This window comes from Mustela lutreola, chromosome 6, assembly GCF_030435805.1.
Source record: "Mustela lutreola isolate mMusLut2 chromosome 6, mMusLut2.pri, whole genome shotgun sequence".
In the NCBI taxonomy this organism is placed as follows: domain Eukaryota; kingdom Metazoa; phylum Chordata; class Mammalia; order Carnivora; family Mustelidae; genus Mustela; species Mustela lutreola.
The window spans coordinates 47,244,612-47,388,790 of record NC_081295.1 but is presented as its reverse complement, the minus strand read 5'-3'; the positions used below and the strand labels follow the sequence as shown (position 1 = coordinate 47,388,790).

The 144,179-nt window shown below is 35.2% G+C and overlaps 1 protein-coding gene across 2 annotated transcripts; it reads right to left on the bottom strand.

Annotated features, from left to right (window-relative positions):
- Positions 1-32,439: 32,439 nt before the first annotated feature.
- On the bottom strand, positions 32,440-133,383 carry IBTK (inhibitor of Bruton tyrosine kinase). 2 transcript variants are annotated; one of them, XM_059177213.1, is made up of 29 exons: positions 133,125-133,383; positions 117,396-118,103; positions 112,017-112,113; positions 110,475-110,599; positions 106,110-106,220; positions 103,606-103,776; positions 100,520-100,637; positions 100,259-100,439; positions 97,894-98,017; positions 95,684-95,861; positions 92,384-92,561; positions 90,587-91,186; positions 89,390-89,476; positions 88,829-88,911; positions 88,712-88,749; positions 88,202-88,298; positions 80,356-80,457; positions 77,315-77,432; positions 73,722-73,782; positions 73,051-73,172; positions 71,474-71,586; positions 67,067-67,215; positions 65,713-65,876; positions 58,634-58,726; positions 58,031-58,174; positions 45,783-45,929; positions 35,301-35,372; positions 34,761-34,893; positions 32,440-33,710 (listed from the first exon to the last, which is right to left on the bottom strand). In XM_059177213.1, the coding sequence occupies exons 2-29, from the start codon at positions 117,714-117,716 to the stop codon at positions 33,579-33,581; spliced, it is 4,059 nt and encodes a 1,352-aa protein (XP_059033196.1). In that variant the 5' UTR covers positions 117,717-118,103; positions 133,125-133,383; the 3' UTR covers positions 32,440-33,578. The 2 variants fall into 2 exon arrangements, with proteins under 2 accessions (XP_059033196.1, XP_059033197.1); XM_059177214.1 differs by having other exon boundaries at positions 92,384-92,558.
- Between the last annotated feature and the right edge of the window lie 10,796 nt (positions 133,384-144,179).

Sequence of the window (144,179 nt, the reverse complement as noted above, 5' to 3'; positions counted from 1 at the left end):
GTGGCACTCTCCATTCATCATGACCTTGCATAGATTACACAGGAACTCTTTGCTCACTAGGTAACTGTATGGCATGGATGCAACCATTTCCTGGAACATTTTCTTCAGAACCTAAACTTTCGAGGCATTTGAGCCTCAGGCAAGACCCTGAGCTAGAGCTCATCTCAGAGTGAAGTATTTTGTGTACCGACCCAGCAAAATATTTTACAATCTGTTTCCTAATCCTGGAAAAGCTGAGTCTTACCCTTGTATAAACCAAAAATTTGCCCTGAAAAATGAAAGCAATTAAATAAAACAATAGGGAAAAGATTTCCTTTGTTCTGCGGAGAAAATTCAACATTTGCCTAGGGGCCACAACCGGTTATCAGGAATTTTAGCGGAGTGAAGGCAGCCAAGCCTGCCCCAAGCACCTGAACCAGACACCAGACATTCTGCACCTTCTCCCTGGTGCTTTGATGGAAACTGATTTTTTTTTTTTTTAGCTTCTGTAATATTAAGAGATATGCTGGAATGTTCTCGAATCTGCATAGAACATAAATTTCATCAATTATACATATACTGAAAAGATTCTTATTTTTCTGATTAAACTAGTAATGCTTCCTCTGGAAAAACTGTTTTGTCATCAACTAGAAAGGGCATGGAAGGAGAAATTTAATTTTTTTTTTCCTCCAAAGAAGAAAAGGAACACAGAAGAGGGGACAGGGAAGGAGGCCACTAGGAAGTGGGAACGACCCCCAGCCACTTTTGTTCTGAAAACATGGCAGATGTTGGTTGCAACAGTGCATTTGATACATACATGCCTCCTGATAAAAGCAAAGGCAACAAAATTACAAAGGCCAACATTATCATTGCTGAAAAGCAATATGCAAATTATGGTCTTAAAATAAGCCTGGGAGAGGCCTGGGCTTCACTCACATGAAGGCAACTTCTTCACTTGATGGCTCTTTTTGTTTATTCTCGGGTAAAGCAAGCGTGGACATTTCCATGAAGGGCAGTGCTATGATTCATGACATTTAGCAGATGAGTTAGGGCCCTCTCCAGAAATGAGCCTCTCGGCCCAGGCGGAGCAGAAAATAGCTTAAAATGAGTCACACAACGTAAGAGACGGTACAAAAGATGATTCACCGGGTCCCAAGGAAAATAAATCGGAGTGAATGGCTAGTGTGCCCAGGGAAACTCAGTCTCCGTGGGCAGAATTTATTGGTCTGCCTCATACTGAGCCCCGTCACCGAAACTGGTGGGACGAGGTGCTGGTGCCGAGAATGTGATGGGTGGCGGGGAGCTCCTTTTGAGGCAGTGAGCCCTGTAGTGGCTGCTAGCTTCATTTAAGCATCCTCGTGGCTAAGCAATACATCAGCACTAAGGGCTGCGAAGTATATGATGTGAAATGATTTATCCAGAAGGCTGCACAGCTGGCATCAGATAAAACACTGGAATCCTTTTAAATGTACATTACCTAGACTCGGCATTGCCGCCCCAATGCTAAATTTAAACCATTCCTGTCATTTCAGCCTCTCTAATGAAATCTGTTTCTCTAGGATGTCTGTCTTGGAAATAGCATGCAACCCTCACCCCCATAAAATGGAAGAGAATTTGAAACTTATAAATCAGCTGTTCTTCTACCTTCCTCTCGCGCATGCGTGCACTCCCTCCCCCACCCACACACGCACATATTCGTGCACAACCCTACTTCCCTCCCCTTCTCTCTCTTCTCTCTCTCTCTCTCTCTCTCTCAAGAATTTCAGAACAGAAGAAGGAATGCATGGAAGTGATAAAGATGAGCTTCCCAGGATGGCAGAAGGAGTAGGAGGGGTTTGTTGGTGCTTGCCGATAACTCACAGCGGCAGCGAATGACTCAAGCAAGAGCCTCAAAGGGATCCTCGGTTCCCTCAGTCGCCCTTTAGAAGAGACCAAAAACATGGTATCACAAATGTTCCCACAGAATCACAGCTTTACTGAATCCAAGGGAACCACAAGCTTACCCTGCTGCTCCCTATGCTCTAGTGCAAATAAACTGATGGACCCTGCCCTAGAAACCCTACAGAAGACACACAGCACACACATGTGATTTAGTATCTAATGGGAAATCTTACAGCGTCTGAGTCTATCCTATTCCATGCTTGAATACTGAAGCACGTTTTTAAGCCTTCCAATATTTCTTGATGCAGTTTAAAGGCAAAATCAACATATGAATGTTACTATCCTTCTTTCAACCATAGATTCCAAAACTTTTTCAAGAAATTAAGAACCCAGGCGCCTGGGTGGCTCAGTTGGTTGGGCGATTGTCTTCGGCACAGGTCATGATCCAGGAGTCCCTGGAGGGGGTCCCACGTCAGGCTCCCAGCTCCACGGGCAGTCTGCTTCTCCCTCTGACCTTCTCCCCTCTCATGCTCTCTCTCACTCTTTCTCAAATGGATAAATAAAATCTTTAAAAAAAAAAAAAGAAAGAAAGAAAAGAAAAGAAAAAAAGAAATTAAGAACCCATTTTAAGGGAGCCTGGGTGGCTCAGTGGGTTAAGCCTCTGCCATCGGCTCAGGTCATGATCTCAGAGTCCTGGGATCGAGTCTTGCATCAGCGTCTTTGCTTGGCAGCGAGCCCGATTCCTCCTCTCTCTCTCTCTGCCAGCCTCTCTGCCTACTTGTGATCTCTCTTTCTGTCAAATAAATAAATAAATTCTTTAAAAAAAAAAAAAAAAGAAAAGAAAAGAAAGAAAGAACCCATTTTAAGAAGAACTCAGGAAAAGTTCCAGTTTGAAGCCCAAACACAAATGTTCTTTGCTGTTGGTAAAGAGGAGACTTGCTCACATCACTGGTGATTGTAACACTCAGTCACAGGAACACCACATCTTTTAACTTTTCCCACATGTCTTGGTTTTGCATGATGCTGCTGCTACTGCTTACCACAGTTCTTCATCTCATCTGGAACGAGTTAGTTGAGGAATTGGACGCTATGCCAAGGGGGCCAGTAAAGACGCCTAGGAGCCTGCCCAATGTGTAGCAGTGCTCATAAATGTCTATAAGTGTAAGAAAGGGTTGGCAAGCCTTATTTTGTCTCAATAACCTTCTCCCTCCCCTCAGTGTGGCTCAGAAAGAGCAGGTTTCTGTGGCCCTCTCTCATGCTGAGCAGATAGGCAGGATACCAGCCACCCTGAACCAGCAATGGTTCAGTAAAGACTGGGAAAAGTCTTTGACTGTAGGATGCCCAAGGCAGTAGATCCTCTGAATGCTTCCTTAAAGAGTCCAGACTACCTGCACTGCTGGGTCTCTTGTTTCCAGGGTTTCCTGTCAAGGCATTTGAGCAAAAATCTTGTGGCTATCATGCATTGTGATATTACATTGCTCAAATAGTTAATGTGGCTGAAAGCCTCCACTTGACATTTCAAGGAATGTGCATAAATCCACTGGGGGAAAAGTGGTTCTTCATAGGGAGTGCTTAAGTCCAACGTCATATATCACTTCAAGTGTGAGAATGTCCTTTTCTTAAGCCATATCATCGGTGCTTCCAGCCTTAATTAACCCAAGGAAAACCACTTGCAGTACTCACTACCACAGCTAAGAACTTTAGCCTTCCTGGGGTCCTACCATGTTTTTCATCCATATTAAGTATTGCTGAAACACCCAGCCCCTCACACATTTCTAGATGTGAGGCTTGCCATCAAGAGTATAAAAAGTTGGGTGCCTGGGTGGCTCAGTGGGTTAAGCCACTGCCTTTGGCTCAGGTCACAATCTCAGGGTCTGGGGATCGAGTCCCACATTGGGCTCTCTGCTCAGCAGGGAGCCTGCTTCCTCCTTTCTCTCTCTGCCTGCCTCTCTGCCTACTTGTGATCTCTCTCTGTCAAATAAATAAATAAAATCTTTTAAAAAAAAAAGAGTATAAAAAGTCAATCCATCATTGACAACCTAGTGGATGTCAATACATACTGTTGAAAGCAAATAACTGTTTTGTGTCACCATATTACTATGTGATGAAAGATCTGTGAACTCACAAGATCAACTGCAGTCATCTACAGAATGTAACCACCTCTATGACAAGACGATATTGCTATATTATCAAGCCAAAGCGTCATAAACTGGCTTTGTTTGGACTTCTGGTTATAATACTTCTGAGTGGAGTCAGCCCAAAGGAAAACTACCTCAATGAAGGTAGGTTAACAAAGGCCAGTTCACTCCTTTTTTTTTTTTTTTTTTTAAGATTTTATTTATTTATTTGACAGACGGAGATCACAAGTAGGCAGAGAGGGAGGGGGAAGCAGGTTCCCCACCAAGCAGAGACCCTGATTTGGGGCTCCATCCCAGGACCCTGGGATCATGACCTGAGCCGAAGGCAGAGGCTTTAACCCACTGAGCCACCCAGGCGCCCCTCACTCCTGCTTCTTACTTAAATCTTTACTCAGTTCTCAGAACAAATTTTGACCAATCCCTATAGACTTTCAGAATGCACACAGAGTCCATATTTCCCCTCTGATTAAAACATGCACTGATTAGCAGAGCTTGGTCATTACACACTCCATCACACAAGTCTTTTTTGAAAGTATTACAAGATGCTTCAGAGGCAAGACTTACCAAGGCTCAGAGTCAAATATAAAACTAGATTCAGCTCTTAAACATATTCCTTTTCTACTAAAAAATATTTGCAGATCTCTCTATTGACATAGGAAATAGTTTTGGTTCTTCTAATAGCAGTGTCTAATACTGTTTGCCCCTTCAGGGTTTCCAGTGTTCCTGGTCAAGGCTGGGCTGTGCTTTCTACAGAGTAATCAGGGTAACCTAATGGTCACTGACAATGTGTAAGGGGGACTGTGAGCCATTCCCTAGGGCCTGGACACAGAATTCCATGTTGTGCTTTCCTAGAATAACCTATGTTATAAACAGAAAATGAGAGATAATTCCCACTTGTTTTAGAGAAGCTCAAAGAGCTTTGTGTTTTTTAGAAAATTAACTTTGATGTCAACCCATTAAGATAAGACACAGGTGTTGGGGCTCCTGGGTGGCTCAGTGGGTTAAGCCTCTGCCTTCGGCTCAGGTCATGATCCCAAGGTCCTGAGATCAAGCCCCACATCGGGCTCTCTGCACAGCAGGGAGCCTGCTTTCCCCTTCTCTCTCTGCCTGCCTCTCTGCCTACTTGTGATCTCTCTCTCTGTGTCAAATAAGTCAATAAAATCTTAAAAAAAAAAAAAAAGACACAGGTGTTAACCAGATTCTTATTGGGAGATTGCAGTCGTGAGCAGGGAAGGGCATGGTATGCCAGTAAGCCAGCTGTAGTACAATCAAACATTGGGATTAAACATCTTTGCACTTGGCTTCCTGCTGAAGTATCACTTCATGCTTTCATGAAACACATTTATTCAATATGTGAAACTAAATTCAGAGTCATCTTCTCATTAACATTTGAAAGTTCTGGTAGTTGACGTCATGGCCATAGAGCCACTACTGTCTTTGTTAAAATATAGCCACTGTGATGTTTGGTACCACGTGGAATTATATTCTGATAGAAAAATATGCATGAAATAAATGCCAAATTTAAGTCATAAGGGCAATTAAGCAAGTGATTTTTATCATCCAAACTATTATTCACAATTGCTTCAGACTTTTTAAAATTCCGTATGCTTTGTTTAATTGAAAGCATGCATTTAAATAGTATCCTGTACTAATCCAAGATTTTGAAGCATTGTTTATTCAGTAGCCAATGTAAAATAATTGGCTGTCAAATTGATTTTTTTAAATGTACTCTGTAAATCCTAGGCATTGTGAATATCCTTAGAAATCAAATTAGGTCCTAAGAAAGCACTTGAAGTATGTGCCCAGTCCTCAATAGTTCTAACATTCATTTAGGGGATTGAGTCACAGCTCTGTATGGGCATAAATAGCATGTATGGAGTTGGTTCTTCTTCTCAAGGTTGGGGTGGGAAGGCAGAGAGACTCCAAATAAGACAGTCACCATTTACTCACATGACCATACACAATGGGAAAGAGAACTCAATGTAACACACCACTCCCATTATACTGGGCTCCACTCCTGTTTTACTGGGTGCAGGGATCGAAAAAAAGAGAAAGTAACTTGCCTTTTGTCTATCTTGAAAAAAGAAAAGGAGATCTATTTGGTCAGGGAAATTTTTTTTAATTTTTTTAAAAAATTTTTAAATTTATTTTCAGTGTAACAGTATTCATTGTTTTTGCACCACACCCAGTGCTCCATGCAATCTGTGCCCTCTCCAATATCTACAACCTGGTTCCCCCAACCTCCCAACGCCTCCTTCAAAACCCTCAGATTGTTTTTCAGAGTCCATAGTCTCTCATGGTTCACCTACCCTTCCAATTACCCTCAACTCCCTTCTCCTAACTTCCCTTGTCCTCCATTCTATTTGTTATGCTCCACAAATAAGTGAAACCATATGATAATTGACTCCTCTGCTTGACTTATTTCACTCAGCGTAATCTCTTCCAGTCCTGTCCATGTTGCTACAAAAGTAGGGTATTCGTCCTTTTTGATGGAGGCATAATACTCCATAGTGTATATGGACACATCTTCCTTATCCATTGGTCCGTTGAAGGGCATTTTGGTTCTTTCCACAGTTTGGCAACCATGGCCATTGCTGCTATAAACATTGGGGTACAGATGGCCCTTCTTTTCACTACATCTGTATCTTTGGGGTAAATACCTAGGAGTGCAATTGCAGGGTCATAGGGAAGCTCTATTTTTAATTTCTTGAGGAATCTCCACAATGTTCTCCAAAGTGGCTGCACCAACTTGCATTCCCACCAACAGTGGATGAGGGTTCCCCTTTCTCCAAATCCTCTCCAACACACGTTGTTTCCTGTCTTGCTAATTTTGGCCATTCTAAGTGGTGTAATGTGGTATCTCAATGTGGTTTTAATTAGAATCTCCCTAATGGCTAGTGATGATGAACATTTTTTCATGTGTCTGATAGCCATTTGTATGTCTTTATTGGAGAAGTGTCTGTTCATATCTTCTGCCCATTTTTTGATATGATTGTCTGTTTTATGTGTGTTGAGTTTGAGGAGTTCTTTATAGATCCTGGATATCAACCTTTTGTCTGTACTGTCATTTACAAATATCTTCTCCCATTCCATGGATTGCCTCTTTGTTTTGTTGACTGTTTCCTTTGCTGTGCAGAAGCTTTTCATTTTGATGAAGTCCCAAAAGTTCATTTTCGCTTTTGTTTCCTTTGCCTTTGGAGACATATCTTGAAAAAAGTTGCTGTAGCTGATATCGAACAGGTTACTGCCTATGTTCTCCTCTAGGATTCTGATGGATTCCTGTCTCATGTTGAGGTCTTTTATCCATTTTGAGTTTATTTTTGTGTACAGTGTAAGAGAATGGTCAAGTTTCATTCTTCTAAATATAGTTGCCCATTTTTCCCAGCACCATTTATTGAAGAGACTGTCTTTTTTCCACTGTGTATTTTTTCCTGCTTTTGTCAAAGATTATTTGCCCATAGAGTTGAGGGTCCATATCTGGGCTCTCTACTCTGTTCCACTGGTCTATGTGTCTGTTTTTTATGCCAGTACCATGCTGTCTTGGTGATCACAGCTTTGTAGTAAAGCTGGAAATCCGGTAACGTGATGCCACCAATTGTATTTTTGTTTTTCAACATTTCCTTAGTGATTCAGGGTCTCTTCTGATTCCATACAAATTTTTGGATTATTTGCTTCAGCTCTGTGAAAAATACTGGTGGAATTTTGATCAGAATGGCATTAAAAGTATAGATTGCTCTAGGCAGTATTTACATTTTAACAATGTTTATTCTTCCGATCCAAGAGCATGGAATGGTCTTCCATCTTTTTGTGTCTTCTTCAATTTCTTTCATGAGTGTTCTGTAGTTCCTCGAGTACAGATCCTTTACCTCTTTGGTAAGGTTTATTCCAAGGTATCTTACAGTTCTTGGTGCTATAGTAAATGAAATCGATTCTCTAATTTTTCTTTCTGTATTTTCATTGTTAGTGTATAAGAAAGTCACTGATTTCTGTACATTGACTTTGTATCCTGCCACGTTGCTGAATTGTTGTATGAGTTCTAGCTGTTTGGGGTGGAGTCTTTTGGGTTTTCCATATAAAGAATCATGTCATCTGCAAAGAGAGAGAGTTTGACTTCTTCATTACCAATTTGGATACCTTTTATTTCTCTTTGTTGTCTGATTGCTGTTTCTAGGACTTCTAATACTATGTTGAACAAGAGTGGTGAGAGTGGGCATCCTTGCCGTGTTTCTGATCTCAACGGGAAGGCTGCAAGCTTTTTCCCATTGAGGATGATATTTGCTGTGGGTCTTTCATAGATAGATTTTATGAAGTTCAGGAATGTTCCCTCTATCCCTATACTTTGAAGCATTTTAATCAGGAACGGATGCTGGATTTTGTCAAATGCTTTTTCTGCATCAATTGAGAGGACCATGTGGTTTTTCTCTCTTCTCTTATTCATTTGTTCTATCACATTCATTGATTTGTGAATGTTGAAACATCCTTGATTCATTACCCAGGGATGAATCCCACCTAGTCATGGTGGATAATCTTTTTAATGTGCTGTTGGATCCTATTTGCTAGGATCTTGTTGAGAATCTTAGCATCCATATTCATCAGTGATATTGGTCTAAAATTCTCCTTTTGGGTGGGGTCTTTGCCTGGTTTGGGGATCAGGGTAATGCTGGCTTCATAAAAAGAGTCTGGAAGTTTTCCTTCTGCTTCAATTTTTTGAAACAGCTTCAGGAGAATAGGTGTTATTTCTTCTTTGAAAGTTTGGTAGAATTCCCCAGGGAATCCGTCAGGTCCTGGGCTCTTGTTTTTTGGGAGGTTTTTGATCACTGCTTCAATCTTGTTACTAGATATTGGTCTATTCAGGTTGTCAATTTCTTCCTGGTTCAATTTTGGGAGCTTATAGTTTTCCAGGAATGCATCCATTTCATCTCAGTTGCTTAGCTTATTGGCATATAACTGTTGATAATAACTTCTGATGATTGTTTCTACTTCCTTGGTATTAGTTGTGATCTCTCCCTTTTCATTCAAAATTTTATGAATTTGGGCTTTCTCTCTTTTCTTTTGCATTAGTGTGGCCAATGGTTTATAGATCTTATTGATTCTTTCAAAAAAACAGCTTCTAGTTTCATTGATATATTCTACTGTATCTCTGGTTTCTACCTCATCGATCTCAGCTCTAATCTTGGTTATTTCCCTTCTTATGTGTGGAGTTGATGTGGTTTTGTTGTTGATTCTCCAGTTCTTTAAGGTGTAGAGACAGCTGGTGTGTTCTAGATTTTTAAATTTTTTTGAGGGAGGTTTGGATGGCTATGTATTTCCCCTTAGGACAGCCTTTGCTGTATCCCATAGGTTTTGGACCAAAGTATCTTCATTGTCATTGGTTTCCATGAATTGTTTCAGTTCTTCTTTGATCCCCTGGTTGATCCACGCATTCTTAAGCAAGGTGGTCTTTAGCTTCCAGGTGTTTGAGTTCCTTCTGAACTTTTCCTTGTGATTGAGCTCAAGTTTCAAAGCATTGTGATCTGAGAATGTGCAGGGAATAATCTCAGTCTTTTGGTATCAGTTGAGTCCTGATTTGTGACCCAGTATTTGGTATATTCTAGAGAAGGTTCCACGTGTACTTGAGAAGAATGAGTATTCTGTTGTTTTAGGGTGGAATATTCTGTATATATCTATGAGGTCCATCTGGTCTAATGTGTCATTCAATGCTCTTGTTTCTTTATTGATTTTCTGCTTCGATGATCTATTTCTGAGAGAGGAGTGTTAAGGTCTCCTACTATTAATGTATTCATATCAATATGACTCTTTATCTTGATTAACAGTTTTCTTTTTTTTTTTTTTAAGACTTTATTTATTTATTTGCCAGAGACAGAGGGAGAGAGAGTGCGAGCACAGGCAGACAAAGAGACAGGCAGAGGCAGAGGGAGAAGCAGGCTCCCTGCTGAGCAAGGAGCCCGATGTGGGACTCGATCCCAGGACCCTGGGATCATGACCTGAGCCGAAGGCAGCTGCTTAACCAACTGAGCCACCCAGGCGTCCCTTGATTAACAGTTTTCTTATATAATTGGCTGCTCCCATATTGAGGGCATAGATATTTACAATTGTTAGATCATCTTGGTGGATAGTCTGATCAGGGAAAATTTTAAGTCCAAATACTTTAATGTATTGATATAGCTTTGGGGACAGGTGTATTACACTGAGGTTATTTTAAAAGCTCTTCCTTCTAGTCAAAGAAAAAGAAAAAGAGAAAAGGAAGGACAGTGTCCAGAAAGCACACTGCCGTTCAGAACTACCACCACCACCCTACCACCCCCAACAAAGAAATAGAATGACCCGTCACCATATGTGGTTTGATTTTGTCTAAGTACAACCTTAACAATCCTTGCTAATCAGTATTTTAGTTCTATAAAAAGAAGTATCATACTTTGCAGTCATTTCCTAATTAAAAACACATGCGAGAAGTGCAATAGTGAAGGAAAGGAGGTAAAATATAGCATTCCTTAGAAAAGGAAAGTGCCTGTTTTCTCTTTATGCTTTGACTTTTGCTTGAGTTCCACTGTCCACATTCTCAGTTCTTGACCATAATGTCCTATGTGAGCTTGGGCCTGTCCCAGTTCCAGAAGTCTTTCAACAGTGTGTGCACTTCACCTGCCTCTGAACCTAGTGCTTTCGGATTTGGTGATGAGTCACATTGCCAGCACAAGACCCACTGGCACAGATGCCCCCTCTTGCCAAAACTCTGCAAGTCTGCCTAATCCCCAGGTTGGCCATTCCTTTCTCCCATTTGGCCTCCTTTTCAGAACTGGGTCTCTGCCTAGGTTTCTCTTTCATTGTTGCCAGTTAGTTGCCCTGTCTAGTGGACTTTTTACCCTCAAAGGCAGGTGCTATATCCTGAACCCAAATTAATGGAGACTGAGCCCTGATGGTTCTCATCAACCGTGGCTCCTGCTTCCTGTCCTTTCAGTCAAATAGGGACAGATCATCCATAATCTGACTTTTGTTTGCTGGCTCCTAGAGCCCAAGTTCTCAGTTTCTGTGTCACTATGTACTTACCTGGAGAACAGTGTACCTTGTCTCCAAGATCGGGACAATGATCTCTCCCATTGCACAGGCACATTTTTTTTTCTAACTTGCATTTTGAAATAATGGTAGACTCACAGAAAGTTGCAAAAATGGTACAATGAGTCCCAGATACCCTTCAACCAACTTCATAAAATGCTGGTATCAGAAGTATAACTTGGTATGATATCATGATTATTGGACAATATATTGTACACCATCAAAACCAGGAGATTGACATTAGTATATTATTCCTAACAAAAGAAATTTCCATCATTTTTAAACCTTTATTTGTGTGCTTATAGTTTGATGCAATTTTATACCATGTGTTGATTTGTGTAACAACCACCACAGTCAAAATACAGAATTACTCCATCACCAGAAAAGAACTCTTTCATGCAGTCTCATTGCATCCATGCCCACCATCTCCCAGCCACACCCTCCTCACATCTACTCTCTGTCTCCTGCCAGCCACTAATTTGTTCTCCATCTATATATTTTTCTCATTTGGAGATTATTCCATAAATGAAATCTTACAGTATGTAATCTTTCAAGACTGATTTTTGTGCTAAGCCTAAGACCTTTAAGGTCTATCTGGGGTTGTTGCTTGCATCGTTCATTCCTTCTTATTATAGTATTGCACTGGATGGATGTATACAGGTTTGTTTAGTTGAATACAAGATAAGGAAGTATTATTGTTGCCATCTTGGAGACAAGTTACAGTTTGATAGGTAACTGAGCAAAATACTGGCACAAAGACTGAAACCTCTTCACCCACAATGTGGATTTGGGTTGAAGATTTAAGTTGCTTCCAGTATTTTGCTGCTATGATTAAAGTTACTATGAATATTTGCATACAGGTTTTGTGTGAACTTAAGTTTTCATTTCTCTAGGATAAATGCCCAGGAGGGCAACTGGTGGATCATGTGCTAACTACAGGTTTAGTTTTCTGAGAAACTGCCAAACTATTTTCCAGAATGGCTGTACCATTTTACATGTCCAGCAGCTAATGGAATCCAGTTTCTACACATCTTCCCTCACTGACAATTGGCATTATCACTAGTTTTCATTTTAGCTACTTTAGTAGGTATATGATGACCCTTCACTGTCTCTGTAATTGGCATTTTTCTAATGTTTGATACTGAATGTGGTTTCATGTGCTTATTTACCATCCAAACCTTCTCTATGGTGAAATATCTGTTTATTTCTTGTGCATATTTTGTAATTCATTTTTCAGATGTCATTCCTTATTCTAGATAGAGTCTATACTTTGTCTTTCATCCTTTTAACAGGATCTTTCACAACATAGACTTTTAAAATATGTTGATTTGACTAATCATGATTTTGATATCTTAAGAACTCTACATATTTTTGGAGAAACCAAGAATATATATTTGTATGTGTTGAATCTGCATAAAGGAACTGGAAAAACACCTAATCTTATGAAAGTGTGGGGCATCTGAAAGTGGGTACTGGAGGACATAGGCATGGATAGGAGATGTGACTTTTCATCTTTTTATGTTAAAGTTTTTAACTATATGAGGAAATTAATTTTAAAAATGGAGCATGAGCTTTGGAATCAGATAAGTTTCAATACAGGCTCCACAGATTAGCTGTTAGAGTTTGGAAAGTTACTTTTTACTTTAGTTTTCTCATCTGTAAAATTAAATGTAAAAATAAACATAGTATTACTCATTTGCATGAAGATTAAATAAGATTATGTGAAAATAGCTTAATAGTTTAATCTCATAATTAGTTATGAGATTAAATTATGAATCATAAACTAAAGTAAAATGTATATTTAATACAAAATAGTTCATTTTTCTTCTTATTGCTTCATAGATGTCTTTGGTTACATACTGCTCAGTTTTTCTGGGCTTTGTATATATTTTTTACTTTTTAAAATTATATTTTTAATTATTTTTATTAACATATACTGTATTATTTGCCCTAGGGGTACAGGTCTGTGAATCATCAGGCTTACACATTACACAGCACTTATCATAGCACATACCCTCCCCAATATCCATAACCCAACCACCCTATACCTACCCTCTCACCCCCCAGCAACCCTCAGTTTGTTTTGTGAGATTAAGAGTGTCTTATGGTTTGTTTCCCCTCCCAATTCCATCTTGTTTCCTTTGTTCCTTCCCTAACTCCCACAACCCCTAGCCCTGCCTCCCAAATTCCTCATATCAGATAGATCATATGATAATTGTCTTTATCTGATTTACTTATTTTGTTCAGCATAATGCCCTCTAGATCCATCCATGTCATTGCCACATCTTCTTTATCCATTATATTATACCACATCTTCTTTACCCATTCATCTGTTGATGGACATCTAGGTTCTCTCCATAGTTTGGCTATAGTGGATATTGCTACTGTAAACATTCAGGTGCATGTGCCCCTTCAGATCACTACATATATATATATCTTTAGGGCAAACACCCAGTAGTGCAATTTCTGCGTGATAGGGAAGCTCTATTTTTAAACTTTTTGAGGAACTTCCATGCTGTTTTCCAGAGTGGCTGCACCAGCTTGCATTCCCACCAACAGTGCAGGAGGGTTCCTTTCTCTGCATCCCCTCCAACATCTGTTGTTTCCTGACTTGTCGATTTTAGCCATTCTGACTGGTGTGAGGTGGTATCTCATTGTGGTTTTGATTTGTATTTCCCTGATGCCAAGTGATGCGGAGCATTTTTTCATGTGTCTATTGGCCGTCTGGATGTTTTCTTTGCAGAAATGTCTGTTCATGTCCTCTGCCCATTTCTTGATTGGATTATTTGTTCTTTGGGTGTTGAGTTTGATAAATTCTTTATAGATTTTGGATAGTAGCCCTTTATCTGATATGTCAGTTGCTAATATCTTCTCTCATTCTATCAGTTGTCTTTTGGTTTTGTTGACTGTTTCCTTTGCTGTGCAAAAGCTTTTGATCTTGATGAAGTCCCAGTAGTTCATTTTTGCCCTTGCTTCCCTTGCCTTTGGCAATGTTTCTAGGAAGAAATTGCTGCAGCTGAGATCGAAGAGGTTGCTGCGTGTGTTCTCCTCAAGGATTTTAATGGATTCCTTTCTCACATTGAGGTCTTTCATCCATTTTGGATCTATTTTTGTGTGTGGTGTAAGGAAATGGTCCAGTTTCATTCTTCTGCACATGGCTGTCCAATTTTCCCAGCACCATTTGTTGAAGAGACTGTTTTTTTTCCATTGGACAATCTTTCCTTCTTTGTCAGAGATTTGTTGACCATAGGGTTGACAGTCTATTTCTGAGCTCTCTATTCTGTTCCATTGATCTATATGTCTGTTTTTGTGCCACGCTGTCTTGAAGATTACAGCTTTGTAATCTCCAACATTGATGCCACCAACATTGGCTTTCTTTTTCAACATTCATCTGGCTCTTTGAGGTCTTTTCTGATTCCATATACATTTAGGATTATTTGTTTCATTTCTTTGAAAAAAGTTGATGGCATTTTGATAGGGATTGCATTAAATGTGTAGATTGCTCTAGGTATCATAGACATTTTCACAATATTTGCTCTTCCAATCTATGAGCATGGAACATCTTTCTATTTCTTTGTGTCTTCCTCAATTTCTTTCATGAGTACTTTATAGTTTTCTGAGTACAGATTCCTTGCCTCTTTGGTTAGATTTATTCCTAGGTATCTTATGATTTTGGGTGCAATTGTAAATGGGATTACTCCTTAATTTCTCTTTTTTCTGTCTTGTTGCTGGTGTATAGAAATGCAACCGATTTCTGTGCATTGAGTTTATATCCTGACACTTTATTGAATTCCTTTAGGTGTTCTAGCAGTTTCAGAGTGGAATCTTTTGGGTTTTCCAAATAAAGTATCCTATAATCTGCAAAGAGTGAGAGTTTGACTTCTTTGCCAATCCAGATACCTTTTATTTATTTTTGTTGTCTGATTGCTATGTTGAATAGCAGTGGTGATAATGGACATCCTTGCCATGTTCCTGACCTCAGGGGAAAAGCTCTGTTTTTCCCCATTGAGAATGATATTTGCTGTGGGTTTTTCAGAGATGGCTTTGATGATATTGAGGTATGTACCCTCTGTCCCTACAGAGTTTTGATCAAGAAAGATGCTGTACTTTGTCAAATGCTTTTTCAGCATCTATTGAGAGTATCATATGGTTCTTGTTCTTTCTTTTATTGCTGTATTGTATCATATTGATTGATTTGTGGATGCTGAACCAAACTTGCAGCCTAGGAGTAAATCCCACTTAGTCATAGTGAATAATCCTTTTAATATACTATTGGATCCTGTTGGCTAGTATTTTGGTGAGAATTTTCACATCTGTGTTCATCAAGGATATTGGTCTGTTACTGTCCTTTTTGATGGGGTCTTTGTCTGGTTTGGGGATCAGGTAATATCAGCCTCATAAAATGAGTTTGGAAGTTTTCCTTCCATTACTATTTTTTGGAACAGTTTCAGGAGAACAGGTATTAATTCATCTTTAAATGTTTGGTAGAATTCCTCTGGGAAACCATCTAGCCCTGGGCTCTAGTTTGTTGGGAGATTTTTGATAACTGCTTCAATTTCTTTGCTGGTTATGGGTCTGTTCAGGTTTTCTATTTCTTCCTGGTTCACTTTTGGTAGATTATATGTCTCCAGGAATGTATCCATTTCTTCCAGATTGTCAAATTTGCTGGTGTATACTTGCTCATAATATATTCTTATAATTGTTTGTATTTTTTGGTGTTGGTTGTGATCGCTCCTCTTTCATTCATGGTTTTATTAATTTGGGTCCTTTCTCTTTTCTTTTGGATAAGTCTGGCCAGGGGTTTATCAATCTTATTAATTCTTTCAAAGAACCAGCTCCTCGTTTCATTGACTTGTTCTACTGTACTTTTGGTTTCTATTTCATTTATTTCTTCTCTGATCTGGATTATTTCTCTTCTCCTGCTGGGTTTGGCTTTCTTCACTGTTCTTTCTCCAGCTCCTTTAGGTGTTGTGTGTTAGTTCGTTAGTCTTAAGTTGTGTACTTAAGACCTTTCTTGTTTCTTGAGAAAGGCTTGTATCACCATATACTTTCTTCTCAGGACCACCTTTGCTGTGTCCCAAAGATTTTTGAACAGTTGTGTTTTCATCTTCATTTGTTTCCATGAATTTTTTCAATTCCTCTTTAATTTCCTGGTTGATCCATTCATTTTTTGGTAGGATGCTCTTTAGCCACCATGTATTTGAGTTCTTTCCAACTTTCCTCTTGTGATTGAGTTCTAGTTTTAGAGCCCTGTGGTCTGAAAATATGCAGGGAATGATCCCAATCTTTTGATACTGATTGAGATCAGATTTGTGACCCAGGATGTGATCTATTCTGGAGAATTTTCCATGTGCACTAGAGAAGAATGTGTATTCTGTTGCTTTGTGATGGAATGTTCTGAATATATCTGTGATGTCCATCTGGTCCAGTGTGTCATTTAAGGCCTTTATTTCCTTGTTGATCTTTTGCTTGGATGATCTGTCCATTTCAGTGAGGGGGTGTTAAAGTCCCCTACTATTATTTTATTATTGCTAATGTGTTTCTTTGATTTTGTTATTAATTGGTTTATATAGTTGGCTGCTCCCACGTTGGGGGCATAGATATTTAAAATTGTTAGATCTTCTTGTTGGACAGGCCCTGTAAGTATGATATAGTGTCCTTCCTCATGTCTTATTATAGTCTTTGGCTTAAAATCTATCTGATAAAAGGCTTACTACTCCAGCTTTCTTCTGATGTCCATTGGTATGGTAAATTGTTTTCCACTCCCTCACTTTAAATCTGGAGATGTCTTTGAGTCTAAAATGAGTTTCCTGTAGATAGCATGTTGCTGGGCCTTATTTTTTTTTTTAATCCATTCTGATACCCTGTGTCTTTTGATTGGGGCATTCAGCCCATTTACACTTAGGATAACTATTGAAAGATATGAATTTAGTGCCATTGTATTGCCTGTAAGGTGACTGTTACTGTGTCTTGTCTCTGTTCCTTTCTGGTCTACTACTTTTAGGCTCTATCTTTGCTTAGAGGACCCCTTTCAATATTTCCTGTAGGACTGGTTTGGTGTTTGCAAATTCTTTTAATTTTTCTTTGTCCTGGAAGCTTTTTATCTCTCCATCTATTTTTGATGATAGCCTGGCTGGATATAGTATTCTTGGCTGCATATTTTTCTCATTTAGTGCTCTGAATATATCGTGCCAGTTCTTTCTGGTCTGCCAGGTCTTTGTGGATAAGTCTGCTGTCAGTCTAATATTTCTACCATTGTATGTTTACAGACCTCTTGTCCTGAGCTGCTTTCATGATTTTCTCTTTGTCACTAAGACTTGTAAGTTTTACTCTTAGATGATGGGGTGTGGACCTATTCTTATTTTGAGGGGGGGCTCTCTGTGCCTCCTGGATTTTGATGCTTGTTGCCTTTGCCATATTAGGGAAATTCTCTACAATAATTTGCTCCAATATGTCTTCTGCCCCCCTCTCTCTTTCTTCATCTTCTGGGATCCCAATTATTTTAATATTGTTTCATCTTATGGTATCACTTATCTCTCAAATCTCCCCTTGTGATCCAGTAGTTGGTTGTCTTTGGCTCAGCTTCTTTATTCTCTATCATTTGGTCTTCTCTATCACTAACTCTTTCTTCTGCCTCATTTATCATAGCAGTAAGAGATTCCATTTTTTATTGCACCTCATCAATAGCTTTTTTAAATTTCAACTTGGTTAGATTTTAGTTCTTTTATTTCTCCAGAAAGGGATTTTATTTCTCCAGAAAGAGATTCTCTAATATGTTCCATACCATTTTCGAGCCCAACTAGCACCTTGATAATCATCATTCTGAACTCAAGTTCTGACATATTACTAATGTCCATATTGATTAGGTCCTTAGGTATCAGTACTGCCTCTTGATCTTTTTTCTGTGGTGAGTTTTTCCATCTTGTCATTTTATCCAGATAAGAATATATGAACAAGAGAATAAAATACTAAAAGGGTGGCAAAGACCCCAGAAAAATATACACTAACCAAATCAGAAGAGACCCAAAACTGGAGTGAGAAAAAAAGGGTGGAAAAAAAATATATATATATGATATATACATGACTGTTGAATAGAACAGAGCCACCCACTTGATTTGGGGTTTATTCTGGTCTCTTAGAGGAAACTTACTCCCAAAATTTTAAAGAAAAAAAAAACCATATATATATATATATATATATATATATATATATATATATACACACACACACACACACACACACACACACACACACAAAAATAAGGGTATGTGGACATTGGGGAGGGTATGTGCTATGGTGAGTGCTATGAAGTGTATAAACCTGGTGTTTCACAGACCTGTACCCCTGGGGCTAATAATACATTATATGTTAATAAAAAAAATTTTTTTTTAAAAAAGTAAACACAATAAAGGAATGGAAGATGAATATAAAGATGAAAATTTTAAAAGATTCTAAGAAAGTAATTGATAAGTTGGTTCGAAAAAGAAAAAAAAAAGAATATGATTAGACTGAAGACTAGAACAAAGCCATGCATTAGATTTAGGGTATATTTTGATGTATTAGAAGAAATTGTATCCCAGAATCTTAAAGAAAAATAAACCTATATGTATATAAAAAATAAGCTTAAGTATAATGAAGAGATAAAATATGAATATAACAATGAAAATTTTAAAAGACTTTTTAAAAAGGTATTTTAAGTAAAATAGTTTAAAAACATTTAAAGAGGAAAGAGGAAAGGTTTAAAAATAGAATAAGATAAAAATAAAATTAAGAAATGTAAAGGATCATGGGAAGAAAAGCTCTGACTTCTATGTGTTGCTTTCCCCTAACTCTGAAGTTCTGCAGTTTTCATTGGTGAACTCAGTCTTGGCTGGATGTTTTTGCTAATCTTCTGGGTGAGGGACCTGTTGCAGTGATTCTCAAATGTCTGTCTGAGGCAAAATTGCACTGCCATTGCCAGGGGCCAGGCTAAGTATTCTACTCAGTTTTGCTCTTGGGAGCTTTTGTTCCCTGAACACTTTCCATACAGCTTTGGAAGACTAGAATGAAGAAGATGGCGTCCCAATCTCTGGCCTGTAGGAGCCGAGAGCTTAGGGCCCCATTCCTCAGTGCACTGTCAGTGAAAAAGTAGTCCATCCTTCCATCTCCCTCATCTCCGGGCATGCTTCGTACTCACCCAGCCTGTGATGAATGTTTCTATCTCTGGCACACAGCCCTGTTTGGAGTCTCCAAACTCAGCAGATTCCTGCTGTGTGCTCCCGTGCTACTCCTCCTGGAGGAGGAAAGAGGGGGTCTCTCTGGATCTGACACTTGTGAGGTCCCTGCTCAAAGAGCAGTGGCCCTTCTGTGCCTTGGATCATGGTTTAAGGTAACTCCAAGCTGAGAGCTCACTCCTTGGCTCCGTCTCTGTAGCTGGCTTCCCCGCTCTGATACCTGGGACCTCTGCCATACTCAGACAAGCCCGGTCTTTCTGAGAACCCACGGGTCCTGAGACCACATGTCCCCACAAGGGCTCCACCCCAACTTAGCCTGTGGAGCAACATCCCTCAGTGAAGCAAATTTCTAAAAGTTCCAATTTTGTGCTGCACTGCTCCACCACTTGCTGGGAGCTGCCCCCCCCACCAACCATGGTCTCTCTTCCAGTCACTTTGGATTCACTTTTCCACACATCCTACCTTCCAGAAAGTGGCTGATTTTCTGTTCCTAGAATTGCTGCTCTTCATCTCTTCTATCTCCTGTTGAGTTTGTAGGTGTTTGGAATGGTTTGGTAACTATTTAGCTGAACTCCTGGGACCTAATGATATTTCAGTTTCCTAGTCCTCCATCATCTTGCTTCCTCCCCCTAGGATTTGTATATTCTGATGAGGAATTACAGTATCTGCATTTGTGAACTCTGCTTCAACTAATGCTTTTTTGATAAGCAAGCACGTTTTTATTTATGCTTATAATAAGCTATGTTCTTTATATGAAGTAACAATCTCTAATACTCTCATTAAGTAGAAAATTTTATTCTTAATGAAAAGGTGAGAACTCAGGGCTCAGAGTGGTAAAGTGACTTGGTAGTTTGTCTAATTCCAGAGCTTTATAACTAATTTTGGGGTACCTGGTCAATTCAGTCAGTTAAGCATCCTAACTCTTGATCTCAGCTCAGGTCTTGATCTCAGGGTCATGAATTTTAGCCCCACACTGAACGCCACACTGGGCATGGACCCTACTTTAAAAAAAAAAAAAAAAGAAAGAAAGAAAAAGAAAAAAAACAGCATATATCTAACTTTGATGCCAGTATAATCCAGAATATTTTCCATGGAACTCCAATCCCTCAGAGATACTGCTTAAATAAATAAATAAATAAATAATTGGCTAAATGAATTTAGTGTAAATTTTAAAATAAAGCATGTTGAAAAAGTCCCTTCTTGAGTCTTCACTGCATAATCACAAATTAAATGTTCCGAGGCTGCTTGGTAATGAATATGATGTTGATGGTGATGGTTTTAGTTATGTGGTTATAGACATGCCTCTTTTCCCTAAACGTTTTCCATGTCTCATGATGGCAAAATGAGTCAAATACACTATTTTATTGCATATTAGACTGGTCACTCTTATGTTATTCTTGAAAGGTAATAGAAAATTTATCTTTTCATTTCAGCCTACTGTTATTTCCATTTCACTTTTTATTGATAAGTGCAATTAGTAATTTTTTCAGAAACTTTAAATTTTTTTAGAAACTTTAAATGACTTAATTGAAACCAGTGACATATGTAACAAATAGAACTTTAGAGATAAAATAGTTATAAATTCATTTTCTCTAAAATTTAACTTAAAATGATAATAAATTTTATTTCTTCTAAATATTACACAAGAAGTGAAGAACTGAGTTACAACAACACAATACTTTAAATATTTTTAATAGAATCATCTATAATTTCTATCAAGAGAACACTTCAGAAGTCTAAACTAAGCCATTTAATAGTGTCAGGCATAAGTTGTTATGAATTTAACTTAATTATGATGCTTTTATTTTCTATCTTATAAAATACTTCTTTTCAGTGAGGGTGGAATATTTCCTCTTCATCCTAAAGTATACAAAATATACTTTTGTTAAATTCCAGAATATATTGTTCCATAGAATTTTAAGACTCATTCATTAAAGTAAGCTATAACTGTAATGGAGCAAAATTTGCTTGATTTGATGTTTATGACTTGATTTAAAAAAAAATTATTTTACCTTCTGTCCTTTAAGCTCACTTATTTGGCTCACAATGAAATGAAGACAGAAAAATAAATTGATGAATGTACTTTGTGTAATTCTATTTAAACATTTATCCATCTTTAAATATTATCCATGTAGCAACTGGGTGTTTATACAAAACACAGAAAACTCTCACACTTCCAATTCTTAAGCTTATGATTTTGATGTAATTCACTACTAAAATTTCTAAATTAATATGCCATCTGTTTCTATGAATCTGAAAGATAGTGCCTCATTTGGAGACTTTTATTACATTAAACATAAAAATTTGAACTTACAGTTACCTGTAAAACAGCTCTAATTTCTAATTTTGGAATACTATTAACACATGTTCTTAAATATAAACCTCAGATGATTCCAAAGAAGAATCTAAGACTAAAATGGAACACAAAATTAAGACCAATTTTAAAAATGCTTAGCTTGAATAAAAACCAAACCCAAATATTGATAAACTTTAACTGATTTTGTTAACTTTCTGCTTTGGAGTTACTTTCTTTACTGACTTTCTTTAATGACTAATAGGAAGACCCAGCAATTAATATGTTTATTAGAAAAGGGTTTGTTTGTTTGTTTGTTTATTGGCAGAGAGAGAGAGAGATCACAAGTAGGCAGATAGACAGGTAGAGAGAAGGAAGTGGATCCCTGCTGAGCAGAAAGCCCAAGGTGGGGCTCAATCCCAGGACCCTGACATTATGACCTGAGCCGAAGGCAGAGGCTCAACCAGCTGAGCCACCCAGCTGCCCCAGAAAAGGGTTTATTTAAATATGCTTATCTACTTCTCTACCTCTATGGTATATATATATATATTTCCCCATTACTGGGTGGATTTATTAATTTTTTGCAGCCCTTTGGTTCATTTTTTCAAATTTTTTAATTTATTTTTTCTTTTTAGTGTTCCAGAATTCATTGTTTATGCACCTTACCCAGTGCTCCATGCAATATGTGACCTCCATAATACCCACCACCAGGCTCACCCAACCACCACCACCTCCCTCCCTTCCAAAATCCTCAGTTTGTTTCTCAGAGCCCACAGTCTCTCATGGTTCATCTCCCCCTCCAATTTCCCCCAACTCCCTTCTCCTCTCCATCTCCCCATGTCCTCCGTGTTATTCCTTATGCTCTATGATATATTTTGGTAATTTATTAGATTACACAATTTACTTTTCTCTTTGTATTGTTTTTACATCACAATAGGATTCAAAAGTCTTTTGCTTTAACAAGTTTAAAAAAAATACTCTGAAACAAGATCTAATAGATGTAAATAATCTAAATGCTTCCACCATAGTTTTTGCCTTAAAATATTTGATAGCTATAGCAAATGAAGATAGATGCTTTACAGTGTACATTTTCTGACACTGGGGCTTATTTTATGAAGGAAACTTAGCTGAATAATTGGAGCTTTCATGTTAACCAAGTTCAGGGTACTTGCTTTACAGTCTCAAATTTTAAGATTAAACACCAGGTAAATCAATATTTATACTGAGCAAGATATATGTCTGGTTTTCTTTTCTATAAAGCCATTTATCTAATAGATTTTTGAGTTTATAGTTAATTTCTCAATTTTTAAAGTATTATATATTTACAGAGCTTAGAATTCAAGCCCTTCTAAAAAAAAAAAAAAAAAGATTTGTGCCAAAATAGCTGCTCCCTGACCCAGATCAAACACAATCCCTGTTCAGCTCTTTTCACTTGTTTTTTATTTCATCTACTTCTTAAAGCCACTTAACTGAGGTATGACTGATAGGTAAAAAGCTGTCCATATTTAATGTATACAGCTTGATGAGTTTGGTAATAAGTGTACTTCTCTGAAGCCATTACCACCTTCATCACCATCAAGGTCATAGACATATCCATCACCTCCCAAAGTTTCCTCTTTCCCCCTTTACTAGTAGTAATGTGTGTGTGTGTGTGTGTGTGTGTGTGTGTGTGTGTGTGTGTAAGAGAGAGAGAACACAGATTTGTCTTGGCAGATTTTAAGTATAAAATCAGCAGTGTTAGTTATCGGTGGTTTGAAGTGTGATAGATCTCCAGAACTTATTTATACACAGCGTTCTGGCCATTTGGGGCCAACTAGTGAAGGAGCACAACCACACAAATTCACCACGGGAAAAGTGAAGCCATGCTTTGTAGGCTACAATGTGGAGGTGACTAGGGGAACTGATGAGCTGTTGAGATGCTGGTGTGAGGTCAGCCTGCTGGTATTGAATTGGCTTGGGCTGTAAGAGCAAAGCACCATGCTGAAGTCTACTGAAAGCTGAAGTCATCAGTTAAACTCATCAAAGTGGATAATCACATCTACTCAGAAATAAGAAAATTCCGAGCAACTCAGGATATATGAATTGGACCTTAAGAGGTCAAACCAGAACCAGCTAAAGGGGAAAATATGCATGTCTTTTTGAATGAGTGTTTTCATTTTCTTTGGGTAAATACCCCATAGTAGAATTACTGGATCATAATGGTAATTCTATTTTTCATTATTTGAAAAACATCCATACTATTTTCCACAGTGGCTGTACCAGCTTGCATTCCACCAACAGTGTACAATGATTCTTTTTTCTCCACTTCCTCGCCAACATTTGTTATTTCTTGTATTGTTTATTTTAGCCATTCTGACAGGTTTGCCATGATGTTTCATTGTGATTTTGATTTACATTTCCCTGGTGATTAGTAACTTGGGTATATTTTCACGTTTGTTTAGTTTTAGGAGTTCTTTATATATTTTGAATATTAGCCCCTCACTTGCAAATATTTTCTCCTATTTGGTAGGTTGCCTTTTCATTTTATTGACTTCCTTTACTGTGCAGAAGTTTATTAGGTTTGAAGTAGTCCCATTTGTTTCTTTTGTTGCCTTTGCTTTTGTTGTCAAATTCAAAAAATCCTTGCCAAGACTGATGTCAGCGTTTATCACTTATTTTTCTTTTAGTAATTTTATGGTTTCCGGTCTTTATTCTGTCTTTAATCCAGTTTGAATTAAATTTTATACATGATGTATGATAGTTTTTCCAACAGCATTTGTTGAAGAGACTCTCCTTTCCCCACTGTATGTTCTTGATGCCTTTGTTGTAAATTAACTGACCATAAATGTATGGGTTTATTTTGGGGCTCTCTATTCTGTTCCATTGATCTATGTGTCTTTATTTATGGCAATACCATGCTGTTTTTATTACTGTAGCTTTGTACTACAGTTTGAAATCAGGAAATGTGATGCCTCCAACTTTTTTGTTTTCCCCTCAAAACTGCTTTGCTATTCAGACATATTCATAGTTTCAGAACTGTTCTATTTCTGAGAAATAAAAATGACACTGGAATTTTGATAGGGATTCCTTTGGGTAGTATGGTCATTTTAACATTAATTCTTCCAGTCCATGAGTACAGAACATCTATTTATGTCTTCTTCAGCTTCTTTCATCAATATTTTATAGTTCTCAGTGTTACAGATCTTTCACCTCCTTGGTTGAATTTATTCCTAGATATTTTATTCTTTTTGCTGCAACTGTATATGGGATCATTTAAAATTCTCTGATAGTTCATTATTAGTATATAAAAACAAAAGATTTTTGTGTGTTTGATTCCTGAAACTTTTACTGAATTCGTTTATTCTAACAGTTTTTGGGTGAAGTCTTCAGGGTTTATAGTGGTAAACACAGTATCATATTATCTGCAAGCAATGACGGTTTTACTTCTTTCTTTCTGATCTCGATGCCTTTTACTTCTTTTCCTACCAAAATGCTCTGGCTAGGACTTCCAATATTATGTTAAATAAAAGTGGCAAGAGTGAGCATCCTTGTCTTCTTATCTTTCAGCTTTTCACTGCTGAATACAATGTTAGCTGTGGGCTTGTTGTATATGACCTTCATTGTATTGAGGTACATCTCCTCTATATCGACTTTGTTGAGTTTTAATCATTAATTGGAGCTGCATGTTGTCAAGTGCTTTTTCTGCATCTATTAAAGATGGTCCTTCATTTTGTTAATGTGGTATATCACACTGTTTTACAGATATTGAACCATCCCTGAAATAAATGCCACTTGATCATAACATATGATCCTTTTAATGTATTATTGTGATTTGCTAATATTTTGTTGAAGATTTTGCATCAGTGTTCATTAGGGATATAGGATTGTAATTTTAGTTTTTTTGTGTGTGTCCTTTTCTGACCTTGGTATTAGGGTGATCCTGGTCTTGTAAAATGAGTTTGGAAGTGTTCCCTCTTCTATTTTTTTGGAAGACTTGGATAAGGATTGTTCTTAATTCTCCTTTAAATATTTGGTAGAATTCATCACTAAAGCTGTCTGGTCCTGCACTTTTATTTGTTGGGAGGTTTTTGATTGCCAATTCAATGCCCTGAATAGGAATTATTAGTCTGTTCAAGTTTTCTATTTATGATTCAGTTTTTGTAGATTGTGTGCTTCTAGGAATTTATCCATTTTTATAGGTTTTCAAATTTACTGGTATATAATTGTTCATAGTAACTTATGGATCCTTTTTATTTCTGTGGTCTTAGTTGTAACATCTCTCTCATTCTAATTTTGTGTCCTCTCTTTTTTTCCTCTTTGGGGAGGGGGGGTCTTGCTAATGATCATTTTTTAAAATTTATTTTTTATTTTTATTCATTTTTAAATTTTATTTTTTCAGTGTTCCAAGATTGTTTATGCACCATACCCAGCACTCCATGCAATACGTGCCCTCCTTAATACCCACCACCAGGCTCACCCATCCCCCCGCCCCCCAACCTGTTTCTCAGAGTTCAGTCTCTCATGCTTCATCTCCCCCTTCAATTTACCCCAATACACTTTTCCTTTCCTACTCCTAACGTCCTCCATGTTATTCTTTATGCTCCACAAGTGAAACATGATAATTGATTTTCTCTGCTTGACTTATTTCACTTAGAATAATTTCCTTCAGTCCTGTTCATGTTGATACAAAATTATCAACATCCTTTCTGATGGAGGCATAATACTCCATTGTAGATATAGACCATATCTTCTTTATCCATTCGTCTGTTGAAAGGCATCTTGGCTTTTTCCACAGTTTGGAAATTGTGGTCATTGCTGCTATGAACATTGGGGTACAGATAGCCCTTCTTTTCACTACATCTCTATTTTTGGGTAAATACCTAGTGGTGCAATTGATGGGTCATATAACTCGTCTTAATTTTTTTGAGGATCCGCCACACTGTTTTCCAAAGTGGCTACACCAACTTGCATTCCCTTGCATTGTGAAAGAGGGTTCTCCTTTCCATCTTCTCAACACTTCTTGTTTCCTGTCCTGTTAATTTTGGCCATTCTAACTGGTGTAAGGTGATATCTCAATCAGTTTTGGTTTGGATTTTCTTGATGGCTAAAGATGATGAACACTTTTTCATGTGTCTGTTAGCCATTTGTATGTCTTCTTTGGAGAAGTGTGTGTTCAGGTGTTCTGCCCAATTTCTGACATGACTGTTTTTTGGGGTGTTGAGTTTGAGAAGTTCTTTATAGATCTTGGATATCAGCCATTTGTCCATAGTGTCATTTGTGAGTATTTTCTCCCATTCTGTGGGTTGCCTCTTTGTTTTGTTGACTATTTCCTTTGTTGTGCAGAAGCTTTTGATCTTGGTGAAGTCCCAAAAGTTAATTTTCACTTTTGTTTCTTTTGCCTTTGGAGACATATGTTGAAAGAAGTTGCTGTGGCCAATGTCGAAGAGATTACTGCCTGTGTTCTCCTCTAGGATTTTTATAGATTCCTGCCTCATGTTGAGGTCTTTCATCCATTTGGACTTTACCCTTGTGCATGGTGTAAGAGAATGGTTGAGTTTCATTCTTCTATACATAGCTGTCCAATTTTCCCAGCACCATTTATTGAAGAGACTTTTTTCCACTGTATATTTTTTCCTGCGACCGTAGAGTTGAGGGTCCATATCTGGGCTTTGAACTGTTTCACTGGTCTATGTGTCTGTTTCTGTGCCAGTACCATGCTGTCTTGGTAACCACAACTTTGTAGTGAAGCTTGAAATCAGGCAAGTGATGCCCCCTGCTTTGTTTTTCTTTTTCAACATTTCCTTAGTGATTCAGAGTTTTTTTATTTACCTTTTTAAAAAAACAGCTCTTAGTTTCATTGATACACGTCTTTCTAGTTTCTGTTTCATTTCTTTACATTGTGATCTTTGTTATTTCCTGCCTACTACTAATTTTGGACTTCATTTTTTTTTTTTTTTTTGAGGTATAAAGTTAGGTTGAGATTTTTTTGTTGTTATCTCTTGATGTAAGCATTTATTGCTATGAATTGCCCTTTTATAAACACCTTTGCTGCATCCTCTTTTATTATGTTTTATTTCTATTATCATTTTTCCCAAGGTATTTTTTATTTCTTTTTATTTGTTCTTTGGCCGATTGGTTGCTCAGTAGCATGTTGTTTAATCCTCACATTATTTCTGAATTTTCCAGTTTTCTTCCTATGATTGATTCTTGGTTATACCATTGTGGTCAGAAATGATGCTTGATATCACCTTAGTCTTCTTAAATTTACTAAGACTTGTTTAGTAGACTAACTTACAATCTATCCTGGAGAATGTTCCATGTGCACTTGAGAAGAAAGTGTATTCTGTTGTTCCTGGATGGAATATTCAGTATATAACTGTTAAGTCCCTCTGGTTTAACATGTCACATGTACATTATTTCGTTGTTGATTTCCTCTCTGGATGATCTTTGGAAAAACTATTATTTTCTTTATATCAAGTTAGAATTAGGACTAATGGATTTTAGGGCACCTAAGAAAATTCAAAATTTTTAAAAATCATAAAAAAATTTGAGATGTAAAGGGAACTATAAGCAATTTATAAATAGTCCCCTTTTGCTATTGATTAATAAAAAGCTTGCCAGACAAAAGACAAAAAAGAGAAAGTTCAGTCTCCTTCCTCCTGTCAATATGCCAGCAGTATACTAGTTGCTCCAAACTGGTTAAAGTAACCCGAAGCCAGAAGGAAAATGAACTAGTTGGTAAAGTTCTAGAGTTCAGCCTCACAAGACAGGATAGTGAAGAGAAGAAAAGAGAATGGATCTGAGGTGCAAATAGACTGATAATCAGCTCCGTCCATACCTTTTGATCTTCAGCCTCTATTTCTATCCTTTATTTAGGTAACAATTTCTGGTCTCAACACAGAAAAAATTCTATAAGCTGCCATTTCATAAGATGATGTCAACTCATATTTTTCTTATGAACACATGGAATAATCTCTAAATTCTACGTATGTTAGATGACAAAATATGTCTTAATAAATTTAAAAGGACTGAAACAATATAAAATAGATTCTCCAAACTTAACAAAATTAGAACAAAAATAAACAAAAGGGTAGAGAAATTCCCAACTGTTTTGAAATTAAATATACTTCTAATTAATCCATGGTTCAAAAAAACAATCAAAAGGAATTTTAAAAATATTTTAAACTGAATGAAAATAGAAACAAAACATAAAAATTTATGGAATGCAGGTAAAGAAGTGTTACCTGGTAAATTTATAGCTTTAAATGCCTATATTTAGGAAAAAGCTCTTAAACATCTGGAAAAAGAACAGTAAAAGCTAAAGCAAGCAGAAAAAAGGAAATAATGAAGATCAGGGTTAAAACCAATGGGAAAGAAATAAGGGGAAAAATCAATGAACCTCAAAATTTATTCTTTGGATAGACAAAAGTAATATGATCAAGGAAAAAAGAGAAAACACAGACCCAAAATCAAGAATGAAAGTGGAGACCTCACCAATCTTACAGAGATTAAAAGGATTAGAAATACTGTGAAAAACTTTTTGCCAATAAACTATTCAGATAAAGTCCTAGACACATAAATTATTGTAACTGACTCAAGAAGTATTTTTAAAAAAATCTCAGTATGCCTACAACCTACAGAGAAATAGAAACTGAATTAATAAAGATTTTTTCATCCAAGAAAAGCTCAAATGGCTTCAGTTGTTAATGCTGGCAAAGATTTAAATAAGAAATAATACCAACTATTTATAAACAGTTCCAGAAAAGAGGAGGAAAACTTCTGAACTCATTCTATGAGGCCATTATTACACTGGTTCTAAAGCCAGAAAAAAACAGAAGAGAAACCCACAGAAGAGAAAACTACATTATCTCTCATGAGTTACAGAAGTAAAAGTTCTCAATTAGGTATTAGCAAATCAAATCCAGTACCTCTTTTGAGGTGCTATTAATGATCCATTTCTTGATGTACTGGTAAGTCACTTAGCTGAGTATTTTTGTCTTTTGCACTTAACTGTGTTATGGCTCAAGATTTTAAATAAAACACATAAAGAAAGGAATGCTTAGTCTGTGCCTTCAAAGTACAAGTAACTTAATGAAAGATAAAGACTAATAGGAAAACAGAACTAATGAAAGAATATGACAAGTACCCTGTAAGGTATAAAGTGCTGAAAGGAAATGGGAACACAGTCAATCCATGTATATTGTTTTTTCTTTTGAGAAGCTACAGGGAGAAAAAAAAACAGGAAAAAGCTTATGAAGGAAGAAGAATTTGGGTTGCCTTAATCATGGATCAAGAGAATTTCAGTAGGAGAAGAGAAAGAAAAATTTAGGCAGACATCTGTATGAACAAAGCAAAATCTATTTGGGATAAATATCAGGTCAGGTTTGGCTCTACCACCACGTGTAGAGATGGGGGGAAAAAAATCACTTGAAGGCCCAACTGAGGAAATGTGAACTTACTCAAAGTGTAGAGGGAGTAACAAGTTTTAAGCTTTCAAAGCACAGACAAGACATATTCCTTGGGGCTATTAGTTTGGGAATTAACAAGTTTAATGGACCGCACCAAGCAGACGGAAAAAGGGTTAGCAGCTAAGGGACTAAAGTGGTTCTGAACCATGTTCTCAAACTTTCAGGAGTCAGATCCAAACCATTTTCATAACTTGTCTTATCTCAGTCTCTTAAGTTTCCAGACACTGTATGACAAATGACACTGCAACAGACTGAATGTAGAAGCAGTTAGAATCCAGGAGTCCTCTATTAACCCAGACAGCCTAGACCTAAACCTGAAATACTCGTATGTTTTTATATTTATATTTATTTTGTATTTATTTTTTATATATAAAAATATAAAATGATCCCAATCTTAATTTTGTTTTGTAAAATAGTTACATTTTTATTAAAAATGTTATTTAACATATGGTTATGATTTTTAAAGGAATTGAATTTTCACATTTCTAATTTTGAATACATTAAATACAAATAGATGTAACACGTATAAACAAAAGCTCTTTAGAGTTTTCAGTAATATTTTATCAGTATAAACCTTTTGTACTGAGACCAAAAGGTCTAAGAACTTTTGGAAAGAAAAAAGAACATAAAACATAGTAGTAGTAATGGAAATGAGTGAAATGAAGAATGACATGGAAAAAGATTAAATAAATGATAGGAGCTGGACAACCAATAAATGTAGGGGGGGGGCAAATGGGGAAAGAGATAAAGTAGAATCCAAAAGTTCAGCCCGAATGACTTATAAGAATGACAAAATAAGAGATAAGAAAATAAAGATCAGGAAGTTTGGGGTATCAAGAATTCAGTTTTGACACATGAAATGGCAGCCAAGCATAGAGACAAGTAAAGACAGCCAAGTAGAGAGACATTAGAAAAATAAAATAAAATCCATAAAGATGAAGATACAGTTTGATGGTTATGTGTATAGGAAAGATGAGGTTTTTCTGGTATCTGAACATAACTGAGCATCACTTCAAGCAAAAAAGATACACATAAGCAGTACCATAAATCCTGGGATCACTTGTTCCCAATTCTTTGTTAGAAGGTTGTTTTAGTTTCTTCTGAAAAGTTCTCTTAAACAGACAATTCTGAAAGTTTCTGGTTACATTTATCTTTTCTAAGTGCTTTTTAAATTTGTTCTCAGTCTTGGTTAAATTGCTAATTTCTAGGAGGCACGGCTCTAGGGGAATCAGACTGAAAAGACAGGCTTCATTCTTAGTCACTTTCTCTGGAGTTGGCCTTTTTTTTTTTTTTTTTTTAAATAAAATGAAGACAATATGCAACGTTAATGTATTAGGCTTCTTCAGATCTAAAATTTTATGAAACAGCTATTAATACCCTTATCATGAGCAAACCCATACACCCAATCTCCAAGAGCTATAGAACAAACCTAGATATTGACTAGCAGTATTTCTCAACTCTCTCTGTCATTCCTATATAATATAAAGTAGGAATCTCTTAACTTTGTTTTAAAAGTTACTTCTTTTGAACTTTAAGAGAGGTCCCAAATCCTAGTATTTTGTCAAAAAATTTACTTGACTGGCAGACTTGGCAATTTTGCAAGTTTTCAAAATATTCTTATTTTACCACTCTACTTCCATTAACCATCACCTTTCCAGGCTAAAGAGTTCTACGATTGTTTTGGTCAATCTTAAAAACCTCTTCACTCCCTGATCCTTTAAATTGACAATATCCAGATTTTCTTCAATTCTGTTAAGTCTTGAAATCAAGGAGATTAAAGATGAATTAAATACTACAGGCAGAATAATATTGTTGTTGGTGGGGAGGGGGAACATCACTTTCCTGGGCTTTTTGGTGGTAAAGTATTAGGTTACTATCTTCATGGAATTGTTTATGGAAGTTACAGTGTATAGCATGCTTATCTTTCACTTTACTAGCAAAAGAATTCCTTCCCCCGCCCCCCAATGAAATTTCATGTAACACCTCACTATATAAAATGGGCCAGAAAGTGCGACACTCTGGTGGAGCTTTGTAAATGCCCCACAGACTCAGTTAGCCCTGTCCCTCCTTCAAATCCCATCCAACAAAGGTGCTTTCCAGGCAACATGGAGTGCACTGTGAAAACCACCACTTTATAGCATCTTTAAATGTTAATGATCCCAATATGCATTAAGAATCAAAGCCTCATATAAAATAAAGCAATTACTTTAGTAAAGGCCTCTTTACTGCAACTTCAATAAAACATTACAAAATCCATTTCTTTTCAATTTAGTTAAACGTAATATAAAACTTATCATAGACGCATCTTAGGAAAACTGCCTTTTTCAAGCACTGAAGGAATGAACACACAGCATCAATGTAAACAACACCGGCTAGTAATTCCTCCTATGGTAGATGTCAATATAGTACCAGATATTGAAGACATGTTAACACTAAAATGGATCAAGATTATTTTTTATTGCACATATGCTTACAAATTTGCTGTTTTAGGTAGAGCTAAACCTCAAGTATTAAGTTAGTTTCAGACATATTTCCATCACCTGAATTACAGCAGTGAATTGCCTATATGTTCTCCTAGGATTATGTTTCAGAAATGAGAACATTAACCTTCTCAATTTGTCTAGTTTACTGGAGCACAGATTTAACATTTGTTTTTAACAAATCTAAACACTTAAAACCAAACATCATACTGTAAAGAAAACAATGCATATGTCTATTCATATAACTCAGGCTTAGAGAACTTCTGATTACATAATATTGTAAAGAGTCTTCAAAACTATTAATTCTTGCATGTATAATTAATCATCTATTTTGGAAAACTTTAATATTTCGAGAAATTGATTCATAATCAGGTTTTTATGCGGTCTCCCCTCCCCACCAAAAAACAACACACAATGACTCCAAATTTAATAAAGGAACCATTATCTTGGACTAAGCTTCAGAATAGTATTCACATTCCCTTTGCACTGTATTTCATAATTTAATGCAAAATGTGCTGTACAAATTGAAATAATACAGCATTTGAGCAGTCCACACTTAAAACAAACCTGGAACATTGACGGCCTGATCAAAAGACAAGAATGAAAACAAACTATAACTGCAAACACAAAATTTGGCTATTAATGGATCAGAAGTAATGGCGGATGCTCCTACTTTAAGCTGATCAATATCATATATTTAAAAAAAAAAAGAGTGACAACAGATATTTGGCAATATCTTCTAAATTATTTATCCAAAATTCTCAAATGGAAAGTTATTTTTCATTCCTCACTCTTAAATTTTAAACTTCAATCACCCATGTTTTCCTTTTCAGACTGTTCAGAAGAAATAATTCTACTTAAACTTTTAACCTAGTGAAGTTTTTCCTCTCACATTTTTACATAAAAAGTTACTAAAATCACAATTCTGTGGCATTTGTTTTTATCATACAGACATTACACACCTAAGCTGTACTAAAGAAATTCGATCCTTTCTCATTCTTTCTAGAATGTTACCAAATTTGTAAGAACTCTTTTTCCATAGCTCTTCTTTATAACAATCATGACTGATGAAAAATGCATTTCATCTCCAGAGTAAATTAGCATCCATGTTTATTCCACATAGGTACTGCCAGTGGTCCCTGTGGTGTCCTTTCAACAATGACAAACTCATCAGGGTTGCCAAATGCCTCATAAAAAACCAATAAATCTTGTATTGCACGCTCTTCAATCTGAAAAAAGGGTGAAAAAAAAACTTGCTTTAATCTTTCAGCAGGATTATATTAGGTTTTAAATCTCCTTTTGTGGAAGTACCACTTTCTATGAATACAATGTAGCAGAACTAAATTAGGTATCCTGCTATTCCCTTTGCAAGCAGAAGGCTTAAAGCCTGAAAAAGAATAATCAGATAACCACCCTCCCTTGAATTTTAATCTCGAACAGAAAGAAAAAAAAATCCTGAAAATAGTTGTTGGAATCTATTCATTCCAATAATTTCAGTGAGATACTTTCTGCTTCCAAATCTCCTAACTCTTCAGGACAACTATGGGTCTTATCTGTTTCCAACCCTGGCTGCCTGGTCTTTCAACTAAATCTGTGGAATTTTAATATCCCTCTAATAATTTCTCTTTTCTATAAGTTAGCCAAAGTTGGTATCTGTGGCTTACAACCTAAGAACACTTACTGATCCATAAGTACTAGATAATGCCAAGTTCATTACTGATCACTTTCATACATATACATATATAAAATATATTTATGTAATAAAATATATATATTTCATGCGTGTGTGTGTGTGTGTATCTATATAAAAATTTTATTATTATATTTTTTAGAGAGCACGCATGAGTGTGGCAGGAGGGGGAGAGGGAGAGAGAGAATCTTAAGCAAGCTCCACTGCCCAGTGTGGAGCCAGAAAGGGAGTTTGATTTCATGACCCTGAGATCATGACTTGAGCCAAAATCAAGAGTCACATGCTTAACAGACTGAGCCACCCAGGTGCCCTATTGATCACTATTTAAAAAAACTAAAACAGTCCAAAGCATTGCCAGTGCTAAAAAAAAAAAAAAAAAAAAAAAAAAAAAAAGTTACCCTTGTGACAATTGCTTTGTTCTAAATTATCCTGAATTCCTTCAATTAATACTATTGAGTCCCTTAGTTTTATACTACATTTTAACATGATAAATATATGTACCTTTGTGATGAAAACAAACACAATTTTCTCAAGATGAAATGTTATCTAGCCCTTCACTAAATTAAATCCATAAAGGCACATTACCTACCTGAATCAAAGCCAAGGGTTTTTCTCGACTTCTGATAAGAGCTGCTTCCTGCTGTAGTTCTTCTTCTACAATAGATGCAAAAGTGACTGGGGCTACCATGGAAGGAGCAGTCAATGAAGAAGACAGCCAGGGACTAAAAGAATAGTAACAATGAGTTCTCATTCATCATTGCAAATTTTTGCATATAAATTCTCCTCTGAAATATTAAACAGTGTTACATTTTTTTTCCCAGTGACCTACAATATGAAGGGACTTGGAAGCTTTTGCATTCTCTTTACAGAATGGTGAGATGAGAAAGAGAAGCAAGGAGAACTAATATTTTATTTGGATCAGTGCTATAGAGAAAACTTTAGAAAACACCAAAAGGCTGTATGGAACAGAAATGATATAACCAAACAGAAAGGTAACTCAAACTATGGAATAGACAGTAGTCAGAAAACTCATTCTATTCAATATACTACTCCCAATTTTTAGTCTTATCTTTCACTACTAAACAATAGCTTAGCTTTGGAGGCTCCAAAGCTAATCAGTTAGCCTTACTTGTGACTGTCTAGAAGTGGTAAATCTGAAATATGGTTGCCTTCTGGTCCTGGGGTACCATGAGTGGAGCAACTGCAAAACAAATGCCAAAACCAGAGGTTAAAACTTCTACTAATATTAGCAAAATTGTTTACTAATAGAAATACAGAGGAAGAATTACAAGTCCTGACTCAGGATTCAAGTTAATGAGTGGAAGTCAGACTTACCTTTAAAATTATAAGTAAAAAAAAATCTACAGGGGTGCCTGGCGTTTGCCCTCAGCTCGGGACATGATCTAAGTGTTCTGGGATCAAGCCCAGCATCCAGGCTCCCTCTTCAAATAAATAAAAACCGTTAAAAAAGAATCTATAGGTAGTTATAAAATCCTGTGTATAAAATACCAGAGAGATGTTGCAAGAAATGTTCTATTTTTTCTAATAATACTCATACAGCCATTTACTATTATCAAACACACATTAGGAAATACGGAAAACTTTGTAAATAAAGTTTTACATTAGTAATAGTTTATGAATAAAAATGAAAAATTAGCATTAAGTTTCAAAATACATACACACCAGATAATTAGCCAAATTGTATGAACAACTAATAGAGTAAATACTTTAATAAGCCAGGCATTAAGCCAGGATGGAAACATATAAGATATGATTTCTTTTTTCTAAGAAATCACAAAATGAGTAAACAATATATAAAATGATATATAGCAGAAAACAACTTAGACTCCATCTAACAAGGACTATGAAAATAAAGATTTGGTATTTGAGAGGGCCTCATGGAGAAGACAATAAAAGAGGTATAGGATGAGGCGGTAGAAGTTTTCCTGTAAGGGAAAAAAAATTAATAAAGGTACTACAGAGACTGGCCTAATTATGGAATTTTATAGCTAGAAAGGTACCTAGAGCTATCAGGATTAATCAAATGCCCTCTTTCAGGAATGAGCAAATTTACGCCTAGGCAGGTTTAATACAAAGTCAGAGAATGAACAAACAAATATTGACTTCCTGATTTATTTATGGATTACCTGTACAGTTGTTAGGTATGTATAGCACTATAGTGCTGAAAATCAGGCTGATTAAAAACTCGGTCCCTTCAGAAGGGAAAACTGAAGGGAGAGAAATCAGAGAGAGAGATGAACCATGAGAGACTATTATGGACTCCAGGAAACAAACTGAGGGTCTCAGAGAGGAGGGGGATGGGAGGGATGGGGTAACCAGGTGATGGGTATTGAGGAGGGCATATGCTGGGTACTGAGGTGGGCACATGTGATGAGCACTGGGTGTTATATGCAAGCAATGAATCATTGAACACTACGTCAAAAACTATCTAGTGGCTACCTTAAGATACAAACAAAAACAAAAACTAAAACCTTAGTCCCTTCCCCTCTAAAAACTCTGAGAGGAAAGATTTAAAAATCTATTTATAGGGGTGCCTGGATGGCTCAGTGGGTTAAAGCCTCTGCCTTCAGCTCAGGTCATTATCTCAGGGTCCTGGGATCAAGTCCAGCATTGGGCTCTCTGCTGGGTGGGAAGCCTGCTTCCCCCACTCTCTCTGCCTGCCTCTCTGCCTACTTGTGATCTGTCAAATAAATAAATAATATCTTTTAAAAAATCTATAAACAATGATAAAACAATATGAGATAAAACAACCGATACTTGTACCAATTTGCACAAAGTAGTATAGATTCATAGGAGAAACGGACATGAGGGCTTCACTGAAGAAATGGCATTAAAGCTGAGGACAGTGGCACTGAAATAGGGTTTTTGGCTGTAAAATATATGGAATGGTAAAAGACTTTGGTAACTTAAGTAAAGATATTAATAGAATGGCAGGATTAGAGTTTGGAAGAGACTAAAAGAGAACTAAAGTTAAAATGAACCATGAGTGCCAGAGTACAAAATACATTGAAAGCTAAAACATTTAGAGCTGATGCATGGGCAAATAAATTCACTGAGAGTATTTTCAAATATTTTATCTCACTTAATCTTTGCAATACTCTATAAAGAAAACATGTATTATTTCCATTACAGTGATTAGGGAATTCAAACTCAAAGAATATTATATATAATTGCCTGAGTCATAGGTTGGGAAGTAACAGAAACAGAACACAAAGCAGATCTTTTTCACTCAGAGTACAGTATGTTTTCCATTATCATAAACCTGCCTTTATTTCTATAATTTCCCTTAGTTTAGAATCCATTCCACTACAAATGTCTTCTTATTCTTTAAGGACTGGCTCAAATACCACCTTCTCTCTACTCCTACAGCACTTTCAGCTACTATTACAGAGCTTCCCACACTGTGTTGCTATTGTTTTCACATCTGTCTTAACTGCTAGACTAGTCTCTCAAGGTACAGAACTGTGCCTCATGTCCAACAGAATATGTGAAACACAGTTGTTTATAAATAACAGAATAAGAAAGCCAGAGGATTTTAAGTATGAAATGAAAACAGGTTTTTTTTTTTTTTTAAGTTCCTAATTCCTTTGAATTACGGATAACTCTAGATGGTAGATACTGAGTGAACTGAAAATAGGTATAGTTATAGGTTCTTAGTTTTAAGCTCTAGGACTTGAAATCTATGATATCCAAAATAGGACTTGACCTATGATATCCAAAATAAGAGAAATTTCCAGGATGAAGTAAAAAACGTCTAGCCAGGAGAAAAATGAAGCTAAGAAAATGAATTAGAACGCTACTGGAATAAATTTTACAAGATGATGAGTATCTAGACTAGAATAGCTACAGAATGAAGGAAAAAAATTCTACATTCTGATGGAATAGAGTGCTACTTTAGTGACTAAATGCAAATTCCATGGTTAAGGTCCTTGAAAAGTCCTTGAAGGAAGGAAAGAAGGAGAGAAAGACAGAAAGAAGGAAAGAAAGGAAAAAAGAAAGAAAAGAAAAGTCCTAAAGTCGGTCTGAGATTAGAGATTAGAGGCCTTCTGGGGCACTAAAGCATAACATGGAATAAACACAGATAATGACTTGAGTACTATTCAAAAATCCCTCCAGTGTCTGGGATTGGCTAAGTGTTTGACACTTTCAATGAAATGGAAAAATATTGTAGAATCCTTTATTATTTAATTAAGAGCATCTACAAGCTGTCTGTGAAAAATGATATGGTACTGACTAAAACAGATTATCAGGACTAAAGTATCTATTTAGGCCTTGTTAAATCAAACTTAAGCAATCAGAGCTTAAGTATAACAACTGGCCTGTATAACATTTTAACATTTATAAAGTACTTCCATATGCATTATCAGATATTAAGCCTTATAATAAACCTGAATGATATTATTCTTATTTTAGATGTGCTTAATCTTGTTCAGAAAGGTTCACAGAGGGCTACTGTGTTAGACTGAAACTCAAATCTGTTTTCTAACATTGTAATCCCAAAAGCCTTTCTCTTACTGATTTTTTCAGTGGATAATCTCATTAGCTATAAATTTACCCAAACAACTGAAAGTTCATGAAAATTTCATCTTAGAATGAAGCAAAACTATTAGAGCTTTGATTAAACAAATATCAAAAACATGATAAGCTTTCAGATAATAAATACAGCATTGTTAAGCTGTAGGTATTTGCAACACAGAAACAGACTTCTCAATAGACAATCTGTATAAAATTTAGCCTTCTGAAAATAAAAGCAACATTAAAAGTCTGGCTATAATAAAATCTATTTTCAGGGATTTTTGTTCAAACTGAACATTAATCTTACCAAATTTAGACTTTGAGAATAACTAAATTACTTCTTACTCATACCACTGACTTTTAATTTTTTTAAGGAATTCTGTATTAGCTTAATTACAAATTACAATTTACAAATTATAAATTATAAATTATAATTAATTACAATTATTTACAATTACATTAATTATGTTTAGAGCTGGCAGAATAATTTTTGCCTTGCAAGTAGCTTTCCTTGCCAATAAGAAACACAAGATCATTTTCTGCCCAGAATTACATAAAGGGATGCTTAAGTGGAAGGAAAATGAAAGAAAACACATGAAAATGAAAAAGAACATATAAGTAATAATAAACACATAAATTCCACAAATCCCTCCTTTCTGCATTTTAACATCCCCAAATAACATTGCCATTCCTGGATTTCTCTAGCCTTGGCGGGGGTGGTGGGAGGGGGTGGGGGGTGGAGGTAATCGTATTTTCTACATTTAAAACAAGAATACATGATTTGAGGAATTTCCTAAGATGAACTCCATTACACTTGCCACACAAATTCCCTAAAGGAACATACCATTTGTCTTCCAGCTATAATTCTCAATATTACCTCTATTTACACCATCTCTATTATACTTCTGCTCTCTTAAAAATCCCATTTTGTGTTCAAAAGCTTGTGGCAATAGATCAGTATTTTTTTTGACATCATTCATTACGGCCATACATATAATGATCAAATATTTGGCACTGATTAAGAAAAGTGTTTATGAACTATTACTCAAGCCCTTCTTCAGTTGGGTTTTTCTTGATAATTCCAACCCATAGTCATTTTTTCCCTCTCCACTCACCTGGCACTTAAATCATATACTGCTTGTGACTTAATACTGTTATATTGTATTCCAATTTCATTCTTGACCTTTCATTTACCTTTCAGGTATGCACACTTAGACTTACCAACTAGATGTTTCAAACATATTTAAGGGACTAGACCTATATTTAACACTTCCTATGTATACACCTGATAGAGGCAAGCAGAATGCTGTTCATATATAATTTGGTGAATTAATATTTTACTTTGTTTCATTATTTCTTTTTTAAAAAGCTCACTTATAAGTTCATGTTTTCTATAATGAAATTAAAAAATGAAAGTAAAGCAATTTCCCTTCTCAGTGATCATATGATATTATACAGTGATCAGTGATAATATACAGCTATTTAAAACATTAACTTCCACTTACCAAACAGACAAGCTATGAATGGCATGACACCATTATACACTCCTATATAATACTCTTGTATTATATAATATACTGATAAAATACTCCTGTAGAATACTGTATACTATTATACACTCCTTTACAATTTCTAAACCCATATAATAGCAGAAGCCACTTTTCACAATTAAGAGCCTTGATGTTATAGCACACTCTAGTGATCAACTATGAAACCACAGATCGTCAGTATTTTAAGATAGACTTATCCAAAGAAAATAAGAAAATTTCAATCTATAGTGTTAATATTTAAAATGTAAAAATATTAAAATGAACTTAATGCTCATAACTTACAATTTACACACCAAAGGAATACAGTATAACTTACTCATTAGAAACAAATGTTACCTGAAACAGCTACAATTTTACCTTAACTTATCATCTTGTTCTCACTGAACTCTATTACATGCTAGAAAATATTCTAAGCATTGGTAATTCAGTGAGGAGCACAGATCAGTCTCTCATTGAGATGACTCTCCTATGCTTTCATTGAACATATAGTTAGATATACAGACATTAAAATATTTACAGTTGAAAACATTAAACAAAGAATCACACTAATAACTGTGAAAAGTGTGATGAGTGAGAAGTGCTGTGGGAACATATCATAAAATACTGACCCAGTAAGGGAAGTCTGACTTCACCAAAGAATATAACTGAATAGAGACAAAGAATCAGAGTCATCTAGTTAAAGGGTAGTGGCAAGAAGTAAATGGTATTTGAGAAACTGAGAGAAGAACAAGATAGAGAAAATCCAGAAATGTTAAAAGAGAAAGATAAGAGGTTGGAAGAAAACAGACTATGAAGGCCTTAAAACCCAGATAAGAATTCTAGCTTTTACCCTAAGAGCAATAACATCTGCCATTTCGAAAAAGAATATAACTGCTTCAATATACTGGAGAGAGGAAGATAGGTTATGGCAAGACCAGTTAGGAGGCTACTCAGGGTGGCCCAGGTGAAAGATCACAGTAATCTGAATGAAGGTAAAAACAGTGGAGATACAATTTAATATATGATTTAAGGAATATTTAAGGATTAAAACTGGAGTGTCCTGATGATAGACTGAATATTAGTAAGGAAGGTGGAATAGTAAAGCCTTGCCATTTAACATGGAAGAAAATTCAGGAAGAATGGATTTTTTTAAAGAGAACTTTTATCTTTATTTTAAACTAAGCATTATGATACACTTTTTTATTTCTACTTAACCATAAAATATTCCATTCCTCTCATGAAGAACTGGACTTCATATATGCATTTTTTTTAATTGAAGTAGAATTAACATATAATGTATTTGTTTTAGGTATACAAGAGTGATTAACAATTCTATATATTATGCTATGCTTAATAGTCACCATCTATCACCATACAACATTATTACGTATCATTGACTATATTCCCTATTGTGTACTTTTCATCCCCATGACTTATTTATAACTGGAAGTTTGTATCTCTTAATCCCCTTCATCTATTTTGCCCATGCTCCCAACCCCCTCCCTTCTGGCACCAACATACCCATTTATAGACATGAATGTTTTGCTTATTTCTTTTGTTTTGTTAGACTCCACTTAGAAGTGAAATTATATTGTCTGACTTATTTCACTTAGCATAGTACCCTCTAGGTCCATCCACGCTCTCACAAATGACAAGATCTAATTCTTCTTTATGACTAAGTAATATTCCATCACACACACACACACACACACACACACACACACACACACAATCTTCTCTATCCATTTATCAATTGATGGACACTTAGGTTGCTTCCATATCTTGACTATTGTAAAAAAATGCAATAAATACAGGGGAGCCATGTAACTTTTTGAATTCATGTTTTTGTTTTCTTTGGGTATATCAGGAAGAATTTTGGAAGAAAAATCAGGAAGAATGAGCTGCTTTGTAATTTTGTTTGATTTTATGAAAGGAGTTTGAGGAAAACATTGTTTGGTTTTAGACAAAGTTAAAATATTTCTGAACATCCAAGTAGGATGGAGTTATGAAGAAGAAAGCTGAGTAAGTCTGAAGCTCAGATGACAGTTGTGAGCAGGCAATATGATTTTTGAGTCTTTAGTGTATAGCTGATAACTGAAAATAGAAGCTCATGAAATGGTGGAGAAAGAATGAGAATGAAATGAGAATATGACCTGTAATTGAACTTTAAATAGAATGAGTCATATAAAAAGTTCATGTTTTTGGCAATATGGAGGTCACTGCTGAACTTACTCTGAACTGTTTCAGTTTAGTAATGGGACTGGAAGCCAGACTGGATTAAGAAGTGATTGGGAGCTGACAACTCTTTTGAGAAATCTGGCTGTGAAGGGATTAGGGGATTAGTAATGATAGGAAAACTGTTAGAAGAAAGTGTGGGGGATGACTGAGGGATTCATTACCTCATCCAGCCCACATGAGAGAGATCTAATAAGCATGTATACAACCAGATAGGAGGTATCTACCTACAAGTACAAAGCTGTATATCCACAAGAAAAGAGAGGGATAATTCACAGCTTAAGGCTTTTAAAGTAGAAAGGAGTTAAGATACCAGCACAGGTATAAATATTAACCATAGATAGGAAAAATAACTCTTTGAGTGCAAAATAAAAAAGGAAAAAAAATGAATAAAAATAGAGACAGACTTAATGTGTTTCACAGTAAGAAAACAGGGAAGTTACATGTCTTCTATTTAAATGCCTGGTCTATACCACTCACCACACAACTTACAAAAACCAGTAGTAATCTTATGTTTCTCTTATATCAATAAAAAGACTATACTGTATTCAATTTTTAAAAATATTGTGATAGATGCAGGATCATAACAGAGTGTGACAACCAATTTTTTAAAACAATTTCTAAGAAATTTTGGAATCAAAATATGTAATGAGATATACAAATAATGACTTTTTAAAACATTTGTTTAGAATTATGTACCTAATAGACACATTTATGAAATAAATATATAAACATAAATCCAAGTATATGGGTACAGTGGCACTCAAATGTAGTTGAAAATAAACATTTTTACTCTGAGAATTTAATAACATTTAAAAGCCTACCTGTCATTTAGGAATGGAATAAAATGCCCCTCACTCAACATCTTTTAAGAATACAACTTACAAAATACTGAATAGCTCTACATTATTTAGTTCAGTCATTTTCAGTGTATCATAAAATGTTCACCAAACTTTGTTAGTACTTTTCTGAAATACATTTTGAGACTAATAAAAAAATATGCACTCAAATACTTTTTTTTCCAAATACTTTTAATACATTAAAGATCACTGACATGTTAACTTCTGTTGCCAGGTTAATTCATTTCTATACCAATTCAAGAAGAAAATTTCTTCCACCATCTCTGTTTAAATGAAATATGCTCTTAGAGAATCTTAAACCATTTATAAATTTCAGTCAGAATTTTCTTAATATTAGACAATTAAATGCTGAAATAAAAGTTGAGGTTGATACAATTTTTCATTATATTTTATACACTTAATTACAAATGTAAGGTTTCTCTTTTGGACTGTGTGCTCTCTACAGGCAGGGGCTAAATTCATTTTATCACTGTAACTCTAAATACTTGTCAATTTTAAAACTACCAATGTCTTAAATCACAACCAATTCTGTATTTATGACCCTAACAAACCAGCCTTAATATTCTCACTTTTTCATAAGTAAACATATAAAAAGCTGATCTATTTTATATGTTAGAATTACATTTAAGATTTTTGTAGTGTTCCACTAATAAAAATTTTCATAAACACAGGGAGATAGACAAAATGATTTCTTCAGATTCTTTCTGATCTGATTTTCTGTATCATTTAAGTAAATGGCTCAAGATCTTTGGTCCCAAATGTACATTATAATAAGGCAGGAGGTCACAATATCAACAACGAAAATGTTTAAAGAGTTCATCTAAACCAGTAATTTCCAATTTTAGAAGACTTTGATAGTTCCTCGGAGTTGCTTAAAAGGCAGATATGATAAGGTTGAACTATATTATTGTTCCCAGACCCCTCCTCTTAATTCAATCAGAGAAATTTAGATTAGATTAGAAAATTAGATTAGATTAGAGAAATTTATATTAACTTATTAACTTATTACTGGAATTAGACATAAGATTTCACATTAAAAATGGCTTAGAGGAAAAAGGCCTAACAAATAGTGTTTAAAAAGCTTTATCATTATGTAAAATATTAATCTGGTCACAGTACAACATTCTTAATTACATTTTTGTTTTGTCTAAAATACTTTAAGGATTAATATCTTTGGAAGACGTCATAATAACAGAAAGAAGGAAAAAAAGATCCCATTTAGTCAACCAACTTGAAACACGGTTCTTTCTTCCAACACTGGATTATCTAATGCTCCAAAAATGTTCTTTTTTGAACAATGATTAAGAGAATTTATATACTATGGCAGAAAAACTATTTTTATTAGAAAATTGCTTTTTAAATTATGATTAGATTTTCATGTTCCATGTAGTTATTTAAAATATGAAACATCTTTTAGAGGTGCCTGGGTGGCTCAGTGGGTTAAGCCTCTGCCTTCAGCTCAGGTCATGATCTCAGGATAATGGGATCGAGCCCCACACTGGACTCTCTGCTCAGCAGGGAACCTGCTTCCCCTTATCTCTCTGCATGCCTCTCTGCCTATTTATAATCTCTCTCTGTCAAGTAAATAAATAAAATCTTTTTTAAAAGAATAAATAAATATGAAACATCTTTTAAGATACACTGAACTGGGTTGCCTGGATGGCTCAGTTGTTAAGCGTCTGCCTTCGGCTCCGGTCATGGTCCCAGGGTTCTGGGATCGAGCCTCACATTGGGCTCTCTGCTTGGCGGGAAGCCTGCTTCTCCCTCCTTCTCCCCCTGCTTGAGTTCCCTCTCTCATTGTGTCTCTGTCAAATAAATAATTAAAAACAAAACAAAACAAAACAAAAAAACACTGAACTTTAAAAACTAGTATCAAAAATAACTAGAGAAAGAACTGGAAACACCCGAACATCCATCAACAGATGCAGATATATAGGTTGCTTTATGACAATGAAATACTACCCAGTAGTAAAATGGAATGAACTAATGATACACATAGCAAAAATCAAAAGACTATATACTGAGTAAAAGAGAATTTTTAAAAGTACAGATTACATTATCCTACAGGTATAAAACTAGAATATACAACATAGTCTCTATTGACACAAGAGGATTAGCAGCTGCATAGAGAGCAAAATGAGGAAGAGAGAAAGATCACCAAGGGGCATGAGGAAAGTTCTGAGAATGACGGTTATATCGTCATTGTCTTGAATATAGGTGGTAATGGTTTCACAAATGCATACATATGCCAAAACATCAAACTGTACACTTAAGGTATATACAGTTTACTGTAAGAAAATTATACCAAAATAAAGCCACAAAAAAGCAGACATGTTAATTTTGAATGTATAAAAGAATGTGTAAAACTCTGCCTGATAAATTTTTAAAGATTATTTCAGAATGTAAAACCACCACAGAATTTTTTAAGGTAAAAAATTTTTAACTTATTACCTTTCAACTTTTGGAGCCTGGGAATTTTCTATTCCTTTAAAACAAACTTTTCTGACATGATTTCCTGAACTATGGCCAGTAACAGATTTTTTTTCTTCTAAGAAATCCCGGAATGACTTGGATGAAACTGAATGCAGAGAAGATGCCCTACAAAAAAGAACAAAAATCAGTTACAACATCCATTTTTTTAAAAGGTCATTGTTAGAAATTACCAGGGGGAAAGGAAGAGAATGTATATAAAAATTTTACAGTGATGATCTATAAATTGGTTTTTAATGTGATGTTAGATTCTTGCTGTCAGTTGTGAACTAATCAAAATGATGTAATAAAAAACAATGGAGACCAACACTGACGATAACCCAGATGTTGAAATTAGCAATGATATTAAAAACAAGTGTTATAACTAAGCCTCAGGCAGCAATAAAAAATGCTGAAGAATAAGCTCAGGGAAAAGAAACTATGAAAAAGAACAAAATAGAAATTCAATAACTTTTAATACAGTATTTAAAAAACAAAGTTTACTGGATGGATGGAATAGCCAATTTGAAAAGAATCAGTAAAGCTGAAGATAAATCAACAGAAATTTGTAAAACTAAACAAAGGGAAGAAAAGACTGAAGAAAAATTATGCCATGGGGACTTATCAGATAATATCAATAGGTCTACCATAAGCGTAACTGGGAGCACCAGAAGAAGAGGTTAGAAATACGGCAGACAAAAATATTTAATGAAACAATAGCCAAGGATTTCCCAAATTTGGTGGAAGATAAAAAGATTCAAGAATTTTAGCAAACTCCAGAGAAAATCAATCTAAAGAAAACCATACTTAGACATGTAATAAACAAGCTGCTAAATACCAAAGATCAAAAGAAAATCTTGAAAGAAATATAACACAATATGATACTCTTATTAGAAACAAGGAAAGCCAAAAGACAATGGAACAACATATTTAATTTTATGAAAGCTAGGAAAAAATGCTATCAATCCAGTATTCTATATCCATCTGAGTGAACCTTGACAAGGATCCTCTCCAAGTCAGGATCAGAAATGACGATAGTCCTGGCTAAACCTTGATTACAGCAGTGTGGGATACTTGAGCCAGGGACACCCATAAGCAATTACTCAGTGAAGCTGACCTAAAGGAACTATGAGACAATAAACTGATTGTTTTAAGCCATTGTTTAGGGATAATCTAAGGATTATCTAAATAATAAATTAGTTGGGGCTATCTAACGAATATAAGATACCACTGGAATTAAAAAAATAAAGATTATAAGTATTTATATTTACTTCATGTAAATACATTTGATAAAAATCAATTTATTAGGATGCCTGGGTGGCTCAGTTGGTAAAGCATCCGATTTCAGCTCAGGGCATGATCTCTGCAGTAATGGGGTCAAGCCCTGTGCTTAGTATAGTCTGCTTCCCCTCTCTCTCTGTCCCTCCCACTCAGGCACTTTCTCTCTGAAATAAATAAATCTTTTAAAAAAATATTTATCAAAGGTAACAAAAATATGAAATAAAAATATATATAGACCTATCTCTATTTTAAAAACTGAATTAATCCACCAGCTTTTTTAACTGTAGAAACAAGTTAATTCTATTCTTTTATATGGGAATATAAAAAACCTAAATTAGCCAAAGTATTCTTAAAGAAATACAAAGTTGGAAGAAGACAGAACAAGTCAGAGTAATTAAGACAGAGGGGTACGGACATATGGATTAACAAACAGATCAGTGGAAAAGAATAGTGAGCTCAAATACAGATCCTCATATACACAGCCATTTCAATTTCTTAATTCCCAAAACAATTCAGTGGTAAAAGTATTTTATCTATAATAAATGGTTGATAGAAGAAAAAACCTTTACCTTTATCTCATACCATATCCCAAAATTAATTCAAGGTGGATCACAGACCTAATGTAAAAGGTAAATATCCTAGAAGAAAACAAAACACTATCTTCATAACTTGGTGGTAGGCAAAGGTTTCTAGGATCTATAGAGGAATAAACACCAAATAAAGAAATGGTGAATCAGACTTAACCAAAATTAAAATTTCTGATCGCAAGACATTAAGAAAATAGAATATAAAATAATTTTTTTTTTAAAAAAAGGGAAAGAAAAAAAAATCTGCAAAACACATAGTTGACAAATGGCTTGTATCCATACTGTAAAAAGAAAGAACTCCTAGAGGGGTGCCTGGGTGGCTCAGTCAGTTAAGCATCTGCCTTTGGGTCAGGTCATGGTCCCAGGAACCTGGGATTGAGCCCTGCATGGGACTCCCAGATCAGTGGGGAGCCTGCTTATCCCTCTCCCCACTGCTTATTCTCTCTCTCTCAAATAAATAAATAAAATCTTTTTTTTTTTTTTTAAGTACTCCTAGAACTCAAAACTAAAAAACAAGTAGTGGGGCGCCTGGGTGGCTCAGTGGGTTAAGCCGCTGCCTTCGGCTCAGGTCATGATCTCAGGGTCCTGGGATTGAGTCCCGCATCGGGCTCTCTGCTCAGCAGGGAGCCTGCTTCCCTCTCTCTCTCTCTCTCTGCCTGCCTCTATGCCTACTTGTGATCTCTCTCTGTCAAATAAATAAATAAAATCTTAAAAAATAATAATAATAAAAATAAAAATAAAAAACAAGTAGTAAAAGACAAGGCAATTTCAAAAAGCAAGCAAAAACAATTTGACTAGGCACTTCACAAATAAGGAAATGCTAATGACCAATAAGCACATCAAACAGTCCTCATTATTCATCAGGGAAACACAAAACCACAATGAGAGGCTGCTGCGCACCCACCAGTATGGGTAAAATTAACTGATAATACCACATGTTGGTAAGAATATAAAATAACCAATGCTCTTGCTGGTGGGAAGATAAAATGGTACTAATCCTATGGGAAAAGGTCTGGCAATTTCTTAATAAGTAAACATACATCTTCTGTATAATTCAACAATTATCTCTAGGATTCATCTAAGAGAAATTAAAATATATGCCCGTAAAAAGGCCCAAACGAGAATGTTAACAGCAGCTTTATTCATAATTACCAAAAACTATCAACAGCAATAAACACAAATTGTATACTCATACCTTGGAAGACTACTGAATAATAAAAAGGAATAAATCATTGGTATACACAAGCTAGATGAAACTGAAAAACATGCTGAATGAAAGAAGCCAGACAGAAAAAAGTACAATGTTTGACTCTCATTATATAAAGTTCTAAAAGATTTGAAACTAATCTGTGGTCAAAGAACAAAAATCATGAGAGTGTTTGACACTGGTATGGAGGGGGCGGCCAGGATAAAAGAGAACTTTCTGAAGAAAACTTATTCTGGGATAAGGGTAATGCTCAGCAATTTATTAAAAAGATAATAAACAATGACTAAATGAGGTTTTTTCCAAGGAATGCAAGGTAGGTGTAACAGTTAAAAAAAATCAATATAAAACATACATTAACAGAATAAAGTAGAAAAATCTTATAGAAAAGACCTATGATCCAAAATATGACCAACAAAAGGCAAAGATCTGAATATGTATCCCAAAGATATGAAAATGGCCAATAAGCCCTCAAGAAATGTGAAATAACCCACACGCATTAGTAGCTAAAATGAAAAAGATTAAAGGTACCAAATATTGGAAAGGATATGTAACAAGAAGAATTCTCACTCACTGCTGGCAGAATATAAAACATAACCGTTTTGGAACACTGTTTAGTGCTTTTCTTATAAAGTCTAACATTCACTTAAACATACGATCCAACAATTCCACTCCTAAGTATTTACCCAAGAGAAATAAAAACATGTCTATTATGAGTTACACATAAATAATAATTTTTCATAAAAATATACTGGAAACCTAGTATTTCTCAACAAAAGAGGAAGAAATTACAGATAAATGCAACAACATGGATGAAACTCCAAAACTTTAAATTGAATGACAGAAAGCCAGACATAATACAGAACACAACTGTACTTATATGCCATTTATATAAAGTTTGAGAGCAGGCAAAAACTAAGTTATAGTGACAAATTTCATCAATGATGGCATAGGTGGAGATTGAAAAAGGTACTAGAATGATGGAAATATTTCTTTTTATTTTCACTGGAGTGGTAAATACACAGATCATACATCTGTCAAAACTCCTATACACAAAATTAGTGCATTTAACACATGTAAATTATTCCTTGATAAAGTTACTTTAAAAAAATATAATAGAAAAAGAATTCGGAACTCCTTCCCAAATGACTAAAATAAAGCTAAAAAATGCCAACTTTTGGTAAAGAGGTGGAGAAAGCACAACTCATATACCATTGATGAGACTGTTCTGTGACAGCCACTAAAAATGAATATATGCATATCTTATGATCCAGTTATTCCTAGTTATATACCCAACAGAAATACAAAAGTACTTCAACAAAGACATGAACTAGAACATCTATAGCAACACTAATCCTAATAGTAAAATAACAAAGATATTCAAATGCAAACAAAAGCTGAATGACTAGGTTGCGGTATATTACACTGTACAAATTAGTACTCATCAAAATATGAATGAGTTTCATAAATATGCTGAACAAAAGGAAGCCAGACCTAATTCTATTGGTATACATTAAAAGAAAAATCTATGGAAAGAGAAGTCAGGATAGTGGATGATAAAAAAAGATAGTGGGTTTGTGCAGGGGGAGGAGACGTAGAAAGGTGGCAGGAGGGGACTCAGAAGATGCTTGTAATGTTACTTCTTGGTCTGAGTGCTGGTTGCATAGGATGTGTTCAGTTTGTGAAAATTCAACCTATAAACTTATTATAACTGTACTTCTAAGGATATATTGTTACTTAAAATGCAAACCTAATTTTACATTGAAAAAATAGAGGAAATAAAAATTAGGTTGATCTAAATACACAAAATGAATCATACCCACACAGATGTAATACTTTGATAATTAGTTGAAAGTGAAATGTATTTTAGAATAATACCAAAAAACAGGCAAAAAATTGAAAAATCTATACAGACTAATTTAGCTTTCAAAGAGTTGCTACTCAGATTTTTATAATATCAATCTCTTAATGATGTATTTTACAATCAATGCAAAAACAATTTGCAGGATAATAGAGTTAGGTTTATCAGCTCTGTTGCTAGGCTGACTGGGTTCAAATTTTAGCTCTGACCTTGAGAAGTTAACTTTTGTGTTTCCTCATCAATAACATGAGGTTACTAATACCATCTCCATCATCATAATGGCTGTTATGAGGATCAAATTGTTAATTTATTAAAAAAATACTTAAACCAGTAGCTGATACAGAGAAATGCAATGTTAAGTCTTACTATCCATGATTTTCAGAGCATTTAACAAAACTGTGATCTAAAAGAAAAAGGAGACAATGAGAACAAAGAAATTCTGACATGAAGACATATAATCAGTTATGACAGGCTTAGTATCTCTTTCCTTCTAAAGTCTCAGAAAAATAACTTTTAAAAGATAACCTTTAGCTACTAGTTATTTAATACACTAGAACTACATCATATCCTTAGCATCATTTTCAGAATCCTTAACATTAGAGTCAAAATTATAAGCAATAATAATGTAAATAATTTCCATGCCTAACTTTAAATTTTTTTTCTACTTTCTTTACTCAGAGAACAAAGTGGTCATGTTACTAAGTGGACACAAATGATCACTGGATTAAGTCCCAAAAAAGTTAAATTCATACTGACAAGAAATCATAAAGTCCCATACCTAGATTAAGTTCATAAACTATTTGAGATAGCCCATAAAAGACCAATTCCTTCTAAAATCCTGTATTTTGTCTGAATAGCTCATTTGTACCTAACTCTGATCTAATTACCAAACCATATTTGCAAAACACTTTAACATGCATCATGTACTTTAATTCTTCCAGTAACAATCCTAAAAGACTAGTATTTTTATCATATCCTATTTTTCAAAGAGGAGTGAAACTAAAGTTCAGGGATCACCAGAGAGAAGGCAGAATTGGGATCCAAATCCACTTCTTAATGATCAGAGAACTCCTCCTTTATCTAGTCTACCACTGCCTTCAGTAAGAAATCAAGGCAACACTTCTTATGAAGTGCCAAAGATAACACAAATAGTAAGAAGATACTGATGATTCACACTTTGTTTTGTTATCGTATGAGCTAAGCATCCTGTGCAACAAAACAGTAACTTTTTACCAAACTTCTCAGTAAACTTTTACCAAATTGCTCAGTAATAATTAGATCAATACAAAACATCTCAGGTAAGATTTTTCTAAGAAAAATAAGTTCGCCAAAAACAATACATGTTAAGGAAATCAATTAATTGTGTGGCCACATGACAAATCAAGTTATAATTTATTGAAGTAGAAATGGCTAACATTTATATATTTGATTAGACAATGTTGAAGGTGCTATGCTTAATGTTTCCTGCTTTAACTCAGTTTCAGCTTTTTTTTTTTAAGATTTTATTTATTTGACACAGAGAGAGAGAGAGAGATCACAAGTAGGCAGAGAGGCAGGCAGAGAGAGAGGGGGAAGCAGGCTCCCTGCTGAGTAGAGAGCGGGATGTGGGACTCAATCCCAGAACCCTGAGATCATGACCTGAGCTGAAAGCAGAGGCTTAACCCACTGAGCCACCCAGGTGCTCCTCAGTTTCAGCTTCTTAATACGCCTATGAAATCGGTACTATTTTTAGCTCTATTTATGTACAAGGTAAGTAAGATAAAGAAAGATTAAATAACTGATCTAAGTTTATTTTGCTACCAAATAACAGATCCATATTTAAACTCAAACAAGGCTCACTCCAGAACCCTAGGTTAATCACAGTATATACTGTGTCCACATATAAGTCATTTGCTCTAAGTAAAACCTTAAATCACATCAGAGAAACACGACCTAACTAGGTATTCATGCTAAAAATACTTCTTCAAAAGGAACTTACCTGACTTGACCATGAAATTTTTCCCTAAACACATACATACATAAAACATAAAAAGTTGAACACATATACAAAAGAATCATTCCCTATTCCTTAACAACTCCTCCTTCCTCCCAAAGCACACATACCTAAAGGTTTCTATTAGCAAACAAGGTAACTATGGTGTACAGTATAACATTAGCAATTTGGGAACACTGCTGGCCAATGTTCTTGACTAAGAATCCATTCAATGTCTCTAAGTATTCATGTTTCTAAATACAGAAATTTCACAATGATCTATAAAACAGATGTCAGATTCATCCTAGGGGTAATTTAGGGACTCCTATATGTGGTAAATGATACATACTTTTTAAAAAAACTTTCAAAACTTTTTTTAAAAAGCTACTGGTAGTATCTCCTTAGGAATACATGTAAGTAACAGTCCTTATAAAATACCTTAAACTCAAATGTTCATTAATCATGCAGTCGTTATCTATAGAAAAACTTAACAGATTTCTATAAATGAGTTCTACTATTCTTTCTACTGATCATGCCATAATTTGAAATAGTATCTGATTTCCCATGATTTTGCTTTCTTAACTCAGACTCTGGCTATTTTCCACCTTAGCAACCACAGTAGCTTTATGAAGAAGCATTTGTAGACATTTGTAACCACATAAAAAATTGAGACTTTATTTCTCAGCTAAAGCAGCCCTGAAATTTTAGCTTTAATAAATAAAATTTTTAGCTCTAAAAGTTAAATAATTGAATTAGTTTATAATTTATAGGTTACCTCCACATGGAATTTGGAAGAATTTATATTCATACATCAAGCCAGGCCACAAAGATTATGCATTCGTTCACTCAGGATAATTGGTAAGAAATGTATTATTTCTCTAAGCAAAAGAGGTGATAAAGAAAAGTGGCCAACTCTCAGATATACACTTGGTGTTAAGTTCAGCTGATCAGAACTTCATTCTAATGCAAGAACCAGTTATCTTTAATACATATTACCACACCTAACTGTAGACAGCAGGAGTACAACTATATATTATGAGACATAGAAACTAGGTGAGTGAAAATCCCCCCCACAATCAGAAGCAGATTTACAGGACTAATTTGTGATTTGCTAATGAACTGTAACTTAACCTTAATATTAAGATAAATACAGCATAAAAACATGTTCAACAAAAATAAAATTGTCTTAGAGGATTCTTCAGGAGGATGAAAATGCACCTTTGAGAAATATCTTTAAAAACTTATATCACTGCAGTATTGAATATACTCTATATATACACCATTTGAAAATCACATTAAAATGCTAATTTTAATTTTATAATTTATTCACAGTATAGTAAAGTTTAAATTCTACCAACTTTCTTTAGACTAACATTTACATGGGATATTTCCAGGAAAGCAATCCTATTCTATTTTTTAATTTCTTCAAGCATATATTACATGTATTTATGCCCTATGTGTAAAAAGTATTCAAGAATCAAATGATTTTTTCCATTCAGACTAAATATGGATATAAATTCATGGATTCTAAACATCAACCATTTTATTTAAACATTTTTAAAATTGCTAAAAAATACCTTGATTTGTGCCATTAACTTATAAAATGTCCATAACCAAAATATATAATATATATATATATACATATAAAATATCCTTATTTTATATATATACAATTATTTTTTAAAAAGTTTTATTTATTTGAGATGGAACATGAGAGACAGAGAGCACAAGCTGGGGGAGCAGCAGTCAGAGGGAGAAGCAGGCTCTCCACTGAGCAGGGAGCCCAACACAGGGCTCAGATCTCAAGACTCCAAGATCATGACCTGGGCAGACACTCAACTGACTCAGCCACCCAGACACCCCTATATAATTATTTTTATGTACATACTTATGTACATATAACTTACACACATATATTTTATCAAGTAACCTCAGCCTATTGTTTAATGAGTACAAATCAAAGAAGTATATATATTCAGAAGAATTTAGCAGAAATGAACTTTAAAAGATACTTCAGATACCAAAAATAGTCTTAAGAAGTCATAAGGACATAAGTGATTAATTTTATATAAACTCAACTTGATAATTCAGAATAAAATTATAATTAAATTTATTTGGTATCCTAAGATACATAAAATTGCTATTGATTGGTTTATATTTTTTTAATTTTATTAAAGTATAGCTGACATATATTTATTAGTTTCAGGTAGTCAACACAGTGTTTCACATTTATACACATTGTGATCACCCACCATAAATCCACCACCACCAAAGTAGTTACACATTATTAACTATATTTCCTATGCTACGTATTGTATCTACGTGTCTTACTTATTTTATGACCAGAAGTGTGTTATTTTGACTGTTTAATCCTCTTTCCCTTCTCCCAGCTGGTAACCACCAGATTGTTCTTTGTATGAATGAGTCTGTTTCTGTTTTGTTCATTTGTTTTTTAGATTCTACATATAAGGGAAATCATATAGTATCTGTCTTTCTCTTCCTTATTTAACCTAGCATAATACCTTCTACTAATCTTACACAAATAGCAAATTTTCATTCTTCTAATTTTTTTTTTTTAAAGATTTCATTCTCTTTAATGGCTCCAACTCCACTTTATGTATACATACCACATCTTTATCCTCTCATCCATCAATGGTACTTAGTTGTATCCATAACCTGGCTATTATAAATAATGCTGCAATGAACATAGGATTCTATATTTATCTTTCCAAATTAGTGTTTCATTTTCTTCATATAAATACCAGAAGTGGAATTGCAGGATCATATGGTAGCTCTTTTTCTAATTTTGTGAGAAGCCTCCATACCGATTTTTCATAATGGCTGCACAATTTTCATTCCAGCAACAAGTTCCTTTTCCTCTATAGCCTCACCAGCACTTGTTATTATTGTCTTTTTGACAACAGCTATTCTGACAGGTGTATGGTGATAGCTCATTGTGGTTCTGATTTGCACTTCTTAGATGACTAGTAATGTCGAACATCTCTTCAGGTGTCTGTTGGCTATCTCTAGGTCTTCTTTGGAAAAATGTATATTCAGGTCCTCAGACCATTTTTAAAAATTTGGTTGCGTTTTTTGTTTTGATATTGAGTTATAGGAGTTCTTTATATAATTTGGATATTAAATCCTTATCAATCACATCATTTGCAAATATCTTTTCTCAGTTAGTAGGTTGCCTTTTTGTTTTGTTGGTTTTCTTTATTCTGCAAAGGCTTATTGGTTTAATGTAGTCTCATTTGCTTATTTTTGCTTTTGATGCCCTTGTCGGAGGAGACAATTCAAAAAAATAAGTTACTCAGGGGTGCCTGGGTAGCTCAGTTGGTTGAGCATCGACTCTTGGTTTCAGCTCAGGTCATGATCTCAGGGTCATAAGATTGATCTCCATGTCAGGCTCTCTGCTCAGCAGAGTCTGCTTAAGATTCTCTCCCCATCCCTTTGCGCCTCCCCTGACTTGTGCACACACATTCTTTCTCAACTAAATCTTCAAAAAATATTGCTCAGACCAATATCCAAGAGCTTACCAGCTGGTTTTTCTTCTAGTCCTCCTAATCAACCATCTTCCCTAGGATCTTCTTCTACTTTTTGTTTTTAAATAATGAAACTGATTAATAGCATGGTTAAAACTATATTACTGAGCCCAAAGCCTCCTCATGTACATAGTTCATTCTCTCAAACTGCAGTATAGTTAGTGTCCTGAGAACTGATCCAAGAACTTTTGGGAACTCTTCCCTACTTTAGGGAAAACACAACTCAGTGTTCCCACAAACCCTACAGAGGCAATGACCAAATCATTCTACCATATATTGTCTCATATATAAAAGTATGCCACAAATACTGATGAATTAAAACATTCTACTAAACTAATTCTCTCAAATTTTACTCCTTTTTACTTGGGTTTTCCCACCTCTTTCTTTAGCTTCTTTTCTGTGATCATGCTTTAGATCTAGAAGTAGCTCTGAAAGACATTGATTGAGTCCATTTGGTAGCACTCAAAATGAGCTGCCACTCTCTTCAAAGTAACTTACATTTTAATTAGGAAAACTATTCTCTTACAAGTAGGAAAATGTGGCATTAGAAGCAATGAAGGGGCGGGGGCACCTGGGTGGCTCAGTGGGTTACGCACACAACTTTTGATTTCGGCTTAGGTCATGATTTCAGGGTCATGAGACTGAGCCCCGTGTACAGCTCTGCACTGAGTCTGCAGCTTAAGATTCTCTTTCTCCTTCTGCCCTTCCCCGCTTCCCTACCCCATTCACTTTCTCTCTCTCTCTCTTTCTCAAAAAAAAAAAAAAAAAGATAGTAATAATAATAAATAAAAGAAGCAAAGAAAGGATTCCCTCCAACAAAGGGTAGACTCCAAGACCCCTCTTCAGTCCTTATGAGGAAATGGGAGTTCAATGGATCTCTTGCCCTTCACACTATCCATATACTTTTCCTCTAGAATTCCTTTTTAGTTTTTAATGATATAAACTACAAAGAAAAGGAAGGCTGGAAGGGAAGCAGGAGGTACAACCTATTTCATATACCTCAAATTCCTAGCTGACCTTCTGGGAGATTATTCCTATTAATCCTGCCATTTCAGGTAAACTCTAATGGAGTAAACTTAGAGCAAGTAAATACCCCTGCTTAAAAGTGATGATGAAAAATGAATACTGTTATGCTGAAAATTAATTAATTAATTAATTAATTAAAAAATAGAAAAAAAGAAACAAAAAAAAAGTGATGATGAAAGCCATAATTATAACAACATAAAGATATTCATGATGTATCCAGAAGGACAAAGAAATTAAGGTGTTAAAAAGAAATTGTGTTTATCTAATTTTTCTATGATATATATTGTTTCTTAAAAAAAACAAAAAAAATAAGACTGCTTCTTTAAATTACTTTAGCTATACACACTAATTAGAATACTAAGAAGTGGAGCGCCTGGGTGGTTCAGTAGATTAAGTATCTACCTTTGGCTCTGGTATGAATGTGCCACACATCAGGCTCCCTGTTCAGTGGAGAGCCTGCTTCTCCCTCTCCCTAAGCTCCTCCCCCAGCTCCTGCTCTCTCTCTTGCTCTATCTCAAATACAAAAAAGAAAGAAAGAATACTAAGAAGAAATTGTATTTATGTACAAAAAATTTTGGAAACCATGATGTAAATATCAAAACAAAAAAATTACTACACAAGGTCTAATTTTTAACTGAAAAGCAAAGAAAGGAATGACATATTTGGAAAGATGGGAGGGAGACCAAGAAGCCAAGAACTACCTTGCAAGCTAATGCACAGATCTCTGTTTATTTTAATAGAATTTAAAGCATACCATGCATTCCCTGGTTTTGGAGTTTTTGAAGGAGCAGGTGAAGCTGTTTCCATGCTATTCATTCCTGAACTGTTTTCTTTGGTAGTCATTGCAATCATTTTTCGTTGCTTCTGAGAAAGTTTAACTCCATGAGAAATCACTTTGCTAGAAATTAAATGAATTAGCATTAATTTCTACTTAATGAAGGTTACAGGTAATTATATTGCTTTCTGCTTATCTGATATGATCTAACTATTATTGGATCAAAATGGCCACAAGATTCAACAGAGACATTAACAATTTACACTATCAATAATCAAATAATAGCTACAAATGAGCCTTCCTACTAATATATTACACTTGCATCAAAAATATCCACAATGATCATTTTAGAGGCCTATTTTTGACAGTCAACACCATATTCCACAAGAGCTGGACTATCAATCCAACTCAATCTTTAGCATATATTTAAGAAATGTTAAGAATGCCCAGTAAAGAGCTTATAATGTGAGTTAAATATCAAATATAGAAAAATGAAAAAAGTCCAGTAGGTCTTTCCAATTCTTTATAACAGAACTATGAAACAACACAGTCTTTCCTTTTTTATGATTTTTTTTAACCAACCCCAAATTTGTCTTTGGTGTAGCTCCACATTTTTGTCTACTTTCTTCAATCTGCATGATGGTTCTGAGATCCATGACAGGAGGGCTGATAGGACTAAAATACATATAAAAGGTACTTTACAACACAGTTCTTGATGCATAAAGTCCAACCCCCAAACTTCACTGAAACTGTAAACTATAAATAAGATTGATAATGAGACGATTAGGTTTGTGAGCTATGGCCAATTCAAAAAGGATACTCTGAATGAAAGCTACTTTTATGTATACATAGAACAACTAAAATGCATCTGAAATCTAACTGAAACTCTTAAAAAGAAGAAAAAAAAAAAGCCGAGTGATAGAATGATTCTTATCCAACTCAATTAGAAGTAATCAAAGTTACGCATAAATTCTTATCCTTTAAGATGAATAGAACTTGTAAATTATATTCTTTTTTTTTTTTTTTTTGCAAATTATATTCTGTTTTTAACAAAAGTCTTACTATTGTCTAATGTTAACAGCAAAAATTTAACAGTGAAGCTTGGGAGTGCTCAATAATATTAGAAACCCAGCTGAGGGAGTTAATACTATAATGAGAAAAAATTTTATAACCTTTAGAAATAGCCAATCTATTTTGCTGACGTTACCCCAAGCGAATTAGTCTTAAAACATATTTAATAAAACAGTCTAGTTCTGGTCTTCCAACTTTGTAAAATACAGTACATTTCAAAATAATTACATAAATATAAATAATTGTGAGTCATATATATATAATTATATAATATATAATTGTGAGTCAATTAAGTTTTAGCCTATGATAAACCATAGTAGGTAATATAAAGATGAAGCACAACTCAATAAACACTTCAAAAGAATACTGCATTCTAATTATATCTACTCCAATTTAAAAAATTCACTTTTCCAAACAAAAGAAAAACATGGATTTAATATAGGCAAGTCAAAGCACAGTGTAACAGTAAATGAATGTCCTCTGAAAAATAACTGAATAACAATACATTCTGTGAGAACTTAAATACCCTTTAATGTGCTAAAAAAAGGGGAGGAGTCAAGATGGCGGAGAAGTAGCAAGCTGAGACTGCTTCAGCTAGCCGGAGATCAGCTAGATAGCTTATCTAAAGATTGCAAACACCTGAAAATCCATCGGCAGATCGAAGAGAAGAACAGCAATTCTGGAAACAGAAAAACAACCACTTTCTGAAAGGTGTTTTCTTTTTTAAAAAATTCTTTTCTTTTCTTTTCTTTTTTTTTTTTTCTTTTCTTTTTTTTTTTTTTTTTCTTTCTTCCTTTTTGAACCTCTTTTTATCCCCTTTCTCCCCACTCACGATTTTGGATCTCTTCTAATTTGGTTAAAGCATATTTTCCTGGGGTTGTTGCCACCCTTTTAGTATTTTACTTGCCCCTCATTTACTCTTATCTGGACAAAATGACAAGACGTAAAAATTCAACACAAAAAAAAGAACAAGAGGCAGTACCGAAGGCTAGGGACCTAATCAATACAGACATCGGTAATATGTCAGATCTAGAGTTCAGAATGACAATTCTCAAGGTTCTAGCCGGGCTCGAAAAAGGCATGGAAGATATTAGAGAAACCCTCTCGAGAGATATAAAAGCCCTTTCTGGAGAAATAAAAGAACTAAAATCTAACCAAGGTGAAATCAAAAAAGCTATTAATGAGGTGCAATCAAAAATGGAGGCTCTAACTGCTAGGATAAATGAGGCAGAAGAAAGAATTAGTGATATAGAAGACCAAATGACAGAGAATAAAGAAGCTGAGCAAAAGAGGGACAAACAGCTACTGGACCACGAGGGGAGAATTCGAGAGATAAGTGACACCATAAGACGAAACAACATTAGAATAATTGGGATTCCAGAAGAAGAAGAAAGTGAGAGGGGAGCAGAAGGTATACTGGAGAGAATTATTGGGGAGAATTTCCCCAATATGGCAAAGGGAACGAGCATCAAAATTCAGGAGGTTCAGAGAATGCCCCTCAAAATCAATAAGAATAGGCCCACACCCCGTCACCTAATAGTAAAATTTACAAATCTCAATGACAAAGAGAAAATCCTGAAAGCAGCCCGGGAAAAGAAGTCTGTAACATACAATGGTAAAAATATTAGATTGGCAGCTGACTTATCCACAGAGACCTGGCAGGCCAGAAAGAGCTGGCATGATATTTTCAGAGCACTAAACGAGAAAAACATGCAGCCAAGAATACTATATCCAGCTAGGCTATCATTGAAAATAGAAGGAGAGATTAAAAGCTTCCAGGACAAACAACAACTGAAAGAATTTGCAAATACCAAACCAGCTCTACAGGAAATATTGAAAGGGGTCCTCTAAGCAAAGAGAGAGCCTACAAGTGGTAGACCAGAAAGGAACAGAGACCATATACAGTAACAGTCACCTTACAGGCAATACAATGGCACTAAATTCAAATCTCTCAATAGTTAGCCTGAATGTGAATGGGCTAAATGCCCCTGTCAAAAGACACAGGGTATCAGAATGGATAAAAAAACAAAACCCATCTATATGTTGCCTCCAAGAAACACATTTTAAGCCCGAAGACACCTCCAGATTTAAAGTGAGGGGGTGGAAAAGAATTTACCATGCTAATGGACATCAGAAGAAAGCAGGAGTGGCAATCCTTATATCAGATCAATTAGATTTTAAGCCAAAGACTATAATAAGAGATGAGGAAGGACACTATATCATACTCAAAAGGTCTGTTCAACAAGAAGATTTAACAATTTTAAATATCTATGCCCCCAACGTGGGAGCAGCCAACTGTATAAACCAATTAATAACAAAATCAAAGAAACACATCAACAATAATACAATAATAGTAGGGGACTTTAACACTCCCCCTGGACAGGTCATCCAAGCAAAAGATCAGCAAGGAAATAAAGGCCTTAAACGACACACTGGACCAGATGGACATCACGGATATATTCAGAATATTTCATCCCAAAGCAACAGAATACACATTCTTCTCTAGTGCACATGGAACATTCTCCAGAATAGATCACATCCTCGGTCCTAAATCAGGACTCAACCGGTATCAAAAGATTGGGATCATTCCCTGCACATTTTCAGACCACAATGCTCTAAAGCTAGAACTCAACCACAAAAGGAAGTTTGGAAAGAACCCAAATACATGGAGACTAAACAGTATCCTTCTAAAGAATGAATGGGTCAACCAGGAAATTAAAGAAGAATTGAAAAAAATCATGGAAACAAATGATAATGAAAATACAACGGTTCAACATCTGTGGGACACAACAAAGGCAGTCCTGAGAGGAAAATATATAGCGGTACAAGCCTTTCTCAAGAAACAAGAAAAGTCTCAGGTACACAACCTAACCCTACACCTAAAGGAGCTGGAGAAAGAACAAGAAAGAAACCCTAAGCCCAGCAGGAGAAGAGAAATCATAAAGATCAGAGCAGAAATCAATGAAATAGAAACCAAAAAAACAATAGAACAAATCAACGAAACTAGGAGCTGGTTCTTTGAAAGAATTAATAAAATTGATAAACCCCTGGCCCGACTTATCAAAAAGAAAAGAGAAAGGACCCAAATAAATAAAATCATGAATGAAAGAGGAGAGATCACAACTAACACCAAAGAAATACAAACTATTATAAGAACATACTATGAGCAACTCTACGGCAATAAATTTGACAATCTGGAAGAAATGGATGCATTCCTAGAAACATATAAACTACCACAACTGAACCAGGAAGAAATAGAAAGCCTGAACAGACCCATAACCAGTAAGGAGATTGAAACAGTCATTAAAAATCTCCAAACAAACAAAAGCCCAGGGCCAGATGGCTTCCCGGGGGAATTCTACCAAACATTTAAAGAAGAACTAATTCCTATTCTCCTGAAACTGTTCCAAAAAATAGAAATGGAAGGAAAACTTCCAAACTCATTTTATGAAGCCAGCATCACCTTGATCCCAAAACCAGACAAGGATCAAACCAAAAAAGAGAGCTATAGACCGATATCCTTGATGAACACAGATGCGAAAATACTCAACAAAATACTAGCCAATAGGATTCAACAGTACATTAAAAAGATTATTCACCACGACCAAGTGGGATTTATTCCAGGGCTGCAAGGTTGGTTCAACATCCGCAAATCAGTCAATGTGATACAACACATCAATAAAAGAAAGAACAAGAACCATATGATACTCTCAATAGATGCTGAAAAAGCATTTGACAAAGTACAACATCCCTTCCTGATCAAAACTCTTCAAAGTGTAGGGATAGAGGGCACATACCTCAATATCATCAAAGCCATCTATGAAAAACCCACCGCAAATATCATTCTCAATGGAGAAAAACTGAAAGCTTTCCCGCTAAGGTCAGGAACACGGCAGGGATGTCCATTATCACCACTGCTATTCAACATTCTACTAGAGGTCCTAGCCTCAGCAATCAGACAACAAAAGGAAATTAAAGGCATCCAAATCGGCAAAGAAGAAGTCAAATTATCACTCTTCGCAGATGATATGATACTATATGTGGAAAACCCAAAAGACTCCACTCCAAAACTGCTAGAACTTATACAGGAATTCAGTAAAGTGTCAGGATATAAAATCAATGCACAGAAATCAGTTGCATTTCTCTACACCAACAGCAAGACAGAAGAAAGAGATATTAAGGAGTCAATCCCATTTACAATTGCATCCAAAACCATAAGATACCTAGGAATAAACCTAACCAAAGAGACACAGAATCTATACCCAGAAAACTATAAAGTACTCATGAAAGAAATTGAGGAAGACACAAAGAAATGGAAAAATGTTCCATGCTCCTGGATTGGAAGAATAAATATTGTGAAAATGTCTATGCTACCTAAAGCAATCTACACATTTAATGCAATTCCTATCAAAGTACCATCCATCTTTTTCAAAGAAATGGAACAAATAATTCTAAAATTTATATGGAACCAGAAAAGACCTCGAATAGCCAAAGGGATATTGAAAAAGAAAGCCAACGTTGGTGGCATCACAATTCCGGACTTCAAGCTCTATTACAAAGCTGTCATCATCAAGACAGCATGGTACTGGCACAAAAACAGACACATAGATCAATGGAACAGAATAGAGAGCCCAGAAATAGACCCTCAAATCTATGGTCAACTAATCTTCGACAAAGCAGGAAAGAATGTCCAATGGAAAAAAGACAGCCTTTTCAATAAATGGTGCTGGGAAAATTGGACAGCCACATGCAGAAAAATGAAATTGGACCATTTCCTTACACCACACACAAAAATAGACTCAAAATGGATGAAGGACCTCAATGTACGAAAGGAATCCATCAAAATCCTTGAGGAGAACACGGGCAGCAACCTCTTCGACCTCTGCCGCAGCAACATCTTCCTAGGAACAACGCAAAAGGCAAGGGAAGCAAGGGAAAAAATGAACTACTGGGATTTCATCAAGATCAAAAGCTTTTGCACAGCAAAGGAAACAGTTAACAAAATCAAAAGACAACTGACAGAATGGGAGAAGATATTTGCAAACGACATATCAGATAAAGGACTAGTGTCCAGAATCTATAAAGAACTTAGCAAACTCAACACACAAAGAACAAATAATCCAATCAAGAAATGGGCAGAAGACATGAACAGACATTTCTGCAAAGAAGACATCCAGATGGCGAACAGACACATGAAAAAGTGCTCCATATCACTCGGCATCAGGGAAATACAAATCAAAACCACAATGAGATATCACCTCACACCAGTCAGAATGGCTAAAATCAACAAGTCAGGAAATGACAGATGCTGGCGAGGATGCAGAGAAAGGGGAACCCTCCTACACTGTTGGTGGGAATGCAAGCTGGTGCAGCCACTCTGGAAAACAGCATGGAGGTTCCTCAAAATGTTGAAAATAGAACTGCCCTATGACCCAGCAATTGCACTATTGGGTATTTACCCTAAAGATACAAATGTAGTGATCCAAAGGGACACATGCACCCGAATGTTTATAGCAGCAATGTCCACAATAGCCAAACTATGGAAAGAACCTAGATGTCCATCAACAGATGAATGGATAAGGAAGATGTGGTATATATACACAATGGAATACTATGCAGCCATCAAAAGAAATGAAATCTTGCCATTTGCAACAACATGGATGGAACTAGAGCGTATCATGCTTAGCGAAATAAGTCAAGCAGAGAAAGACAACTATCATATGATCTCCCTGATATGAGGAAGTGGTGATGCAACATGGAGGCTTAAGTGGGTAGAAGAAGAATAAATGAAACAAGATGGGATTGGGAGGGAGACAAACCATAAGTGACTCTTAATCTCACAAAACAAACTGAGGGTTGCCGGGGGGAGGGGCTTTGGGAGAAGGGGGTGGGATTATGGACATTGGGGAGGGTATGTGCTTTGGTGAGTGCTGTGAAGTGTGTAAACCTGGTGATTCACAGACCTGTACCCCTGGGGATAAAAATATATGTTTATAAAAAAAAAAATTAAAAAAAAAAAATGTAGAAAATATGGGGCACCTGGGTGGCTCAGTGAGTTAAAGCCTCTGCCTTCAGCTCAGGTCATGATCCCAGGTTCCTGGGATCGAGCCCAGCATCAGGCTCTCTTTTCGGTGGGGAGTCTGCTTCCTCCTCTCTCTCTGCCTGCCTCTCTGTCTACTTGTGATCTCTGTCTGTTAAATAAAATCCTTTGAAAAAGTGTAAAAAAAAAAAAAGTGCTAAAAAAAAAAAAAGGATAAAGTAAGCCAACAAATGACAAAATAGTATATATTAGTTAAAACTCCCATTCAGGAAGACTATCAAAAAAAAAGAGCTATTAAATCAATAATCTAGATATAGATATCTCTGTGTCATATAGTATTTGCTAGTTTTCACAAATGACAGTACAAAGGGAACTAAATTCTAGGGGGAAAAGTGCTTATTTTAGCGGGCCACTAATTTGTATGCACATAGGTAGTTTTCTGTGTATTAGAAATTTACATTAATACTTGTAAAATGTGCTTCAATAAAATTTCCACTGGACTAAAAATGAATATTTCTCAAATAGGCACACAACAAAACGAAAATCCTACCTGAAAGACCCAGCAACCCAACTTAAAGAGCTTGTAGTATCAATTCTGTTACTTGGAATGGTCTGTGGAGCAGATACATTAAGTATTGGTGATTTTTCCCATGGTTTTAAATCTTCTCTAGAATATGTAGGAGGTATACCATTAACATACGGTTTAATTTTCCCCTGGAGATAAAAAAAAAGAAACTTTAAAAAATGAGTAAGAGCAGGCACCTAATATAGTATCTAACACAAAAAAAAATAAAAATAAAAATTTAAAAAACCACGTAAAAAAAAAAATCAATTCGTGAGGCCTAGAATACCAAGAAGAATGGGTAAATTTTCCATTGTCTCATGAATTTCTCAAAGTCCTAAAAGTTCTGTGGAGGTCTAGGGGTTAGAGAAAAATGACTGTATCTAATAAGTTAGACACTTTACTTTCCCATAGATGAATGATTATGGAATAAAAGGTTAAGATATAGCCAAAAAATGGCCTCCCCAGAGTTTAACCAAACTAAAATTCTGCAGCATAATGTCAGTTATGCTAGAATCAGAGAACTCCATTTCAGATTGTATTGCCCCTAACAACATGATAGAGGAAAGAGACTATGTGGAATTTGAAGTTAGGCTTACTTTCAAAATTATTTTAACAGTTTGTTTGTTTTTTTTTACAGATTTTATTTATTTATTTGTCAGAGAGAGAGAGAGCATACAAGCAGGCAGAGGCGCAGAGAGAAGCAGGCTCCATGCCGAGCAAGGAGCCCAATGCAGGACTCGAATCCCAAGACTCTGGGATCATGACCTGAGCCAAAGGCAGCAGCTTAACTGACTGAGCCACCCAGGTGCCCCTTGACAGTTTTTTTGACAAGTAATTTAGCTATAAATATATTCTTCCATAGGTCTATACAGTGTTGCTATATTCTTTTTTTTTTTTTTTTTAATAGATTTTATCCATTTATTTGACAGAGAGAGAAATCACAAGTAGGCGGAGAGTCAGGCAGAGAGAGAGAGAGAAGCAGGCTCCCGCTGAGCAAAGAGCCCGATGCGGGGCTCGATCCCAGGACACTGAGATCATGACCTGAGCCGAAGGCAGTGGCTTAATCCACTGAGCCACCCATATCAACATTATACTTTAATTGCAGAAAGAAGATTAGAAATATAATGTCATAAAAGGCTCAAACTGCCATTTAGAATCTTTAAAACTAGAAACATAATGCAAATTTGAGAAAACTAATACTACACATATTATATTTATTTTTATAAACCAGCTAGGAGAGAATTTTAAAGATAGAGCAAAAAATAATAAAAAACTAAAGATAAATTGTCTGTAGATCTAAAATTTGAAGAAAACAGTACATTAATAAATAAAAGCAAACCTCTAGTTTTTCTGACTGAAATCCTGCTGTGAAATCAGGAGACTGTAAATCTCTAGGACTACCCACTCCGGCATAGCTTCCTTCAGAGTCTGATGTCAACAGTTCTGGAAGAGATTCTGCAGAATTGGTCTTACCAGACTTTAATAATCCTGAAAGGTAAAATTTTTAAAAAATATTTAAACACATATATATTAAACAAGTATATTACATTCAGTGAACTAAATAGAGCTAAAAACTTCCATTTATCCAGAGATTTAATAACATTTATATTATATTCACTGTATCAAATCTTGACAATTCAAGCTAACTGATGAAAAAATCAGTTAAAGTAAAAAACTGAAATGGAGAAGACTTTAAAGAATAGCTTCAGCCATTTCAATTACACAACAATTATGCAATGAACCGAAGGAAGGCACTTCTTTAAGAAGTGATTCAGAACTTCTCCATAAAAAAAAAAAAAAAAAAAAAAAGAATTAATAAACTTCAGACCTTCCCCTTTCTCATCTCTCTGTACCAAGTTCTCTATACCCATGCAGAGAGGTACTGGCCCCATTCTGTGTGGGAGGAACATTGTAGCCTTTCTATTCCAGTTAACAGACTAGCCCAGTAGCAGAGTCTATGCTTAAGTAAACTGGGGCCTATTGGAGGATTTTTACTTCTGGGGAAAAAAAATAAATCTGTGGATTGAAAGCTATTTTAATTAGCTTATCACCTAAAGCAAAAGGGTTGTTATGAAATGTACATACCCTTAATTCTCCTAGGCAACCTAAATACCTGTCTCCCTGACATATCTGGTATCTGTATTCATTCATACATCAGAGTCATTTCAGATGTAAATAGGGAAAACAATAAACTTTTGTTTAAGCTCATGTGTTTTTTTCACATATTTCAATTTTAGTAGAATCTATATGAGGCAGCAAAGAAACATTAACACACATATATGAGCTATTAACCACAAGTAACTAAAAGTTTTACAAATAACTTCAAAATAAAACAGCTCTCACACATTCAAATTCAAATAAGTGTGTTTTCTTTAAAGTAAATCACTTTGACAATGCCTCTTTCATTGCTGTCACTGCTAAAATAGTTTGGAATCAACATTCAGCACACCCACAATCTTTTAAATGTTTTTAAGAGCACCGAATTTTTTTTTAAAAGACATATTTGTTCATTTCAGTGAGAGCAAGAACATGAGCAGGGAGGGCAGAGGGAGAGAGAATCCCAAGCAGACTCCACACTCAGCATGGAGCAGGACACAAGGCTAGATCTCATGACCTCAAGATCAATAACCAGAGCTGAAACCAAGAATGGTTGTTTAACCAACTCTGCAACCCAAGCACCCCAGCAGCAAATTTTTCTCTAAAGAGAGTATATTTAATGCCAGAATGCTCCCAAAGGTCAGTCAGAAATAAATCTAATGAATAAAGATGAGGTTTAAAGTGGCCCACAACTAATTTTCGTATAAAACATTTTTACAGAATGCCTTTTGTCTAATGTTAAGGACCAATAAAAATAAATTTACTTACAGAAGTCTTTTTGGTCCCCAGTTTAAATTTTACCTTTAAGGGGCACCTGGGTGGCTCAGTCAGTTGAGCATCTGCCTTCTGCTCAAGTCATGATCCCAGGGGTCTGGGATTGAGTCCGACATGGGGCTCCCTGCTTCTCCCTCTGCCTTTCTCCTTGGCATGTGCTCTCTCTCTCTCTCAGTCTTTCTGTCTCTCAAATAAATAAAAGCTTAAAAAATTAAATAAATTTGACCTCTAACTCATCATCTGCTTTGGCCACAAATAAAGTAGTACAGCATAAAGAACACAGTACTGGAATTTAAAAAAATAAATTCTATTTCTGCCTGTCACTGCCTCAAATCACTGAAGTTTTCTGAGTTTGTTTCCTCAGGTTTAAAAAAGGGGACATAAACTAGGTCATTATTAATGTCTCTTCCAGTTATGAAATGCTAAGATTCTAACACCTGTGCTAATTATATCACAACTTAAAGCAAACCAAATGGGGTGCCTGGATGGCTCAGTCAATCAAGCTGTAAGACTCGGTTTCAGCGAGGTCAGGATCTCATAGTTCTGATATCCAACCCCATAGCAGGCTCCATGGTCAGCATAGAGTCTATTTGTTTTTCTTCCTCTCCCTCTGCTCCACCCTCCCCTCACCCCCCACTCATGGTCTTGCAAATAAATAAATAAATAAATAAATAAAACCAAATATATGCTTTTTCCCTAAGTCTTTTAGGTGACTGGAAAAATCACTAGTTTCATGACTGTCTCTCCATTTATTCCATCTTTCCATCAATCCACCCATGTGTCCTTCTAAGGACTAGAGGTAACTCATGTAACACAGAGAACACAAAATCACAGAATTTTACATTTTGAAAGGTCCTAAAATAGGAATCAGGAGATGTAGTAAATGTGAAAGACCTATATTCGGTGCTTCATCAATCAATTTAGGTATATGATGATCTTTTTTATATTTAGGTATATTAACCTTTGTATATCTTTTTGTATTATCTAAAACAACTATTCTTGACATGATTTATTCTTTGAGCATTACCAAAACATCAAGTAACTCAATTGTACATCATGTTAAACATAAAAAGACATTCTTTCTTTACTCTGAATGACAACTCCTCCCCTCCCCCCACAGGGACAAAACTGTGCACTTGAGTATTTCAAACTTACTTTATCAGGCTGACTGACTATGAAAATACTGCTTATAGAAACTGTACCTGTTTATGTGTTACTGCTATAAACACACATATCATTTCTTAAAGCCATACTGCAGTCTCAGTATTTTATGGTCATACTTCCGTATTTTTATCTAAAGAAACTATTAAAATTTAGATAGTTTAATCTGGATCTAATCAAATGAATCTAGTATACCACTGGCCTGAACTTTTGAAAAAAAGATGTGAGAACTGCTGCTCTAGTTAAAAGAGACTAAAAAGACATTTATAAGCAAAGACAATGTCTATCTTCATAGAATACTAGATCTTTTTTAAGGTCAAAACATAAAAAGCTACAAAAACATTCTTGGACAATTAGAGAAATCTGGACAGAGATTATACTACTACATATTAGTGAATTAATGCCAGTTGTCTTAGATGCGATGATTCTGCAGATGTGATAGTAATATTGTAGTTATGTAGAATAATATCCTTATTCTTAGGAAAGTCATATTAATATTAATTCACATTAAAATATCATCCAAATTCTAAGTGGATCTATAAAAAATGTATAGAAGGTTTGGAGGATGAGGGAAAATAGCAATAAAAGTCTGTAAGAAAAAGTAAATGTGGTAAGAGCTTAATGATACATCTGAATGAAGGGTATACAGATTTCCATTTTTCTTCATCTTTTTAGTAAAAGATTTCCAAAATAAACGAAAATTTTAGAAAAACTACATAACCTTTACTTTCAAACAGCTCACATAATGCATAGATATGAAATGTGTTGTATTATATTACTAGATTATAACCTAATGCACATGACATTACTGATATAAATGAAATTAATCCATGTGATAATAGTATCTGTGCCATGTTTTGTTTATCTCTAACCCTCTATGCCACTAGACAGAGTGGTCTTTCTAAAAACATAAACTTTATTCATTCACATCAGATGCCTTAAAAATCCATCAACTAGGGGTACCTGGGAGACTCAACTGGTGGAGTGTCTGACTCTTGATTTCAGTTCAGGTCATGATGTCAGGGTGTGACAGCAAATGGTGTTGGGGTTCTCGCTGGGCATGGGGTCGGCCTGGTATTCTCTCTCTCCCTCTCCTGCTGCCCCTCCCCCAGCTCTCAATCTCCTCCCCCCACCCCGCCAAAAAGATATATATAAATAGGTAGGTAGATAGATAGACCTCCATCAACTAACTACCCACAGCCTTCAGAATAAAATTAAAATTCCTTGGGTTAGCATAAAATGCCTCTAAAATCTGACCAGTTTTCAACTACCACCTATATGCACATACCCTATATGGCTGACTCAGCTGAACTACAAGCATAAGAAATGTGCATCTCTAGTCCCTCTAGTCTTGGGAGCATATTGATGCCTTTGCTTTGTATGTCTATTAGCCTGCCTCCTTTTCTTGGCTAACTCCTCATTCTTGAAGATGCAACTCACGTATTATTTTCCTCTAAGAGGTCTTTCCTGATTTTCTCAGACTAATATGGGCTCTTCCTTTGTGCTCCCAAAGCAAACTTCAGTCAGAATATTTATTACAATATACTATCATTTTCTGTAGCCTCCCTAAGACAAAGACTATTTTCTATTACAATAGGCTAACCCTAACCCTGGCAAGTGGCATACAATAGTATTTAATACATGTTAAATGAATTAGAGAACAGAGACATGAAAGATTAGATCAGGAAATATATCCTAAGATACTTTCACTAACCTGTGGATGGTGGACTTTGAATAACATCTGAAAGGTTATAACCTCCAGAACTATCTGAACGCTTACGTGGCTTCTTTTTTGCTTTTGTTTTTGCCTTCTTGAACAAACTTTCCCTAGAAAAAAAGCAAATATGAAACTCATTTTTAGAAGCTACGGATTAACAACAGAACTATGTATTTTGAGCAAATGAATACATACAGCATATTAGTCAAAGAACACAAAAAATATACATGCTCTAGTTGCATTTATCTATGTGGCCCAGAGCAAATTACATGTTTTAGTGAAATTCAGTGTGATAGTCTTACTTGTTCTGGCTCTACTATTTCTGTGAAAGTTAGAAATAAGATGGTATAGGGCACCTGAGTGGCTCAGTCAGTTAAGTATCTGCCTTTGGCTCAAGTCATGATCCCAGGGTTCTAGGATCAAGTCCTACACCAGGCTGCCTGCTCACTGGGGAGCCTACTTCCCCCTCTTCCTCGGCCTGCCTCTCGGCCTGCTTATGCTCTTGCTGGCTCTTTCTCAAAGTAAATAAATAAAATCTTAAAAAAAAAAAAAGATAGTATATAGGAAAATACTTTGAAAAGTAAAATAATCAGGTATCAGAGACTGCAAGTAACCTAGATGCTAAAGGGATTAAAAAAAAACCTCTGGAACCCAAGACCAGTTTCTCAGTAAGCTACATAGTATACAAAGTATATATATATAGTAAATGACTTGAATGCCCAAAGATTTTAACAAGTCATTTATCAAGTAGAAGGAAAGTAATTCTGTAACCAGTTGATAAGTGAGTCTAAGACGAAGACTGGAAATTCAAAACAGGGCTTGTTAAGTGGTTGGCCACACTACAGGGAGATAATGTAGAACCTGGGATATTTTGTTGGAGAATTCCCAAATGTCAGTCACTATAGGCCCTATCTCTTGAACCAGTCAAGTTCTCATAGAAAAAAATCCATAGTGCACTCCTCTTAGATTCAAACTCTCTAGAGGGCAAATCTTTCTGTCAAGATGGATGGGACAGGCAATCATTTGGGTAAATGGGATTCAAAAAGAGGTAATGCTCTATATTAGAATTTCTAAAAATGTTTTTTTCTGAATCTAACAACTCACCCTAATCTTCATAAAATCTGCTACCTCTAATTCTTAAGCCTTTCTGGAATTCTGTTTTAGTCTTTTTTCTGTTCTAAGTCATTGCTCTCAGCAGCCCCTTTCCAACTTCAAAAACTATAAATCTTCAATTTTCTCCTTTCCTGCTCTCTTTAGTGCAATATGCCTTTCTTATTTATTATAATTTCAGCAGGGTTTGGGAAGGTAGCTAAGATAAATGCACTTATTCAACCAGATTGTTAACTTGATGGTTGTATTCCTTTTATATTTATAGTTAATTCTGTTACATCTGCAAATAATTATGCACTTATTCTCTTATAATAAGGCTAAGAATAAACATAAATACATACTTACGTCAGGATTCTCCAATTTTTCTTTTTAAGCATGTAAGTGTTACTAGTGTAAAAGACTGGGGGTGGACAAAGGAGGAGGAGAGAAGAAAAGGAAAAGAAAAAAAGAGCAACAAAGCTTACGAATAATTCTGTTCCAAATTTATTTCTTCTTTCAAAAAGATATCTCCATCTTCTACTTCCAAATAGCTAATATCTGGTCCATCTTGATATGGTGTAATGACTCTTCTATCCATTGCTGGAATCTATTAAAAAAAAAAAAAAAAGGTGTCCCTTGTTAAATACAAAATGTATAAAGACTTTTTAAAAAAAAAATAGGTATATCCCACTTGTTCATACTGATATGTGGTAACATTAACAAGGAAAAGTCTAGAATGCTTAATGACTTCCTACGTTCACGATAATGAGAAAAATCTGGTTAGGTTCATTCATTTTTACTCTAAAAAAATGTCACCTTTTCAAAAAAGCTCTACTTTTTATCAAATACAAATTAATCTATTTCTTAGGGATCATGTGAATCCACGTATTTGTCCTGCCCTGACATTTGGTAAATTAATAACTAAAGAAAAGCTTTCAAGAACTTTCATTTATAGAGCAATTAAAATAATCAAAATTAAAAATATTTAAGGATAAAACTATCATACTAATCTATGGGATCTGTAAAAAATTTTATATCCTCATTTTTAAAAGATCCTAATATGTTAGAATTCATTAGGAAATTACTCTACTGAGAAGTCTGACCTAATAATACTACTTTAGTTTGATCATATTACTGAAAAAAACATAAACCTTACCATTTTTCTATAAAAGACAGAAAGATCCTTCAAAACAGCTTCACTTAAAACATCAAGAGACCTAAAACACACGATACAGAATTCTATTTTAAGACTTAAGTAACCTAATATTTATCAAGATTTTTCAAATATGTAGAGACATTTTACATTTCTGAATAAGTAACAGTTATTTTTTATAATCATTAATATGACAGCTGCTATAAATTCTTTTTGGAAGTTATATATTTCAAATAAGCAGCAGTCTTCAAACATCTTCAATATAACTCAACTCTTTGAAAAGATTTTTCTATCATTTATATTGTAGCAAAATAGCAACTATAGTTCTTCCTTGACATCCCAATAAATCCATCAAAAGTTAAAAATCTCTTAAGTCAAAAATACACTTAATATACCCACTTACTGAACATCACAGCTTAGCCTAAGCTACCTTACACATGCTCATAACACATACGTTAGCCTACAGAGCCCATTTTATAATAAAGTGTTGAATATCCTATGAATTTATTAATTACTCTATTGAAAGTAAAAAATAAGCATGTCAATGGTTTACATTCTTGTGTTTCTGTACGTCACTGGCAACCGTGGCTCATTGCCACTGCCCAGGATCACCAGAGAGTATTGTACTACTTATCACTAGCATGAAGAAAAGATCAAAATTCAAAATTCAACGAACAGTTTCTACTAAACGTGTTTCACTTCCACACCACCGTAAAGCTGAAAAATCCTAAGTCAAACCATGGTAAATCAGGGACCATGTGTATTCATTCTCCAACTTTCCAATCTTTAGCTACAGTAGGAGCACTATACTGACAGAACAATGGCCTAACATGATACCTTAATTCTATCTAGAACTATCACTGCATGACTTTGAGCATTCAATTTACCCATTTAGGCTTTAGTATGTTCATGATGCATAAAATGTTTAGACTAGATCAGCTGTATTCAAAGTAAATTTCAAGGAACTCCCAAGTTCTAAAGAGATACTTCTAAAGCACTTAAGTGAAAACTTAAATCAAAACTTACATTCTAAAATATATTTTAAACTATCTTTACAAATGCAAAACAACTTGCCTATTCAAATCTATATCATACCAGTTCCTAACATTTTGATGATAATTAACCTGTTGTGGTGCAGTTCTCCTTTTTAACATCTCTGTAAATATTTATTTACACCCCTAAGAAACACATATTTGATAAGGAATGGTTAAATTTGTACAAATCTTTGTTTTATGGCAAGTTATGCACACCTACTCATGTAAAATTATACAAGTGATATCTACTAAGTGCCATTCTTAATGATTCGCCTGACACACTTGTCACAACAACTGAACAAGGGTACTGAGACACATCATTTTCCAATATCATATCTTAGATAGATTTGGTGCTTGTTTTGTATTTTGGTTGATTCCTTATCTGAAACTGCATGAGCTTAATTTGGCAAGGCAAAGTTAAAAAAAAAAAAAAACTGTTTTGATTACAATTATTAATGTAATGTCAGCAAAAAAATTTATTTTGAAACCTAGCCAGGTTCTGATACTAAAACACCAGAGGCATTTTAAATCACATTGCAAAGGGGCACCTGGGTGGCTCAGTTGGTTAAGCATCTGCTTCTGGCTCAGGTCAGGATCTTAGGGTCCTGGGACCAAGACCCACGTCAGGCTCCCTGATCAGCAGGGAGTCTGCTTCTCCCTCTCCCTCTACTCCTCCCCCACTTGTATGTGCTCTCTCACTCACTAATAAATAAAATCTTTTAAAAACTGAAATAAAATAAAATCCTATTGCCTAACACCCCATAACATTAATTTATATTTGAAAAGCATTTCCACAAAATAACAAATCATTACATTGCCAAAAGACTTTCCTCTGAATTTAATCCTATATAGCAATTATTAAGAATCTATTAGTGATTCACCTCTAAAAATCAGAACACTCTTATTTCAGTCATATTTTAGCATCAGTTTCATTAAGATTATCCTGACTGTGAAAGGTGAGATATCAAAAATCTGTTTCCAGGGGCACCTGGGTGGCTCAGTCATTAAACGTCTGCCTTTGGCTCAGGTTATGATCCCAGCATCCTGGAATCCAGTCCCACACTGGGCTCCCTGTGCATCGGGCTCTCTGCTCAGCAGGAAGCCTGCTTCTCCCTCTCCCACTCCCCCCTGCTTATGTTCCCTCTCTCACTGTGTCTTTCTGTTAAATAAATAAATTCATTTTTTAAAAATCTGTTTTCATTTATACTAAATTATATAGATCAAGATTTTGATTCCTTGAAAAAAAAGGGTTCCTGGGTTTTCTCATCTGTAATATGAGGTTATAAACAGAATCTACTTCATCAGTTTCCACGAAAATCAACTGAGATCTGCAAAGCACTTTTAGGATGCTTCCTGGCACATAGTATTAGTTATCATTTTATGGCTAAAATAAAATGCAGAAGTAAATGATACTGGAGCTTGAAAAATGCTAAGTGCATGAAGAACTCTCATCTAAAACTTCCCCAGAACACTCATTTTTCTCACCACTGACTTTATAGTAATAAATATTTTTTTTTAAGATTTTTTTTTTTTTTTATCAGAGAGAGAGAGAGAAAGAGCACAGGCAGACAGAATGGCAGGCAGAGGCAGTGGGAGAAGCAGGCTCCCTGCCGAGCAAGGAGACCGATGTGGGACTCGATCCCAGGACGCTGGGATCATGACCTGAGCCGAAGGCAGCTGCCAACCAACTGAGCCACCCAGGCGTCCTTATAGTAATAAATATTTGACCTTATATTAAAAACAGAATCTGTATATTTATTGCATTGAACAACTCCACTAAAGATAATTAAGAACAATAGGATGAAGTTTCTAAGATCCCTCTAATTCTAAAATACCTATGACTCCTAAATTATTAACATTAACAAATCTTTTCAATCCAAGTAAACATCAGTAATATGAAATACTAGCTTATAAAATAGGATGTATATATTCAGCCAGTTGTTTTATATAAAATGTGTCATTTCTCAAAGAATCATTTCATTACTCATTAATTTCAACATAAAGATTTAAATATTCATACCAGCTTCCAACAAACTAAACCAACTGAAGTTTTCAGGCCATCTGCTGCAGCCTAAGTTTGACTAAAGAAGCAATATGTAATATAAGAACTATCCAAAGAGAAAAATGCAAAGAGAAAAGGAAATCAACCAGTAACAAAATTTTCACGTTTACATGTGAAATAGTTATGTGCTGTCTTAATTAGTATTATATATAGTTTCCAAAAGCCTAGGTAACATAGTTGTAAATCAGCCTAGACAAGCAAAGAGATATGCATACATATAAAGAATATACCTTTAATAATATTTTCCTACACATTTCCAACAAGAATGGAAGCTCTCCATTGAGGGCAAGGATTTTGTCTGTTTTGCTCACTGATGTATCTTAGCAGTAGCTGGCATATATTAGGCACTCAAATACTGATGGAATGACTGAAATCCCTTACATTTTATTTTCTACAAAGCTGTAATTTATCATTATACCTTTTTAAATTACTAATATATCTACTATCATATATAAATAATTGCTTTTACAACAGTCATATAATGTATGCACCCAACCTACCTTGCTTCAAGTAAAGCAGCCATATTCAGTCCTATAAACTGTAAACAAGACAGTTTCAGTTGTTCAGCATTATACATTGCTGCAAATTCCAGTATCATAGCAGCATTCTTTAGGGTAACTACAAAGAAAAGATACTTAAAATGAGATGAAAGCCATGCTACTACAGCAAATACAATATACTTATGTTTAAAGTTGTCAGCTCTGAACATTAAGAGCAAGAAAAACTGAAAGTAGTTTTTTTAAAATTTTTTTTTAAACAGATTTTATTTATTTATTTGACAGAGAGATCACAGGTAGGCAGAGAGAGAGAGGAAGCAGGCTCCCTGCGGAGCAGAGAGCCCGATATGGGGCTCGATCCCAGGACCCTGAGATCATGACCTGAGCCCAAGGCAGAGGCTTAACCCACTGAGCCACCCAGGCGCCCCTGAAAGTAGTTTCTTGCCAAAATAACTTATACTAAGGCAAATTTAGAATGCTACTTTCCATCTCAGTGTGACTGGTTATGAGGAGAAATAAGCACACCAAAAGAAAATCCAGATGATGTGTTACAGTGTCATCTGAAAGCAAACACATAATAACTGACAAACTTCCACCTTACATTTTTGGAATAGTTTCAACTTCCATCGATAAATAACTTTCCTTTTCATTTATATAACACAGAATTGTTATTCTCTCTCCTATAAAACTAAAAAGATCTTAAGACTAAGATAAACTAGAGGCTGGCTCAGTCAGTAGAGCCTGCAACTATTATCTTGGGATGGATTTGAGCCTATGTGGAGCACAGAGATGACTTTCAAAAATTAAAAAATAGAATATGCTTTAAAAAATAAATTTAAGGGCGCCTGGGTGGCTCAGTGGGTTAAGCCTCTGCCTCCGTCCGGCTCAGGTCATGATCTCAGGGTCCTGGGACTGAGCCCGGCATCGTGCTCTCTGCTTGGCAGGGAGCCTGCTTCCCCCTCTTTCTGCCTGCCTCTCTGCCTACTTGTGATCTCTCTCTGTCAAATAAAAAAATAAAATCTTTAAAAATAAATGAATAAATAAATAAATTTTTAAAAGTCAAGGTAACGTTAAGGGTAATTTAAAAAAAAAAGACTAAGAGAAACTAATGAAATCAGTCTATAAAACATATTTATATTGAGTAATCCATCAGAATTTATGTGGATGTATTATTTATATAAATACATACTCAATATATTTGGAAAACAACTGCATTTAAATATCACTGTATTATTATTTATGCCAGTGTGGAATCTGGCATACTGTACAAAAGACTCTGAATTTTATTACAATCCCAGTAACTTTACATATGAAGTATCCTAATATGCTAGAGACGATCTCACAATATTCTACCTACGTAGCATGTAACTTTGGCTTCCCAAACCCCTCCATTATTTATTTACTGTGAGTTCTAACAGAGGAACAGAACTGTTTTCTATACTTGGCATATTCCACATTTGTTTTTCTTTCTTCCTTATAATGCCATCAAAAGGTACAACTGCAGTCAATTATGGTCTTTGTCCTACTCCTAACCAAACCTAAAGTTTCGACTAATTATGAACCCAAAGTCTCCCATTTCACGAAAATGGGTCATACAAAAATTTTGGAATTGGGAACAAGTACTGCCCTATACTAAGAGACCAGACTTCTGTTGAACCCTTCTCTTGCTAAGTTCTAGGATGATCAAGCTATTCATTTATAGGATAGTTGTGCAGCATAGGCCAAAAAAGAATATCCAAGCATGCCAGGAAAGTCAATTGAATAGCTGAAAATATCTCCAATATGTATACTTTATTCCTGTTATATTAAAATAAAGAATGCAACAAACATTTCTTTTTGATAACCAAGGAGAAGATATTCCATAAAGCTCAAGAAAAGTAATTAAGTAAGACACTAGAGCTAAAACAAATTATCAGCAAATACAAATTAGAAATTCTGACAGGAAATCACTTCATACTTCCTAAAGTGGAAATGAGACAATGAAGATGAACAAAGCTAAAATTAGAAGCTTTTATATCAGGCTAAGAAAACCTAATCTTTATCCTAGAGTAAGCAATTAAAAATACCTAAAGAGAAAAGACATATAATACTTCCAACAGAAAGACTGAATAAAAAGAGAAGTAGAGAGAAAGAGGACTTAAAAGATTACCGTGACACTACACAGAAGGGACAGATATCAGTGAACTCAACTAGCAGAGTGACAGAATAAAAAGGTGGGGGGGGAAAGTGGTCAATAAATATGGTTAAAGATGCATCAATTCTAGCAACTGAAAGAATTTGGATGCAAAGAACAAAATAACATAAAAAACAGCTTTGGGTTTCAAAAGTTGTATGTTCAAAAAGACAGCAATACAATTAACTGAAATAATGAAGTATTCAGGGATGCCTGGATGGCTCAGTTGATTAAGCATCTGCCTTCCACTCAGGTCATGATCTCAGGGTCCTGGGATCAAGTCTTGCATCAGGCTCCTTGCTCAGCAGGGAGCCTGGTTCTCCCTCTGCCTGTTGTTCCCCCTGCTTGTGCATGAACACACTCTCTCTCTGACAAATAAAGAAATAGCATTTTTTTTAAATAAAGTATTCATTAAATGAAATAATGAACAGAGAAAGAAATAGAGTTTAAGAGAAAAGAGATGTGTTTTGATCAAATACATCAATGAGACAATTATATAAAAATTCCAGCAAACAGTAACAGGTAGCTAAACACAGACTTACAGCCAAGACCAGGGCAAAAGGAAAAAATTTCTTTCAAACACTCACCTTTGAAATTTCAAAATAAATTTCCTAACATCTTCATAATTCAAGGTTTTACAACATTTCAAAAAACTTAACATATTTCAATTATAAGATGTATATATTTTCACCTATTAACACATCTGAAATAAGAATGTGCTTTCAATGACACAAAATAGCTTAAATGTTTTAATATTTTTCATGATTCAAAAAAATAATGGTGCATTTTACCACAAATGGAATCATAACGTCAATGAATAATCCTATACCAACCTGAAAACATAGTAATACTCAAATTCAAAAGTACTCACGTTTCTCAGTTAATGCTACTTCACACATCCCTTTCAATCGAGTTATAAGAAGCTGATCAGCCACCACAAGAACACTACAAACAAAATCCACATTTTGAGATTCTAAAAAAAAAGAAAACAAGCAAAACTATTACTTTGTAAACATTATACCTATGAAAAAAAGCTCTCCAAGTAATTAAGACATAAAAAAAGAGGATTATGACTGTTTTCTAAATGTTGCAATGGCAACTCTGATAAATAGTAATAATGTGAGAATTTTCTACCTTTTAAGTAGAAAGCTGGAAAGAAACACACCTAAATGCCCTGGTTCACACCAGGACATAAAATGGGCAACTTGAATTGATCTTTTAGTCTAGAAGGCTATAAGAATGCATGACCTATTTAAAAGCTCCCATGTTGTTAAACATTTCTCAATCTAATAGAGGAAAATCCAAATCTCAGTATCGAAATTATGTAGGTACATGTTAAATACATTTACATTTGTTAAGAACAAATATATACATATATATGGAGAGAGGGGTGAATAATGCTCTTAGATAACCATTTTTGTTTTAAATAAAGAAGCCTAAGAGTACATTTTCTTCTTAAACTATAGGAGTTCCTTAATTTAAAATAACCTCGGTCCTGAGTACTACTGATGGCCTTGAGCAATCACCCTGACACACTTCCAGAATAAAAACATAAATACAAAAACAAAACAAAACAAGACCACAATAGGAAAGGGGAAAAAAAGATTACAAAGAAAAAAAAAACATAGAAAAACCATTTTTAACAAAGAAGGAAGAGGTGAAGTCACTGAATGGCAAACTAAGGACTACTTCTAGAATTCCTCCACAAAAGCAATGAATATAATATAAAACTGTCAAAATCAACTTTTTCAAAATTCAAGAAATTAGCCAAAGGCTTACAATAATCTAGGGAGTGCTGACTCGAAAAAAATGGCTAAATCTTGGTAAGAAAAGGGGAGTGATGGTACACTATAGCTTTTTCTATTTAAATCCTCTTCTTCCCTCCTCCACAGTTGTCTTAAAAACCAGTAACCCTGCAATCACAGTGGAAACAAACAACTACAGCCATTAAAGGAGGCAGAAAAGTTATAAAGCTACATTATCAAAGAACTGTCATTATTTGACATGCCTGGCAGTTTCCTGGAAATCCTACTAGCAGGGCTTGTCTTTATTTTGACCTGACTCAAAGCTTTACTGGTGTTAAGAGGCACTTCCTTCACGGCATTTATCAAAAACAATCAGTAGCAACTGTTTAACACTGAAGCTGACTGAGACAATCATAACAGATGGTAGAAACAAGAAGCAGATCAAGAAAGGTTTTATGTTTTTTTTTTTGTTTGTTTGTTTTTTTGAAAAAAGGGAGGGTGGCTCAGTCAGTTAAGCCTCTGCCTCTGGTTCAGATCATGATCCTGGGGGTCCTGAGATCAAGCCCCCATCAGGCTCCCTGCTCAGCAGGGTGCCTGCCTGCTTCTCTCTCTCTCCCTCCCCCTGCATGTGCTCTTGTTCTCTCTCAAATAAATAAAATCTTAAAAAATAAAAAATTTTAAAAAGGTAGGGAAAGAGAGGTTGTTATGACTGGATGTTTGTATTCCCTGAAAATTCACAGTTGAAGCCCTAATTTCCAATGTGGCTGTATTTGGAGATGGAGCCTCTCAGGAAGTAATTAAGGAAAAATGAAGTTGTAAGGGTAGAGCTCTGGTCCAATAGGATTAGGGTCCTTCTAAGAGAAGAGGTATCAAAGAGGTGTCTATTTCCCTCTCTCCTGCCCCCCCCCCCCCACGCACACACGCATAGAGGAAAGGCCATATGGGGATCCGTGTACAAGCCAAGAAGAAAGTTCTCACCAGAAACCAACCTTGCCAAACCCTAATCTGGGACTTCTAACCTCCAGAATTATGAAAAAATTAATTTCTATTCTTTAAGCCACCTCATATAACCTATGGTATTTTGTTACAGCAGTTCCAGCTGACTAATGCAGATGTCCATAGGGGGTTTTGAAAAGTTCCAACACACTGCTATGAATCTAGAAGGCCACACACACACATATAGACAACTATATACAGGTCAAGGAAAAACTTAGGCCCTAAGGTTTTACCTTTGGCTGGACATGAGGCTCTGCTAAAGCAGGAAGTAAGAGCTAAAGTAGAGTCATAAATTGCCTGCCTGAGAAATGAATGCATGCCCCCAAATACACAAAGAATCCATGGTAAAGACTGGGAATTTATTTGTTTAAGGCATTTAAGGAAATTTCTAATTATTAGCTGACCACTAAACTAACCCAGCAGAAACTTCAGTGGTCACACAAGACAAAGAATAGAGATTTTACAGAATTAGTCAGTTCAGAAAAATAAACAAATAGCACAAATAATACACCTTGGGGAGGGAGGAGAATCTGATTTCAAGAGTTATCACATTATATTATTTAAAATACATTAAAAGTTATGAAAGATGTAAAAAACATGTAAGTATGGCTCATATATAGGAAAAAAGTAACAAAGAGAAACTGTCCCTGAGGAAGCCAAGATGCTGAACTATTAGGGTTCAGCTATTTTAGGGGTGCCTGGGTGGCTCAGTGGGTTAAAACCTCCACCTTCAGCTCAGGTCATGATCCCAGAGTCCTGGGATCAAGCCCCGCATCCTGCATCAGGCTCTTTGCTCAGCAGGGAGCCTGCTTCCCTTCCTCTCTCTCTGCCTGCCTTTCTGCCTACTTCTGATCTCTGTCAAAAATAAATAAAATCTTAAAAAAATAAATAAATAAAATTTTAAAAGCAGCTATTTTAATTATTTTAATTCCTTTAATAAAGGAATTAAAAGCATTAAAGGAAATCATGTCTAAAAAATTGAAAGGAAGTATGAGAGTAATGTCTCTTCAAATGAAGAGGTAGAAATTATAGGTCAACTGAAACTATCCAATCTGAAGAACAGAACAGAAAGAAAAAATAATGAATACAAATTAACATGGCATAAGAGACCTATGGAATACTATCTAGCATATCAAGATATATATGAGAATTGCAGGAGAAAAGAAAAAAAAGGCATAAAGAATATTTTAAGAAATAATGGCAGAGTGGGGAGAAGTACAATGTAGAGGTTTTATATGCAATGGAAATTCAGTCATGATTCGTTTAAAATAGACTGTTATATGTAAGCCTAATGGTAACCACAAAGGAAAAACCTACAGTAGATACACAAAAGATATAGAGATGGACATTGGGGAGGGTATGTGCTTTGGTGAGTGCTGTGAAGTGTGTAAACCTGGCGATTCACAGACCTGTACCCCTGGGGATAAAAATATATTATATGTTTATAAAAAATAAAAAAATTAAAAATTAAAAAAAAAGATATAGAGAAAGGAATCAAAGTATATCACTACCAAAACATCATTCAATCACAAAGGAAGATAATAAGAAAGAACTGTAAAAGTCAGAAAACTGACAAAATGATTATTAAATCCCTTTCAATAATTACTTTAAAAGGATTAAATTCTCTAATCAGAAGACAAAGTGGCTGAATGGATAAAAAAAAAAAAACAAGATTCAACTGTATACTCCCTACAAGGGACTCATTTTACCTTTAAGAACACACATGGGCTGAAAGTGAAAGGATAAAAAATAATATTCCATGCAAATGGTAACTGAAGGAGAGCTGGAGTGGCTATACTTCTATGAGATAAATAGGCTTCAAGTAAGAAACAGAAAAGACAAAGAGGTCATTATAATAAAGGGGTCAATTCATCAATAGGATATTAACAGCTGTACAGAAGCATGCAACAAACATATAACAGTGAAGCACCTAAATACATAAAATATATAAGCTGAAGGCAAAATAGTCATCAGTACAGTAATAAGAGAGCTTGAATATCAATATTCATGTTCAAATATGGACAGACCATGGAGACAGAAAATCAACCAGGATATATCAGACTTGAACAACACTAGAGACCAAAAGAACCTAACACATATATACAGAACATTCCATTCACAACAGCAAAATACATATTCTCAGCGCACATAAAACATTCTTCAGGATAGATCATATATGAGGCCACAGAACAAGTCTTAACAATTTAAGAAGACTGAATGATACCAAGTATATTCTCCAACTACAGTGGCATAAAACTAGAATAACAGGATGAAAATAGGGAAATGAGTAAATATGTAGAAATTAACATGTTAATTCAAAGAAGAAATCAAAGAGAAAGCAAAAAATACCTTGAGACAAATGCAAATGGAAGTAAAACAGACCAAAATTTACGGGATACAGCAAAAGAACTTCTAATAAGGAAGTTAATACTGATAAATGCCATAACAAAAAAAGGAAGATCTTGAAAGAAATTAGGGGCGCCTGGGTGGCTCAGTCGTTAAGCGTCTGCCTTCGGCTCAGGTCATGATCCCTGGTCCTGGGATTGAGCTCTGCATCAGTCTGCCCGCTCAGTGGGAAGACTGCTTCTCCCTCTCCCACTCCCCTTGCTTGTGTTCCCTCTTTTTGCTATGTCTCTATCAAATAAATAAATAAAATCTAAAAAAAAGAAAGAACTGAGGGTTTTTATACAACAAAGGAACTGCAAAAAGAAAAAACAAAGCCCAAAGTCAGCAGGAGAAGAAAATAATAAAGATTGAGCAGAGGGGTGCCTGTGGCTCAGTAGGTTAAGCATCTGACATAGGCTCAGGTAATGATATCAGGGTCCTGGGACTAAAGTTCGAACTGTGCTCTGTGCTCAGCAGGGAGTCTGCTTGTCCCTCTCCCTCTGCTCCTCCTCTCCCCACTCATGCTCTCTTTCTCTCAAATAAATAAAATCTTAAATTAAAAAAAAAACAAAACCGAGCAGAAATATATGAGCTAGACATTACAAGAACAAAAAAGATCAACAAAACTAAGAGTTGGTTGTTTGAAAAGATATAATTAACAAACCCTTATAAAAAAAATTCCCCTCAAAAATAAAATTCTAAATGAAAGAGGAGACATTACAAGTGATATCACAGAAATGTAAATTTTGAGAGACTACTCTCAACAATCGCAAGCAGACAAATGGGATAGGTAACCTAGATGAAACAGATGAATTTCTAAAAACATGATCTACCAAGACTGAATGAGGAAACAGAAAATCTGAATAGACCAATAACAGAGTAAGGAGACTGAATATATTAATCAAAAATCTCCCAAAAAAGAAAAACCCTAGAGCAGATGGCTTCATGGATGAATTCTACCAAACATTTAAGTAAGAATTAAAACCAATCCTTCTCTAATTTGTCAAAAAAAAAACAAACAAAAAACAAAAAAAAACAAACAAAAAAAACTGAGGAAGAGGGAGAACTTCCAAACTTCTTTTATGAGGCCAGATCATCCTGTTACCAAAAAGAGTCAAGGACACTACCCAAAATGAAAATCACAGTACCATATCCCTGATTAATATACCTGCAAAAAACCTTAATAAAATAGTAAGAAACCAAATTCAATAGCATGTTAAAAAGATCATACATGATGATCAAGTGGGATTTATGCCTGGATGCAAGGATAGTTCAGTACATACAAATCAATGAATGTTGATGCTATCTTAACAAAATAAAGAACAAATATCACATGATCATTTCGGTACAGGCAGAAAATGCATTAAGACAAAACTCAACATCCATTCATGATAAAAACTTACAACAAATTAGGTAGAGAAGGAATGTTCCTCAACATAATGAAGGCCATCTACAACAACTCCAAAACTAACACCATATTCAACAGTAAATACCTAAAAGCTATTTGTCTAAGACCAGGAACAACATAACGATGCTCACTCATGCCATTCCTATTCAATATAGTACTGGAAGTCCTAGCAAGAGTAACGAGGAAAATAAATAAATAAATGAATGAATAAAATGAACACCATCCAAACAGAAAAGGAAGAAGTAAAACAGTCTCTGCAGGTGACAAGATCTTGTATCTAGAAAACCCTAAATGCACCATCAAAAATCTATCAGAAGTAATAAACAAATACAGTAAAATTGCAGGTTACAAAATCAACACAAAAATCAGTTGCTTTTCTATGCACAATGACCTATCCAAAAAAGTAATTAAAAAAACAATTTCTTTCACAATTATATCAAGAATAAAAGACTTAGAAATAGATTTAACCAAAGAGATAAAAGATCTGTACTCTAAAAACTATTAAACACTGATGAAAGAAATTGAAGACAAAAATAAATAGAAAGATATTCCATGTACAGGGACTGAAGGAATACTATTAAAACACCCACTCTACCCAAAACAATCTATAGATTCAATAAAATCCTATCAAAATTCTAATGGCATTTTACACAGAAACGGAAAAAGTAATCCTAAAATTTATACAGAACCACAAAAACCCTGAAGAGCCTCAGTAATCTTCAGAAAGAAGAACAAGGCTAGAAACATCACACTTCCTGACTTCAAAATATGTAACAAAGTTGCAGTAATCAAATCTTAAGATATTGCCATAAAAAGCAGACACATATACCAATGGAACAAAAAAGAGAGCCAGAAATAAACCCTCATTTTATAGTCAATTAATCTTCAACAAGGGTATAAAGAATACAAAATAGGGAAAGGACGACCTTTGCAATAGAGTGCTAGGAAAACAACATTCACATGCAAGAAAATGATTGGAATGGATTAAAGAATTAAACAACTAACTCAGAATGGATTAAAGAATTAAACAAAAGACCTGAAACTGTAAAACCCTTAGAAGAAAACAGGGTAAAAGATTCTAGTCTTGCCAGTGATCTTTTGAATATGACATCAAAAATCACATGCAACAAAAGCAAAAATAAGTGGAATTACATGAAACTACAAAGTTTCTGCAAAGCAAAGAGAAACAATTAATAGAATAAAAAATTAAATTTATAAAAAAGGGCAACCTTTGGAATGGAAGAAAATATTTGCAAACTACATTTGACAAGGGATTAATATCCGAACCAACAGGTTCATGAAAAGGGTGTTCGATGTCACTAATTATCCGGGAAATGCAAATCAATACCACAAGAGATGTCACCTTACACCTGTCAATGGCTATTATTAATAAAACAGAAGATAACGAGTGCTGGCAAGGATATGCAGAAAAGGGAACACTTGTGTGCACTGTTGATGGGAGTGTAAAATGATACAGCCATTATGGAAAACAGCATGGAGGATCCTCCAATAATTAAAATAGAACTACCATATGATATAGCAATCCCACCTTTGAGATTTTTAGCCAAAGGAATTGAAATCAGTATCTTGAAGATATATCTGCACTCCCATATTCACTGAAGCACAATTAACAACAGTGAGGATATAGAACAGCCTAAATATCCACTGAAGGAAGAAAGGATTAAAAAAATCTGGTATACACATATAACTAAACACAGTAGTACACCAAAGATGACTGAAAACTCTCTGTAACTAAAACATTGGTGTATTACTTGAAAAAGTATATAAACGCAATCTCTCCATAAATTTTGCTTCAATTCTTAGTCTGTTTCTTTTACTTCAGAGATATTATCACAAGGAGGAAAACAAGCAAGAAAAGACTTATATAATATTTGTCAAAAACTATTCCCTATTGTCTGCTCCTGATCTCAATCACAGAAACAGCTGGGTATGAAACTGTTAAATCTAATGTCAACCATTATACATAATCCTATAGAGTTCATTTTCACATACTGAAAATTTTCTTTTTCCACTCCTTTAATATTAGTAAGTATCCCTATTGCTGATTCTAAATTTAGCCTCTGTTGATGGCTTATTTCAATTAGAGTAGAAATTAAGATTCATGTTGATTCTGCCATTACTCAATTATATCTTAAATATCTAAAACATCCTCTTATTAATACCTTTTATCACCACAGCTTCATCAGTATAGAGGTAGTCCAAAATAACTTTTAGTATGTCAGAATGTATGGGCATTTCCAAAGCTGTACAAGTGGAAGCCTAAATAAAATAAAATAAAATAATTAATTTTAAACTAAAAAAACTACCTCATTCTGACTGGAATAGAAAATCTGAAAAGGGATAACATCAAATGCAAAAGAACATTTATAAAACACAAATCTAAAATGACATACATTTAATTTTAAAATGCCTTGTAACATAGGGAAATCAAGAAAAATTGAAACAAAAACCCATCACACTGGTATTCCAAACAAATGTCCAAATAATAAAGGGGAAATTCTGACCTATTAAGTTTTTCTGTAACAATTTTTATTTCACATAAATGAAGTTTAAAACAAAAGTGAAACTGACTTAAAATATGCAGTTCCCATTCTGCATTTCTTTAGTACGTAATTTCCCCAAAACAAAAAAAAGTGTGATTACCAGCCATGTGGCTTCAACTTAAAACTTACCTCAATCCATGAGCTACTCAGCATACTATGAAAATATTCTGGGAAAGAAAAAGTACAATTCATTAGAACAGTTAAACAATAATAATAAATCAGCAATTAATTAAAAAGTATACCTACCAAGTCTAGCACAAAGAACACACTTATGGCAAGTAAATTCCTTTCCATCCACTGATTTCATGGTCACATCACATAGAAATGAACTGAAAAATAAATTTTTTTAATTGAAATGAGATTTCTTTACATATTTAGCAAATAGGGAATTTATTAAAGGATTTGGCTTTTGTTCATTTTCTTTTCATTAAAGACAGCAGAAAACAAACAACTTGAGGACATACATACAAATAAAGTACTTCATCTTCTTCCATTTGAGGAAAGATAATGAGGGCCTTACAATAAAGATAATATTTAAAGGGAACTGAATACAGATAAATATTCAAAAAAAGTTCTTCCTTCTAATTCCTTCTAATTTTCCTTTTGCATTACAGACCAGGTGTTAATAGTTAATATTTTATCTATTTACCTCAACATCTCTCCAACATTCCTAGAAATGAAGACTAGTAAAGATAAAATGGTATCTACTCATATATTTTGCTTCATATGTCAGTTAGAAGAGCTCTGTTTTCACACTTGGGTTTCAAAACCTAAGGATGAAAAGTTTATCTCCATTTCCTAACTTACCACTTTTTCTGATTTAGCTTCAATTTATTACCAGGTTTCTTCTCAATAACATTAATTTTTCCATTTTCAAATTTGACTCCATTTAACCTATCAAGAATAGATAAAAATTAACATTTGACGGACCAAAACAAACAACAGAAATCCAACAAATTACCTTATATATAATCATATAATTTTTATCACCCAGAAAAGGATCTCAACAAACTCTACTCTGTGATAAAAGAGTACCATATATTCTTCAATTTTACTTCAAAGTACAGTTGATTATTGAACAACGCAGCAGTTAGTCACCACTATGTAACCCCCCCTTATAGAGTTGAAATCTGCATAAAAATTTTGACTCCCCCATAACTTAAATATTAATACCCCACTGTTGACTAGAAGGCTTCCCAATAACATGAACAGATATGTATGTTTATACTTTTTATGTTACATGCATTACATACTGTTTTTACAATAAAAGCTGAAGAAAATGTTAAGAAAATCATAGAGAGTATACATTTACAGTACCATACTGAATTTATCATAAAAAATCTTAATACAAGTGGATCTGCACAGGTCAAACCCATGATTCTCAGGGTCAAATGCACACTAAATACAGTTACTGACAATAAAACATATCAAAGCCATAGCACAAAGTCCTTCACTGTTTTTAAACAGGAAACCTGATATATGATTCTCTCCTCTACCCCACACATTAGAAGTTACACTGCCACAAGCAACATACATACCTTAAAAAAAGAGAATTCCAAAGAATCTGGCTTAAATGACAAATCTGTCTTAGGTACTTCACACTTGCTACACGACAGAACTACACCAACAATTTGAGATCACTATTATCCCTCTCTTTTATATACTGAGAAACTGAAGTTCAAAGAAACTAAGAAATCTGCCCCAGCCATAGAAGAGCTAAGAGGCATATATAGGTCTAACTCCAAAGACAGTACTTTTTCCAGTATACCACACTGCCTACCATTCCAGATTCCCATTACACAAACACCATGGAGAGTTCAAACCCACTAGCAGCCTCCATAGTTTTAATCCAGAGTCCTACAGAGATAGTTTTAGCAAAAAATGGGAGAAAAAACACATCCAAAATAGAAGGAGTTGAGGGAGGGTAGAGGGGTAGTAAAGAAAAAGAGAATTTTTTAAAGGGCATAAAGAGGTTCAAGAATAGATATTAAGGACAAGTCATACCTACTACTCAAATTACTGAAACCGAATTTCCTTGCAACATTTTGCAACATTCTTACAGGATCATCTTCCCCAACACTTTTCCCTTTATTGGAAGATTTTGGTTTGCTTTTCTGCTTTTCATTAACCATATGAGCTTGATTACTTCTGTAAACTTCAAATGCCGACTTCTGATTATCTTCATGGCAATTCATTTTATTTGAATGAGAATTCATAGTGCCCTGATATTCTTCTGGCTTTTTGTTTAAGTTTATTCTTGGTGTGAAGCCATGAATTAAAAAGTCACAAGTATCTGTGTATATAAATTGTAAAAGGTACTCAAACAACTCAGGATGAACCTTCTCCACCACAAAGAGATGGCATCCTGCAGAATCTTCATCTTTCCGATAAACATCTGTAAAGTCTAAAGAGGTCCCATCTGAAAGAAACAATTTCTGAAAAAAGTCAGAATGCGCTGCCAAAATATATTTATGTGCAGGGAAGATTCTATTGCCAACTTGAAATGTCACATCATGTATGTTGTCCGTTTCATCAGTTTCCCTTAGGAGTTTGCCAAACTCTTCAAAAAAGGATGATGAGGATACAGCTGGAATTTCATAAAGGCTAGAAATGAAACAAAAATCATTTTTACTTTCAAGAAATGAAAAAAAAAGCACCCCTAATCAATTCTCCTTTTAAAGTACAATTTCTTTTTTCATTATTAAACTTACAAGATTTAAAATCTGGCATTTCTTAAAATATAAGAATAGTCTTATATACCATATCACACATTACAATGTTTTTATTCCTTTTTATATTTTTCTGCTACACTAAAACGACAAGATTTAAGTTTTCCTTCTAAAGCAGTGTTTTCTATTTCTACAAGAAAATACCAAGATATAAATTCAAATGACCATTTCACAGAAATTTTTTAAATGATTGTAACTAAACACAAATGACTTTAAAACTAAAAATATCTAAAAAAGAATACAGTCCTCAACCTTTTATATCCTCTTATTTTATCCTTTATCCTTTTAAGTGAAGAAAACTAAATCTACAAAGAACTGAGCAAATACTTCAACCAAATCCCAGAATAGGATAGAAACTCAGAAACTAAATATAAAGATAAATACCCATACAGACATACAGTATGTTCTTTCAGTATTGTAAGATGATTATCATACCTTCCCAATACACATTTCACCCTTCCAGGTAGGGGAAACAAACCTTCAGGTTTGCCCTGGATTGAGAGCTTTCTCAGAAGATGAGAGTTTTGGTGCTAATTATGGGACAGACCTGGGCAAACCAGTATGGATAGTCACCCTACTTCTAGGACTTCTTTCCAAGAGTACCCTTGATATTTATCTTAACCTATCATCTCCCTACTAATGTGACTTAGAGAAGATTTGCACTGAGATTCAAACTCCCCTACAAACAACTCTATTACTACCTCCTCTTTTGTTAATTATCATATTCAAGTGTTAGAAATTTTTGCAAACAATTTAATGCTTATTATATATGTCTCAGAATCTTTGAACCTAGAGTACATCATAAAGTACTAAAATATAAACTTTGTGCATATACATATGTATCTTTAATATTTTCAATAAGTAATAGTTTACAAACTAAGAGAAACACTTAACATTTCCACTGTAACAAATTCTACCTTTGAGATATCCAGGTAACATCATCTTATGTCTAAAGCCTCTACAAGTGTTGGCAAAAGCATTTCAATGAAATTTGCTCCAGGAGCTACTAAAAACAAAAGAAAACCCAGTGATTATTCCTTCTAAAAATGAAATTTAATATATACGAGTGTACCTTGTCTTAGGATCCGACTGCAAGATTGCAAAGTTGCATCCACTTGGGTCTGTGCTGACACTAACAGCTCTATGGGCAAAAGTAAGTTTCTCAAGCCGAATTCTTTCATATACACTATTTATATCAGAGACACAAGACGCATCTGATGAGGAATTATGGAGATTTGATAAAATCTCTGCTAAAAAGAAAAAAAACAAACTTCCATTAATGGAGGCTTTACTGAAACTCTTAAAATGGTTTAGGAGTAAAGAAAATAGAAAAACAATTAAAATATAGAAATATGTTTCATATATGTCTTTTTGAAGAAGTATATCCTCTCTCTGTTAAACACAATTTGTACCCTATGAACAGGTCTTATACTGGAAATTTTGGTTAGTCAATTCTCGATTATCCACAACTTTATCTCTTTCAACAAAAGCATCTTCCACATTGCAGCCAAAGTTATATTTCTAAAAAGCAAATCTAGTATTATACTGGCTTCTAAAATCCTCAGCTTGCATTAAGAATATGTAAACTTAGCCTTTTGATAATTTGTTTGCATGTTTATTTATTTCCAAATATCTGAGTTACCATACTGTGCTATTGTGATACAGCAATCATCAGTCTGTCCCTAATGATACAGTAGTGAACAAGACAGGCATCCCTACATCTCAGAATATACAATCCAGCAGATAAGACAGACATTTAAACAAATGATTATTTCATTACAAGTCAGGTTAAGGCTATGAAAAAAAAAGTATGCAATTTGCATGCAAAAAATGATTCTGGCTACAATAGGAAGAATGCTGAAAGAAATTAAAAATAAAGACAACAAGATCACTTAGGAAACTATAAGAGTCCAAAAAAGAATAAATAACATACACTAAAGTTGTAGCAATACAAGCAGAGAAAAGTGGAAAGATTTCAGAAATATTTGAGACAGAAGTGACAAAAATTGGATGATTGACCAGATATTGGAGTGGAGGGATGTGAGGCGTCAAAGATAACCATTTACTTAGAAAACGCTGAAAAGCAAATGTGGGAGCATGAGATCATGAATTCAGTTCTAGACGATTAAATATGACTAAGATACAATCCCAAGACTTTCAACTTTTTCATGTTTCAACATTTTGGTTACTCCATCAAAATTTACTCTTTCAGTTTTATGGGGCTTCACTAATCTTTCCCAAAAACTCAGTTACTGCAATTTCTACACTCTCAAACCTAACATATACATATTAGTATTTGTAAACTGTAAATAGTTATGTATATGTCTACTGTCACTACAAACTTATGAATGTCTGAAAACAGGGGCCTATCTTACATATATTTTCTTATAAATAAAGCATAGCCCTATATCTGACACATAGTAAATCTACTTTAAGTTTGTAGACTTATATAATCTATAAGAAAAAGAAAGAAATACAACAAATCAGTAATCACTTCACTGTGGCTTTACGATTTTGAAGAATAGGTTTATAATTTTCTGAATAATTTTAAATGTTCCTTATATATGTTTTACCATTTAATAATGAATTTGTTCATTTAACAGATGACTTAATAAGGGACTACTATGTGTCAGGAAATATGCTGAATGCTAAGGATACAGTGAAATAGTCAAGGTTCCTTGCCATCTTACAGTCTGATAGGAGGCAAGCATTAGAAAAATTAATCACAAAGATAAAAAAATAACAAGTAAAAATGACCTGTATCCTGAAAATACAAAGGGAATATGAAAAGTGACACAGGATACTTCAATTTAGATTCAGAGATCTGTGAAAATATCTCTGATGAAGTATAAATAAACCTGAGATGTGAAAAATTAGAAAAAGCCCTACTGAAAAAAATTGAAAACCTGAAGGTCAATCTGACTGGAGAGTGGTAAATGAAAGGGAGTTCAGAGACACAAGGGTCAGAGCAGGAGCTTTCAGGATAAAGTTTAGGAAGTGGAAAAACCATTAAAGAGTTCTGAAACAGGAATATTAGAATCAGATCTTAAAAGATCATTCTGATAATTAAGAATAAATATAAAGAAATAAGACTATGATTAAGGAAAACCTAGTTTTTACAGTAGTCCATGTGAGTAGGGACAGGGTGGGACCAAACGAACTGTGAAGTGGTAAATGAATTCTAGTTTTTCCAGCAGAAAAATCAACAGATTAATAATTATGGATGAAAGAAAAAAGTTGGTAACCTAAGTTAAAAGAACAATGCAAGTAATCCAAAAATTTATAAATTCATAATCAGATAAAATTAAGAATGAACTCTATAGGGTGCCTGAGTGGCTCAGAAGGTTAAGCGTCTGCCTTCAGCTCAGGTCATGATCCCAGGGTCCTAGGATCAAGTCCCACGTTGGGCTGCCTGCTCCTTGGGGAGCCTGCTTCTCCCTCTGCCTCTCCCCCTGCTTGTGCTCTCTCTCTCTCTCATCAATGAACAGAATCTTAAAAAAAAAAAAAATTAAAAAAAAAAAAAAAGAATGAACTACATAATGAATAACTTCTATTTTCAGTCATGGCATCTTAATTAAAGCTATCCTTTACATTCACCAAGTAATGAAATAAAACTATTTTCTATTCAGCAACTGTTTAATACTACTTGTATTTAATTTATTTTATTTACTTTTATTTCTCATTAATATAGACTTTGTTCTTCCCATATAATTTCCCTTTAAGCTATGAAATGTACGTTTTCGTTTTTGTTTTTTTTAAAGATTTTATTTATTTATTTGACAGAGAGAGAGATCACAAATAGGCAGAGGCAGGCAGAGAGAGAGGGAAGCAGGCTCCCTGCTGAGCAGAGAGCCTGATGTGGGGCTTGATCTCAGGACTCTGAGATCAAGACCTGAGCTGAAGGCAGAGGCTTAACCCACTGAGTCACCCAGGACCCTGAAATGTACATTTTAAAAACTTTAATTTTATATATACAAGTGGGTAAAATACACACACACACACACATATGTATAAGCCACTCAATTGGCTTATACACTCAATACACTTATACACTCAATTTAGAGAAAAGAGAAAAAATGGAGCTTGGAAGATGATTTAAAAGCATCTGGGAAGTTTTTTCTTTAAACTTTACACTTCCCTGGCCCTATAGTCAAGACCTCAGGATATATTGAGACAGATAAACAGTTGAAAACCAGATTTAAGTGAACTGAATTCAGCTTATCTGCACACACACACACACACCCACACACATCAAAAATCGAAAGAGGAGACTTAAAGGAGACTTATTACTGTCAAACCTAGTAATAAACATTTGTGAAATTAAAGGTTAACTGAAAGATAATTTATGTATTATTCATATATATGAACTGACCTTTCTTTTCAGAATTCTTTTTTTTTTCTTCAAACCATTTCCCTCTAAATCCTTCTCCATCCTGTGTGACAAATAAAATGTCTTTTCTATTTAAAGCAATGTCAGAAATGAAGACCTGGCGTGGATAGGCCCATCGACACTGCTTCAGAGAACTGCTGACTGATCTCCAGCAAAATACCTAAAATAAATCCAAATTACATTGGAATATATATTCCCATACATCACCTGAACAACCAAAAACTGAAATTAAGAAATAATATCTCTAAAACAAAAGCTCTGATTAATGTTTCATGTTCATTCTTTCACAGAAAAAGATACTATTAAAATCAATTTATTTTTAAAGAACTGTATCTTTCAGAAAAAATACATTAAGCAAATATGAAAACATTAAAAATATTTAAAAGACACTCCTCTTAAGAAGTATCATTCAGTATTACTTGTTTTTCACAAATCAATCTACTAAAATGATAAAGGAAAACAAAAGTATGAAAGCTAAAATTTAGATATCACACTTATTGTAGTACCATCTGTTTGCAAGAAGAATGAAAATCAGCCTACTGAAAATCCTTACTTTAACTCTCAAGAAAAAAAGCAATGGTATGAATAACCCTATTTTATAACTAAAACAAAATTTTACAGATAGAAAAATTAAAACAGAGTTCAATGGCTTCCAAATGGTTCTACAAACCTTAGTGTTCCTGAAAAATGACTGAGAACCTGCTGCACAGGGATGGAGAGAATAAAGAGAGGTATGGTCTTGAGTTTCCCAATTCAGCTTTATCCAGAACAGTAACTCTTATCTACTTCATATATTTGCATTCCAAGAAAGATATTATTTGAAAAATTAATACTGCTGATTTTTAAAAGTTCAATTCTCCTCATATTTAAGAAAAGTAAAACACAAAATGGTACCTGCCAAGGTCACTCAAAAGTTACGTTAAAAATTAAAAAAAAAAAAAAAAAAAAGACTATACTGATTGATTCCTTCAGAAATTGGTTTTCATAGTAAGATTCTAATTTTCCAGAAAGTAACAATGAAAGGTATAGACTAGATCCCTATTAATACAAATGAAACACATGCTAGAGTCAAATGTTTTTTACACTCACTATTTTACATAACTCCATGCCACTGCTTCCTCCTATTAGTATAAGATTAGAGTTCTAATTCTGATATAGTTCCCTATATTAAAATGATAGACCACAGATTTATACCAGTAGATGGAGCTTTATGATTAATTCTGCAATTTCCAAAATCTATTTTATAGCACTTTATAAACCTCAGAAAACATTCTTGTTTTTTCTATTTGATAAGCAAAAAGCATAAGGCAATCTGTGTTTTTCTAGCTACAGTGTAAAACTCTGTTACTAATATATAATATAATTTTAATTTAACAATTTCATTAGAGAAATGTACTGATATATTTGCATAGGGAACTAATTGAACTCTACTTAAACAGAAGGAGATTAGCGATTCTTTCTATAGTGATCCACGAAGGCATTATCTTATATATGACAACTATAATCTCTAAAAATATACATTATGTGTACATTTATTTAAAACTAAATCTGGGGGGCGCCTGGGTGGCTCAGTGGGTTAAGCCTCTGCCTTCAGCTTAGGTCATGATCTCAGGGTCCTGGGATCAAGCCCTGGGATCAAGCCCCGCATCAGGCTCTCCGCTCAGCGGGGAGCCTGCTTCTCCTCTCTCTCTGCCTACTTGTGATCTCTCACTCTCTGTCAAATAAATAAAAAAAAATTTTTTTAATCTTAAAAAAAAAAAAACTAAATCTGGGAAAAATTTTCTAATTATGAAACAAATTTTTAGTATCACCTGTTTAGCTTTTAATTTAAGAAGCAGTTACATAGAATATCTATCTATGTAATTTGCTATCTTCATTAGTACTCAATATGCATATGAGATAATCCATCAAAATCCCCTACTGATTTCCATTTCAAGCATAGTAAATGAAATTTTAAGCTACAGTTTAACAAAGCTATACTGTGCAATGTTAGTTAAATGTCATCAAACTTTCTTTGAAATACCAAGTCCATACTAATTAGTCAAAAACGGGTATGTCAAAAATGGGTAGAGAAACAAAGTCAACAGGAATTATCATTATCTAGTAATACATGTTCACATTATCAGGTCCCTTATAGCTATCAATTCAGAATAAAATTACTTTAAAACACTTTTGCATAAATATACACTCACCCTTCCAGCCCCATCCATTGCAAGAATGCAAATTTTTTGACCTCCATTTTCTTTCAAATTTTCAGGATCAACCTTGTATTCCATACGACCCCCAGAAACAAGAACTTTTTTCAAGTTTAGTTGTCTAGGTGAAAAAGAAAATCCTTCATTAATATGTTCTTTAAAATAGACACACTCAATTTTAAAGAAATTATTAATAAAACAATAATCTAGGGTGATTACTGAGAAAGGTGAAGTAAGATGATTTGGCCTTTGGTAACCTTAGTCTCTCCTTTCTGTATATGTCCCCTATATAATGGCTGTTTCTTTTCATAGCAAGTACTTCCCTCCCCAATGCCTCCACCCATACATATACACACTTCTGACACCTAAAGCCCCACTTTAGAATGCACACATTTACTCTACTGGATATAACTGCTAAGACTAAAAGCTCCTAAGAGTATTTACATTTTAACAGACAAGAAAAACTTGAAATGAAATAGAAATAGAAATCCTTAATTTCAAATATGGACAAGCCTAAATAGCTATAGCTACCAGGAAAATCATCAGCAATGTTGCTAATTTAATAACTCATCTACTAGCCATTTCATTATACCTATACATGTGATACTCCTATACCACTGTGTGAAACTTGTCTATTACTACTCTAATCATTGTCCTCCCTTGCAGATATTTTGCCTGCATTAAAAGATTTTTACTTTCCAAAATAACAATCTATAACAAAAAATTTTCTTATTTTAAACCTGGATATAACTTGTATTTATGTAATTTAATGTTATCAGGGCAAGTTTTATAAATGTTAATCAGTAACAAAACCTAACATCCCACAAATCACCTCATGTTCAAAAGAAAAACCTAGTCAGTCAGTTCTAAGAAACACTTATGTTCACATTTTCATGTTTCTAAAACTAAAATATGACCTACAACTGATACCCTTCCAATTGTTACACACAGAAGTAGGTTATATACATATTGTTACACAGAGAAGCTGAACTGTGACAAACTGATGGCTGACATTCTCTGTTCATGAGCTTATTGCATGGATGTTATGTCTATGAAGTAGTATCTCATTTACAAGAGCAAAAGCAGATTCTTTTGCATTTCAGTATCAATTTAAAAACCTGACTGCTTATTTAAAAATTCACGAGAAATCTCTAGAATTCCTGTACACTCCTGCTTCCACTAATTGAGCTATACCCAGGTATCTGAATTTTATTTTATTTGTTCCAAGATCTATTTCTCTACTTGTATTTATTACTGTAATCACAGAATGAAATATTAAATAAACTAATAAAATATTAGTCTTAAAGGGCTTTTTTTTTTTTAAAGAAGTTGAATACTTTGGAATGACACAATAAAAATGCACAGCAAAGGGCGCCTGGGTGGCTCATTGGGTTAAGTCTCTGCCTTCCGCTCAGGTCATGATCTCAGGGTACTGGGAACGAGCCCCACATTGGGCCCTCTGCTCAGCTGGGAGTCTGCTTCCCCCTCCCTCTGTGCCTGCCTCTCTGCCTACTTGTGCGCGTGTGTTCTCTCTCTCTTTCTGTGTCAAATAAATAAAATCTGCTTAAAAAATGCATAGCAAAAAACTGTTGTCAAATCAGAAACAAATTAATCAACTATATAAGACTGAAATATATGAGAAGTAAAGGACTCTTACCATATTAATTTACCTCACAATTGATTTTAAGAACTTGCTCCCTAAACTGTTCAAATGAAATCACAGATGACACATTACAGGTATGGTTTATGCACAAAAGCTAGGGAACTCCAATTGGCATACTTAAACTTAGGTTTTACGGTTCCCTGCATTAACTGACCTTTTCAACTAGCCATTCAACTGCTAATCTACTGCATGCTACTATAATCTACTTTCAAGTAACAAAAGGCTACACAAATTTAAAAATAAAAAATATACCAGTCAGTTACAAACACAGGGACTGAGAATCCATGATATGTAACTTTTTTTTTTTTCAAAATAAATAGGTACATAACAAAAAAAGGCTACATATGAACCAATGATGATTGCATCACAAACCAAGAACTATGATTAATCTAGATCTATGTACCTGAAGCATAAAAAAAAGAAGGAAAATTTATAGGTCACATTTAACCACATGGTAAATATAATTCATAAATATTTTTTTATGATTAGCAGAGAACTTCTACATATATTTCCTGGGCGCATGTCAGAGACTAAGCTTATCAAAGGCCAAAACTCTTAACTTTTCCTTTCAGCTTTAAATTCTCTTTGTCCAGTTTTCTTCATCTGACACTCCAGAGCATTGCATAAAGTGAATCCTAAGTTTTGCTGGAAGAACTGAATTACTATTAAAGTTATATTTCTTTACAAAAATACACATACTTAGACGCCATCTTCTTGCACTGATAGTCTGCAAGTAAGTAAATATCTCCTCTTGTGGTAACACAGACTGTGGCCCCATCACTTGCAGCAACCAAAGACAAAGTGATATCCTTATGATGAAGGGCAGAGACTTGACGAGGAGCAGTTACATATTTTTCTCCATTGGGATCTGGCAAATAACCTAAAAAATTACACAAATAAATCACAAAATATCCAAAAAATTCTATTTATTTTTCAGATAATGTCATCAAGATTTCTTACCCAGTTGTCCACCATTTAGCCCCATAGTGTAAACAGCTTCTCTAGTCCACAGCACTGTATGAAACCTGCCTGCTGCTACTCCAATGATTGTCCTTCCTTTTAGGTATTTTGCCTGCATCTATTCAAAAAGACAATTAAGACAACAGTTTATTATATTATTAAGAACGAATATAATATTTCAAAGATCTAGTAGACCAGAGTAGCAAATACATGGCACTCTAACTACCAGTGCCCCCTTAAGTTCTAATGGCAGAATTCATGAACAGATCTTAGCACTAACACTTAGACTCCAACTCTTCTCAGAACACAGGATATTCTGATGTAGCCATTTCACGTCAGCAGTTTTAACATATAAAAAATTAACATGGTAGAAAAGCCAGATCATCCAACCTGTCACCAAGCAATATGCAAAACAGGCATTCTATCAGAAAATAAAGTACTTTTAAATTTGACATATTCAGGGTCTCTCAACAGTGGCACTAATGACATTTTCAGCCAGATGACTCTTATTGATGTAATGTATTACACTGATTTTTGTATGAATATTAAACCACCCTTGCATCCCAAGAATAGCCAAAGCAATCTCAAAAGAAAAAACCATAACTGGAGGTATCATAATTCCAGATTCCAAGTTACATTACAAAACAGCAGTAATGAGAACAGTATGGTATTAGCATAAAACAAGATATATAGATCAATAGAATAGAACTGAAAACCCAGAAATAAACCAATTATATGGTCAATTAATCTACGACAGAGGAATGAATGTTTACAATGGGAAAAAGACAGTCTCTTGGTATTGGAAAAACTGAACAGCAACATGCAAAAAATAAACTAGACCACTTTCTCTCACTATACACAAAAATAAACTCGAAATGGATGAAAGATCTAAATGTGAGACCTGAAACCACAAAGATCCTTAAAGACAACACAGGCAATAAGGTCTCTGACACTGACCAAAGAAACTTTTTTCTAGGCAGGTCTCCTGAGGCAAGGAAAACAAAAGCAGAAATAAACTACCGAGACCACATCAAAACAAGAAGTTTCTACATAGCAAAGGAAACCACCAACAAAACTAAAAGACAACCTATGGAATGGGAGAAGATATCTGCAAACGGCATATCCAATAAAGGTGTAGTATCCAAAAATATATAAAGAATTCATACAACTCAATACCCAAAAAGCAAATAATTCAATTAAAAAATAGGCATAAGACATGAACAGACATTTCTCCAAAGAAGACATATAGACAGCCAAAAGATCCATAAAAAGACGCTAACATCAGGGAAACAAAATTCAAAACTACAGTAAGATACCACCTCACACCTGTCAGAATGGCTAAAATAAAAAACATAAATAATAAGTGGTAACAAAGATGTAGAAAAAGGGAAGCTCTCTTGCACTGTTGGTAGGAATGCAAACTACTGCAGCCATTGTGGAAAACTGTATGGAGGTTCCTCAAAAAATTAAAAAATAGAACTACCCTATGATCTAGGGATGTTACTATTGGATATTTACTGAGAGAATACAAAAATACTAGTTTAAAGGGATACATGCATCCCTATGTTTACTGCAGTATTATTTACAATAACCAAACCATGGAAACAGCCAAGTACTCATCAAAAAAGGAATGGATAAAGAAGTGTACACACACACAACACACACACACACACACACACACACAGGAATATTATTGTCATAAAAAAGAATTAAATCTTGTTATTTGCAACAACATGGATACAGCTAGAGAATACAATGCTGAGGGAAATAAAGAAGTCAGTTAGAGAAAGACAAATACCATATGATCTCACTCATATGTGGAATTTAAGGAACAAAATGAGCAAAGGAAAAAAAAAGAAAGACGAATGAACCAAGTGAGTGGGGATTAAAAGAGTACACTTACTATGTCGGGAAAATAAAAAAGAAAATGAAAAAAAAAGAGAGAAAAAATACTGGACATATTCAGAGTCTCCCAACAGTGGCACTACTAACATTCAGCTAGATGAATCTCTGTTGTAAGGGACTAACTTTTAAACTGTAGGTTTAGCAGCATCCCTGGACTCTACCTACTAGATGTCAATAGCACCCCAACTCCAGTTGTTAAAACTAAAAAGGTCTTTGCATGTTGTCAGATGGCTCCTGGGGGTGTAAAAGTAACTGAGAATACTGAATATGTCCATATCAACCTAAAGCTCCAACACAGCCACACAATAAGAATAAAAACAGGAAAGAAATCTACCATTTATAAAGAAATGTACAAAATGGTTAAATATCCAAGAAGTCCATGAATACAGAAAATGGATTTTCCAACCAAAAAGTACCACAGATTGGAGACTACCTCTAACAACTTCTCAGTAATTCCTATTGATTCATTAGTCATCCAGAATGGAAAAGCATTAGATTTAAAAGCTTATTAATTAAAAATATACCTAATAATAACTTTAAATCCAGAGGATTAAATCAATAAAGAAACTTTACCTTTGAAAATACAAAATTTTATGATCTGAAATCTCACCTGTTATTGAGTGATGACTCTAGCAACATATTAGAGTACCAGTCCTAGTTTTTTTTAACTAGGTCTGTGAAGCTGAGTAAAGGGTACATTCTGGTAGTGGTTGTGCAATTGGGAGGGGGATATCAGAACAAAGAGTGGCTTTTGGACACGTGTCTACACCTCACATAAACCTGCCCTGTATGTTTTCGGTACCAAGGCACATTTTCCATGAGGCCAATAAGCTTAATCTTCTGGGTAACTCACTTACATGGCCATTTTGCATTTTAAAAACTTCATATTTTTTCTTAAGGAAGGCCTCAAAATTATTTGTTTCAAACCCCAAAAATGTGGATCCCCTTCTGCTTATAAATACTTTAAAAGCTGAAACTAAAGCACTTTGGGGCCTACCTTCCCAATTGCTTTCTCCCTTATTCCAAACAAATGCTAATTTGTATTATGCTTAATGTCTCCTGTGAAAAATAAAGTATATACCACAAATGTAAGTAAAATAAATTGCCTATCAATACCTTGCACCTTTTGTCATACAGGTTTTATAGCAAAAAGTCACCTTGTTTTGAAAAAGGAAGCTTACCTGTCTCGGTACATTACAACTGGAGGGTGGAGGAATAATTCCTAACTGATGAAAAATGTTCAGACCAAATGTGTAAACACATCCATCTTCAGTCAGTACCACAGTATGATCCTTAGCAGCTGCCACTTGGGAACAATTATGACCACTCAGTCCTTCCACAAGCCTAGGGATCTACAAAATAAATTAACTTTGGTATAATATATTAACCATTTATAGAAAAATACAAAGAGAATCTGGTAATTCTATATCCAAAATGATATGACTAATAAATGGCTGATCTATCATAGGTAAACTCTACAGTTTAGCAAAGATAGGTGAGTTTAACAGGATATTGACATTGAGAGAATATGGACATATGAGTAAAATACAAAACCCAGTATGACCTTCCAGTAAAATAATTCAATCCGACAAATGATTTTTGAGCCCTTATCATACACCAAGTGCAAATTTGGTTGGTATAAATAAAGAGAGCTCTTCAGCCAAAGTATTCACTGATGTATTTAAATAAATAAATAAATAAATAAATAAATGGGAAAATACAGGTGTGAGGAGTAAATGAGTTGGTAAGTATAAAAAACAACAGTCTCTGACATTGCACAGAATGGAGATAATAATGCCTATAATCTCACAATGTTGCTGTGAGGCTTAAGTCACGGTAATGATACTGCATGAAAAGCATCACTGATATCTGGAACATAATAAAACCCATAAAAAATAAAAGTGGTTGTCATAGTTCTCTCTCTTTTTAAAGTACCCTTTAATATATAAATATACCAGTAATCCCATCAAAAAAATTTACCTTAAAAATAACCTACTGAGGGGCACCTGGGTGGCTCAGTGGGTTAAAGCCTCTGCCTTCGGTTCGGGTCATGACCTGGGATCGAGCACTCTGCTCAGCAGGGAGCCTGCCTCCTCCCTCCCTCTCTGCCTGCTTCTCTGCTATTTGTGATCTCTGTCTGTCAAATAAATAAATAAAATCTTTTTTTTTTTAAAGATTTTATTTATTTGACAGACAGAGATCACAAATAAGCAGAGAAGCAGGCAGAGGGAGGGAGGAGGCAGGCTCCCTGCTGAGCAGAGTGCTCGATCCCAGGACCTGGGATCATGACCCAAGCCGAAGGCAGAGGCTTTAACCCACTGAGCCACCCAGGGGCCCCAAATAAATAAAATCTTAAAAAAAAAAAAAAAAAAAACCCTACTGTGGCAACATTACTAAATGCAGTAATTATTAGGTTTCAAATTAGCACTAAGTTTCTGTACCATAAGACTCAATTTTGTGATTATACAAAGAAAATATGGGCTCAACTTTTACATTTTTAAGATTTATTTATTTAGAGAACATGTGTGTGTCTGCATGCAAGTTAGGGGAGGGGGCAGAGAAAAAGAATCTTCAAGTAGATTCCCCTGAGTGCAGAGCCTTAGGCAGGGATAAATCTCACAGTCCATGAGATCATGACCTGGGCTGAAACCGGGATTCAGAGGCTTAACCGACTGAGCCATCCAGGCACCCCGGACTCAACTTTTAGACCACAATACTTAGATAAGAAGTCAAAAAAAAATTAAAACACCAAGGTTTTGCAACTAGTCTGACTTATGGGGGCACCTGGGTGGCTCAGTCAGTTATCTGTCTGCCTTCAGCTCAGGTCATAAGTCTTGGGGTCCTGGGATAGAGCTCTACTGAGGTCCCTACATAGGGAATCGGCCTCTCCCTCTGCCACTCCCCTTGCTCATGCACATGCACATGTTCTTTCACATTCTCTGTCAAATAAACAAATCTTTTTATTATTTATTTATTTATTTATTTATTTGACAGAAAGAGATCACAAGTAGGCAGAGAAGCAGGCAGAGAGAGAGGGGGAAGCAGGCTCCCTGCTGAGCAGAGAGCCTGATATGGGGCTCGATCCCAGAACCCTGAGATCATGACCTGAGCCAAAGGTAGAGGCTTATTAACCCACTGAGCCACCCAGGTGCCCCATAAATAAATCTTGAAAAAAAAATTAGTCTGACTTTTAAAATTTCAACTGTGGAAACATTTTAAAGCTTATTTATATGCTCTCCTGTCCCAGTATTTGCCAAATGCAAAATATGATTTTCCCTTGATGCTTTAGAATTCGGCATATCTAAATCCTTTAATTTGAACATGATAGAACAAGAAGCTAATTGATTTTTTTAAAAGATTTTATTTATTTCGGAGAGAGAGAGAGTGCACAAGTTGGGGTGGGGGGAGGAAGGCGAGGGGAAAAAGACTCTCTGCTGAGCAGTGAGTCCATATCAGCGGTCTGTTCCCTGACCTGGAGAGCAGGACCTGAGCTAAAAGCAAGAGAGGCTTAACTGACTGCGCCACCAAAGTGACCCAAATAACTTATTTTTTTTAAATTCTACTATCAGTTGCTATATTACTCTCTGCTTATAGTAGATTAGAAATTTTTTTAAGTTAACTGAAGTCTCCATTTTATGGAAATTTTACTGAAGTTACCTAAAATGTGTAATGACATTTCAATTACCAAGCATGTCTGTTCATCTCCATGGCCTAAACGTCCTCCAGGACCATGACCACAGGTATAAACCTGCCCTTTCTGAGACAGAAACACTGAGTGAAATTTACAAAGCACCACCTAAGAGAAAACAAAAGATTATTATTAAATTTCTCTGAATAAAATATCCTTTATTTTATTAAAAAATAAATTACAGAATACAACTGTGAAGCAGAATGATGGGTACATGGGGATTATATGTTCTCTCTACTTTGAATATGTTCTGTAATAAAAATTAAAAATGTATACACTCTATTTTAAAACCACGTCTACAAACACTGACAAACAGGAAAAAGAACAAAAAAGAAATTAGCATATATTACCCACAAAGGAGACTAAACAAAGGAAATGCAAATCTCAAATGCTCAACTAGAAAAAGCAGTAGCCAGCTGTTTCCCAGCTTTATGGAACCCCAAACAATGAGAACTGGGCAGTGCAACAGGAAGCACAAAGATCAACAAATATGGATATATGTTATTAAAGAAAATAATGGCAATGGCTTAAGCACATTTTTTAAAAAACAACATCACCTATACAGGTATTGGTAGTTAGATAGTATATCCTTTTAATATTTCTGATTTTGTCGAATACATCTTTAATATCATTACAGTGAATTCTTTCCAGAAGATTTTCAATTTATTTTGCCTAGATCCGCAGGTAGAATCACTATCTATGGCAGCTATAACCATTTGATATGTATTTCTTAAATAATAAGACTTGAAAGTCAAAAGGACTCCTTGATCCATGGGCCACAAAATGAATGCTTTCTTAGCAGGCATGAAAACATGAATGTACAATGGTACATGTCCATCAAAGCTCCTGGTTGACCAGGTCCATTATCAATAAGCAGTAATATTTTGAAAGAATCTATTTTTCTGAGCACTAGGTCTCAACAGTGGGATTGAAACATATATTCAGTAAACCATGCAGTAAACAGATGTGCTGTCTTCTAGGTTTTGTTCCAGTTTTAGAGCATAGGCAGAAATTTAGCATTATTCTTAAGAACCCTAGGATTTTCAGTATGCTTAAGAGAATGAACCCTGGTTTCAGCTTCAAGTCACCAACTGCATTAGGCCCTAATAAGACAGTCAGCCTGTTCTTTGAAACTTTGAAGCCACTCACTTGACTTCTTCCAAAAGATAGCTCATTGCCTACTTTGCAAATCTTGTTTAGTGTAGCTGTTTGCATTAATGCTCTTACCTAGATCTTTGGGATAACTTGCTGCAGCTTCTACATCAGCACCTGTTACTTCACTTTGCACGGTGATGTTACAGAGAAAGCATCTTCCCTCAAACTTCATGAACCAACCAGCCTCTACTAGTTTCAAACTTTTCTTCTCAACTTCCTCACCTCTCTCAGCCTTCATGGAATTGAAGAGTTAGGGCCTTGCTCTGGATTAGGTTTTGGCTTTAAGGAATGTTATGGCTGGTTTGATCTTCTATCCAGATCACTAAAACTTTCTTCATACCAGTAATAAGGCTGTTTCACCTTCTTACCACTTGGGTATTCACTGGAGTAGCACTTTTCATTTCCTTCAAGAAATTTCCCTTTAAATTCACAACTTGGCTAACTTGTTGGTTCAAAAGGCCCACCTTTCAGCCTATCAGCTTTTGATACTTTCCTCACTAAGCTTAATCAGTTTTAGCTTTTGATTTAAGATGAGAAGACATTCAACTCTTCCTTTCACTTAAACACTTAGAGGCCATTGCCAAGTTCTTAACAGGCTTAATTTCAATAATTTGTATCTCAGGGAATTAAGGAAGCCCAAGAAGAGGTAGAGAGATAGGGGAACAATGGCCAGTGGAGCAGTAAGAACACACACAATTATCAATTAAGTCCACCATCTTATATGGATGCAGTTTGTGGTACCCAAAAACAATTACAATAGTAATATCAAAGGTCACTGATAACAGATCACCAGAAGAAATACAGTTAACTCCTAAACAACATGTGTTTAAACTTTAGTATGCATCCACTTACATGCAGATTTTTTTCCAGTAAATAGAGTACAGTACTTAATTAAATGTATTCTCTTCTCTCTATGACTTTAATAACATTTTCTTCTCTCCAGCTTACTTTATTCTAAGAATACAGTATATAATGCATAGAAATATGTGCTAATTGACTATGTTCTCAGTAAGACTTCCAGTCAGAGAAGTTAAGTTTTTGGAGAGTAATTAGTCATGCATGGATTTTTGACTGCATGGGGAGGTCAAGTGCCCCAACCCCCAATTTCTTCAAGGGTCAACTAATACTAATGAAAAAGTTTAAAAAATTAAGAGAATTATAGAGACACGAAGTAAGAAAATGCTATTAGAAAAATGGCAATGAAAGACTTACTCAATGTAGGACTCACATAGACCTTCAATTTGTAAAAAATCCAGTGTCTTTAAAGTCCAATAAAGTGAAGTGCAATAAAACAAAGTATGCCTGTTTGCATGTACATACACACATAATCTCTAAACCACACTGCTATTTTTCAAAGCATCTAATATTGAGTATATTAAATTTTACTTTAATATTATTTAAAAATCCTTTTTTCTTACTTTTAAAAAGTATGTACATATACATTTCTTAGGTCATCTATAAATATTTCTAACTTTGGACACAAAAAATGATTATGAAATAAATCTTAAAATTATTTTCCAGAAAGTCAAGTTCTTATGGAAAACAAGAAAATTAGAAGCTGAATTATAAGCTCTACTTATACATATCCTTTAACTACTTGGTAAGTTCTGTAAATACATATACTTATCATAAGTAATGTAAAAAGTCATTATCCCATTTAACTATAACACAAATACTTTTAAAATAAAACCCAAATTATATTCATATTTATAGTATAAACTTAGAATGTGTAAAAGAAAAATCATTTTTTTAAGCCAGAAATAATACATTTTGTTCCATTTTATAGTTAATATTAGAATGCCATTCTATAATTTCTGATTTATATTCAGCAACCAATACCAGAGTTTAAGTGTTCCAACCTTAAAACCTCTGAATTTTTTAAGGAGATAGGTGATTACCTTAATACTCTGGAATATATTATGCTGAGATTAATAATCTCTGCTCCATGGTAGTATAGCATTAGCTCATTTCAGTGACTAATGGGGGCTCTCTACATAACTGGTGCTCAATAAATAATTCTATAAAACTTGCCTCCTCGGGCGCCTGGGTGGCTCAGTGGGTTAACCCGCTGCCTTCGGCTCGGGTCATGATCTCAGGGTCTTGGGATCGAGTCCCGCATGGGGCTCTCTGCTCAGTGGGGAGCCTGCTTTTCTCCCCCTCCCCTCGCCTCTCCATTTACTTGTGATCTCTGTCAAAAAAATAAAATCTTAAAAACTTGCCTCCTCTTTTGTTATTTATACTGTTTTCCTTCCTAACCTATCCATAGTGTTTGCTTCAACCCTCATTCAATTCTCATATAAGGATATAAAATTCCTTATATTCTTAATCTGTTCACAAAATACTCTCGCTTTCTTGCCTTAAGTGTAGCTTTCTCCTGAATATGCTCATTTCCTCCATAGCACATATAACCTAGGACCAGAGGATATAATCAGTTTCTGGTTTCCTAATTCTATCATTTATTCCTTCACTCTTATTTAAAAATCCTTGCTCCTGAAAAAGCTCAGTTCGTGAAAGGTGACTAGATCATGTATTAAGTCAGAAAAGGAAAACTGGAAATTTTTTAAGTGTCCCAACTGTGATCAATTGTTAGTGGCTGCTAACAGGTGGAAGAGCATTTTAAGGATTCTGAGGACCTAGTTAAGCTCAAATGAACACACATACACACGAAGACGCTGCATTATGCAAAAAGATGAGCATGTCAACAGTAGCAAAACCCATGGAAGTGGAAGACATCATCCAGCAAAATGAATTAAGACCAAAGATCAAAACTTTCCAATATATCAACTCAAATTTTATAATTACATATATTTAAGAACTCAAGTTCATTCAACTAAAACTAGTAACACTGAGTTTCAACAACAAATTCACTTGAGAAATAATATGAAGAACTCTATTTTTGTGAAATGAAAACAAATGCTAGAGAATCAGTAGAAGCTCAACTTTTAAAAGTAGTATCTCTATGGTGCCTTCTAATTTCTAACACTGCTTGCACAAACATCTCATAGTTTTATGGTATTTAACACAATCTAAATATGATTAAAGCTAACACAAAATCTAAAATAGAATTCGTGAAGTTCTGTTGGATTTCTTCATTAAAATGTTATTATCCCTTCAACCCAGTTAACATAATCCAAATAAAAAGATAAACTATCAAACACAAAAGTTCTCTTTAACCTCTGAAAGCACTCAGACCGTACTTCAAAATACCTGCTTGATATAAACCCCACTCCTGGAGAACAGATCCACCAACTCTGGATGATGTTTGCTATTCTGGCTTCCATGCCCCAGGGTGAAATTTGTATTATCTCCCCAAGTGTAGACATCTGTAGGATCTAAAAAGTAAATTAATTTTTATACTTTTATATTTTAAAACAAGTATCAGTTGAGTTCAATTATATATACACTCTATTAATCAGTTTACCTCAAACAGAGACTCTTTATAGGAACTAATTCAACCAGCATATTTACAAAGACACTGCCAAGATTATTTTTTACATTATGGAACTATTAACATATTATCTAATTCTAGGAATAGAAACAAGAAAATCCAAATCAGCACAGGGCTATCTCAATGTTAGGAACCTAATATTTGTTCCTTGTTTTATTAGCAGCTAATTTAACTGCCAAAGGAGTAAAATCACTTGCTGTAGCCATTTAGTTTCTATGAAAATAATAATTATAGTTATTTAAATACAGAATGTTACCAACAGATACATAATATACAGTAATATTATTTATATATTATATACATACATGTAAGGGTTCTAGATGAAGCAAATGTGGTATCTGTTACTGTTCCTACAGAAACATTAACTTTAGTAGTATGCTCTTGATAGATGCAAAAATCAGACTTATAATCAGAGTAATGACTATTTTAAAGTGGGATAAAACTTAATCACAGCTAAGTTTATGATCTAAGTTTTCATTTTTACTTTGAAAGCCATATAAATTTCTTGAATAGAATTATAACTGTAACTTGCAATATAGTACCCAAGGTAGAAATAAAAATGAAAAATGTGTCCTTACTTAGCTTGCTCACTACTTAAATGCAAATTGTATAGAGTGGCCCATTTAAAACTCTTCTCCTTTTCCAACAATTTCCATTTCCAAAATTCAAAGGCAAACAAATTAGAGAAATAAGTAAAATCAGAAGGATGTGAGGGCAAAAGAATCACTTCTTTTTTCCCTCTACTGTAAGTACTGATGTTACTTTCTGGATGGATGCACTTTCTGGATGTAACAGTAGTTACAATTCTGTCTTCCCACTTAGGGTGTGCTTTTACTCTTACGGACATAATATAGGTTGAAACTGACATTATATAGATTGAAAATAAAAATGCAAAATAAATCAATGTTCTGAATAAAAGCCCCAAATTACCAGATAACATACATTAAGATATAAGTTCTTTGCAGATATCCACACACAAATAAATTTTCTCAGGTATTTTAATAAGAACAAAGTTTCATTAAAATTTTCTAAGTTGGGGGCACCTGGATGGCTCAGTGGGTTAAAGCCTCTGCCTTCAGCTCACGTCATGATCCCAGGGGCCTGGGATTGAGCCCCGAGTCGGGGCGGGGGGGGGGGGGGGGGGAGTCTCTGCTCAGCAGGGAGACTGCTTCCTGCTCTCTCTCTCTTTGCCTGCCTCTCTGCCTACTTGTTATCTGTCATGTAAATAAATAAAATCTTTATAAAAAAAAATTTTTTTCTAAGTTGTACCGTAATGGAATATATCTGTGGAATTTTCTTACCAGTAGGTTTGAATACTACATGAGTTGGTCTATCCTTCATTACAAGATCCAAAGCTGATAAGCCTTCTTTGTCTTGAATATACAAACTAACACCATGCTAAAATTAAAAAAAAAAAAAAAAAGAAAAAAAATACATGTTACTTCCAATGCTCGCCCACATTTTTTCACACACAGAAGAGAACTAAGAAAAATCAAATATCTAATTTTCAAGAACTAGAAAACCTGAAGAAATAAAATAAGTAACATTTAAAATCAAAATGAACTAGATGTGAAAATTTTCTATGATGAGGCAAGTCCGGCTGCCTAAAAGGCCTTAGCTCTGGGTTTCTCTGTGCCTGTGCATGTACTACATTTTATGTAAAGAGCTATGCTCCATGTCTAGTTCAGTTAAGGGCTATAAAGACATCAAGGTAAACACAACACTAATATTAGAATTTACTGTTTATAAATATAATGTGATCACACAGGCCACCTCACTTCTTGCTTAAACTTTATTATATCCAGTATTTACATTTAAGACAATTATATTCCTTTATTTCTATTTGTGTGATACAGGTTTTCATCTTTGTATTTAAATTTTTTATAGCATTCATTAATTGTGACTTCTTATAAATCATATATAACAGTATCCTTAAAAAATCTGAGACTGTATGTGTGTATGTGTTTTAAGGATGAATTTAAAGTAATCTTTGTATCTTCACAGTTCAAAATCAAACATGAAATAGAACATTTTCTATCCCACTTATTTAAGGCAGTTAGCACACCCTATCCCTATTCATCATACTTTTCTATCTTTTAAAATATAATGGGGGGTAGGCAGGAGGGACAGAGAGCAATGTTCAATTCCTATTGTTGTTATCTGACTAGTTTTTAAATATAAAATGTTCAAGAATAACTTCTGGTATTTGCTGATAGTTTAGTAAGATATCCAATAATTAGACTTCTCTCTATTTTAACCTGTGCAAGGTATCACTGCCTGTCTGTACACAGCTCATTTGGGTAGTTACAGACAGAGAACTATAAAGTTATTAAACTCTGTGACGCGTTGGAATCCTCTGTTTTAGGTTACTTAGGAAAGAAGAATCTCCTCTCATCTTGTAACAGTGGATTCCTAATAAACTAAAACCAATTCAAAATTCATTATGTTCTAGATGGTTATAATACTTGATGTCACAAGGATTGTCAATGAGCAAAAAATACTAAAATGAGCTAACCAGTAAAAAACGAAAAAAGAAGTGATCTAAGATTTTAATGAATTTAAAATCATGTGTTACCTACTAGATTTAAAAAAAAATAGATATAAAAAAAATACTATTTAAAAAAAAATAGATATAATAAATCACATGAGAAGCCATGAGTTTCTTTAATCTTTTAAGAGAAAAGAAGGCAAATTCTGACAAAGTGCTCCAAGCTATAAAGGTGACAAACGGGATCCCAGAAACTTAGATCCCTAGAGTTTATTTTGCCAGTTTTATAAATTTTCCTAAACTTCATACAATCAGCTGGACACTAGTAAGACTACATATATTTGCATCACCCTAAGGAGCCCCAACTGCATAAGACTACATTTGTTTGGCCATTAGAGCTCCTTAGATATAGTAGATTTTGACATTTTCTTTAGTATGTGCAGTGAAATTTGTATTAAAGTTGTATTAAAAGTTGTATTAAAGTTAAGATGAGTATACTCATCTTAAACTTTAAAGGTTGAAGGACTTGTGTGTAGTCTATCCTATTTATTTAAAGATCAACTCTTTACATATCCCCAAAACAGTTAAGTAAATCCATTACCTTGTTAAATAGCATCTTAGTATATACCAGGCTTACAAGCCTGAGCATTTCATGGGAACGCTCTACAAGGAGCAGATGCACTTTAGAAACAGCTATTCCACTATGAACCACGAGTAACATTACTGGATAGGTCTCTCTGCAAATATAGAGAACTGTTTTTGTTTACTTTGACTGTCTTCCTCAAAAGCAAAGTATAAGATAAAGACGGCATACAAGTAATTTTCTTGGGAAGAGATCCTAGAAAATGAGGACCAGAAGAGTAAATAAAAGGTGGAAAAACCAATACAAGGATGTATTATCAAGTAGGTCACTGCTAAGGCTTGTTTGTGCATGATCCTACCAGGAAATTATGGGAACCTTATACAATATATCGGAGGCAGGCCCCTGGCCAGGGCGGCCTCCACCATTAAAAGATGGCGCCTGGCTAGTTGCCAGGTTAGGATTGCCTCGTGAGGCTAAGCGGACCGCCCAAAGAGGAAGTAAACAGCATTGGTTGCTAGCGAAGTTGTTCGTTTAGGTGCACAGCCTGATTCGCTCCCTCCTGTACCCTGCTCGCTGACTGGTCATGTGGGCATATATAAGTGTATAGACTTGCGGAAATAAGGAGAGAGAAGATGCATCCGAACTGGGGCTTCTTGTCATCCTTGCGCGTCGAGGGCGATAATATCACAGAATAATTCTCCAGTTGAGGAATAAAAGGGGTAAGGATTTACCTCCAGTTCCCATTCTTCATTAGCAAAGAGTTGCTCTAAAAGGGTTTTAACTCTCCTGTACTTTTGGATGGTCATGCATGAATGCCAATCTCTGGCACATAAAGTAAGAGGCATTAGATGCTAGAAACAAGGTACAGATTTATACCTATACAAAATGCTAGATGCCTGTGCACAACTGGCTAGAGTGAGAGATGAAGCCAAAATTAGATGAAGTGTTCAGGAAAAGTACTTGATACACACTAATTTTTCCAAACTGGTTATGAGCTAAACTGAATGAGTTTAATATGGCTCTCTCACTATTGCTGCCCATATACTGACAAAAATGTTAGAATCAAAAGACTACCTTGAGACTATAACTTCCAGTGGGGAAAGGTGGGATGTATTCTACTCTCCTTCTTTCAAGCCTATTCTTTAAAGCTTTGATAGTACTTTTGGATATACTGGCTAGATGCCCTCATACTAAAGAAAACAGAAAAATAAGCATTCTCTTATATTCAAATGACAGTTTTAAAACCATAAACTAGGAATAACTTTAATAAACTGGCCCTTGCTGTTTAATTATCCTAGGGCAGGGAGGTGGGAGGGCCCTTCAGAGCAGTTCTACTTAGTTTATAACTCTTCTATTTTAGTTTGAGGAGATTTATCTTGTTTATAATTTGACAATTAATTGTATTGCTCTGGCTCATGACCTGTTCTGTTTTGTGAGGTATCTGATATCCCTCTAATAAAATAGCTTTTGCTTAGGGAACCTTAGTTAGCTTCTGCTTCTATAAAATAAGAACTCTATTTATTTAATTACTTGGTTTTGGTCTATCTCCTTCTACTCAAACAAACAAAAAAAAGAATTCTGTCTGTCATGTTCATTACATATCCCTAGGACCTAGATTATTGCCTGGCATATATCACGTACTCAAAAAAACATTTGTTCCAAACACTGTACAAATAGTATAGCATTTAATCCACACAACCTTATGAATAAGATGGTTCTATTTCCAAATGAAGAAAATTAAAGCAAGTTTTTCCAGAATAGTAAGTAAACCACCACTATGAAAAAACAATAGTATAGCAAAACAGATACAGCAGAACCCTACAAACATAAACACTCTTTGCCAGCCACTCATCTTGTCATGGAATCAGAGTCAAAGAAGATATGCATAAAATAGGCTCTCTTTTCTCCAGCTTTTGGTAGACAAATAGTTTCTGCTGAGTTTTTCGGTTTTTGGGTTTTTTTTTAACTTTGGCAATCAGGAGCTGACAGTGTGGGAGTATATTTATTGTACAATTTGTTTTGGCAATTAAAAAGTCTTGTAGCTATAACGTTGTTATCAAATTCAATATATTTAAAATGTATTTGTATATGGTCTCTCTCTGCCAACCATAATACCTTAAGGGCTATAGTTGTCATAATACCTTATATGCTACAGGTGTCGAGAAGTGGAACTGACATGCACACTCCAATCACTGCAGCTCTTCCAATTTAATGATGTTCAAAGGTCAAAGGGAAAAAGGATATGCTATGTTGAGACTTTACTACTAAATGGATAGGAAAAGGTTTCTGTGTGGGAAAATTTTATCAGTGCAATGTATCCACTATTAGGTATCTATAACTGAGCAGTAGGCCTATGATAATAATAAAAGACAGTCAAGATAAGCGCAAGGAGGCTGAAGCAAAAATTTCCTGGCTTCTCTTAGCCAAGGAGGAAAGAATGATTGAGGATTTCTAAAGGGATATGAAACCCCAAAGATAAGGAAGATCCAAAATTCAGACCAGACCCTTTTTCAAATTGAAGCCCCAAATCCTGACACCTGAATTGGCAACACCTATGACAAGAGAAAATCCAAGGATGCTCTCAAGCTTGACAGGACTGGCAATCATCCAAATTTCTAGCAGACACTGGTAAAAAGCTGAGACTGTAGAAGTGGCAAAGGGTAAGAGTAGGGCTGATAAGATAATTTTAACTCTTACCAACCTAGCTTTCTAAATAAAACAGATTAAGGTAAGAGAATTAAAGCATCTAAATCAAATGTTTTAGATGTAAGAGGAATGAATTAACTGGTAAACTTTTTTAAAATCAAAAATAGATGAAGACACTGAAGATAAGCTCCCTAATGTGACCATAAGTTCCTTGAGGACAGGAAGTGTTTTGTTCTTCTCTGTGTCCTCTACAAGCATAATAAAATGCCTATATCCCCCCAAAAAACAAACAAACAAACAAAAATTTTCAATTTAAAACTCATGACTTCTGAGTTTTTAATGTGCACTCATTAGTGAAATGACGGAGTGCATCTCAAAACACTTCATTATTTGACTATACAGTACAACAAACCTAGATTGAATCTACTTGATGGGAAATTTCAAATAAATTAAACTGATTCTAATTATTGGCTTTTACAACTATAAACACTTTATCCTAGCCAAACAAGAAATAAGCATACTATCCAAAAAAATAGTCCCAAATGTTGTATTTCAATAACTAGTGCCCTTTTAAAGTAGCTAATAAAAGTTACAGAAAAGTAAAGCATTTTTCTTAAGAATACTAAAAGATACATAATATGGGTTAAATGATAAACGGTATGGGATTCACTTCAAAATAATGTAAGATAAACAAAGATGGTAGAGACATATATAAGACACAATTAGCCAACAGTGCATTATGTATTACAAACTTTGGTATATGTTTAAAATTTTGTATCATAAAAAATCTAAAAAATATATATGGGATTTGAATTCTAAAGATTAGTCAGTTACAACAGTAAAAGACATCAAACGACTAAAAAGAACAAACTCAAACCTCTGGAAAATAAATGAAGTGTTTGAAAAACACTAAGAAAAACATATGCCAGACCAAATAGTTTTAAATAAACAAATGACACTTACCTTCAATAGAGACCAAACACAATCAATATGTCCATAAAAAATGCTTCTGTGCAAAGCTGTCCATCCTGATTCCTTGTCTTTCACCGAAAGATCCACTCCTTTCTCAATAAGCCAATCTAACACTCCTTTCTTTCCACAAGAAGAAACAAGGTGGAGGGCATTTCTGCCAAAAGCATCTTTGATAGTTGCAGCATTGTAACAATAACTGGAGAGAAAGGCCTTAATCTGATTTTCATTCCCCTTTGTTACCACAGAAAGGACATCCAAAGCATGTTTCAGGGATCGACACTTTGATGTGCAGTCAGGGATGGAAGAATTCATCCTAATTGTTTTTAGACTCCTTAGTTTAGTTCTTTAAAATAGTCAGTTAAGACTAATTTTTTTAAAATTAAAAAGCCAGGACAAAAAGGTACTATTCAGAAAGATTTATAGAGAATAAATGACCTGTTTAGGATTATAATTTAAATCCTCAATGGCAAAAGTATAAAACTATATATCTTTGTACAATTTGCTTTGGCACTTAAATCAAAAAATTATAAATAGTTCTATAAAGTTTATATCAAATACAAGTCCTTTATTTAAAAAAAAAAAACCACTTTCCACAGTTTATGAATTATTCCTGGACTCAAGCACCAAGGGGGAGTGAGGAGGGGAACTCCCCCTCCACACTGTCTGATCCTTTTAAATATCCATAATTGCAAGAGTGACCTATAAAAGGAAAGAGAGAGAAAGTTAAAAAAAAAAGTACAAAATCAGTCTCTTGCTCTCAGATACTTTACAACAACCTCTATATATAAGTGCCCCTAAAAATAAATAAATAAGTGTGTCCCTAATTCCTATTTCAAAAAAATAAAAGTGTACCAACTTTTCAGCTTCACATCCACAGTATTTTAGAACTACATTAATCATCTTCACATCTTTTTTTCTATTCTGCTTAAGATTAACCTCTGTATCTCTGGAGTTCACCTCTTTCTTTTCAAAAGCTTTGTTTCTTCTCCCTTGTATTTTTACACTGTACTAGCCATGTCCCCACAAGATATAAGCACACTTAAATCCACCATCTTTATAACATCTTTATAACAATTATATATATTATAACAATTATAACAACAACCATCTTTATAACAATTGTTATAACAATAACAATCACATCTCAAACTGTAATTTACCCCCAAAATTGTCTCATTGCACCCACCACCCATCACCATCACAATAACCAATACTCTCATCATTCACTTTTTACTAAGGGCCAGGCGCTGTGATAATGTTCTCTGTGCCTGGAAAGTCCTTCACCATAGGACCATAGGAGGAGATGATAATTAAATATCAGGTAGCAAAACAACCAGGTATCAACCTGAAAAAAAAAAGAACTTTAGATACTTACTTTATACCTTACACCAATATAAATTCCAGATGGATCAATGACAAACATAAAAATAATACCATAAAAGCACCAGAAGAGAGCATTTAAGACTCTTTTTTATAATTTCAAAGTACAAAAGGCCTTTCTAATAAGTAAGGTCTGAAATTCAAGAGTATGAATAAAAGATTAATACATTTAATCAGTTTAAAGCCTACATTAAAAAATTTTAAGACAAAAAAGGAGAAAAAGCTTCTTTAACATATAGTCTCTACAAATAAAAGACCAAATAAATAAAACTCAAAGAATAAGACATTTCTCAAAAAAAAAAAAAAAAAAAGAAGAAGAGGAAATTAAACAGATTTTTAAAAAGAGACTCACCTCACTCAAAAGAAATATAAATTAAAACTATAATGAGATACCATGTGACAACATGAATGGAGCAAGAGAGTATAATGCTAAGTGAAGCCAGTCAGTCCGAGAAAGACATACTATATGATTTCACTCATATGTGGAATTTAAGAAAAAAACAAATGAACAAAGGGAAAAAAGAGAGAGAGACAAATCAAGAAACAGACTCTTAATTATAAAGAAAAAACTGACAGTTACCAGAGAGGAGGTGGGAGGGATGGGTAAAATAGGGATTAAGGAGTATACTTGTTAGTGATGAACAAAGGGTGATTCATGAAATTACTGAATCACTACACTGTACATGTGAAATTAATATAACACTGTATGTTAACTAATTGGAATTAAAATAAAAACTTTAAAAAAACTATAATGAGATACTATTTGTATCCATCAAAATAGGAAAGATCAAAAAGTTTGATATTACTATGTACTGACAAGACTGTAAGAAAATACGTACCCTACTCCATTGCCAGTAAGCATATAAACTCATACAGTCTGGAGGGAAATTTAATATAGTTATGAAAATGTAAACTATACCTTTTTTCTGACCCAAGCAATTTTACTTCTAGGAATTTATCTTGGAAAACTGTATCTATGTGTGAAATCGTGTTAGTATAAGAATATTCACTGAGTCATTGTTTGAAATAGTAAAGCATGGAAATTAGAAGTAATTATGTCATTAAACAGAGTATTACTCATGTATCAAATGAAGCCACTATATATTTTCGGATATGAAATAATCTACAAGATACACTGTACAATGTCCTTGAAAATGAGATGTGTATCAATACCATTTATGGAAAAATTGTATATGCATTTACATATTTATGCTTGAACATGCATGAAAGATGTCTAGAAGAAGACACAACAAAATGGTTAAGAGTGGTTCCTCTGGAGAAGAGCACCAATAGCTGGAGACAGAAATGGAAGGCAATCTTACTTGTATTTTACTACAAACCACTTCTGAATGCTTCACCATAAGCATGAATAACTATTCAGAACTAAATACCTAAAAAATATAAAGAAATGCTAATATATTGATTAGAGAGGCTGTAGGAAAATACAGAAAACTCAGCCACCAAATAAAGAGCCTCTAGTTTTTTTCCAATATGCTACCCTGTCTGCTTTGCCTTGTTTGGATCTGGAGAAATGAAATACAATTTGTCGACTATTTGATAAACTACTATCCCTCAAGTTTTTAACTACCTGAAAGAAAACTAACCACCCATATACCAGAAATTTTATAACTAGAGGGGATGACTTTACATTCAACATTTCTTCATCTTTTTATTTATCATCTCCTAATTATTTTTCTTTCAATATTTTTGTACTCTCAAGTTCATTCTATTTTATTTTAGTCCTCTGGATTTTAAATTAGTGAATCCATTTCATAATGGTTAGATACAATAGAAATTCTATGTTAATTCTCTTCTCCAAGGTATTGATCATAAATACTTAATAGAACCGTTCTAAAACCACAAAAAAACCCAAACAGCCAAAGCTATCTTGAGAAAGTAGAAGGTGAAAGCATCACACCCCAATTTCAAACTATGTTACAAAACTGTAGTAATTAAAACAGTATGATATTGGCACACAAAGAAACACATAGATCAATGGAACAGAATAGAGAGCCCAGACATAAACCCATGTATATATGATTTACAACAAAGGAACCAAGAATATACAATAGCAAGGGGACAATCTCCTCAATAAAGGGTGTTGGGAAAATTGGACAGCCACATGCAAAGGCATGAAACTGGACCCCTATCCTACACCATACCCAAAAATTAACTCAAATGATTTAAAGACTCAAATTTAAGATCTGAAACCATAAAACTCCTAGAAGAAAACACAGGCAGTAACCTCCCTGACATAGATCTTGAAGATGATTTTTTTAATCTGACAGCAACAGCAAAAGCAACAAAAGCAAAAATAAACAAGTAGCACCACACCAAATTAAAAAGTTTCTGCACAGCAAAGGAAACCATCAACAAAATGAAAAAGTAACCTACTGAATGGGAGAAAAATTTTTGCAAATCATACCTCTGATAAAGGGCTAATTGATATAAAGTATCCAAAGAATTCATAAAATTCAAGAGCAAAAAACTAAACCATCTAATTTTTAAAATGGCCAAAAGATTTAAATAGATTTTCCAAAAAAGACATGGAGATACCCAACAGGTACATAAAAAATGCTGACCATCACTAATCATCAGGGAAATGTAAATTAAAACCAAAAGGAGATAACACCTTTCTCCTTTAGAATGCCTATTATCAAAAAAATAAGAAAAAATTAGTGTTGCCAAGGACATAAAGAAAAAGGAACCCGATACACTACTGGTGGGAATGTAAATTAATATATCCACTATAGAAAGTACTGTGGAGGTTTCCCCCAAAATTAAAAATAGAACTAACCTAATACCCAGCAAGTCCACTTCTAGGTATTTATCCAAAGAAAACAAAACACTAACTCCATGTTCACTGCAGCATTATTTACATTATTTACAATAGCCAAGATATGGATAAATGGATTAAACAGTTATATACAAGAAGAGAAAAGCAAGATGGTGGAGGAGTAGCAAATTGATATGACATCAGGTGCCAGGAGTTTGGCTTATCTTACCAATTCCTTTTTTAGAATTTTTTTAAAAATTTTCATCTTTACAGTCATATTCCATCCCTTCATTGTATTTACCTTCATTTTTGTACATATATATGTTCCTGTTTCTTTAAAATTTTGGGAGGTAGTTTCTTCTAAGAGACCAAAATACACCCAAAATCTGTTCTATCCACCATTCTAATATATGTATGTACATTATTTTCCCCTCTTGCTTCTCCCCCCAGTTTTGGGTCTCTTCTGATTTGGTTAGTTTACATTTTTCTGGGCTCTCTGTCACCCTTTTAGCATTTATTCTCTCATTCACATATTCATATCTGGATAAAATGACAAGGCAAAAAAACTCACCACAAAAAAAAAAAAAAAAAAAAAAAAGAGGCTGTACCAATGGCTAGGGACTTCATCAATACAGACATTGGTAATATGTCAGAACTACAGTTCAGAATAACGATTATCAAGGTGCTAGCTGGGTTTGAAAAAGGCATGGAAGATATTAAAGAAACCCTTCCTGGAGAAATAAAATCACTTTCTGGAGAAATAAGAGAACTAAAATCTAATCAACTTGGAATAAAAAAAGCTATAATGAGGTGCAATCAAAAAATGGAGGCTCTTACTGCTAGGATAAATGAGGCAGAAGAGAGAATCAGTGATAGAGAAGACCAAATGACGGAGAATAAAGAAGCTGAGCAAAAGAGAGACAAAGAACTACTGGACCACAAGGGGAAAATTCAAGAGATAAGTGATACCATAAGATGAAATAATATTAGAATAATTGGGATTCCAGAAGAAGAGGAAAGAGAGAAAGTGGCAGAAGGTATATCAGAGCAAATTATACTAGAGAATTTCCATAATATGGCAAAGGGAAGAAGCATCAAAATCCAGGAAGCACAGAGAACCCCCTCAGAATGAAAAAAAACAGGTCCATGCTCCGTCATCTAAAAGTAAAACTTACAAGTCTCAGTGACAAAGAGAAAAATCCTGAAAGCAGCTCAAGACAAGAAGTCTGTCTTGTACATGACTATATACAATGGTAGAAATATTAGACTGGCATCAGACTTATCCACAGAGACCTGGCAGGCCAGAAAGAACTGGCATGATATATTCAGAGCACTCAATGAAAAAAATATGCAGCCAAGAATACTATATCCAGCCAGGCTATCATTGAAAACAAGAGTGATAAAAAGCTTCCAGGACAAACAAAAATTAAAAGAATTTGCAAACACCAAGCCAGTCCTATAGGAAATATTGAAAGGGGTCCTCTAAGCAAAGAGAGAGCCTAAATGTAGTAGACCAGAAAGGAACAGAGACAATATACAGTAACAGTCACCTTACAGGCAATACAATGGCACTAAATTCACATCTCTCAATAGTTACCCTGAATATATGGGGCACGTGGGTGGCTCAGTGGGTTAACCCTCTGCCTATAGCTCAGGTAATGATCTCAGGATACTGGGATCGAGGCCCACATCAGGCTCTCTGCTCAACAGGGAGCCTGCTTCCCCCTCTCTCTCTGCCTGCCTCTCTGCCTACTTATGATCTCTCTCTGTGTGTCAAATAAATAAATAAAATTAAAAAAAAAAAACAGATACCCTGAATGTAAATGTAAACGGGCTAAATGCCCCAATCAAAAGACACAGGGTATCAGAATGGATTAAAAAAAAATCAATATGCTGTCTATAAGAAACTCATTTTAGACCCAAAGACACCTCCAGATTTAAAGTGAGGGGGTGGAAAACAATTTACCATGCTAATGGACATCAAAAGAAAGCTGGGGCGGCAATCCTTTTTTCAGATAAATTAGACTTCAGGCCAAAGACTATAATAAGACATGAGGAAAGACACTATATCATACTCAAAGGGTCTGTCTAACAAGAAGATCTAACAATTTTAAATATGTATGCCTTTAACATGGGAGCAGCACACTATATAAACCAATTAATAACAATATCAAAGAAACACATTGACAATAATATAATAATAGTAGGGGACTTTAACACACCTCTCACTGAAATGGACAGGCCATCCAAGCAAAAGATCAACAAGAATAGAAAGGCCTTAAATGACACACTGGATCAGATGGACATCACAAATATATTTACCACATTCCATCCCAAAACAACAGAATACACATTCTTCTCTAGTGCACATAAAACATTCTCCAGAATAGATCAAATCCTGGGTCACAAATCAGGTCTCAATGGGTATCAAAAGACTGGGATCATTCCCTGCATATTTTCAGACCAAAATGCTTTGAAGCTAGAACTCAATCACAAGAGAAAAGTTGGAAAGAACTCAAATACATGGAGGCTAAAGAGTATCCTACATTCACTCTTGTGAAACTAAAGAAGAATTGAAAAAATTCATGGAAACAAATGAAAATGAAAACACAATCATTCAAAATCAGTGGGACAGAGCAAACGCAGTCCTGAGAAGAAAGTAAATGCGGTTCTGAGAAGAAAGTATACAAGCCTTTCTCAAAAAACAAGAAAGGTCTCAAGTATACAACCTAACCCTACACCTAAAGGATCTGGAGAAAGAACAGCAAAGAAAGCCTAAACCCATCAGAAGAAGAGAAATTATAAAGATCAGAGCAGAAATCAATGAAATTGATACTAAAAGAACAGAAGAAGAAATCAATGAAACTAGGAGCTGGTTCTATGAAAAAAAATTAGTAACATTGATAAACCCCTGGCCAGACTTATCCAAAAGAAAAGAGAAAGGACCCAAATTAATAAAATCATGGATGAAAGAGGATAGATTACAACAAACACCAAAGAAATACAAACAATTATAAGAACATATTAGGAGCAACTATATGCCAGCAAATTTGACAATCTAGAAAAAAATGGATGCACTCCTAGAGATTTATAAACTACCAAAACTGAACCAGGAAGAAATAGAAAACCTGAACGGACCCATGACCAGTAAAGAGATTGAAGCAGTCATCAAAAATCAACCCAACAAACAAGAGTCCAGGGCCAGAGGGCTCCCCAGGGAAATTCTACCAAACAGTTAAAGAAGAATACCTATTCTACTGATATTGTTCCAAAAACAGAAATGGAAAAAAAACCTCCAGCCTCATTTTATTACCTTGATCCCAAAACCAGACAAAGACCCCACCAAAAAGGAGAATTACAGATCACTATCCTTGATGAACACCGATGCAAAAATTCTCACCAAAATACTAGCCAACAGGATCCAACAGTACATTAAAATGATTATTCACCACGACCAAGTGGGATTTATTCCTGGGCTGCAAGGTTGGTTCAACATCTGCAAATCAATAATGTGATGCAATACATTAATAAAAGAAAGAACAAGAACCATATGATCCTCTCAATAGATGCTGAAAAAGCAGTTGACAAAGTACAGCATCCCTTCCTGATCAAAACTCTTCAAAGTATAGGGATAGAGGGGACATCATCAAAGCCATCTATGAAAAACCCACAGCAAATATCATTCTCAATGGGGAAAAACCGAGAGCTTTTCCGCTAAGGTCAGGAACACGGCAGGTATACCCACTATCACCACTGCCATTCAACATCCTACTAGAAGTCCTAGCTTCAGCAGACAACACAAAGAAACAAATCAGCAAAGAAGTCAAACTCTCACTTTTCACAGGTGATATGATACTTTATATGGAAAACCCAAAAGGCTCCACTCCAAAACTGCTAGAACTCATGCAGGAATTCAATAAAGTGTCAGGATATAAAATCAATGCATAGAAATTAGTTGCATTTCTCTACACCAACAGCAAGACAGAAGAAAGAGAAATTAAGGAGTCAATCCCATTTATAATTGCACCAAAAATTATAAGATACCTAGGAATAAACCTAACCAAAGATGCAAAGAATCTGTACTCAGAAAACTAGAAAGTACTCGTGAAAGATATTGAATAAGACATAAAGAAATGGAAAAACATTCCATGCTCATGGATTGGAAGAACAAATACTGTGAAGATGTCTACACTACCTAAAGCAATCTACACATTTCATGCAATCCCTATCAAAATACCATCAACTTTTTTCAAAGAAATGGAACAAATAATAAAATAAATATGGAACCAGGAAAGACCCCAAATAGCCAGAGGAATGTTAAAAAGAAATCAAAGTTGATGGCATCACAATTCCAGACTTCAAGCTCTATTACAAAGCTGTAATCATCAAGACAGTATGGTACTGGCACAAAAACAGACACAGAGATCAGTGGAACAGAAGAGAGAGCTCAGAAATGGACCCTCAACTCTATGGTCAACTAACCTTCAACAAAGCAGGAAAGACTGTCCAATGGAAAAAAAAACAGTCTCTTCAACAAATGGTGTTGGGAAAATTGGACAGCCACACGCAGAAGAACGAAACTGAACCATTTCCTTACACCACACACAAAAATAGACTCAAAATGGATGAAAGACCTCAATGTGAGACAGGAATCCATCAAAATCCTTAAGGAGAACACATGCAGCAACCTCTTCAACCTCAGCTGCAGCATCTTCTTCCTAGAAACATCGCCAAAGCAAGGGAAGCAAGGGCAAAAATGAACTATCGGAACTTCATCAAGTTCAAAAGTTTTTGCCCAGCAAAAGAAAGTCAACAAAACCAAAAAACAACTAACAGAATGAGAGAAGATATTTGCAAATACCAGATAAAGGGCTAGTATCCAAAATCTTTAAAGAATATAAAACTCAACACCCAAAGAACAAATAATCCAATCAAGAAATGGGCAGAGGACACGAACAGACATTTCTGCAAAGAAGACATCCAGATGGCCAACATACACATGAAAAAGTGCTCCACATCACTTGGCATCAGGGAAATTCAAATCAAAACCACAATGAGATACCACCTCACACCATTCAGAATGGCTAAAATTAACAAGTCAGGGAACGACAGATGTTGGAGGGGATGCGGAGAAAGGGGAACCCTCCTACACCGTTGGTGGGAATGCAAGCTGGTGCAGCCACCCTGAAAAGCAGTATGGAGATTCCTCCAAAAGTTGAAAATAGAGCTACCTTACGACCAAGCAATCACACTACTAGGTATTTACCCTAAAGATACAAGTGTAGTGACCCGAAGGGGCAAATGCACCTGAATGTTTACAGCAGCAATGTCCACAATAGCCAAGCTATGGAAAGAACCTAAGATGTCCATCAACAGATGAATGGATAAAAAAGATGTCGTAGCTATATATAATGGAATACTATGCAGCCATCAAAAGAACTGATATCTTGCCATTTGCGATGATATGGATGGAACTAGAGGGTATTATACTGAGCAAAATAAGTGAATCAGAGAAAGACAATTATCCTATGATCTCCCTGATATGAGGAATTTGAGAGGCAGAGTGGGGTTTGGGGGGTAGGGAAGTAAAAAATAAAACAAGATGGGATGGGGAAGGAGACAAACCATAAGAGACTCTTAATCTCACAGAACAAATTGAGGGTTGCTGGGGGGAGTGGGGGGATGGACACTGGGGAGGGTATGTGATATGGTGAGTGCTGTGAAGTGTGTAAGCCTAACGATTCACAGACCTGTACCCCTGGGGCAAATAATACACTATATGTTACCAAGCCATTAAAAAGGATGAGCTCTTGCCATTTGCAACAACACGGATGGACCTCAACGGCATTATGCTAAGTGAAATGAGTAAGAGGGAAGCAAATGGCATATGACTCTCTTATATCAGATTAGGGGTGGGAGGGCAGAACTGGATGAACTGGTTTGTTTTTGTTCTAAATAAACTGAATAAATTTTAAAAACTTAAAATAAACTTAAAATAAAACTTAAATAAAATAAATAAAAACTTAAAATAAAACTTAAATTCCCCAAAACACTTTTCTCATTTCAGTTTTTAAATACATATTTTGAATGACAAAAGAAAAAACAGTTATGAGGCAACTATTTGTAGGGACATATAGGATTTTACTATAAGTGTAGGGGAAACTTCTGTGCACCATAGATAGATATGAAACATTGCAAATGTGCACTTTCAACTCCCATTTCAAACCACACTAAGACTCAAAGTCCTAAATCTAACTAGCTCTTCGCTATTCTGACTTCCCCATCCAGAGGTAACAGCATAGAATTAGGATTCCCAATCTTTTCTAGCTCCAGTTGTTTCTACAAGTCTGTATGTTTTATAATTTGATATAAGGCTTATAACATTATTCCCACCTTAAATTGTTGATAGGTATAAAAAACAAAGTGTTCCTTTTTTTTTTTTTTTAAGATTTTTATTTATTTATTTGACAGAGAGAGATCACAAGTAGGCAGAAAGGCAGGCAGAGAGAGAGGAAGGGAAGCAAGCTCCCTGCTGAGCAGAGAGCCCGATGTGGGACTTGATCCCAGGACCCTGAGATCATGACCTGAGCCGAAGGCAGCGGCTTAACCCACTGAGCCACCCAGGCGCCCAAAAACAAAGCGTTTCTTAGTTGACATGATGAAAAAAGTAACAAAGCCTTAAGTAGTTGAAAACTACTTAACTAAACTAACTAAACTAAAACTTAACTAAACTACTTAACAAACTAAACTAGTTTAAACCTACTTTAAAACTACTTTTCCAGAAAACTGGAAAAAAATATACATAGCAAAATAGTCAATTATAGTTAACTTCATTTTTTTGAGGATCTAAAATATTTCCACCTTTGTACTTTCAGTGTATTCATAATACCTGAAAAGAACTACTTCCTGGCAAATAACTCAAACACTACATGAAAAAAATCAGAGTACAACCAAAGAAAATTCTCTAATTGTTACTATACATAAGCAATTACAATGAACAAAAAGGGGAATATTAAATGTAAAAATGGTAGTATACTATAATATATGGAGAAACATACAGAATACTATGAACATAAATATGGAAGTGACTAAGAGCTAGTGTTTCTTAGAGCCTTACATCTTTGGATTCAAATACAGCAATGCCAGCTGTTACTAGTTATGTAACTCTAAAAATTACGTAAATCTCTTATTTCTTCATCTGAAAACGGAAACAATGTCACCAATCTCACAGCATTACTGTAATGACAAATGAAATTGCTTAGCCTGGTACCTGCACAAAATAGGCATGCAACAAACAGTAGCTTTTATTACTATTATTTCTTCAGTAACAAAAGGGTAACAAATTTAATCTCAAAATTCATGTTTGAGTTTCATTGCCTCTGCTACCTGGTTTCCATGCATATTTCTCCAATTAAAACATATACACTAAGGCTACCAAAATGACCTCCAAACCTACAAATACTTTTAGATACTTTTAGTTCTGTTCTTAATTTACTTCGCTGCTTTTAGTCATTAACACCACATTCTTCTAAGTATCTGGATGGAACGAGAGGGTTCTCCTAAGAACACTTTTAATTTACTTCGCTGCTTTTAGTCATTAACACCACATTCTCCCAAGTATCTAGGAAGGGATACTGAAAGCATAGGGAACTACTGAAGCATTTAAGCATGGGCTCTCTCTCACCCCTTCTTCCAAAGACATTACTTCTTCCCCTTACCTTCAAATTTTGGAGCTCTCAATGTTCCATCGTCAGCCTTCTCTTCCTCTCTACTTCATATTCTCCCTGAATAATTTCAATCTCTTTCTACCTTTTAACTGTAACCTATATGCTCATAACCCCCAAATATGTCTTCTACCCTCACATCTTTCCTAAATTCCAGGCCCATATTTCCAATTACCAGTGTAAATGTTATTTATGCATTCAACAAATGCTTACTGAAGGCAAAAAAAGCAAGGGAAATAAATATTTACTAAGCACCTACTACATATTGGATATTTTACATCACAGAGAGGTTAAATAAGCCACCCAAATCATAGCACTAATAAAAGAGAAGTTGGAATTCAAGCACAGATCTGTTTAACAGCAATGTACAAGCTATTTCTTCTATACTACACTGCCTCTCCAGTGCATCCACAGTAGGTCACAGGTACTGGGAATACAAAATAAATATGGTATAAATATTTTAGATAACATAATAAAAATATAGGTTCATGGATAATACTTAAGTGAAAGTATAGCTCATTTAACATCTGTATTCAATGAACAAAATCTATTATCTACTATTGTCTCTACCATCAAAGGGTCACAGTTTGATAGAGAAGACTGATTATATTTAAGCAAATGATTAAAACATAAACCTATGGTAAAGATAAAACAAGTGACTCATAGGAATAGGGAGTTGAGAAGAGAGAGACAGGGAAGATTTCCTACATTAGGATGAGTATATGTTTGCCTGATAAATTCAGGGTGAGTAGCATTCAAGGCAGGGAGAAAAAATATAAATTAAAGCACTGGAATCATTTTAGTCTATTCTGAAAATTCCAAGTAATTCAGAAGACAGAAAACAGCGAGGCTTAATATATACACCAGGGCGGGACAGATTATGGACAGCTTTCTGTGCTTTTCTTTAGGGATAAAGAAAGCGAGCAATTCAGAGACACATTTAGATATTTAAGATCTTGAATATATAAAATGTGGTGATAACTCCCAAATTTTTAGCCAGATTATATATAATGGCAGCCAAGAAGTAGAGTAGGGGGTAAATACTTTGGAAATCAAAAAAAGAAAAGAAAAAACCTTTGAAAATGCAACAAATAAAAATTAACGGGGAAAAGTTGTTTATATGTGACGAATACAAAATGTTGATGGAAACTGAATTTTAACAGTACAGCTAGCTACAGGCAATTGTTCAACCTTGGGAACTAGCCCACCACAAAGGTGTTAGCCAGTAGAGGTTGAGCCCTCAACAGTGACTCATAATTGTTCCACTTATCCTTGGTTAGGAGTTTAGGTATCTTCCTAAAACACAAATCTGATCATGCCATTCTGACAAGTCCAAGCCTAATATCTACATTCCATGTGTTATGGTTAGCCTTGGGACGTCAGGAAGAGAACATCAATTAAGCCTGTCAATTAAGACATAGCCCATAAAATTCAGACTCTAAATTCAGAACACCAGAGGTAGGAACCCAGGTAGACCACTAACTAAATGATCCTAGGCACATCACAATTTCCTAAGTTTCAATTCTCTCACTTAGAAAAAGTGGCAACAAATATTTATAACTTGGGTTGTTCTGAAAAACAAATGAAACAGTTAATTCATATGTAATCACCTAACAAATGTTTTTAAAAAAAAAAGAAAGGGGGGGCTTATATTGATATACAGGTCAGAAAACGGCATATCTTTTTTAGAGTCCTTTCTGCTTGGAATGCTTTTCACCCAAACCCTTACAAGACTGCCAATGTGTCCATGCGTTAGTTACAGAGCATCTACCATCTTTTAAATTTTGATATGGACAACCTACATAAATTTCAACCTCATATTGCCTTTTTATATATGAGCACCTTCATTTTACAAATGAGGAAATTTACATGAAAGTTTAAATTACAAATACAGAAAAGTTTAAATTACAAATACAGATAAGTATACTCTAGATTCTATCTATTCTACTCTACCCAAATTACTCTCTCAAAATGCAGTTAGATAATCTTTTTTAATAATAAGTAGAACAGTGTACTACAAAAAAATTACCCTTATTTGTAGTCAGAAGAATTGGGATCCTACTACCCTTGGCCAGATAAAACCTTGGCCAAATAACTTAATATCCCTAATCCTATTTCGCCATCTGCAAAGTTGGTGATAATAACTTGTCCTGTTAGGATGGACCTTGGCTACACAAAGATTTTAAGTTCTCAGGGAAGGGGGAACTGGGGACAGGGTTGTCATTATTTCTTCATATTTATATATATATATATATATAAATACATATATATTCAATAAACAGACTTATTTATAAAGCACTAATACCAAAATATCTTCCTTTTAAACTTGCATCTATATTAAATTGTTACAAAGCTACAAATTATAACTCAAAATTGAATTTAAAAATTTTTTAATTCCTTCTGTAAGCCCTGAAAATAGTTCACATAACAATTTTAAAACACAAGAACTTGCTTCTTTAAGAGATTAGTAATTTCCCTTCATCAATATTGTATTTTAGTAAACGTTATCTCAAATACTCTCTTGGTACTAAAGATAGAGACTTCAATACCTTACCGATGCAATATCCAGTTTCACAACAGACAAATTCTGCAAATCTTAGGGGTCAAACACATCTCTATATGTAGCAAAAAAAATTACTGATCTATTAATAACGGTAAACTGATTTTGATACCATTTATAATAATAAACCGAGTAATAATGAGCTCCTTTATGTAATAGGTGAATTCATTTATGGTCTATTCAACTACATACGGTCCTAAAATATAATGAGAGTAAAAGAATGTAGTAAGTTCCTTCACAGAATTTAGCGTCCTAAGAACCCTCAATACAAGTTCTTTTTTTTTATTTAAATAATGAAACAGCCACTTTAAAAAATTTCTTGAGATAAACTATGCTCTAACTAAAGCTTCTGCAAATACCTGTAACAAATTCTTTTTAGAAAACACCTTTTTGCCCTCATCTATGTCTGTTTCTAAAACCAATACAAATCAAGGAATTCAAAACAAACAAACAAAAATCAAGAAGTAGCTACGCAAGGATGTGAATTGGTACATTATGAGTGGAGAAACACTATCACTCATTAAAAGAAAAAAAAAGTCCCAGTCTTTCAGTAATTCTGATAGATTTCGAATTTCAAACGCCCTACTTCGAAGCATGGAGGGAAGGGGAGCAGGGGGAGTGCTACATCAATTTCTGCTTCCTGAAAAAAATATCTTTAAGTTTTATTAACTATGTTGGAGAACAGCAGTCAAGGATGTCCGGGCTTACCAATTTCGCTATGACCTAAAACTTTTTTAAAACCACACAACGTGTTACAATAAAAAGCCTCGATCCTGTCTTCCTCAATCCCAAGAACCGATTCCTTTTTACACAATGGTCAATTCACACAGAATTCCAGAGTCAGTATCCCCACAGTGGAGTAAAACTCTATGACCCCACGAAGGGATAACGCTTCAAGGAATGGCTTCAAATTTAAGGCTCGAAGGGAAGTGACACAACTACCGAAACTAGCAAAGCAACAACGCTGGAGGGCGTGTCAGGCAGGACAGCAACGTAGCGCGTAGCAGAACAGCCCATTCATAAGCTGAGCGAGGTTGCAAGAAGGCGTACTCCAGGACCCCGATCCCTGGGCCCGCTCACCGCCGTCTCGCTCGAAGCGCGGCAGCCTCGGAGCCACTGGGCTCCCTCCCCGCGAGGTATCTGTGCCCCGGTCACCCGCACCCTCCGGAAACTGAATACTGTCCCACTGCCCGCCCCCCGCACCCCCCCGCCACCGGCTTAAGCGACACGGTCGCCTCAGCCTACTCCGCACAGTGAGGCCGCGCAGAGCACTCCCTCACCAGTCGCTAGATGAAAGTGCGCCGGTGTACTCCGCGAGACGAGCACACAGCCGCGCGGGGACTCATCCTCAGTGAAGACAACTGGAGAAACCGAACAGTGCCAGGGGGGAGGCTGGTCCCCAGGCCCCGCAGCTGTGGAGGCGGCTGCAGCTTCAGCCGCGACTACAGGCACCGGGAAGGGGGCTGGGAGAAAAGACCGGTGCGGGCGGAACCCAGGAATAAGACAGGCATTGATTGGCCGAGGCTCGTGTATGCCTCATGAGGATTGGCTGGTGTCTGCCCAGAAGGCCTCGCGTGGCAACACCTAAGCTATGGCCTTTCCCGGGAGCCCTGAGAGAACTTGACCCTGCCGGCCTTCGGACTACCGGCGCAAGCCAGGGGCGGGGAAACGCGGCAGCTGAGGATTCTCAGCCAACAGCGGTGGTGGAAATGTGCCTTTGGGGTCAGTGCGGCCTAGGTAGAAACGTCAGCTGCGGACTTGGGAGTTCCGGATAAACCCGGGTGGAGAGAGAGTCCTGGAGACCTGGCCGGATGACTTGTGCAGCCAGTCACCACGCAGTAGAAGCCAAATGCGTAGGCATCTTGCTCAGAAGAGTTCTCGCGTTGCCCTACCAGTGGGGTCACTGGAAAGCCAAAGCGCAGATTAGCAGCATCACACTTGCCTTCCCGCTCAAGCACCCAGATTGTCTGAGAGGCACTCCCTTGGCCCGAAGGCGTCACTGCCTTCCTAGATTGTTACTGGGACCTGCTGCGCACCAGGGTCACGTCAGTCAGTGCCTGCCACCAGGCTTACACTACCGCTTTTCCCCCATTTAACTCCACATCCAAGGCCGGTTTTAAAAGTGCTGGAGTGAAGGAAAAGAAAACAAAACAAACAAAACAAAACAAAAAACGGGGGGGGGGGGGTGGAGTGGGGACGACTAGGAAAGAAAGTAGCAGTATTAAGAGGAGGAAGAGGAAATTAGTACTAGTTTACCGAATGGGAAAACCTACAACAAAATGCCTCATACCGTAGAATTCAGTAAATGTTTGTTCAAGGAGGGATAGTTTGATTCACAACAAACACTAGCAGTTAGGAGTTGGCAGTACAGCTCGAGCCTCTGTATAGCACGAAGGTGTTGGACTACGTGTCTTTTTGAGATCCACCAGTTCAGCTTTACCGTCTTTTTGCAGCCTTCCTTGTGGAAGCACAAAACCAGACAGCTGGTTGGTGAAAGGGAAAGGTGAGAAGAGCCCTCTGCTGCCCTTCCCAATACAATGGTCTGTTCCTTTGCCCCTTATTCAAGGTGCCCTATTTCCTACTTTGATGTAACAAAAACCAGTTTTTACTGTAAAAATTAAGTGATTTTGAAAATAAACTATATATGATGACTTATAATAAGGAATAAAGAAACCAGTAATGGCAAATAAAGAAAATAATGTAAATAAATGCATAAGCCTAAGTTCGAATCTTTTATTGATCGCTTTCATTTGGCAAGTTAAATAGGTTTTCTGAAAACTTACTTTCCTTGTTTGTAAAATAGGAACAATAATGTATTTTAGAAGCGAAAATGCACTTATATTTGTGAAAAATGTAATTACGTAGATAGAGATATACAGTTCATAGAGTGCCTAGCACTTCATGAATAATAAATCTGACTTTTATAAATCAAAAGGTATTTCCAGGGACACCTGGCTGGCAGAGTCAGAAAAGCGTGTGACTCTTGATCCAGGGGTTAGGAGTTCAAGCCCCTTGCTGGGCATGGAGATTACTTAAAAATAAATCTTAAAGGAAAAAAAAAAAAAGTATTTCCATAGCAGCGGAATTATTCCAAGCAGTCAGTCATTCATTTTAACAGTTGCCAAGCCCAGATAATCCCAAACATAAGAATAAATTGCAACCTTTACAAGTACTACAAAGAATATCAATGTAATCTGACTTCCCAAAGAAGTGACCCTTGACCTATGATCCTAGGAATGAGTAGGCAATAACTAGATGAAGCACGGAAGAAAGAACATTCCAGTCAAGTGATATGGAATTGCCCCTCATTTCCCTAGAAAACAGAATGCCTGCAAATATATCAGTTATTTGTAAAAATTATTGAAATGATTAACAATTAATGCAAATGAAATATTAACCATTTTGTGAGACTTTTTAAACATTTTTGTGTTTACACATAGAAGAAGAGATAGCCATATACCAATGATTATCTTGGTGTGGTAGATTTAGGGGTGTTTCTAAAGTTCGACCTCTTTGGATTTTATGGTTTATTTTTCTTTGCAACAATTAAATGTTGATTTAAAAAATCAAAATTTACCCCCAAAATTGACTAGAATTTCTGAAATAGACTTAAAGCAAGAAATAGATCCAGAGATGGCTTTAGAAGACTGCAGTGCTGGAAATGTGGAGAAGTAGGAGAATAGTCCAGGCATCAGGAATGGAGTTTGAGATGAAGCCAGAATACAGAACTGCAGAAATGTTTTAAAGCAACACAGCATTTGTAATACTCCCTATATGCCATTTTACTGAAATAAATTAACAGTGCTGTCCTTCATAATCAAGACATATTGTGCTGTCATTCAAGTTGTATAGACAGTGCTGTCCCTACTTCAGCTGCTAAAATAAGAATGTTAGAACTTGTATGGTTGCAATGGATCTAAACACAAGCCCGATGGCATCCTGCAAGAATAGTTTTTACTATAAGAAGGTCAGCAGTGCAGCTGGCCTAGAGATGACTGGAACCTCATGGTTTGGCCCTATTCTCTCCTGCTCCAGACCATTTTCCATGTGAAGACACTTGGCTGGCTGCAGCTTTCTGACACACACCACAGCTTTTCCATTAGGAAACACAGCGCTGTGCCCTTTGCCTTAAGCACAAAAATTCCAGAGCCCCTGATGGGTTCATATGGGCTCAGATTAGGTGGGGAGTCAAGGGTATAATGTTTGACAGCTTCTAGGAGAGTCATGCTTGAAGCACAGTAATGAGTAGCTCCCCCAAGAAGGCAGGATACAAGGCAGGCAAAATAATGGATAATTGGGTATTTCTCTACTATTATATCCAAGGGATATGGTCCTAGCTACATTCTTCCTGTGCAGTGATTATCCTTCAACTCCTCATGTAGAGGAAGCTACTTCCTTAAAAATCTGTGAAGACTTCCCTGATGCCCCTTCCTAACAGTTATCCCCTCATCTTTAACTTCTGTAACTTACTAATATTATCATGTCACACTGTATTATTCTTAAATTTATTATTTTACATGTGGATGCAGTAAAAGCAGGGACTCCAGAGGCATACCACCTGGATATAAAATTTTACTCCTTTTCTTATATGAGACCTTAGGCAAGTTACATAACCTACATAGGCCTCAGTTTTCCTCATCTCTACCATGTAATTATTAATAGTTGATGCATAAAGTTCTTATGAAGTTTAAATGAGATAGCACTCAAGCTCTCAGGAGAGCTCGTAGCACTAACAAAAGTTGACATACCTCAACCATTCTGGTTGTATTTGTGTGAGGGAGCATTTGAGGTGTGGGATGGGGAGACAAAAGGAATGACCCACAAGATGGCAGTGTTTGAATATAACTTTAGAACTGTATAAGCTTGAAAGAATCCACCAAAGAATCTAAAACTTTAAGGCAATTCAAGGCAAAATCAAAACCTACATGTAACAAGCAAATCCATGAGAAAGTAAACTTATGAATTTGGCAAGCTTAGCATCATTTCATAACCAGGACAATGTGAACTCCCTAAACTCTCTCTCCCCTCTACAATGACTAAGAATTTGTAGCGTTCCTTTCTTGGAATTGCTTGTATTCCTTTTTTACCTAACTATAAAATTAAATCAAGCTGTTAACACTACTGTTTCCTTTTTTAAAAAGGAGAAGAAACGCAAGTTTGATTTTAAATGGCAGAATGGGTACATAATACAACCATCTCTTGATGACACAAACCCCTCGACCTGGCAAAAAACACATATTTTTAAAAATCAAATTCATAAATGCATTGCAAAACAAAAAGGTTAACTGTCAGTGGGACAGAACTTATGAGAATTCACTGAAAAATGGATAGGAAGTTCCATTGGACTGAAGAAAGGAGTAATAGCCCCAAAACAAGAGAGAAATGTTACAAAAGGTAATTGCAGTACCAAAAGTGTTGCACATCTAGAGGTGACCATAAGAAGCAGGAAGGAGTCCACACTAAACCACAAAGTAATTAGAGTCTCACAGCAGAAGCAGGTGAGCCAATGAAGTTACCCAAGCCCCATCCCATGATGGCAATAGGGGTATCTATCCATAAGTAGAATATACAGGACCTTCAGTTTAATAGATAGGCCAGCGTCTTGGTAGCTGGTGAAACCTGGAAGAAATCAGGAAGCTCTTAAACCCAGAACACCAGCTTCTAAAGCTTCCCGTTCAGCTGCATGCCCCACTCCTTCCTCATACATCTAAAGAAAAGACAGGTATTCAGGTAGTAGTCATGTGTCTTAATCCTTCCCCCAGAGATTGTGTGCAACAAGCCTCCTCCCAAAAATAAGAAGAAGAAAAAAAGGACAAAGGAAAAAAAGAAAGAAGAAAGAAAAGAAAAAAATCTCAAATACACAGATGAGCACAAAAGCAAAAATCAACAAACATTTGAAGAAGGCCAACATCCTGAGATACATGAATTTACAAATCCAAGAAGCTCAGCAAACCCCAGGAAGAATAAACACAAAAATAATTGCCTAGAAACATCATAATCAAATTGTTGAAAACCAAAGATAAAGAGAAATCTTAAAGCATTTAGACAAAAATGGCATACTACATAAAACAAGAATGATTTAAAACATTATGGAGTTCACAGAGGAACTGTGAAGATGACCATAGATCAATACCTTTAAAGAGCAAAAGAAATAAACTGTCAACCCAGAAAATCTTCCACAATATTGAAGGCAAATGAAGATATTTTCAGAGACACAAATAAGAAATAGTAGCCATGAGAATTGCCCCCATCAGAAATTCTAAAGAAAGTTCTTTAGCCTGAGGGGCATGTTGCATACAGAAACTCACAATTTAAAGGCAGAAGGAAGAACATGAGAAATGGACAACACTTGATGAAATAAAGTCAATCTCCATTACATGCATACCTCAGAGATACTGCACTTCTAGACTATTGTCGTAAAGCAAATATCACAGTAAAGTGAGTCGAAAATTTTTTTTGGTTTCCAAGACCATATAAAAGTTATTTTTACACTACATGGCAGTCTATTATAAAGTATGAAATTATGTCCAAAAAAACGAAACTATGAACATACCTTAATTTAAAAAATACTTTATTGGAGTGCCTGGGTAGCTCAGGTGAAAGCATACAATTCTTTTTTTTTTTTTTTTTTTTAAGATTTTTATTTATTTATCTGACAGAGAGAGAGATCACAAGTAGGCAGAAAGGCAGGCGGGGTGGTGGTGGGGAAGCAGGCTCGATCCCAAAACCCTGAGATCATGACCTAAGCTGAAGGCAGAGGCTTTAACTAACTGAGCTACCCCAGGTACCCAAAGCATACAATTCTTGATCTCAAGGTCATGAGTTCGAGCCCCTTGTTGGGCATAGAAATTCCTTTAAAAAAAAAAAAAAAGACGCCTGCGTGGCTCAGTAGGTTGGGTGACTGCCTTCAGTTTAGGTCATGATCCCAGTGTCCTGGGATTGAGCCTCACATCTGGCTCCTTGCTCAATGGGGAACCTGCTTCTCCCTCTCCTTCTGCCTGCTACTCTGCCTGCTTGTGCTCACTCTGTCAAATAAATAAATAAATAGCTCTTTAAAAAATAAAAATAAAAAAATACAATGAAATAGAAAATTTAAATATGTTATTGCTAAAAAATACTAAGCTTCATCTGATCTTTCAACAAGTCACAATCTTTTTGCTGGTTAATGGTCTTGCCTCAGTCTTGATGGCTGCTGACTGATCAGGGTGGTGGTCACTGAAAGTGAGGATATCTATGGCAATTTCTTTCTTTCTTTTTTTTTAAAGATTTTATTTATTTGACAGAGATCACAAGTAAGCAGAGAGGCAGGCAGAGAGAGAGGGAGGGAAGCAGGCTCCCTGCTGAGGAGAGAGCCCAATGTGGGGCTCAATCCCATGACCCTGGGATCATAAACCTGAGCCGAACGCAGAGGCCTTAACCCACTGAGCCACCCAGGTGCCCCTATCTATGGCAATTTCTTAAAACAAGTCAACAGTGAAGTTTGCCAAATCTATTTACTCATCTTTTCTTGAATGATTTCTTTGTAGCAGGTAGTGCTATTTGAAAGCATTTTACCCACAGTAGAACCTCTTTAGAAACTGAAGTCAATCCTTTCAAACCCTGCCACTGCTTTATCACTAAGTTTATAAAATATTCTAAATCCGAACAGTCGCCATAGTATCTTCACCAGGAGTATATTCCATCTCAAGACACCACTCTTTGCTCATCCATGAAAAGCAGCTCCTCAGCCCATCAAGTTTGACCATGAGATGGTAGCAAATCAGTGCCATCTTCAGGCTCCACTTCTAATTCTAGTTGACGTGCTATTTCCACCACATCTGCATGTACTTTCCCCAGTGAACTCTTAAACCCCTCATAGTCATCCGTGAGGGATAGGATTAACTTCTAAATTCCTGTTAATGTTGCTATTTTAACCTCTTTCCATGAATCATACATGTTCATGGCATCTGAAATGATGAATTTTTCCAGAAGATTTTCAATTTATTTTGCCCAGATCCACAGGTGGAATCACTATCTATGGCAGCTATAGCCATTTGATATGTATTTCTTTTTTTCCATTTTTTAAAATTTCTTTTCAGTATAACAGTATTCATTGTTTTTGCAACACACCCAGTGCTCCATGTAATACGTGCCCCCCTTAATACCCACCACCTGGCTCCCCCAACCTCCCACCCCCCCATTTCAAAACCCTTAGGTTGTTTTTCAGGGTCCATAGTCTTTCATGGTTCACCTCCCCTTCCAGTTTCCCTCAACTTCCTTCTCCTCTCCATCTCTTCATGTCCTCCATGTTATTTGTTATGCTCCACAAATAAGTGAAACCATATATTTCTTAAATAATGAGACATTAAATATCACTGATTACATATCACCATAAAAAGCATAATAATAATAATAATAACAATAATAATAAAGTTTGCAATATTGCAAAGAACTACCAACATGTGACACTGGGACACAAAGTGAGCAAATGCTGTTGGGGGAAAAAAATGGTGCCGATAGACCAGCATGGTTGCCACAAACCTTCAGTTTGTAAAAAACAGTGTCTGCAAAATGCAATAAAAATTCAATAAAATAATATACACATATATGCACAGATTCCATATTTGTGAATTTTTCCCTTCCTAAAGTTCATTTGTAACCCCAAAGTCAGTAATGATGGTGCTTTCACAGTCATTCAGGGACATATGCAGAACAATAAAAAACTCAAGTTCCCTAGTTGCACACATTCCCAGTATGTTTCCAGCTGAGTTCATATAAGACAATGCTCAGCCTCCTTGTTTCAGCTGTCATGAGAAAAGGTACCTTTCCCTGGTCTATTTAGTGCCATGTTTTTTGCATTTGTATGGTTTTCTTGATGATTTCACTCTTGGAAATGGCCCTCAAACTTAGTCTAGTGTTCCTAACCCCAATGCTGTAATATACTTTATGGAGACAATGCATCTGTTAAATAAGCTTTGTTCAAGCATGAGTTATGTTATTAGCCACAAGTTCAATGTTAATGAATCATCAATATACGTAAAGAAAGTGTCTTCAAACAGAAGCACACATAAAACAAGGTTTGTATTGATCACCATTCACTTTCCTGGGTTTCTATCTTGCCAGTTGCAGATGTTGGGAGTTATCATCCTCAGTAATCATGCTGGCTAATTTCTCATAATAATAAGTACATATATACAATAATAATATATAAATAATATATATTGTATTATGTATATAATACATATTATATAATATGTATATAATACATATATAATATGTATTATATACATAATACAATATATATTTACATATAAAATAAAAATAAAATATAATAAATATAAGTTATATATATAAACTATATATAAACACACATATATGTGTGTATTTTATATAAATACATACGTGTGTGTGTGTGTATTTCTGTCCTATTGGCTCCGTTTCTCTACAGAACCTGACAAATACCTCACTGATGTTTATAGGTCCCTGTATCCAATGACTGGAAAACACACATTCTTTCCAAGTGTATGTGGTCCATTCAACAAGATAGGCTATATAGTAGATCTTAAAACAAGCCTTGGTAAATTTAAAAGGACTGGAGTCACAAAGGTAGTTAGATAGCATTTCATGCTGAATGAAAATAAAAATTTAACATATAAACATTTTTATGATGAAGCTTAAGCAGCACTTATATACAGAAATTTATGGCTTTAAATACTTACATTAGTAAAGAAGGAGAGAGAGAAAAAAAACTCAATGACCTAAGCTTCCACACTAAGCATCTAGAAAAAGAGCAAAGTAAATTCAAAGTGGGCAGAAGGAGGAAAAAAATAAAAAGCAAAAATCAATCAAATTGAATATAAAAAAACAATAGAGAAAATCAGCTTAGTTGTTCTTTGGAAAGAAAGCTGAAGTTGTTCTTTGGAAAAATCAACAAAGCTGAAAGCTGTTCTTTGGAAAGATCAACAAGATTCATAAACTCCTTGCTAGAGTTAGTTGTCAAGAAAAAAATGAAAATTGGGAACTGTCAAGAATTTTGAGCGTTTGAGATTGTACCCTATTTGCAAAGCTAACAAGTTTCATGGATGCTGGTCAACCAACAGAGATTCCTGGATCAGAGATAGGACTTTATTACTCATGGTGGAACAAGCAGCATAAGCTTATATTTGCATCACTTTCTTTTGGCCCCGAAGGCCCTCAAGAATAACACTCAGTGGCCTGGGTAGATGTTGCAAATGTAGTGAGTTGGCACACCAACAAAGGAACTCCAAACATGGAAACTTAACATTTTAAAATAGACTGCAAACAATCCTGCCTGTCTTTTACCTCTGAGGTAAAAATTAACTTTATTACACTGTACAATAAACAAACCTATCCTCTGCTCTGAAGGGAGGCACTATCACGATATACCAATGCTCTCTGCTGGAACAATGTCCTTGAGGAGACAGTTGAGGACAAAGTTGTCAGTGATTGAGCTCACAAAATGTGCAGAAATGTGAAGAGACCCATAGGTAGTTGTCTCTCAAAAAGAACTTCAATTACTAGTATCAGGAATTAAAAAAAAAAAAAAAGTGATCACATTGAAAAAGAAAAGCAAAGATGGAGGCATCACAATTCCAGAATTCAAGTTATATTACAAAGCTATAGTAATGGTATATGGCAAATATATGGCATTTGGCATATGGTATACGGCAAAACAGTATGGTATTGGCACAAAAATAGACACATAGATCAATGGAACAGAATAGAAAATCCACAAATAAACCCACAATTATATGGTTAATTAATCTTCGGCAAAAGAGAAATGAATATAAAATGGGAAAAAGTCTCTTCAATGAAAGTTGTTGGCAAACTGAACAGCAACACACAAAAGAATGAAACTGGACTATCTTCTCTTACCATACATAAAAATAAACTCAAAGTGGATTAAAGAACAAAATGTGAGACCTGAAACCATAAAAATCTTAGAAGAGGACACAGGCAGTAATTTTTTTGACATCAGCTGTAGCAGCTTCTTTTAGATATGTCTCCTGAGGCAAGGGAAATAAAAGCAAAAATATACTATTGCCACTACATCAAAATAACACGCTTCTGCACAGCAAAAAAAAAAAAAACAAACAAACAAACAAAAAAAAACCCAACAAACTAAAAGGCAACCTATTGAATGGAAAAAGATGCCTGTAAAGAATATATCTGCTGAAGGGTTGGTATGCAAAATATATAAAGAGCTGGTGCAACTCAAAACCTAAAGAACAAATAATCCAATTAAAAAAATAGGTGGTGATGATGAACATTTTTTCATGTGTCTGATAGCCATTTGTATGTCTTCATTGGAGAAGTGTCTGTCCATGTCTTCTGCCCATTTTTTGACATGATTATCTGTTTTGTGTGTGTTGAGTTTGAGAAGTTCTTTATAGATTCTGGATATGAGCTTTTTGTCATTTGCAATTATCTTCTCCCATTCCGTGGGTTGCCTCTTTTTTGCTGACTCCTTCCTTTGCTGTGCAGAAGCTTTTGATCTTGATGAAGTCCCAAAAGTTAATTTTTGCTTTTGTTTCCTTTGCCTTTGGAGACATATCTTGAAAGAAGTTGCTGTGGCTGATATCAAAGAGGTTACTGCCTATGTTCTCTTCTATGATTCTGATGGATTCCTGTCTCACATTGAGGTCTTTTATCCATTTTGAGTTTATCTTTGTGTATAGTTTAAGAGAATGGTCAAGTTTCATTCTTCTACATAAAGCTGTCCAATTTTCCCAGCACCATTTATTGAAGAGACTGTCTTTTTTCCACTGTATATTTTTTCCTGCTTTGTCAAAGACTATTTGACCATAGAGTTGAGGGTCCATATCTGGGCTCTCTACTCTGTTCCACTGGTCTATGTGTCTGTTTTCATGCCAGTCCCATGCTGTCTTGGTGATCACAGCTTTGTAGTAAAGCTTGAAATCAGGCAACATGATGCCGCCGGTTTTGTTTTTCTTTTTCAACATTTCCTTAGTAATTTGGGGTCTCTTCTGATTCCATACAAATTTTAGGATTATTTGCTCCAGCTCTTTGAAAAATACCAGTGGAATTTTGATCGGAACGGCATTAAAAGTATAGATTGCTGTAGGCAGTATTTTAACAATGTTTATTCTTCTGATCTGAGGGCATGGAATGGTCTTCCATCTTTTTGTGTCTTCTTTGATTTCTTTCATGAGTGTTCTATAGTTCCTTGAGTACAGATCCTTTACCTCTTTGATTAGGTATCTTATGGTTCCCAGGTATCTTATGGTTCTTGGTGCTATAATAAACGGAATTGATTCTCTAATTTCCCTTTCTGTATTTTCATTGTTAGTGTATAAGAAAGCAACTGATTTCTG

Excerpts from the sequence above, each read along its gene's own strand:
- IBTK (XM_059177213.1), bottom strand. The coding sequence starts at position 117,716 with ATGAATTCTTCCATCCCTGACTGCACATCAAAGTGTCGATCCCTGAAA. Across the intron at positions 106,221-110,474 it reads GTGGGGTTTATATCAAGCAG|GTGGTGCTTTGTAAATTTCA; the intron begins GTATTTTGAAGT and ends GTTTTCTCTTAG. Across the intron at positions 91,187-92,383 it reads CAGTCGGATCCTAAGACAAG|CCTTTATGAAATTCCAGCTG; the intron begins GTACACTCGTAT and ends TTTCATTTCTAG.